General features: G+C 52.1%; 4 protein-coding genes across 10 annotated transcripts in view; 2 read left to right on the top strand and 2 right to left on the bottom strand.

Annotated features, from left to right (window-relative positions):
• Positions 1 to 38,634, bottom strand: part of TAF3 (TATA-box binding protein associated factor 3) — a 40,403-nt gene extending 1,769 nt beyond the window's left edge. Inside the window, exons 1-10 of one of the 3 annotated variants that reach the window (XM_078871360.1) lie at positions 38,543 to 38,634; positions 32,709 to 32,826; positions 27,815 to 28,075; positions 9,882 to 12,025; positions 9,466 to 9,545; positions 7,270 to 7,651; positions 4,997 to 5,097; positions 3,362 to 3,809; positions 1,356 to 1,465; positions 1 to 173 (exon numbers count right to left, since the gene is read on the bottom strand). The exon at positions 1 to 173 is cut by the window's left edge and continues 1,769 nt beyond it. In XM_078871360.1, coding sequence (XP_078727486.1) covers positions 17 to 173; positions 1,356 to 1,465; positions 3,362 to 3,809; positions 4,997 to 5,097; positions 7,270 to 7,651; positions 9,466 to 9,545; positions 9,882 to 12,025; positions 27,815 to 28,025 — 3,633 coding nt within the window. In that variant the 5' untranslated portion in view covers positions 28,026 to 28,075; positions 32,709 to 32,826; positions 38,543 to 38,634 and the 3' untranslated portion in view covers positions 1 to 16. Of the gene's footprint in view, positions 174 to 1,355; positions 1,466 to 3,361; positions 3,810 to 4,996; positions 5,098 to 7,269; positions 7,652 to 9,465; positions 9,546 to 9,881; positions 12,026 to 27,814; positions 28,076 to 30,276; positions 30,372 to 32,708; positions 32,827 to 36,515; positions 36,754 to 38,542 lie in introns of those variants that run through there. The other 2 variants (XM_078871359.1, XM_078871361.1) reach the window with 2 other exon arrangements.
• Positions 38,635 to 38,722: 88 nt separating this feature from the next.
• Positions 38,723 to 50,475, top strand: TIMMDC1 (translocase of inner mitochondrial membrane domain containing 1). 3 transcript variants are annotated; one of them, XM_078871362.1, is made up of 9 exons: positions 38,723 to 38,956; positions 41,434 to 41,550; positions 43,530 to 43,863; positions 44,856 to 45,015; positions 45,381 to 45,469; positions 46,268 to 46,335; positions 46,923 to 47,001; positions 49,099 to 49,209; positions 49,836 to 50,475. In XM_078871362.1, exons 3-9 carry the CDS (start codon positions 43,571 to 43,573, stop codon positions 50,038 to 50,040), a joined length of 1,005 nt encoding a protein of 334 aa, XP_078727488.1. In that variant the 5' UTR covers positions 38,723 to 38,956; positions 41,434 to 41,550; positions 43,530 to 43,570; the 3' UTR covers positions 50,041 to 50,475. The 3 variants fall into 3 exon arrangements, with proteins under 3 accessions (XP_078727488.1, XP_078727490.1, XP_078727489.1); XM_078871364.1 differs by having other exon boundaries at positions 41,434 to 41,546; positions 43,553 to 43,863; XM_078871363.1 differs by having other exon boundaries at positions 38,724 to 38,956; positions 43,553 to 43,863.
• Positions 50,476 to 55,722: 5,247 nt separating this feature from the next.
• LOC144943820 (rho guanine nucleotide exchange factor 3-like) lies at positions 55,723 to 86,880 on the top strand. Its single transcript, XM_078871670.1, has 10 exons — positions 55,723 to 56,009; positions 68,479 to 68,577; positions 68,958 to 69,125; positions 69,942 to 70,004; positions 70,446 to 70,542; positions 71,081 to 71,157; positions 71,518 to 71,781; positions 75,119 to 75,328; positions 78,104 to 78,299; positions 86,042 to 86,880. The coding sequence occupies exons 1-10, from the start codon at positions 55,935 to 55,937 to the stop codon at positions 86,545 to 86,547; spliced, it is 1,755 nt and encodes a 584-aa protein (XP_078727796.1). The 5' UTR covers positions 55,723 to 55,934; the 3' UTR covers positions 86,548 to 86,880.
• An 8,828-nt stretch (positions 86,881 to 95,708) lies between these two features.
• On the bottom strand, positions 95,709 to 115,094 carry ASB13 (ankyrin repeat and SOCS box containing 13). Of its 3 annotated transcripts, XM_078871367.1 has the most exons (7): positions 114,824 to 115,086; positions 113,728 to 113,781; positions 102,793 to 102,983; positions 102,236 to 102,386; positions 101,931 to 102,065; positions 101,300 to 101,491; positions 95,709 to 100,859 (listed from the first exon to the last, which is right to left on the bottom strand). In XM_078871367.1, the coding sequence occupies exons 1-7, from the start codon at positions 114,846 to 114,848 to the stop codon at positions 100,732 to 100,734; spliced, it is 876 nt and encodes a 291-aa protein (XP_078727493.1). In that variant the 5' UTR covers positions 114,849 to 115,086; the 3' UTR covers positions 95,709 to 100,731. The 3 variants fall into 3 exon arrangements, with proteins under 3 accessions (XP_078727493.1, XP_078727491.1, XP_078727492.1); XM_078871365.1 differs by having other exon boundaries at positions 95,709 to 101,491; positions 114,824 to 115,094; XM_078871366.1 differs by lacking the exons at positions 113,728 to 113,781; positions 114,824 to 115,086 and adding an exon at positions 109,628 to 110,257 and having other exon boundaries at positions 95,709 to 101,491; positions 102,793 to 102,980.
• Positions 115,095 to 126,858: the final 11,764 nt, after the last annotated feature.

Here is a 126,858-nt window from a genome sequence, read left to right on the forward strand (position 1 = left end):
GCCCAGCACCCTCGCGCTAATGTCCACCCTTGCCCTTCCGCCCCTTTTGCCGCTTGTCCCTGCCCTTGCTGCCGCCGCCGCCGCCGCTGGCGGTGGAGGTGCTGGAGGTGGTGCAGACCGGGCAGTACCACGGCTCCTCCTCCGGCGGGGGGGTGATGATGCCCACGCAGGTCCTGGACAGCACGGTCATACCAACCAGTCAGTCAGCCGGCAGCAACATACCACGTTCGGCAATGCTCAAGCATTACAATTACATGGGATGTTGTACATTCATCAGCGCCTTCTATTTAACCCTCTTATTAATAATAATTTAGAACTTCAACTTGTAATGCGTCGCCACACAGCGTTTACTCGCCCTCTCGAAGAGAACGACTCGGAGGCGTGAGGAGGAACCACAGACGAGCGGGGGAAGGCAGCAGCCACGCGGTGAACCGGCGCCAAATTCCCACCCCCGCTCAAGCTCTGCGGTCCTCTATATATTAAGATGTTACCGGCCAATTAATGAGCGTTCATATGTTTGGGAGGAAACCAGTGCACCCGGAAAAACCCACAATACTCGGGGGTGCAACTATCCCACACAGACAGAACAGGCGGAATTCACACTTTGCTGCACCACATTCTCCTGGCGAGCCAGAGCGCGGCAACTCATCGCCACCCACGGTAAGCGACTTTCACAACATTTGTCTGATCAGCTAATCCTCGCTGCCGACTCCACACTGCTGTATTACAACAGCCAAGTGCAGCATAGCCACCACCGCCGCCGCCAAGCGAAATAATAATAATCATTACTAAATGGGAACAGACAAAAGTGCGCCCTTCAGTAAGTCACAATGTCTAAACGGGCCTTGTTCAGCCTCAACACTTCAGGGCTGCGCTAGTCCCAGAGGCCTACTAGCTGACGGATCTGAAACTGTTCAAGTTTTTGTGAATGGAAACAAACTCCTCCTGTGCATGTACAGATCCTCTGTCAATCGAATGCATGATGAGGGGCTCCCCACGCCGTGCGGGTCCCGGGGGTTACTGAACCATACTTCACCACGCTGGTCAGTGCGGGTTGGCGATGCCACCGAGCACAAAGACGCGGCGGCGCACGATTGCAGCACAACACTGAATTGTGCAGCACCCCTTGCTGGGCACCAGGCAAGCCCCGCGGCAACCGGTTTGTGCGCGGCGGGCGCCCATCCAAGCACTATCCAAGCTCAACCCTGCTCAGCTTGCGAGATTGGGCTCTTGCCGTTAAAAAATCATCCGTAACAATGAGATATGCCTCGTCATCATCGACGCCGTCATCTTCGTCGTCGTCGTCATCGGGTTGACGGCCGTGATCGTTTGCGCTGCCGCTGGTGGGGACGCACCAGTGGTACCACTCGTCGCACGTCTCGCAGCCGATGGTGGGCGCCTCCGACGTCTGCTTGATCACGCCCTTGCAGCTCGGGCAGATCCAGATCTTGCCCTCCTCGTAGTCCTGCGTGCGTGCACATTCGTGCGTGTGTACATGCGTGTGCGTGTGTACATGCGTTTGCGCGCGCGTGCGAATGAGTGTGCATTATTGTGTACGCATGTAAGTCAATGAATGCATGTATGTACATATGTTTATCAGCGCGTGTCCGTTTATGTGTGCATGCACGTGTGTGTGCGCGCATGTGCGTTCACGTGTACGTATGCGTGTGTGCAGATTTCAATCGCACGTCGGCCAAAAAGAAAAAGGGGATAAAAGGCGGCAGGGGGCGGCAGGGGGGCGGCATTAGAATATTTCTGATCGCACACTCAGATAAAACGGCACAAAAATTAAACGAACCCTCCACGCACGCACTGAACGTACAAGCAGAGTGTGCGCATGCACGGGGAGTTTGAAGGCGCGCAGCGCCGCTGCTGCCGTAAAACCGTCAAGGAGAGACAAAAGCGCCCGCCGCATCCCTGTCCCTCCCCTCCCTGCTGGGCAGGAAAGAGCCTCCCTCGCATGCGCGCACAAAACCCGCGCGTCTTGCTCGCAGCGCTCCCTCTCACATGTGCACATCCCGGCGTCTCCGGCACAGACGCAGCAAAAACAACAGCGACGGCGGCATCGGCATCAAGAAGCGGGAATTGGTGGTGAGGGGGGGGGGGGGTGGTGACACAGTGGAGAGTTGGAGGCAGAGTCCGTCTGTACGGGTTCGTGTGTGTGCGTACGCACGTCCGATTGGTTCGTCCGTTCGTCCAACGATAGGTTAACTCTTGCGAGCGCTGCAGCGACTAATCATATTGTGATGCGAGCCGGAGACTCGCGCTTCCATCTGATAGCGCCGCGAGACGGGAGATGGGAGCAGCGGCTGGCCAAGACGTATTTCAAACGTGGAGGGAGGGAGTTAGTTAGGAGCGGCGTCTGTTTGCCGTAGCTCAGCGCGTGAGCGCCAGTGGGGGAGAGACGGACAACGTGCACCTTGCGAAGAGCCGTTCCGTACCCAATGAACGAACGCGCTGTTCACTTCTGCCCACGCTGCACAGAGCCAATAAAAACGGCGCACTCGCTTAGGCTACGTGCACGGTGCCTCGCGGGCCGTGCCATTCGGAGACGCTTGTGTTGCAACGTCGGTGTTTTCACGGAAAACGCAACCAAAACAACAAAACAGCTCTCCTTTGGTGGGATACGGAGACATCCGACAGAATTACGATGCGTCGGTACAATAACGATAACACTGCTGGATTGGATGAAGCCCTCCCCCATGATGACTTGCGGGTCTCTTGGGGTTGTTTGGCCATACTTAACCATGCTGGTTCAGTGGGGGTCGGCGAAGTGGGGGGGGGGGGTTGCGAGTCACTTGCCACTGATAATTGTGGGGCTGGGAACTGAACTCAGGTCACCGGGTTCAAAGCGCAAGGAGCAGAGCACTGCACCACTGGTTCACCATGAAGCTTTTGTTAAAGAAATAAGAGGCCACTTTTGCAATCATGAGCTCTTTCGTATGGCTCTAGAGGCATCACTGTCCGCTCGATTTATCGACACGCACACAACGGTGCGTTGCATGTACACAAGCTCTCAGCCTTCACCAGACCACCAGTCCAAAAGAGAGCTGAACGTTGTGTGGCCATTTTGTCATTTAGACCACCACAGCTCAAAGAGTTGAGAAAGACCACTTCTTTTTGAGCTGGTGGTCTGGATAGGCTAAGAGTTTTTGTACATACAATGCTGCACACCTTGTGCATGTGCTGTGGAATCGATTTATTTTTCCGGCTGCTGCACGAGTGTTTCCCTTGCGATTGGTTTCTTCGTCATTTAACAGATTTTTATTTTTGAATTTAATTAAACACGTTGGGTGACGTCACCAGGATGGCATCGTGTCAAATCACCGGGATGCCAGAATATCAAATCTGGACCACTCACGTCTTCCATGGGAACGACCTGCGGCGGCGGCGGCGCCGGGACGGGCGGCGGGGTAGGTGGCGGCAGCGGTGCAAGGGCGGCGGCGGGCACCGGCAGGGCCTCCGACACTAGCTTCCCCGAGCCCTTCTTAGGCGGCGGGCCTCCTCCTCGCCCCATCTTGCCCTTGCGCTTGCCGCCCGCGCTGGTGGGAGGGGTGACGACGACTGGCGGCGGAGGGGGAGGAGGAGGAGGGGGAGGAGGCGGCGGAGGCGGAAGCACTACCGGGGGCGGAGGCACCACCACTGCCGCCGCCGCCGCTGCCGCCGCCGCCACCACCGCCGCCGCCGCTGCCGCCGCCTTCTTGTCCCGGCGCTTGCCGGCGATGGGTGCGGCGCTGTTGGCGAGGCGGCAGCGCGGGCAGAACCATTTGACGGCGTCCGGGGGGGCTTTGGAGATGCCCACACATGGCCTGCGAGAGGGGCAGGGGGGCGGAGGGCACAAGCGTAAGAGAGCGCGTGGGATGGCCATTCAAAAGTGACTCGCAATGAACGGTGCACCATCACGATGCCCAGTGCAACTGGAGCTTCGCAACACGTGTCCGCAACACGCCATCTTTTTCCGTTCTTTGGCATCCCGTTATTGTTTTCCACGCCCGACTGCACGCACTTCATCTCGTGTGAAAGAAATGTTTTTTGATCGACGAGTCTCGCACGTACGTACGTTTTCGCAGCCGCTTTTTAACCGAAGTGTCGCACGTCGAGCATTTCCTCTCTCTCTCTCGAGCTTTTGCCACGCACTACTGAAGATGCCCGCAGTAGTGCGTGGCGGACGCTTGAGATAAATTATCCGCCACGAACACGAACCCGGAAATCCACGCTTGGACCGACGAATAGTTAACCGCTCAATTGCGAAGTCTCCTTGAGAACGTTGCTCGTCCCACGAAATACACTGCATTGCTCACTCTCCCGACCACTGCCACCACTGGTCCACCACCGTCTCTGTCCGCCCCCTCCCCCCACCGCATTGTGTCTGTACGCGTGGGGTAATGCACGCACTCCGACGCGTGGGCCGTTTGTGGGAGAGCTGACAGCTCGTACGCCGAGAGTCGGGTCGCTCCGAGTTCAAGACAACACGCACGCCGCCACTTGCCTGGCAGACACTAGAAAAGGCCGAGGAGGAGGAGGACTGCCGCAGGAACAGACGTGGCAATAAATTCGCCAAACCGCTCGTGTCTCATCGTCCCAATTTACGGTACGGAATAGTCTGTTTTAAGAGTCCGGGGAGGACGGCGAGAACGCTCAAAAAATGTTTTGTACCCCTTTTTTTTTCTTTCGTAAAAAGGTTTCAGAAGTTTACCGAGCGGCCACTCGGCAGCTGTGTAAATATTATTTCAGCGCCGCTTTGAGTCGGCGACGGCACATATTAATTGACTTATTTGCGAGTTTCTCCGCTTTAATCTGCCGTCGCATCACTCAGGGCTTCGGTCTCTGCATGGGAACAATTAAGGCTTGGGGTGGGGGGGTGGGGTGAAGAGTCGTGGATTTGGTGGGGGGGGGGGGGGGAAGGGGTGGGGGGCTGTGGAGGATGGGAGAGCGCTAACAGCGCCGCGGCTGGCGCGTGAAGTCGCCCCCTACGGTCGCCCGCGCTCGCCCTCACCAGTGGAACCAGTCGTCGCACATGTCGCAGCCGATCATGGGGCTTCCGTCATCCATCTTATTGCAGCCGGGGCAGATCCACACCTTGTTGCCTTGGGCATCCTGCGCATACAAGGACACGGGGGGGGTGGGGGGGGGGGGGTCGCTCGGTCACCCGGCCTCAGTGGCGTGCCAGCACGGGGTTGCAAGCACCTCCATCGCGAGTCATTCAATGAGGCGCGCTGTTCAAACTCCCCGCTTCTTTGCAGCCCGGCGCCTGGGCTTGTGACCACCAGCGGGCCCTGGTGCAGTGGCACTGCCTGCACATTCGATGACTACGCCACTGGTCCCTGTGTGTGTCCGCTGCATGTTTGTCTGTCTGCCTGTCTACCTGCTTGCTTGTTTCCTGTGGTGTCACCTTCATGTTCACCAAATGCCTTTCTACCTGCCTATCTGTCTGCATGCATTCCAGATGTTGTCCAGCTAAGCTTTACCAATCAGATTCCAAGTTCACCAGATGCCAGCCAGCTTGTCTATCAGATGCCAGCCTGTTTGTTTGACCGTTTAACCGGTTATCTGCCTACTGGCTGGCCTATCCCCTCCGTATCTTTACCAGATGCCTTCCAATTTCCTTATGTGCCTGCATGCTTCCCAGTTGTCAGCTTACTTTCCCTATCCGCCTGTACGCTTACCAGATGTCAGTCTGCTAACCTGTCTGAGTGTGTATCAGAGGCCAGCTTACTTATCCATCGGTCCGTATCCCAAATGCCTCCCTACTTGAAAGTCTGCATGCATGTTTAAATACCCTATCCACTTGCGCGTTTGCCAGACGCATGTCTGCTTTGACTATGCATCTGCATATTTGCCAGATGTCTCTACCTGCCAGCTAAGTTATTTACCTACATGTTTTCCCGATGCATGTCTGTTGGCCTATCTATCTATCTGCCTGGATACCAGATGCCTCGCTGCAGCCTATCCCCCCCCCCACCCACCCTTCTGGGTTCGAGCCAAGGTCAAGGCAGTGGAGAAACCGCAGATTAAAAACCCCGTGCCGCGGATGTTTGCTACTCCCCGGTGAAACGAGCGGGCGCGAGGATAAACAAACTTCTAATCGGTAATTGTTATTTTCCTTCCGCCTGAGAAATTGACAAAGACGAGAATTTACACGGAGCAAGAGAGCGCGCGAGGGAGAGCGCGCGAACAGGAGTCCACTGGTGGGGGGGGGGGAAGTGGGCATAGAGAAAAAAACAGGACAACTTCCCAAGACCGTTAAGAGCTAATAGGTCTCAAATCAACATCCCTCCCTACTTTGCGGTGCTTTTAAAAGCCCCGCAGTTGCCCTACACGTGGTGCTTTTCCAGTGACGGCGGCGGCCAGCACTCACTCATCATCAGCAGCAGCGCTAAACAAACACAATGCCCTCCTCCTCTTCCCTCCTTCCCTGGCTCCCTTCCCTCTCCCGTCTCTCTTTTCTTGGCTCCACCGACCGGGATAGAGGACTGGAGCTCTGCTCCGTGACGGGAGCATGACTATGTGCCCAGTAATAATGATAATACGACTAAATTAATAAAATAATAACATAAATAAACCGCACGATCGTCAAATAAACAGCGTAACCGCGGGACGAACTCAAATAAACTTTGCGAAGGATGCAACTCGAAAAACAAACAAACAGCCGTGTCGGCCATCGAGGTTGCGGTGACCGTACTTCACTACGCTGGTGTGTGCAGGTTGGTAAAGAAGGGTGGTTGGGTGGGGGGGGGAGTCAGGAACAGTTCATATATCACTCGCCACTGGCGTTAGCCGTGGGTGCTGGCAATAAAGTGTACGTTTGCCGGGGTTATGTAGTGCAGTGCGATTCACCACTGAGCAACGGCTCCACCTCCACTTGCGCATTGAATTTCCCTAATCACCTCGCACTGCTGTCTTGGAGAATTGAGGTCAACATCGCCCAAACCAAGATAACATTGAAGTCCACAGCTATCCATGCTGCCGACTCCCTGCCCCTGTATTCAGGTCCAGGCTCAAGATATTCCTCTTCTCTCTGCCTGTGTATGACTGGCTGCCTGCCTCTCTCAGCAGATTCACTCAGAGATCCGTAGACAAACACAGACTCAGAGCACAGGCTCGCACAGGGATCCATGCAGGGGCCTAAGACTGCATCTTTCTCTGAACAGAATAGATATTCCCGCTGCCTCTGTACAGCGTCGTTGAGACCCGGTGACATTTACGCGTGCGATTTCAACAGCACAACCGTGATGACGATGCTGATGAGGTGTCTGCTGCACAACGAACCAAAAACGTGCTGATGGTTTCTGTGGTGACGGTGCGCTGTAGCGCCGCCGCCGCCGCCGCCGCAGCCGCCGCAGCCGCCGTCAATCCTCCCGCTGCTCCGGGGCCGCTCCCGGCCTTCCCCGCGGTCATTTCGAGCGCGGCCAGCGGTCCATCGGGACGGCCGGGGCCCGCCGCCAACAGGGAGGCCGCGGGCCCCGGTCGGTGCTGGTGGTGCGAGTGGGGCTCGGGCAGCGGCTGCGGGGGGAGCGGCGAGTCGGGCGGGGAGAGCGACGGCGAGGAGGCTGCGCCGCCGCCACCGCCTCCGCCGCCCAGCAGCGGGGGCGACTTGGGACGTGGTACCGGAGGGGACGGCTTCTTGTCAACGCTCGTCTGGTGGATCACCCTGCTCGGTCACACGTTGGGCGAGATGGCATTGGGGGGGGGGGGTGATTGGAACAGTGGGTTGAGTAGTGAGTGAGTAGATGAGAGGGTGGGCGAGTGAGTGGGTCAGCAAATCGGCAGGTCAGTAGGCGGTTGGGTGAGCGAGTGGGTGAGTGAGCGAGGTAGGAAAAAAGTGGATACGTGGGCGTGTGGGTCAGCGAGTGAGTGATTGGGTCCGTATATGGATGGATATGAGCGAGTCAACCCGTGGGTGAGGTGGTCAGTAGTGAGGCGAGTGAGTGGTTCAATAGGTTGAGTGGGTAAGGTGGGTTTGTAGGTAAGTTATTGGGTAAGTGTGCGAGTGTGTGAATAAATTAGCGAGTGAGTAGTTTAGAAGGTGTGCCATTGAGTGCGTCAGTCGGCACGTGGTCACGCAACCGCTGACTCACTGTTTGCCGGGCATGGTGGTGGCCCACGTTCGTGATGCAACACTACCATAACAAGGGTTGGTGGATCACACATAGATGTATGCAACTCCCAAAGCCGATGGACTGCTAGGTGGCCACAACATTGCAGCACAGCAAGCGGACTCATGAATCTATCTGTAAGGACCTTTGAGCATTCGTGCCTTGTATGGGTGGGTTGGTGGGGAGTTTCTTTTCTGGGTTTTTTCCGGTTTCCTCCCACACAACAAAATTGCTCCTTAAAAATGTTAATTTGCCAAACTATTCAGGACCCCTTCTGAAAAAGAAAGTCTATAGCGACTCCGTGAGGCTTTCCTGCACACAAGTAAATGTCATTATAATTATTATCACCATCACCATCATTGTAGACATTAAAAGCGAGAGCTAAAAATCGCTGCCCGAAGCAAAAGGGACGCGGTGGCGGCGGTGGCAATCCGTAAACACCGTCTGCGTCTCCCGCTTTAGCCGCGCGACATGGCAAAACTAAAACATTCGGAAACGCCGCGTCACCGCTTAAAAAGGGTCTTTCTTCTTTACGGGGGTGGGGGGAGGGGCGGGGGGGAAAGAAAATCAACAAATAAACGGAACCGTCGCATTAACCGTGCTAGTGGCGGTGGCGGCAGTCATTGTGCAAGATTTGGTTAAATGATAACAACGTTGCGAGGGCGGCGGTGGCGATCACAGGGGCAGCTGCGGCGCCAACAAAGACAATGAGGCCACCGCGGCGGAGTTTACGGAAGGAGTGCCGGAGTGGAGAGAGAGGAGAGAGATGTGAGGGAGGCCGGCTAGAAGCGAGGATCACTCAGGATGGGAGCGTAGGACCTTGAGTCGCTCAGCACAATGCTTAAGAAGTGGAAATGTTCTAACCGCGTCAGAAATTAGCCCAGCCGGGGACGTGACCCTAACAATGAGCTACAGTCTCTCAGCTGTAAACATTCGGTTGTGTACTTAAGCCCGGGGGATACCTTGCCGAGTTTCAAGGCACCTTTACGGAAGGGTCCTGGCATTGGGATGTTTGGCTTCGGAGGAAACTGGAGAACACCCAAAAAGATTCAAGAACTCAAGTTGGCTGTAATGGCGTCTCCTAGCCATGTCTGGGTTTACCGATTACAAAACAGGGGTTGGTGAATCACACGGATTTCTTGTGATCCACTCACCTTTGCACCTCCAAAGTTCTGAAACGGGTGCATGCCACATGCCCGATAAACCCCAGGATGGACTCGAACCATAACATCAACACTCAAGTGACAGTCAGTCTCTGCCTACTGCTCAAATGAGTGTGGGCCGGCACCCATTTCAGTTGGCGTGGATAACATTCCACATTCACATGACAGATCAGTCCATCCATGGGGTGAATGAATGAGCTACTTACAGCGGCATCTGTCCACCCATGCGCAGCGTGAGCTTGGGGATAGCAGGGGAGGAAGCTCCACTGGGCTGATCCTGCTTCAGCTGTGGCACACACATGTGGACGCACACACGCACGCGCAGGCACGTACGCAAGTGTTTGAATTGGATTCGGTTGACACACACACAGACACGTGAACGCACCATGCGGAATACACAGGCAGGTACTCGTATGCACACGATTACACACCGTGACAATTTAAGATTGGAATGTATACCGTACACACGGATACACGCATGCAAATGTGCGCACACACACAGACACATGCATACACACATACACGTACAGAAAACCCGCACTTTCGTGGCCAAACACACGCGCACGCACGGGTATACAGAGACAGTGCACGCGAGAGAGAAACAGTGAACGCGCCGCCGCACCTTGTCCATCTTGTGCTTCTCTTCCTTCTCCCGATCCTTCTCCCGCTTTTTCTTCTTCTTGTCTTTCTTCTTGTCCTTGTCACGGTGGCGATCTTTGTCACGGTTGGTGCCGCCGCTGTCGCCGTGCCGGCCCGGCGGGACCCGCCCCAACGGCGCGAAAGCGAGGCCGCCGGAGAACGCCGCCGAAGCGCCGCCGCCCGCCAGCGCCGCCGACTTGCCGCCGCCGCCGCCCTTGTCCCTGCCGTGCTTGTCACCCCTCGTCTTCTCGTGGTCCTTCTTCTTGTCCCGGTGCTTGTCCTTGTCCTTCTTGAGAGACGGGTCCTTGCCCTTGTCCTTCGACTCGGAGCGGTCGCGCTCCTTGGCCTTGTTGGCCGCCCTGTCCGAGTCCCTGCGGCCGCGGCGGTCTTTGGAGCCGTCGCGCCGCTTGTCCTTCTCGCGCTGGCGCTCGCGCTCCTTCTCGCGCTGCTCCTTGAGCCGCTCCTTCGCGCGCTCCTTCTCCTTCTTCTTCTGCTTCAGGCGCAGCTCCTTCTTCAGACGCTTCTTCACGTCCACCGTCGACGGCTGGGCCTGCAGCGGCGGCGCCGGCGGAAGCGTGGGCGGTGGCGGCGCCGCCGATTTCGCCGCCGCCGCGCTCGGCCTGGGTTCGGGCGCTGCTGGCGGTGGCGCCGTCGGGAAGCAGGGGGCGTCCGTGCGTGGGGAGCACGGGGAGGTACCGTCGGATGACGACGATCGCGCCGGAGACACTGACAGTACCCGCGCCGCGGCCGTCTGGCCCGACTTGGGCGCCGTCGACGTCGCGGCGGGGGAGGCCGCCGGCCCGTCCAGCCCCGCCCTCCTCACCACCTCATTGATCGAGTCGTCCAGCGTCCACGACGCGGCGTTGGTACTCGCCGCCCGCTCGCGCTCGCCGCCAGAGTTCGTCGCCGCCGCGTCCGTGGCCTTGGCCGGGCTCGCGGTCGGACCGGTGGCCTGGCCAGCGCTCGCCCCACTGCTGCCGCTACCGGTGCCCAGAGTCGGGGACTTGATGGTGCTCGACTCGGATGCCGAGTGGTGCTTGGGGCTCGTGAACACCTCGCCCTCCGAGTCGGACGAGAAGGCGAAGGGGTCCGACTCGCGCTTGGCGCAGACCTGCGCAATGACGGCGTCGATCGAGTCCGTGATGGCCTTATCGTCCTGCTGCTGGTGTTGCTGCTGCTGCTGCTGCTTCCTGCTGGGCGTGCCCTCGTGCCCGCCCTTCTTGTCGCCGGCGCCCGGTGTGGAAGTGGCAGCAGCGGACGCCTTGGGCGGCGTCTCGCGCAAGGTCCGCTCTACGGCCGCGTTGTACAGCGCCAGCGGGGCCCGTGCCGGGCTTTCCGGTTTGCCGCTTGCGGCGGCTGGCAAAGGAGCGGCGGCGGCGGCAGCGGCAGCATTGGAGGCAGCCTTGCTCTTGCCCTGAGACTTGGGGCTCTTGGTGCGAGCGGGAGACTTCTTGTCTCGTGCCGGCGACCTCTGGCTGTGCGAGCGTGTGGGCCGAGAGGACGGCGTGGTCACCGGTGCCGCCGCCGCAGGGGCGGCCTTTGCCGCCGCCTTCGCGGCCTTGTGCGGCGCTTTGTGCTTGCCATGAGACGGCGCCGCCGCCGCTGCCACGGCCGCCGCCTGCTGCTGCTGCTGCTTGCGCTCCTGTGTGGGCGCGGACCGGGCCACCGGCGCTAGCTCCGGCGGTTCCGGAGAGAGGGGCGGGGACTCGGAGGGGTCCGACACGGGCACCGGCGACAGCACGGGCGGCGCCCTCAGCTGCTGGTGCTGCTGCTGGTGCTGCTGCAGCTGCTGGGCACTGAGCGGGCCCAGTGGCCGACGAGGTGTTCCGCCACCGCCGCTGCCATGCAGGAAGGCCGGGGCAGGCTCCGAGAGGCGGGCCCGCTTGCTGGGGTGGCTCGAGTGACGGGACGACACGGGAGAGTCGGGACCGCTGCTGTCGGCGTCCAGGATGAACTGACGCTTGCCGTCGTCCGACACGATTTCGCCAGGCTCCAGTCCATCCCGGATCTCGCCCTCCTCCACCTCCTCGTCCTCCTCCTCATCCTCCTCCTCGTCCTCCTCGTCCAGGGAGACCTGCATGGCTTCGGCCGACGTGCCGCCTTCGCACTGGACCGCTTCCTCCTCCTCTGCAGAAGGGAAATGGATGATCGTTCGTGACAGCAAAACATTTACCGATGATGCAAAGGTGATATTTAAAGGAAGGATAAGATGCAATTAATGGGTCGTTTCTAGTAGCTACTAGAAACAAAATGACGAATCAATAATTCGTACAATAAAAATCCATTCTTATGCTCTTCATACGTACATTTAACCATGCGTGGGAGAATCAATTGTTTATAATTTACACACATTATGCTTGAAGGATGAGCTAATGTTCCTGTACAAATTAGACGGAAACATTATGAACAGTGCAAGAAAGAAAAACAAGATAAATAAAACCAATTATTCCAATTGTATCGTTACCAAGCTAGGCACAGTCGAGGAGAGCTTTTCAAATTGTGAAGCTTTGATAATAAAAAACAAAAAGTCAAGGTCCAAAGGACTGCACTCACTGGGATATGACTGCTTTATACAGGTAGGAACAACAGTTCCACACTGCCCACCAGGGATTATTTGTCTGTCGTGCATAGCCCCTCCCAAACATGTAGTACGCTCCCGGATTGGTTGAAGTGCGTCACGTGACCGCGAGCTTTCTGTCGTGCACGAATGCGCTGTCCAACCAAGTTCCTACCTGCCCACTCCGAAGGAACGTGTTTTCAAAATCAGTGCAGTGAGAAGACTTGACTGACAAGTGTAAAACAGACACTTTAGATATTTTTTGTTCCCCCATTAAAAAGTTCCCACCCAGGGTTGGCCAGCCCAGGACACCCAGCGTTAGGTGACGATCTACCTACTCGGTAGCTGTTTTGTAGGTTTGGGGGGGGGGGCGGGTCGTGTCGCCTGCTATTGAGGTGGTCGTGAAATGGTGAAAAGGAGGTGCTCGGGTGGCTCAAGAGATGAGAGCGCCGAGCTGGCACCGCTGTGATCCTGGGGTTTGAATCAGAGTTGCAGCCGCCCACGAGTTCATCGTGAGGGTTGTGGTAGATCGCCACGCAAATGTTGCGAAACTCCCTTCCCGTGGGGGCTTCGAAGAGCCCCGTACCCCGGCTTGCCACGAGTAGGCGTGACAGCAAATATGGAATCCACCCTAGATTTGAAGCTTTCGTGACTGCAAGGATTCATATTCTTAGGTTTTTTCGGTAAAGTCACGTAGGTAAAACATTACAATTAATAAAAGTAAAATAAAATAAAAATCACGACGTTTCGGAGGCAACACAAGCTTCCGTCTTCAGGTGGAACCGTCACAGCCACGACAGCTGTATCAAGTGGCTGTGACGGTTCCACCTGAAGACGGAAGCTTGTGTTGCCTCCGAAACGTCGTGATTTTTATTTTATTTTACTTTTATTAATTGTAATGTTTTACCTACGTGACTTTACCGAAAAAACCTAAGAATATGGAATCCACCCGTTCCATCTGTATGAGATAAGAGCGTTGCCCCCCGGCACGTGCGGGGTTTTCTCCGGGTGCTCCAGTGTCCTCCCACATGTAAATACTCAATGGCCGATAACATATATGGGGGGACCGCAGGGGTGGGGCGGAATTTGGTGCCGGCTCACTGCCTGGCTACTGCCTTTCCCGCTCGTCTGCGATTCCTCAGGCATCCGAGTAATTGTCCATCTTTGGGAGCGAGCGGACACTTTCTAGCACGTTACGAGTTGCTGCCAGCTATGGCTGCAAAGTTTTGTCGTACATGTTGTGTATATCGTTTAGTGTTAAATTTGAATCACAGTTCCTGTGATCACTGTTACATTGTTTTTATAGCTTTATTTCGGTGATTTCGAAAACGTTTTGGTTTAGCCATATTTGTATGTTGTAGTACAGAGTTAGCTAGATAACTTTAATCTAAATTGTCTTATGGTTGTTATTGTTTGACTTGCATCCCACTGGGATTTTGCACACAGCGTTGATATACGGTGCTTTTTCTGGAAGACTTTGCTGTTTTTTCCTGGACTTTTCTGTTGCGTGTAGTCACTTTAAGATGTTTCTTGTTCATGTTTTTATTTGTTGCGGTTGCACCCGATTCAAGAGCTGCATGGCTCACAGGGCTATGCCTAATAAATGAAATGAACTGAATTATGATGATTAAACAAGCGTAGTAAGTTGATGGTCTCAGCCTAGACAGAATTTGGTTTTATAACTAATTTGGCAAAATTCTAGCCAGGCGGGAGGGAAAGTGCTATCCACTACCGTGGATAAGAGCTCATCCAGGAGCTATTTCACAAGTAGTTCTGTTATAACTCCTTCCGTTCTCCAACACGGCGAGGGCGATTACGCCGCTCTGCGCGAGTTGCCAATGGATCCTTCCGTCTTTACGACTTCACGCCGATAACGCAATCGGGATAAAATTGGCAGAACACAAACATCGGAGAAAAAAAACAAAAAGTTGGCGGTGAAACGGCCATATGAAACGAGCACAACGGTTTAATAACCGTGCATTCATTATGTATCGGCAACTTAAAGAGAGACACAGCTCGTATGACCACAGCAATAAAGATGATGTACTGTTTCCAAGAAGTGCGTACGGCCGTTCACTGGTTCTTTAACGGCCGTGAAAGCTTTGCATGGTTTGCTTAGCATTCGCTTGCCTGCGCTGACTGGGGTCCCATCATTCATTCACATGAAACAAATCGTAAGTGGCGTGCGGAGGAAACATTACAAAACTTGAGCAACAAGGGACACATGCACAATTAAAGACCAACTGTTGGAAGATGTGACAGGGTGGCAGATCAATGGGGTCAGAGATGCCGAGCAGGGGCACTGTTCCTGAGACACCCTGGGTTCTAATCACGGGTTTTAGCCGCTGCCTTGAGTAAACTGGATTTTCAGGCGTAGCCCGGTTGATGGTCTCAGCCCGGTCAAGAGTGACGGCACAGAAAAGCCATCACATTGAATTGGCCTTTTCAATTAATTTGGCTGAATTCCAGCTTTTGAAAAGACGTGTAAAAAAAAATATCGCCTTCAATGCCATGCGACGAACATTTCTCCGTGAAATTGTTTACAAATTATTGTGTGGATACATTGGTCACTTTAAGGGATCTTAGAAGCAGTGTCTGCGATAAAATCTCTATCAATCTGCCACACTCCACTCTGCACGATTGCCCAACAAATTGTTCATGTCACAGCACGACTTCGAAATCGCAACTGCAATGAAACTTTGAAAAAGAATACGTTCTTTTCCAACTCCACAGTTACACAACCATGGGGGGCGGGGGGGCAGGTAGGGGGGGGGGGCAAGGCGAGAGGGTGGACACAGCCTCCACCCGCCACAACTCCCACACAACTTAAAGGCATGAAGAGAGGTGGACTTCATAAAAGGTGGGGGGAGACGTTGGGACACAAGCAGTCTTCGGTGGATACAAGCTGAACAACTGGTGGAAACAGCAGCTGAAATCGTTTTACAGACGAGTGGAGGAGCCTATGGGCTTGACAGGCTGAGGCGGCTGGTGAACATCATCACGACGGGCCGATCACCTTTGCCGGTCGAGGACCGGTCGAGGTGGGGCGAGCGGCGAGCTTCGCCGTTTAAACTCTCGACGACCTTGGGAGCTCCAATTATGGCGCTCGCCCATTCCAGAAGCCCCTGCCGCCACCGCCACCGCCGCACGCGGCCCGATTAATTACGCGAGATAAGGGTGAGCGGCAAATCGCGAGCTGCGCTTTCTTGAAATGGGGAAAAGAGGGGCGGTGCGGGGTGGAGGGAGGTTGTGTTCCCCATTGCCCCCCCCTCCCCGCCCCACCTCTTCGTTTTTTCCACCTCACAAATCCGCACGGAGGAAAATAACTGAAAACGAGAAGGCAGCTGGGCGGAACGAAAAGCGGTCCCATGAAAGAGAGAGAGAGAGAGGCGAGGAGAGAGAGGGGACTTTGTGTTTTTTTAAAGAATGTTTTAAATGGTGGCTGTGAGGTGGGCGGGAGACAGGGAGGGGTCGGCGTCGCCGGCCGACGATGTGCGCGGACGTGTTTACGGAAGAGCCGTTCGGCAATTTTTCACCGAGACGCTGGCGCGGACGCAATGGCACGAGGAACCCTAAACCACCGCAGCGCTGGGGACGCTGGACAGATTTCTAAAAAAACTGCTAAATGCCTTTCAACAGCAAAGCGACTTTTCATTCTTCCTATTATCGGGACCCCCAAATAAGGGTTGCCCAAAAATCTGAAGGCACAAACCGACGCTAAAATTACTCTTTGCGAATGTGCAAATTATTTTGCCCCGACAGCTCCCGATCGGCTTCCATACTGATAATTGTGTTTATGTGCGAAGAAAGGTGATTGCCTGAAACATCCCACATTATTATGATATATTAAGGTCACACAGACACACGCACAGTGTTATTGACAAATGTGTTCAGTTTTTTGTAATCTGTGGAAGAAGGGAGGTGACTGGAAGGTATCTAAAAAGTAGCTTTGTGATGATATCCTCTTCCTTTACACCGCTAATTAAATCCTTCCATGGACAAATACATGTTGGACAGCATTGCGCAATCCACGCGTGCGCAAGATTATTCCCAAATTGTTTTATATAATAAACGGAATGATAGACGGGTTTTCGGGTTCTACCATGTGTGTTGGTCGACACGACGTACGACGTTTCGTTGCACGTGATGGGATATATCCGAAACGTCGGACGCTACGCCGAACAACATGCGGTGCAACCCTCAAACACATCGCAGAGCCGTACAGCACGACCGCGAAAGCCTACGCAGCAGCAGCAGCCTTAAGAACAGTAAAAGGTTTCACGCAGCTCCACGGGGTCGCAGTGCGAACTGTAGTCGGGCCGAAGACTCCATCTCCCTTTGTTCAAAGGGCGCGTAACACACTCGCCTGGGAAATCGTGTCCCCTCGGGAGTGTTCAAATTGGTGGGGGGGGGGGCAATTTGATTGGTGAGCAATAGCACGCCCCCCCTCACCATCCCCACTCCTGACTTAGCCAACTTGTCTGGAAAAAACCCACCGCTCCGCTGGTTTTAAGACAGCGCCACTCATTCCAGAGCGGCAGTTGTCGTTGCGACGGCGCAGGCCAGAACAGCCTGTGACTAGCGGCTGCCCTCGTTAATAATTCTGGCCAAGCGTTGAGCCTTGTTCCCTGCGGGCGCGAGCCCAAGTAGCAGGCGAGGCCACCGACTCGCACGTCCGGAGAAGGCCGGGTTGAAGCCCGGGGTGTTGCGCGCGAGCGCGGCACAAAACGAGCCTCACCAGTGCGGCTCGTGTCTTGGCTTTGTAACGGCGGCTCTGGTCATTTTAAGTCAGAGCGTAGTATTATTGGTCTCAGGTGAGTTCCCAACAAATATGCGGAATTTTAGTTCAGCGTATATAGTTTTAGTCATTAAAACACAAAAATTTAAAAGTGGAACACATTAACCGATGTTAATTTAGTCAGCATTTAATGACTAGATTAAGAATCCACAGGCAAAAGGCTTGCCTAACGATTCTCAAAATTGAATGCCATCACGAGAATAATCAAACAACACTGCACTAACGTTACACGGGCTGCCGTTGACTCGACTAATAAGCGTAATATGTCGACGACATTAACACCTACTGTATGGCATTGCTGACGAGAAGGGGCACGCGCACACAAGGACGGGGAAACGGAGGGGCCCTGCACGAAGGGGCCCCGCAAAGCAAGGGGATCGGCAGGAGCTCCCATCAGCTGGGAAATCATCCCCCCTTTGGGAGGAAAAAAATAGGAATAAGGGAGTGAAATTTTTCGTTTTATTTTTGGTGGGGGGAAAAACATTTTCCCTCTGCTATCTGCGATCATCTCGCACTGGCCCCAGAGCGATCCCAGCATGCCTTGCAATCCTTTTCATCCCTTTCCCTTCATTAATCACAAGGGTGGGCAGGCAGGCGGGCAGGCAGGCGGGCGTGCGAGGGGGAGGGAGAGGTGGGGGGGGTGGAGAGAGAGAGAAAGGGAGGGAGGGAGTGATGGTGGGGCGTGCCAAGATGCATAATCTGTCGAGCTGTAAATCGTGCTCATACAAAAAATATAAAGCTACACACGCACGCACACAAGAGATATAGAGACACACACGCAAACACACCGCCATCGTAACATGCGTTAAAATACCCCCGCCGCACAGGGCACGTGTCCTTTTCAATGCGAGCGCTGTTAAATGTTAACGCGAATGGTCTTTTATTAAACAATTACCAGGGAACTGAAGCTAATAATCGGACGAGGCGGTGATGGAAATCGCGCTGCCGATCCCGTAAGGTCACGGTGGCGGCGGTGGCGGCGTCGCACCAGCGACATGGAGCCCTATCGCATCCATCTTGAAAATTCAAAGCAGCGAGGGGGAGGCGGAGGAGGGAGGGCGGCGGCTGGAGGGTCGGAGTGAGATGATGGCCAAGAGGCGAAGGGGAGGGATGAGAGCAGTAAAAGGCAAAGATTCAGCAGGAAGCGTCCCCCGCCTATGGCGAAGGAGGAGAGGGGCACCCGGGGGCCGATGGGGGCAGCCAGACAGGGTGGCACCGCCTTGGGTGCATGCCGAGACCGGCGCTCAGGGGCCGCCGTGACCCTTGGGTGGTGCGGGCCAAAAACGAGACGAGGGTAGCGGTGGGCTAGCATTGCTACAGCTATAATGTCCGATCATCGGCATCACCGCAAAGATGACCACCACTACCACCACTACCACCACCACGATCCTGCCTGTCAACGTCACCGTGACTATCATCATGATCATCATCACCACAAATCGGCATCGCGTTCACCATCATCACTACCCATCACTACGATTAGTGTTATGATCAGGGCCATCACCACGGTCACCACCATCACCACAATTAGCACCACGATCAGGACCATCATTATAATTGTCACGATTATCATAATCATTGCCACCACCACCACCACCACGAGATGAGATGAACTGGCACAAGAAGGGGTTAACGGATGATGAGGAGGAGGAAAGCAAGGGGGGCATGGGGGAGCGACGCGCCACGGTGCGATGCATCGCTTGGCAAACTGCGAGCACGCAACTACGCAAAACAAAACAGCGAGGAACTCAAAACAAACACACGCAGCTCCCACCGACCCTACCCCCATCACACCACCACTACGCGCACCAACCCATACCTGCGTGTGCCGCTTTAAAAAAAATGCGGTTAGTCTGGCCATCGGATGCACCACGGTGGAGCAGAGTGGGTCACAGGAGTCGTTAGTATTACCGTCACTGTAACGTTATTCCGTTTCGTATTTCCACATGTGCAATGAAAATTCTCAAGTGATGTCATCTCCCACCGGCCGGGCGATATTAATTGCACACAAACACGAGGGCCACAGTGACACCACATCACCCTCCCTTCCAACAAAGAAACACTTTGACTAGTCCAACAAGGGCAGCACCCAGCTGGTCAAAGGGCCAGTCCATTCTGGTCCCGGGAGGGGGGGAAGGGGTCGTCACAGTTGAAAGGCTCCTCTGCCTCTGTTTGTCATAGGAAGTTGTGGTAGGAAGGAGCCGTGGGAAGCACCAATAAAGCAAAATTAAGACTGATGACAAAGAGAAAGCTCTTCTGAGACTCGTAAAGAGGAGAAAAAATAACAACAAATCCTCGAGCCTCATTCCGCAAACGGCTTCCTTTTGACGCTTATTGCAGAGGTTCACGTTTGGAGCCCAGCGGCCACCCTGGTTAACAACAGCGGGCTTATCAACCGAATATATATACGCGCTGTCTAAATCACGGTGGATGGTAAACATCCCAATACATCGCAACGCGCGAATACAATATGTCATTATGGTGATATTACGGAGTGTGTGACCTTTACTGTGAAGTCTTTTCTTTCATTAACCAAACTTCAGGCCCGTGTCACTCAGTCATGGGGACGGAGCCCCAGGTGTGTATCTAAAAGGATCCAGTGTAGAAGGACCTTTGCCCAAAACATTGTCGATTATGTTATTTTTAAGGCCAGTGTTGTTTTGTTAACTGTAGTTGTGCACCACTGCCAATGCAACAGCAGCATCACAAATAATTTATCCAACAGAATAAGAGCAACTGTTTGTTTTTTTTTATAGAATTTTCCTTTAATTACGTATCCACATGAATTGGCGGGAAAAATGTTAATGTACAAAGGAGTCCAGAACTTTTGAAATCGTTGCTTTGCGGAGGCTCAGCACCTCCGTTCATTACAAATTGTGAAGAGATTGTGAGATGCAACTTGCATGAATGATGCCGTATAAAACTGAAATAAGTAGTATTACTAATGTAACTAAGCAGCAATAGTGGGTTTGGTGAATCAGGTGCTGGTTCAGAGCAGTGAGCCAATATCGCCGAGACCTGGGTTCGAACCCAGACAGCTGCATGTTGAGAAACCAGATTCTCAAGTGCGGTAGGAGCAATGACTACACACAACAAAAGAACCCATCACATTTCATTCAATTGTGCTCTTAATTTGCCACATTTTTACCTCTGATAATAAATATATGTTTTGATTTGAAGCTTTCGTGACTGCAGGAATATTTTATACCTACGTGACTTTACCGAAAAAACCAAAGAGTATAAATATACGTTTGTCACGTGGTGAAATTACTGTCGGTGCAGCCCTCTACTCTGTGGACCGGAGGTCACCTGGATGAATCTCAGCGGGAGCTCTGTGATATTCACTTCCGTGGGCCATCCGTTCTCCAACACAGTGGGTGCTGCTCTACGAGAAAAGCGAATGTATTCATCGTCTCAAGATGACCTGACACCAGCAGGACAATCGTGATAAACAACTTGGGAAAAAAGACAAAATAGGAAAGCGGTAAAATGGCACCAATTTCTGATAAAAATCGCCCGACGTCGCTGGGTCCCACACACAGCGACGGGCTCACAAGAAAACCGCTCTGATGGGACGCGACCGGGCCAGCGGTAACATTACAGCACCGGCGAGCGAACCGCCGTCGACTCGTCCGGCATGCTGGCGCCTGCGACACAAGCGTGCAACCCGCATGCACACGGTGCGGGTGGGGAGGCTTGGGGGAGCTAGAGGGGGAGGTGGAGGGGGAGCAGCGGAAGGAATGGTCTGTGCGCGACGAAAACACAAACCCAACGATCCTGACCCACACCGCCCCAAGAGATGTCCATCGCACGCTTCCCACGCGCACCCACTCAGGCTGCGTCGCCAGCGTCCGCCGGGGCGCATACCGCGACGGCACCGGCGTGCTAGCAGCGTACACCCGCCCGGCGTTGCCATTGGGCAGTTTGGCCTAGGGACGGTTTCAACAGACTGTCGGTGGGGCACACACAAAAATGCAATTTAATTTAATTGTCTTCAGTCTTCTAACCAATGCAGGTTCCTGGGTAAAAATCCCTCCATCTCTGTCCGATCTTGAGCTTTCTTCTGAATTTCACTGCACGCACCCCGCGCCCATCCATTACTTCCTTGAAGGTGTCAAAAGCAGGATCGGTCTTAATTCTGGCTCTTGGTCTATTCCCAAACATCTCTTCTCCCAGAACTTCCTTCATCAAGCTTTTCACTTTTAATGTGTATAGCATGTACATACCAACTGCATCTACGGATGCCGTATACAACGGTGGAAGATGACGCGCATCGCGGAGATGAAAGGGAAGTGTTTATATTTTTGAAGGTTAGATTGGAATCATGTTAGAGATGGCAGACGGTTTAGTCACAAGCGGAGGGGGAGAGAAAGATCTTGAGCCGAGACTGCAATAGGGGGGCGGCAAGTTGGTAGCACAGATGTCTGGAAGGAGAGAATTCCGGACCTTGGGAACAACAGCAAAGAAGGAGCCACCTCCCACGGCATCGCTCACTTTGTTGGAAAGTGACAACTCACCCCCTATAACCGCCCAACATCCCTCCGAACAGTGATTGGATGGAATGTCACAATCCTGGGTAGTGAATCATTTCATTAATCCATTGCTTTGCTATTGCGGCGAATGCCATGCCTTAAGTGGCTGCAGGGATTCTGTCAACGTATCACATACGTCTTCCACGGATCGAAAAAAACATTTGATTCTCACACGGGTGATTCAATTAAATTTGAACATTATCACCATCGGCCATGGTTAATCCACTGCTGAATGAAAGAATCCACCATTGACATATCAATGCATCGTCACGCTTTGATAATTCCGCATATTTTCCTTGCAACATGGGCCATGGGATCTCTTAATCTGTCTAATCACGGCACTGTGTGTTAATTTGATAATGGTCCTGAAGCAAATTGCTGGGGAGGTGAGGTTCAATTTGGGTGGCAGATGAACCCTAACCCATTTGGCAGAGTAATTCAAGCGGCAGGCCAGCACAAAGAGCACTATTTAACAAGACTAATTATACAAACATTATTTAATTCTCCCAAGCTGTGCACATGCGTATTCCACACACTCAAACGTTGGGGTGGAGCTCATACTCCTTTGGTGGGCCCTGAGCAAGTTGTGTAACGTCCACATTCCTAAGATGGGGAAAAAGTATCTCCACAGGGGGTAACAATGGTTGTTGACTTCTGAAAAACTAGTACCTTTTAGATGCTCGAGTGATGATCTGAAAAAGTTGTTTTTTGCTCCAATTTCTATTTCCTTCAATGCCACACTTTATATGATTTAATTTGCTTTTGCATTCAGGTCAAACTAAATCAATTTCATACCTTGATGATGATGATGACAATGGGCCGATTCGACCTCCGTCTGCAATTTGAACACGCGACTTTGCAAATGCGAGATAGGAGACCTGCCGCAGGACCACCTGCCTCGATTCTCAAACGACTAAAATACCTTTCACCTACCTATCAAAATACCTATTTGATACCCACCCATGAAATAGCTACAGTTAAATCTAAACCTTCAAACGAATACTGCACATTGCATTCCCGTTCTAGCACGGCATGCGTGCGTGCGTGCAGCGGTCCTTTCAAGTCGCGCACCCAACCCTTGCCGGCGTGGTGGTGGCGGCGGCGGCGGCAATCTCTTCTGCATGCAAAAAAAAACAACTGGCAAAACTATTTCCTTGGCACAGGTAGTGGTAGGCTGGCGGTCATGCCACCCCGAGGGCAGAGAGGACACGGCGGGGTGAGGCTAGAATGAGGTTTAGGGGGGGGAAGTGAGTGAGCAAAGTGGGTGGGTGAGTAAATAAGTCAGCGAGTGACACGATGGGTGAGTGAATAAGCGAGTGAGAGGGTGGATGAGCGACTGAGCGAGGAAGTTAATTAATTAATGGGGGTGAGTGGGTCAGTGAGTAAGAAAGTTAATGAGCAAGTGGGAAAGCGAGCAATCAATGGAGTGTGTTTGGGCGAGTATGAGTGAGAAAACTGATTGAATGAATGAGCAAGTGAATGAAGAAGTGAGAAAACGATCGAGAGAGTCAGTGAGCCATTAAGACAGTGACTTAAGAAGCGCGTGGGTTGAATATATAAGCCAAGCGACTGAACGAGCGAAAAGGCGAGTGACTGAGTGAGCACGCAAATGTGTAAAGCGAGCGAGTAACTCATAGGAGTAAGCGAGTCAACATAAGAGTTAGGAGAAGAGTGAGCGAGTGAACATGCAAGCACGTGACTGAGCGAGCAAACTCATGCAACGAGTGAGTAAATATGTGAGCGAGACAACGTGAGCGCGTATAAACGGTGAGCGCGTAAACAAAGTGAGCGAGTAAGTGCGTAAACAAGTGAGTGAGCGAGCAGGTGAGTGACTGAGTGAGCCAACGAGCCACCGCACGGCTCACTGGACATGTCCGCCATGCCCCAGGCCCTCCCGCTCATTAGCATTCAGGACCCCGGGGCAACCCCCCCCCCCCCCGCTGCTTTGTGCCGCGTTATTACGGCCAGTTTACAAGCGCACTTACAAGCGAGGGTCAAATGTTAGTCGGCTCCCCTTAATAACACTTATGGGCTTTTTATTTTTTTCATTAAGCTCGGATGTGACGGGGCAGGTTGACGCTGGGCAGCGGCCCGTGAACGAGCTACGGGCTGCGCAAATGGGCAACGCAGGAGCCGGAGTGTGCACGTTAGGCACACACAGGTATGTTTTCAATTAGGCCGCGGCAGTAAATGTTGCGCGGAGAACGGCGTGGGTCCGAGCGGGTTCCCACGGGCGAGCGTTCGATCGCCGGCTCTGCGAGAAACTACGCGCTAATGAAATTACGGCGTGGATGCGGAGCCACAAAGTTAACTTAACGAGGGGGCGGGTGAGTGGGCGCAAGGTTGAAAAATAAGCACGTGACGTGTGTGGTGTGTGAATCCCATGCAGCCGAAGAGTGGCATTATCATAGGAGTCAGCCCTGATTAATCCACTGGTGGATGAAGGCCTTCCCCCGATCCACCGCCGTATATCACAATCCCACGATGGGAACGATCCGTGCTGCATGTGCACACGAGTCGATTTCTTTGCCGCTTTCCTGTGGTGGACGAATCCTCGGTCAAGCGTTCCCTCCCTTGGCTGCCACTCCTATCAGAAGTCTCGACCACTGGCCATCAACCCTTCTAGCGACGTATTCCATCTAAGCTTTTCACAAGTCAATATGTCATTAACATAATTCGGCTTGGAGAAAAAACGGCATTATGCCGAACAACGCCGGGTACAGCCCAAATACATAACAGCGAGCCGTACACAGTAGGCTCTCTGTTGCCTTGAGTTCACGAATCACAAAGCTCCCCCTACAACCCCTGCCAGACCCCATATCACAAACCCTCTACAACACTACATATCGGTCTATGGCGCATGTTGTAAACAGCGTCGATGCAACGGCGATGAAATCTTGTCTGCAATCAAAAACAAATCTCCCGCAGAATCCCGCGTGCATACCAGGCCCTGCGGTGGTGTCGCCAACTGTGGTTGCCCTGCGTAGCCAGAGGGGGCAACCGCAAGGCTTAAATGTGGGTGGTGGACTTATTGTTTGCGGCACAGCAAAGCCAAATGATGCAAAACTACTGATTAATGGAATCAGTACTGCTGATTCATGGCATCGGCCATACATTGCAAAGCAGGACCCTCCTGAAAAGATGGTCTCAAGACTAAGTGAGGCTATCATCACGGATTAAAGGCATTGCTGTTCAGCGCAGCGCGCAGACCACTGCACCACTGCTCTGCCCCAGTGCAAGGGTTACTGCTACTATATAATAATAATTATCACAGGTTGAAAAGGTTTCTTGAATCCAAACACTTTGCACTTCATAATGCTGGCTTACTACGGCAACCAAAAGACCAAAAGCACTGAGACATTTTGGGATGTATGAAGCCCATTTCCAAATACAAATAAATTATAACGATGTTGATGATCAAAGTCAGAGAGTGTAATACTGTACTGTAAGAAGAGATCTTAGTGGTTGTATCAACTTTGTTACAACAACTATGGGATGTAGCAGGAGAGGACCGGACAATGGGGAGGTGCGGTACGGTGGCATCAACTGTGATGACCCCCACACATTCATTGACCTTGAAAGTAACCGGCCCATATGTAATACTTATTCACTTATACGTTATAGGTGTGTCTGAGTGGCTTGAGGGGTGGGGGGGTCTGTTGATTTACCATAACACCGCATGTTTGCAAGTTATATCTGTGACATATACAGCCAAAAGTAAATGAAAAAAATAATTGCCCCACATGTATTAAGACACATTTTGTTTTGGTCTCACCATAGCTGTGATTTTGCTACAGTGGAAATATGACAGACACCGTGAAGTCTTCGTTTGTTAACCATAAATTTAAGATCAAGGACTTTAGCAAACTGTGAATGCGATGAGATGCAAACCCATCAGGCGTGCATCATTAATGACCCAAAACAAAACCGCTGCATTCTGGTGGAACAAGCAAACTCCACTCTTAGCGCCCCAGATGCTGTGGAATGGTTTACAACATTAAACAATTTGTAACCAGCTGCTTTTTCCAAACGACATATGGAAAAAGACCACAGTTTTCCCTCTTGACAGAGATAATTTTGTCTCACTGAATTCTGACCTGGTGATATAAAGTCCAAGTACGTGTGTGCACTTTCGGTTGACGAACTGATCTCAATCAAATAAATGTTGATGTATATTCTGTTTATTAATTGTGCGAGATAAAGTGAAATAGTCAGCCTTGTCCCCTAAAATGTTTCGTGTGCAGCGCTACATACAGCCAAATTGAAAATAATCTCACCTCTCAAGTGAGAGGTCGCAAACAGGTTTTGATTCCTTACCCGAACCCGTACCCGGCCGCACCAGGGTCGCAAACGGGTACCCGTACCCTACCCGATACCCGGCTACCCGTACCCAGCCGGGTATCGGGTAGGGTACGGGTACCCGATTGCGACCTCTGGGATGAAGCCATGTTGCAGGCGCAGGTGGGTTGATTCTAGGAACTTGAATTGTGAAAAGAGACAAGACGTTGGGAAATGAGTGACAAACAGTTACTCACCAGTGACTCACGGCCTACCCGTACCCGTACCCGGCCGCACCAAGGTCGCAAACGGGTACCCACCCGTACCCGACTGGGTACGGGTAGCCGGGTATCGGGTAGGGTACGGATATCAGGTACCTGATTGCGACCTCTGCCCCCCAGCCATCCGCACTGTCGACTCCCTGTCCCTGTCCAAGCTTAAGAACTTCCTCTTCTCCTCTGCTTATGCCCAACTGCCTCTCCTCTCTATATAAAATAAACTTGCCCAACTGTTTCTGTCCAGCTTATTGAGATAAAGTGAGCATTTAGACGACAGAGATAGCCACATTACATTGTATTACCCAGGGCTAAGCCGCCCTCTGCTGGTAGTACTTGGTATTAAACATTTGGCACGTTGCTAAAAGAACCTTTCACCATCCCGAAGCTGTATGTTGAACTTCCTATGCACCGTACATAACCAACCATGCTAATCGGAGGTGCGGGGGAACGACAACAAACTGAACACAAAAAGAGGTTCTAAAGAAATTAGTTTTCAAACTCGAAGATGAGTTTTCAATCTATTAGCCCGGCCCCAGGCATTTGAAAGTCGACTCAGAGTGATCGGACGTGTCGTAGGAGAATGGCATCGGAAGGAAAGTGATGAAGATAGAAGCACCAGGGCGGAGGCTGAGAGGCTGGCCTACAGAGGTGGTTCCAAGTGGGGAGTGGGGGGATGGCCCAGTACCGGAGAAAGTGGAGAAAAAGGATCACAAAGGCAGAACGCACCTGAGTAGAGGAAGTGCTAGGAAACAGAAGAAAACGAATTAGGTTGTCATGGTTGTGCTGTATAGGTCTCTGATGTGGTTATCAGGTTGTACCGCAGGTGGTTTTGGCACCCTGTCCAAAAACGCTTCTAGCACATGGAGCGAAACCACCAACATCATGCTCACCAACAAGCGGTAGGACCTGTACACAAGCCCAGGAGCTATAGCAGAATAATTTTATGGTTTGGGATTCATCACCATGGATATAGTGGCTCCGCTGTGACTGATTGAAATGGCGGTGACTACTCAAATACCACTTTTCCACCCGCACATCTGGACCATGTCGGGGCCGTGCTGAGCCACCCTGGCATGGACGTGGTTGTATTTCTAATGCAGAAGCCGAGCCATCCAGCTGATGTCACGCGCAATGTGTGACCTCAAGAAACACACAGATGCCGCGATGGTACACACACAGACAGCTATGCACGCTCGCTCAGTCACACACACCTGTTTAGGTGATCTTCTTTTTAGCTATGATGACATCAGTTGCATACACCATTAGCCCTGGCCATCCTTGGCCCCGCAGCCTGATTCAGATGTCTCAGCATTATCAAAGTTTGGTTCTGGCTGGGCTCATAAAATAGGCAGTTGAAACAAAAAAATGCGTACCGTCAGTGCGCCCCACACTGGATTGGCTCAGCCGTGCCAGTGGAAAAGCGGCGAAAGCGAGCTGGGACAAATCCTGGGCAGGGGGTTGCAGCAAACTCACCTTCCTGCGCGGACACGAGCGGCGGCAGGTGGTCGGGGATGTAGTCGCGGCGCGAGGCGGCGTCACGGGCGCTTGCGGCCGCCACCGCCGCCGCCGTCGGAAAGCCGAGCGTGTTGGCCTTGACGGCCGGGAAGGCAGGCAGCGTGTGTGCGAACGCCACTGGCTCCAGGTTGTGCACAAAGTCCTCCAGCTCGTGCAGGCTCACTCCCATGAGGCCGAACGCCTGCCCCACGTCCTCGAGATCTGGGTCCGTGCGCCCGTCTGTCCGCGGCACCACACACACACAGAGTGGCAGAGTTCCTCATGCACTGCAATTGCATTTGACAATTGTATTTGCAATCTTGATTTGAAGCTTTCGTGACTGCAGGAATCCATACTCTTTGGTTCTTTCGGTAAAGTCACGTAGGTAGAAATAAAATAAATTGTATTTGCCCTTGTCATGGTTTATCCTTGTCTAAAACTAGGAGATAATTAGTCCTGGGCTTAGGTATCAACTGCAACACAGGTATGTCCTTGCAGTGAAAGATGGTTTTGCAGTTTCTCCTTGTGTGTTTACATATTAGTACAATAGATGTCCGATATACATGTTTCTGTAACTTAACTTTGTAATTGTACTATTTGTCAAAAAAGTATCTGTCCGAGCCGACTCAGGCTACGTGCAATTTATTGTTTCCCAATGATTAATGTTTGGCGCAATATTTGCAATATCTCACGTGACACAGTTGTTTTTACCCCGCTTTCTATTTGCTCCATTACTGAACTTTGTTTTTGCCTTTGCCATTTTGTTCACCCAGGTCACTTTTGCAAATGAGACCTCAATCCTGGTCACTTGAGTTCTCATCTGGTTAAAGAAAATAAACTTGCCACTTGGACATGTAAAGCCACGTCCCCACACAACTGAGGGTTGAAATCGCTCTTGAAATCGCGCAACTTGAATTAACTGCAACTGCTTTGCCCACATCTGAGCAGCTAGTTGCGCAAGCAAATTGCTCTCAGACCCGCACATTGCAATCGCCTGACAATGATGCAATCGCACAATTTGGATTTAAAGATATCATTTGTGATGTTAGGGTGACGCCGATGTTGACGTATCATCATTAGCCACGGTCAATCCACTGCTGAAGGACTCCCCCCCCAAGCAGGCGCCACCTCTCACGACCCTGCGGTGTGATCCACCGAGCAGCACCTGCTCAAGGCATGATTTCATTGCTCCATCTCTGCAGTGGACGTCCTCTCGGATCGGTCCCTTTATTTTGATGCATGGGTTGATGTGATCGATGACATTAGTGACATAAGCAGCGTCCCCCGCGCTCATGCGTGTCTTGTTTATGCAATGATAAAAAAAAACATCTGGTAATGATTTGTTTGCATTTTTACTGCTTGTGTTGTGGTTATTGCAAACATGATTCCTTGTATAAAGGTGTCAGTTTTGTACCAGTTGAAAGGGTAAAAACCTACTACTACTATGTGGTAATGATGTTTCTGCATGTGGGTCTTTGGTTGGTCTTACAGATTATGACATGGTAATGATGAAGTAATGAATGATATTCCACGTGCTGACATCAAGACGATGATGTTGGTCACGATGTTGAACACATTAACAATGTTGTAGATGATCCCAACGATGTTGACATTGTATACAATAATGATCCTGTTGATAATAAAGACGTTTGCGATGTTGACGTTAATTATGTAATGATGGTAATAATCTTCGTGACGTTACCCGCTAGCACGCCAACACGTGTCTTGATGATAATGGTGCAGCTGATGGTGATAACGATGCTGTTGCTGTTGAAGACGACAACGATGTTGGAGGTGATAACCATGTTAATGGTGATGCTATAGATGATCGCAGGTGATGATGCTTATCATGTGCATGGCAATAATACATCATATTAATGATGATGTTAATATTAATAGTGTTATGCATAAAGCTGCTGTCTAACGTTCTGATGTTAATGACGTTATTGAAAGATGATGTTAATGATGCTGTTAATTACACTGACCTTAATGACGATTTCGCTCATTATGTTAATGAGGCTATGCATTATGACACCACGATGATGGGTGATGTCAACGATGTTAATTGCGATGGTATGACGTTGTGGTTGGTCACGATTTCCCCAATACAATGTCGATTACGTTAAGTGACATTATAAACGACGACGATGTCCATGACGGAGCCGATTATGTTAATGATTTGGTAATTACGGCGAGGGAGATGTCGCTTATGTTTATCACGAGGAGGATGACGACGACGACGCTCATTACATCGCATGCCTATGTTCACAACCCTATCGAAGGTGAACAATTATCATACGAAGTGTCAATAACAACAATATTCCACGCGCAGCAAAACATCGTGTTTACGTCTGAAAATACCCCCACCCCCAAACCCCCCCACCCCCAATCCAAACCCCCCACACAAACCCCACCCCCTCCCACCATCCCCCCTCACCTACAGGGACCCCCTCAGCACCCAGCGAGGGGGTGCGAGCCCCCCAGGGTTCCCGGACTCGAACCCAGGAGCACCGGTCGCCATCTCCGCGTCTCCCCCGCCCAGGACAATGCCATCTCGGCACGGCCGCGCTGCCATTGCATTCCCCAGCGCGCACAGGCGCCGCCGCGCGAGCCCGACCTCCCCATTGGCCGCGGCACCGGAGGCGTGGCGGCCTCGAGCCAATGGCGAGGCTTGTTAGGGAGCGAGTCGCGCGTGCGGGATGGGAAATGTAAACGGAGGGGCGGGGACGCAGAGCTCTCCCCCCCACTCCTCTTCCCCCCATGCCCCCACCCAGGCAACACGGCCCCGCCCCTCGCAATAGGCAGGCCCATTGTGATGACAACCGTTAACGCAGACACACACACACAACACGTGTTTAATTGCGAACTTTTTTTGTACTAACGTTGTACAAATTGTGCGAGGCATTTAATGCTCATGCGGGGTAGGTGGCTAATAGCCCCATCTGCCCAGACACTTGTCCACGAGCGCAAGCGATTTATTCTCGCGTTCAACACATTTTGTCAACGAGTGCTGTGGCCTTAAAAGAAAATAACATACTGTGGGCGACGTCTTGGGCAATGAATGGCATAACGGATGTACAGCCCCGAGCCGGTGGTGGAAGACTACGATTCCACATTCCTGTGGCCGGGGGCGTGTACATCCATATTGGGCTGAATTCATCGTTGTTCCTGCACACTGTGATCAAACGTCTTTGCTCATCGCTTTCACCGACCCGCACTGTGCAGAGTGGTGAAGTATGGGCAATTAACGCCCCACAACTCACATGTTGTGGGGAGCTCCTCGTCCAGCAGTGGATTTGATGAAAAAAGGGGCTGTACATGCATGTGTGTGTGTGTTGTGGGTCTCTGATGTGCTCTCGACTGATTATGCAGTAAAGTGTTTGCGTGTTATGTATAGAGATGCAATATTGTTAGGCAAGGTATACATGAGTGCGGCTGCGAGTAATGGATGTGTATGCAATTGCAGGTGTATGGGACGAGGGCGGTACGTGAATATGATGAGTGTGAGTGTATATAAATGCGAGTGTGTACTACGACGTCAACGTCATCATCTATGAAATACACACAAACATCATTCACGTCATCATTAACATCCTACATGACAAGTCACCATGGTGACAATTGCGTTATACGAATACCTGGTATTTATGTAAAACATCAACACCAGTGAGACAAGGGTATTGTGCTGACCAGACTTAAAAGGTGCTCGCTAGTACCACTTGATTCACGAATCTCTGTATTTTGATGAGCGGATGCGATTAGAGTGAATGCATAAGTGAGTGAACGTAATGATGCGTGTAAATGTGACGCGTGGATGTTACGAGTGTGCAGATGTGTTGTCCGATTAGTGCGACTGTGATGTCTGATAAGCGCCAGTGTCACGACTCACCAGTGCCAGCGAACCGACTCAGGAGTGTAATGAGCGAACGCGGCACGAGTGTGTTTAAGGTACGACCGCACATCACGGACGAGACACATGAGCGGTTCAGTTGACACCGCCGAGTGCCAAGACACTCGCAATAATCTCATCTTGTAATGCGCAGCACAATATTCGCTCACTGTCGAAGAGAGAGAACAAACTCACAGGCACCAGGAACCACAGAAGAGCGGTAAAAAGGCAGCCAGCCACGTGATGAGCCGGCAATGCCAACAATTGCCCAAGCTCTGCGCTCCTCGATATATTAAGGTGTTATCAGGCAATTAATGAGTGTTAGCATGTGGGAGGGAATCGGAGCATCTGGAGAAAACCTCCGATTAGCATGGTTGGCGACGTACAGTGTTAAAGAAGTTCAACATACGTACAACAGGTGGAGTACACATTTTTGCTGAACTGCCTTCTCCTGGCGAGCCAGGGTATGGCACCTCAGAAGGGAGTTTCACAACACATCACTGGCTTACAGGAGTGCAACGTCACAGCCAGCCTCTGCGGTGCCCCAGGTGTGCGATGTTCACCCAAGCGCGTGGTGTCTCCAATGTGTGCGATGCCCTGGTGTACGCTTCTCATTCGAAACCCCGTCCATGTGTGTGGTGCTCCGGATGCGTGTGGTGTCCCCTGGTATGCCCAGTGCCCCTCGGCGTGGACTGCTAAAAGGATATCCCTGTTGTGCAGTTCCCCTAGTGCAGGGGTCGGCAACCAAAATAACAAGAAGAGCCATTTCTTTCCAATTTGGTACAAAATTCAGTATTTCAAGAGCCGCAATGCATCTGAGTACATACTGTACATACGTACATATTGTCAAGAAGCAGCCCGTAAAGAGCCGCATGCGGCTCCGGAGCCGTAGGTTGCCGACCCCTGCCCTAGTGTGTGATGAGTGAATGTGATGTGCGCAGTAGTGAGCGTGCGTGCTGTCGTTGAGTGTGCGGCGCCTCTCACAGAGCTCGCTGTAGCGGTGGCAGCATCGCGCCAGCTGCTCCAGGTACCGCTGCAGGACGTCGGTGAGCACCTCCGAAGCGCAGACCTGAACGGCGTCCCAGCCCAGGCCCTGACAAACCTGCACCACAGCCACGGGCACTCACTCTTCACGGGGTCCATCGCGGTCACCATCGGAGTCACCATCGTCACATTCACTCTCACGATCACATCACCCAGGTCATGGGGCAGTGAAAAGACGAAATCAAGAATCATCCTGCGACAAGAAAACTGCAAGACCCTGGGGTGCATCAGCTAATCTGCTGCGAACTGCCATCTTATCACTGATCTACTCAGTGGCAGAGTTACTACGGTCCAGCCTGATCCAGGAGCTTGTACACAAATCTACGAGATGCACAATTCATTAATGCCACGCTCATCATAACTGGAACACTGAAACTGACACCAATCCCCTAGCTCCCTAGTCTGGCAAATGTTTTGGCACAAAATATTCGTATGTAAACTCAACAATTTACCTCGCCGCTGACTCTAGTATCAATCCCCAGTCTGGGATCCTAGAATCTAACGCAGATCTGGAAGAATGCTGACGAGCACAACAGAACAAAGTGGACGTCCAGAATGAACACCTCCTGGCTTTGACATTACAGTACTGCTCAAAGACACGGGTGTAACCATCAACCGCATCAGAACATCAATCGGCCAATGAGCACATGTCCTTCATAAACAGAAAATTGAAGACAACCCACGAAGAACTGTGGCCATGCAATCCAAACTAAGGTGCATAAAGTAAACCGCTAGTCTACACTCTTTCAACAGAGGAATAGCAAAACGACACAAACGCTTTCCTGAAGCCCTCTCATGGCTAGAAGACCTGCCATTTAGCTCCTGAACATAGGCTTGCCATATGCAAGAATAGAATAGACTTTTACATGCACCCGCTCTCATTTTCACACAGCCCTACCGCGAGTAGTGGCAAGGACACGCAGACCTTTACACACGTGTATGGTGCACATGTGTATATACCTCCCACAAATATCAACCCACACACGCCAATGTTCATGCCAGGCTAGGTGCACTGTGAGGCCAAAGCACGTGACGTATCGAAGTCATGGAACAGATTCAGGTATTATGGGATGACAGATGAGTGGCATGTGGCGTACATAATACATACAAACACACTATATTCCTAACCCTACAATGCACACATACACTGCAGTCACACACAACACATGTGCAAGCCATTTGTTCCCAACTATACACATACAACAAACCCACACACTAAATCCTGACTCGCACACATGCACACACACTCACAATGCATTATGTCACACACAGCACATCTGCCAGTCACGTGTCCTCAACAAGTTACACATACGCACACTATCCCTGAACCGCACACATGCGCACACTGTATTGTCACACACATCTGCAAGCCACTGGACAATCCGCAATGTCCAATCTTGAAGCCTGCCTTGATGCAATTTCATACTGGACTGACTCTAACTTTCTTCATTTAAATACTGCCAAAACTAAGCGCATTCAAATAGGGTAAACAAAGTCAGTTCTAAATTAAGTCTCCAAGTCAAGTGTGCATCTCTCACGTTGGACAAAAAAATAGGGGTGTTCAACCTCGGGGTTATTTTAGATGCTGAACTCCCATTCACCCACCACATTCTCCCGGGTCTGTGAGGCAGGCCTCTCTCCCTACCTCCGTCGGCTGCCGAGGCACAAATCCACGGCTCCATAACCTCTCTCGCATGGACTTTTACTGCAAATCGTTCCTCTGCGGTCTCACAAATTCCCTCATTTCCAGATCGCCGCTGCAAGGGGCTGCCGATCCGTACAGATGATCACGTCACTCGAGCACGATTACCAATCCCTCCACTGGCTTCCTGTAAACGTCTCGGATTCACTTAAAGGTTGTAAGTGGCTGTCTTTAAAAGTCTTTATGGACTTTCAATCTTGCCTTCTACCTCTTCCCGCTCATCTCACTCACCTCCTCGGCATGTTGTCTCCGCCCCAGCAATAAAGGCCACCTCCGTCTTAGAAAGCCCACAATCTTCGCTCCTTCTCGGCTGCTGCTCCCCTGTCTAGAACTCCCTTCCTCTTGAAAAATAAACTCCGTGCTGTTGACTCTCCTGCCCTTGTTTAAGTCAAGACTCAATACCCATTTGCTTTCATGTGCATACGGATACGGTGTTATATTTTTTCTCCCTGTTAAGCATTTGCAAATGCGGTTGCATTTAAACGCGACATGAAGGTAAATTGTATTGCATGGTCACAGACAACACATCTGATGTGCCTTGCAGACGCATGTACCAGCCCTAACCCGCACAACATGCATGCAAACTCACTCACTCTGCAGCACACACACACACACCTACCCCTTGTACCCAACTATACACACCTACAATATCCAGAGTCCAGTGACATGCACACATACACTCACTCTGCAGCATGCACACACACACACACCTACCACTTGTACCCAACTATACACACCTACAATATCCAGAGTCCACTGACATGCACACACTCACTCACTCTGCAGCATGCACACACACACACCTACCCCTTGTACCCAACTATACACACCTACAATATCCAGAGTCCACTGACATGCACACACACACTCACTCTGCAGCATGCACACACACACACCTACCCCTTGCACCCAACTATACACACCTACAATATCCAGAGTCCACTGACATGCACACACACACTCACTCTGCAGCATGCACACACACACACCTACCCCTTGTACCCAACTATACACACCTACAATATCCAGAGTCCACTGACATGCACACACACACTCACTCTGCAGCATGCACACACACACACCTACCCCTTGTACCCAACTATACACACCTACAATATCCAGAGTCCACTGACATGCACACACACACTCACTCTGCAGCATGCACACACACACACCTACCCCTTGTACCCAACTATACACACCTACAATATCCAGAGTCCACTGACATGCACACACACACTCACTCTGCAGCATGCACACACACACACCTACCCCTTGTACCCAACTATACACACCTACAATATCCAGAGTCCACTGACATGCACACACACACTCACTCTGCAGCATGCACACACACACACCTACCCCTTGTACCCAACTATACACACCTACAATATCCAGAGTCCACTGACATGCACACACACACACACAATCCGAATGCCACTTTCTCTCTCATACTGGAGGTCAGGGGAACCTTTTTTTCTGCCAAGGGCCATTTGGATATCTATAACAGCATTCGCGGGCCATACAAAATCATCAACTTAAAAATTACCCGGTTATATTTGGTCAAACATTTAATCAACTCGCCCCTAATGTGATGGGCTGGAACTGCTTCTCTTTGGCGAGGCGTGATGATGTCAGCTGCTATTGATGATGTTGCTACTGCAGTGTAGGTCAACACACAGCACCAGAACCAGCACACATGCACCCACCGGCGTTCGCCACTAAGGGGCGGGTGCCGTGCCAAGCTAGGTGCACTTTGAGGCCACGTGAAGCGTCGAGGCAGGTCACGGGACAGACCCAGGTGCCATCGGTCGACTTACTGAACTGACAAATGCATAAAACAAACACTGTGCTCCCCAAACATAACATTAGCCGCCCGACGCTCACCGCATTCACAACTCTGCAACGGGCACATCCACCAGTCCCCAACTCGTCGTAAACTCCACCAAAGCAAGCAACGGCAGCGAGAACAACAACAACAACCACCACCACCACCACAAGCGGAGTGAACAACTCCAAAAACACCACCACCACCACCTCACCTGAGCCACCACGACCCGAAGCACGGCGCGCGTGTATTTGTCGCTCATGGCTCAGCCCAAACCTTCACGCCTGGGGCGTGTTGGGGGACGGAAGCCGGGCGACGAGCACAGGGGGCTGACGACACGACGGAGGAGGAGGCCGCGGGCGGGCGGGAGATCGAGAGATCGAGAGAAGGGAGCGACGCAAACTATCCCGCGGCCTTCTCCGCGGCCTTGCCCGCCGCCTCCGCCTCGCTGCCGGGCAGGGGGCGGGGCTTCCGGGCAGGGGTGGGCGGGGCTCCGTGTCGGTGACGTCATCGCCGCGCGACCGAATGTGCGCGCGCGCGAGACGCGGCCACGTTGCGTGGGGGAGCACGTGTCACTTGCATCGGCAAGCCGGGAATTGTTCGCTTTGATTCAAACTTAATTTGGAGCTTTCGTGACTGCAGGAATTATTCTTTGGTTCTTTCGGTAAAGTCACGTATAAAGATAAAATAATAAATACTAGCATACGACGTTTCGATTGCAACACAAGCAATCGTCATCAGGTATAAATTAAATAGAAACACAAATCTAGTATACTTAAAAATGTAATGTAATACAACAGAGAGTCGATTTACTCACCCGAAGAGGGTGAATCCGATGAGCTATAAAGCTCTTTTATTTTCACAGGTGTCCAGTAAAGGGAGAGAGGGGGGGGCGCATAGAACGTTACAGCAAATACAAAAAAACACAATGGGAATGCAAAGTATAGGAAAGTGTAAAGAAATCACTTTTAAAAACAATTTTGCAAATAAAACGACACTATTAATAGATTTGTATATTACCAGGTAAAGATCACTGAGCTATTAGCTTCTTTTTCAGGAGCGTCCTGTTCAGAAATAATATGTCAACAAAGTGGTTTATGTGGAAATGTAGAGCAGAAAAATAACACAGACGCACGTGACCCCCATTTCACAAGGTTTATTTAAAACAGAAATGAATCTGCACACAAGACATGGACCAGCCAACCCCTGGACTGTAGGTGCGGTCAATTTAACAAGTGACGTCTCATTCACCCGTTTGTCTCCCCACATAGATAAATACAAAATAAGCGAGAGTCTTGAACACCACAACCACAACCTCACCGGGGTCACCACGGCCTACAACAGCAAGCAGCAACATTTAGACAACTCACGAATACAGGAGTAGCTCAAAAGTCGCCGTCGGGAATATGAAATAGCCTTTGTTTGCGATGCCAAGCAGCGTGGACTTAGGGTAACTGAAGGCACGTCAAATATATACCCAACAAAATGTGTTCGTCCAAATATAACCACAGGTGTCAACTCCTTATTTACAGACCAATTCAGACCGTACTGGTCACCCCGTGCCCTTATAAATCGCAACGTTCACCCCACAAAGTCCCATCACGAGGGAGAAACACAAACAAATAGAGAGAAAGTGTTAGAAAAACATTGTGCCCGTATTGAAACGGCTGAACGCCGACCTGAAAACTCAATTTCCCTGGACAACGATCCCCTGTGAAAGCCTTCACAAGGCTGTAGGGGCAAGTGCCCTTAGCGACCTATGAAGGCCGGCACGGCTCCAGAGGGTGGGCAACAACCACGCCCGGCCGCCTTTGTCTCCCCAGTGGTGATGTTTACACATCGCACCAGGTACTCATTTGAGGCTGAGTCGACCTAAGGGAAGGCCCAGGACCGGTTCAAATAATCGTCACCGGTGTTAGCCGTGAGCGGGAACCTGAACCCGTGTCGCCAGGTTCGTAGTGCAGCGCGCTAACCGCTACACCACCGCTCCCCACACGCACATACACACAGAGACACAGAGACTCACACAGACCCAGACTCGCACAGAGATACACACACACAGAGACACACGCGCACACACAGACACACGCACACACACAGACACGCACAGACACACGCAACAAACACACACAGACACGCACACACAGACAGACACACGCACAAACACGCGCACGCACACACACAGACACACAAACACAGACAAACACACAGACACACAAACACACAGACACACGCACGCACCCTTAGTAAGGTGGCGGCCGCGTGGCCTCACCCCACGTGGTGGTGGTGGGAGCCGCCGCGCGTGTCCCGTGTCCTCTGCACTCGAACCCCGGCTTCGCGAACGCCTCCACTCCCCATCGCGTTGACACCCCCCCCCCTCGCTCACGGCTTCGATTGGCATTTAAACATTTTTGACAGTCATCGACCTCGGCGGTGTGCCGAGCGAGCTGACGAGCTCGTCCAGCCACCCACCAAAGGCGACCCCCTCCTCCTCCTCCACATGTCTCGGCTGTGGTCTGAAGCAGCAGGGTAAAGGTGAAGCCGTGCAATTTCCTACTCGCGCCTGTGCTGTCGGAAGGAGCTCTACCGGAACAAGGCTTCATATTTGGCCTGCTCGTCCACCGCTCGGCACAGCACACTACGTCGCTGAAGAAGGTATGGAGCTACTCGTTGCACCCCAACACGCGCGCCCTGCCGATCGACACATTCGGTGTTTCCCCATTCGTGTTGTATCGCTGGCGACCTCTAAATTGCAAAGTGCCAGCGTTCTACCCCGTTCCACACCACTGATGTGTCAACAATGACAGCCGTTGTCAATCCACATGGGGGGTTGTGTTGACCATACTTCGCCATGCTGGTCAGTGTGGGTTGGTGAAAGTTAGGGGGCGAGGTGGATGTGGGGGAAGACCCTGGACCGGTTCAGGTGTTACTCAGTTTAACACGTGGGAGGCTTTCGCGACCAATATTATTCATAATCAACGTTTTTGGGTTAGATCGCGTTATTTATAAATGTGTCGTAACCCTCCACCACCCGACACGGCCAATCAGCAAAAAAAAGTGTCAAGTTGACAAAAGACAAATAGTTCACTGCTTTAGCCCACCGGTGTGTTGAAGCGTGAAACCACCAGAGGTGGGACAAAGTCATTGTTATGCAAGTCCAAGTCGAGTCGCAAGTCATCAAATTCATGACTCGAGTCTGACTCGAGTCCAAGTCACATGACTCGAGTCCACATCTCATAGGTGGGACAAAGTCATTGTTATGCAAGTCCAAGTCGAGTCGCAAGTCATCAAATTCATGACTCGAGTCTGACTCGAGTCCAAGTCACATGACTCGAGTCCACACCTCTGGAAACCACAACATTTACAATTTTTGAGTAGCACGACGTTTCGCTGGTAATTGCATCCAGCATCATCGGGCAATCAATTCGCCAGAATGGTGAGGCTCTGTTGTTATTGTCCACCAATGTTCATCGTGGCTCGGAATCGAACGCAGGTGGTCTGGGCTCCAAGCCCAGTGTGCTAATCACTGTGCCACCGCTCCACCAGAGCCGCAGAAGTCCAGGTTTCATGCATTCGGGCACGGCTCCCTCTGCTGATGCAACCGGTTGCTTCAACGGACTTGACTTGGGTAACACTCGTGGGTTCCATTCCTGACTCGGCGAGATGTTAACTACCTCGCTTGCTATACAGGAGGTCGTGGGTTCGATCCCAAACCTGACACCTGCTGTATATTTGGAGTTTGCATGTCTCTCTCCACGTGGTCGCATGGATTTTTCTCCGGGTCCTCCGGTTTTTCTATTTGTTGATATGCGTTTAGAGTATTCGGCTGCTAGACATTTCCACATGATAAGCCACTTCGTTGAGCTATCATTTGTGACCAGGTCAATTATGAAAAAGAGCTATATAGCTAAGTGGGCTTTACCTGGTATAAAAAAAAATGTAGTCTTGTTTTTTTCAGCAGTTTTTCCCCACGCCTGTTCAGCAGAGTGCATGGAATTTGTATGTTCTTTCCCCTGTTCAGCATGGGTTTCCTCCGAATTCTCAATTTTCCTACCATAGCTTTATTTAAACATAACATACTGTAACTAGTATTGGCCAAACCATCTGAATGTGGAAAATGTTACCTTCAAAGTGACTCAATTTGGATGACAGCAACATTGCCCCCCAAACTGCAATAAAACTTGGCAAGACTCTCCTGAAAAAGAGCCATGAGACTCAGTGAGGCTTTCCTGGGTAAACAAGTGAAATAATAATTTGTAAAAATCCTTTCGCAAGTGCAGCGCAGCTGTTGGTATCTTGCAGCAAAGGGCATGTTTGTGTTTTTTGCAAAACGAGGTGGTTTACCACAAATGGTACTATACTCCAGTTTAGAGTTTACAGTAAAACCTTGGATTGCGAGTAACTTGGTCTGCGAGTGTTTTGCAAGACGAGCAATTTTTTTAAATAAATATTAATTTGATAAACGAGCGAGGTCTTGCAATACGAGTAGTACGCGTATACGCTTTGTCTTTCGAGTGGCACGTGATCACAACTGTTATACGAGTGCTTTGATATACGAGTGCTTTGGATTACAAACACGTTTCCGGAACGAATTATGCTCGCAATCCAAGGTTTTACTGTATTTTGTTTAGCCAGGAGACAACTCAAGGAGAATAGGATGAGTCTCATTTGCAAGAGTCTGCCAGTAGGAGGCGATGATTGCTGTGTAGAGTCCAAATTGAGTAATTTGAAAGTAATATTCGAATCTGGCACACAATGACCGACTCTGGAAATTAAATGAAGTGGGGGGTGGGAGGGTGGAGCGGTGGTGTAGCGATCAGCTCACCGCGCTGTGAATCCAGCAACTTTAGTTCGATTCCACACCCACCACGACTGACAGTGAGATCTGAACCGGTTCTGGGAAACCTCTCGCCTGCTCTCTGTGCAACCAACCTGAATTTATTCCCTAACAATATAACAGTTGACAAAATCAATTGTATTGTACTTCCGCCATCAATGCTACCTACCTTTAACCCACACTGACCCGCGTGGTGAAGTATGGTTAAACACCCCATATGTAACAGCCGCTCATTTGTTGTTTTGTGTTGTTGAGTGTTTAACACGTGTGTCTGAAACTTGTGGCCATGATGCAGGATTGCGTGACCCTCCGTTCCACCTGTGTGCGTTAAGAGGTGGACGTCAACTCGACTCGGGTGACAACCTTCACCCACCAACTCGCCTGGCCATGTCACCGCCAGACCTATAGGCAGGTAATGATCCTCCACCTTTCATCCCCTCCCCTCCCGTGATAATAATTTCAACTCGTAACACGGCACCTCTGCACGGTATTCGTTCGCTCTCAAAGAGAGAGAGAGAACGACTCAGAGGCTCAAGGAGGAGCCACAGACGAGCGGGAAAGGTGTGAGCCGGCGTTACCAACAATTTCCCAAGCTCTGCAGTCCTCTATATATGAAGGTGCTCTCAGCCCAATGAATTTGTGTTTACATGTGGAAGGAAACCGAAGTACCTGGAGAAAACCCACACGTGTGATGGGGAAACACTATCCCATACAGATGGGGCAGATGGATTTCAGATTTTTGGTGTGCCGGCCTTCTCACTCTATCTCTCTGGCCTCTCCATATACGTGCAATGAAAAAGGGGTATTGCCCGAAACGTCACCTGTTGTATATATTTATTTTTAATAGCCACACTTGGAGGTAATGATGAACGTGATGAGTTTTTGTGTGTTATTTTTATGAACTGTCAATATATTCTTGGATCTTTCGGTAAAGTCACGTAGAAAGGAACTAATAAAATGATAAAAATAAAACATAAAATTCTCACGACGTTTCGGCCACAACACAAGCAGCCGTCCTCAGGTGAAAAACAGAGCTGTCGGATAGACAGCGTCCTAATGAACACTGCTACGCTTGGCAGCGTATTTTAAGCTGGGTGGGAGGAGCAGAGAGCCTTGACAAAGGAGTTTACATATCAACAGAGGAATTTAGCATATTGACGCTAAAGAAATGCTTCTACCCTACTGCCATACAATAAATCGATGTGAAAAAACTAGGTATAAACTACATCAATATTATCAATGTACTCAATATACTCTTCAATAAGCTGAGCTATTGATTATATTGATGTAGTTTATATTTTAGTTTTTATCGGTTCACTATATGGTAGTCATTATATAGTGTAGTGTATACCCAGTGACTTAATGTTAATAGCTCAGCTTATTGGAGACTATATTGAGTACATTGATTATATTGATGTAGTTTATACCTTGTTATTTCACATCGGTTTATTGTATGGCAGTAGGGTAGAAGCATTTCTTTAGCGTCAATATGCTAAATTCCTCTGTTGATATGTAAACTCCTTTGTCAAGGCTCTCTGCTCCTCCCACCCAGCTTAAAATACGCTGCCAAGCTCAGCAGTGTTCATTAGGACGCTGTCTTTCCTACAGCTCTGTTCTTCACCTGAGGACGGCTGCTTGTGTTGTGGCCGAAACGTCGTGAGAATTTTATTATGTTTTATTTTTATTATTTTATTAGTTCTCTTCTACGTGACTTTACCGAAAGATCCAAGAAGATGAATCCCTGCAGTCACGAAGCTTTAAATCGAAACTGTCAATATGTCGGCTCCAATCTGACCCAGGTCACTATTGCAAATGAGACCATTCTGGTCTTTTGAGTTCTCATCTCGTGTAATTAAAAAACTACATTTGTTGTAGTAATAGTTTTTTACCCTTTTATCTGGCAACAAAACTGACACCTTTTTACAAGGGATCATGTTTGCATTAACCACAACACTTGCGGTCAAAATGCAAACAAAAAGACAACTCTGATAATGTATGCACTGTCCTTGAAATTGATTGGTCCACACCCGAGACAGCTTTTCTTAGAGCCTAGTCTCCCGTGGTGTTGGAGCAGATGACGCCAAAAGGCGCACCGAGCCACCTGTTCATCTTCCCGTCTCTCAGTGTGATTCCAAGCGTGCACATCTTCACTTTTGCGTTTGCAGTACATTGTAGACAGTCTGTTCTCACAAATACAATTCAATTCTTGTTTTGTAAGGCATTTGTAGAAACCAACTGGCTCCAAAGCTGTTTCACATTGTAGCCATTCCACAGCATCCAGGGTCGTAGCTGAGTGGGGTCCACTTGTTCCAGCAGAATGTGCATGCATTGGGTGGGCAGTCAAAAGTGATATACAATTTAATACATGTGTATAAATATTCACCTACGCAGTGGCCACCACTCCACCTATGCAGTAACCACCACTCCTCACGATGGACGCCGCATCTCAGCAGACAAGAACGGGGGTGGCGGCGCCTGGAGACCGAGGAGATGGAGGAAAAAGAAGTGGAGGAGGAGGAGGGGACGAGAGGCATGCGCTGCTCTCCCGTGCCACCGTAACGTGGTTGGCGAGGAGCTTGCGGATACCGCTGCCGGCCGTCGTGTTTGCCCAATCGCCCGAGGGCCCTGTCACCACCCCCTGTGCCACCGGAGCCTCCGGCGAGACGGGGCCGGCGGAGGAGGAGGAGACGGGATGGGACCGAGTGCGAGACGTCTTCCATGCGCAGTGAGTGCCGGTGTTTTCCCTTCCCCCCCCTCCCCCACCGCTACTCCCTAGCGATGGCTCTCGCTGTTGAGTTAAAGGTAGTGGTAGCGACTGGGCCTGTTGGCCAATGGGTACTTGGGTTTCTCAGAGGGTGAGAACGTCGATGTTATGCTTCTTTAAAAATGTTCCCGGGTTACTCGTACTTTGCCTGGGAAAAAGGTCCCTCAATGTTGAGTTTGGAGGAACCCTGTTGCAGCGCCATGTCTGAAAGCGTGGTTGTGTGGCCTGCCTGGAGAGGAGGGCCGTTGTGGTGGCTCCAGTTGTTGCTGCTCCTCTGGACACCGGGTGATCGTTGATCGACGTTCGGTCGCCGGGTTGACGGTGGCGTTAGTCGTGATTTCTCACTTGACAGCGTGGGGCGCGTGAAGGCTGCCAACTTCCACTCTAAGGCAGTGGTGCAGTTCATCGAGTGTGCACGCCGTGCAGCTGCACCGGGATCCATGGGCCAGAGTGGCGGACCCATACGCCGAGCCATGGAGAGTTGGGGGGCACTGGACAGGGTGGGTCCGATTTGATTCCTTGCACCAGCGGTCAAAGGGACGCGAATTGGCCAGGAGATGGCAGCACAGCAATCTTGCGCCATGGTCGTCCTTGGAAAAGAGCTGTTCAGCTCCCGGGCCCTCACCAGTTGAGAGAATAAAGTGTGTGAGTGAGGGACTGATCGAATGAGTGGGCGATCAGGTGAATAAATGTGTGAGCAATCAGATGAGTGAGTGAGTGAGCGATCGAATAAACAAGTAAGTGGATGACTGAGTGAGCGAACGAGTGAGTTAATGAGTGAGCGATGGGATGATGAGCGAGTGAACAATCGAATGAGCAAGCAAGTGAGCGATCTGGGGAGGTGAGAAATCTCTTGGAGCGAGTGAGAACGTTGATCGAGTCAGCGATCGTGTGAGTGAGTGAGCGATGGGGTGAGCGTGTGAGCCAAGTGGGTGATCGCGTGCGGGACGCAGGTACCCGTACCCGCAGGAGCTGGGATTGCTGATGGTGGGCACCACCGTGGGTCTGATCGGCGGCTTCGTGGGGAGCGGGGTCCCGGCGGCCCAACTCGCACGCGAGCGCTTCATGGAGCGCAGATACGGCGAGGTCTACTCGCACCGCATCGAGGCCGTGGTGCGTTCACTCCCTCGCTGGCTCGCTCACACTCGCTCCCACGCTCGCACCTTCCCTACTAGGCACTGGCGCGCGCAGCCACTCGTGCACTGCCCGCTGCACGGTCACTCGCTCACGCACCCATTCAGACGCTCACTCTCACTGTCACACGCTCCCCGTAGGCATGCTTATTCTATTACGCGCTCGCACTCACTCGCTCATTGAGACAATCCCACTGGCACGCTCACTGGCACGCTCACTCACATTCCCGCACACTCACCGCATGTCGCCCCTGTTTCGCATCTTTTATTTGACCCTTCTTCAAACTCTTCCTCGCCCCCCCGTCTCACCGCCTGCCTCACCCACCGTGCCGCCTCTTCCCCCAGCGCGCCGTTCACAACGTGGCAATCAAAGCGTTCATCCGTGCAGGTGTCCCCATGGCGCTGAGGGTCGGCTTCTTCATGACCATCTTCAAGTGAGTTCACGGAGTCGCGAAGTCGCGAAGTCGAGTTTCGATCAACTGTTGCAGAGAAACACAGCTTGCGTTATGGGATTACCGCGATGGTTTGGCGCCGAGAAGGCAGCAGCCACGTGGTGAGTCGGCGCCAACAATTTCCCAAGCTCTGCGGTCCTCTGTATGTTCAGGTGTTATATCTGGGAGGAAAACGGAGCACCTGAAGAAACCCCGCGCTTGCGAGGAGAGAACCCTCTATTCAATACAGAAGGCACAGGGGGCGCCACGGTGGCGAGATGTTAACTACCTCGCCTGGAATACAGGAGGTCGTTGGTTTCATCCCGACCCTGACGCCTGCTGTATATTTGGAGTTTGCGTGTTCTTCCCCTGGTCGTGTGGATTTTTCTCCCGGTCCTTCGGCTTTTCCCACCACATTTTGAAACATGCGTTTAGAGTATTTGGCTCTGTACAAATTTCCAGATGACAAGCCACTTTGTTGAGCTATCTTTTGTGGCCAGGTCGCTTCTGAAAGAAAGATCTGTATCGCTTAGTGAGCCTTACCTGGTGAAATACAAAGTTTAGTTTAGGTCAAAATAGGTGGATTTCACATTTTCCTCTACTGCCTTCTCCTGGCGAGCCAGGGTATGGTCACCTTATCCACGTGCACAGGAAGGAAGTTTCACAACATTTGTGCGGAGACCCACCAACCCTCGCCGGCAGCAGTGTTGGTGGATCACGGCAGCCAGGTGCATAGCCAACACCGTCCATCATCGCTCACCTCCCGCTCTCTCCGTCCCTCCGTCCATCCGTCTGTTGCAGTGGCATTGGAATCGGCCTCGGCGCTTACCGAGGAAAAGGCACCGTGGGGAATTACATCACGGGCGGAGGTGAGCCCCCCCCCCCTCCCCCCGCAATTACTGTTGAGACTGATGCTTAATAGGGGTCACCAATGGTCGACATTCCTTCTAAAATAAATATTAGGGGGCGCCCAAGTGCACAGAGGCCAAAACGCTGAGTTGGCAGCGTTGAGAACTTAGATTCGAATCTGGGTTTCAGTCGCCATAATTAAACCGGGGTTCTCGAGTGTCGTGAGCGATGCACGTTCCTCACTGTGGCAAGGTACCAGGTGGAGAAACTGCTGCCCCCTCCTATCATGTGTACCAGGTCACATCTCGGACGTAGCTCTGTGACATCTGCTTCCCATGGGCCCCTTTCTAACACGAGGGGTTGCACTGACAGATCCGAATGGAGACCTCATCACGTGACGCTGCTGGCGCAATCGGGATACAAAACAACAAGTTAATTAAAAAAATTGCCGACATCTCGTTCTAACGTCAGCGATGTAACCGATCACCGCACGCAAGCGCGGCGGCGGATTCGCTGCAGAGTTTGAGTGTGCATAACTAACGGCCGCGAGAAAAGAGAGACGAGAGAGAGAGAGAGCGTGCATGCGTGCATCTTCGTGTACCCGCAGCACTCGCCGGAGGCATCATGCGTCTGTCCCTCGGACCCCGGGGTTTTGTGGGAGGAGCCTTCATCGGATCCGTGCTGGGGTAAGATCTCTGTGCAAGGGTGTTGTGTCGTTGAAACGCTCGTCTTGCTAGGTGACGAGCGAAACACGCGGGAATCAAACATAACAACTGGGTACAACGTGCCGAAGGATTACCAACCCGCGATGCGAGAGAGGTCACCGTCCTTGGGGGCGTACTGCATGATGACGACGACGATGATGACCGGGGTATGACATAGCCGCCGTTGATTTCCCCTGCATCGTTTAATGTACAATCGAGGCAAACGCATGCATGCGGCATGGACCGTGTAATAGTTTGGAAGCCGACGGAAGGGTGGATGGGTAGCTGTCTGGGAAAAACGTGTTTGAAGATTGCTCAGGTTTGTGTCTCTTTTAAGTGTTGGGCTGAGGCTGTCATCGATTCGTTCGTTTTATAATTGGGAAAGTTCCGAATAGCAACACAACTTTATACAAACAAAAGTTTGTTCATAATTGGATCTTCTTTATGAGAGTTGTAGTGCCGGACCCCGGGCACAGACGTACGGACAAAGGAGATGATTTTAAGCAAAGAGATAATGCATTACTATAAACGCTTTCATTCTTAATTCTAGATTTGAAGCTTTCGTGACTGCAAGGATTCATACTCTTAGGTTTTTTCCGGTAAAGTCACGTAGGTAAAAAATAAAATTAAAATTAATAAAAGTAAAATAAAAAATCACGACGTTTCGGAGGCAACACAAGCTTCCGTCTTCAGGTGGAACAGTCACAGCACGATTGCTGTATCAAGTAAAGTCTCTCTCTTTAAACTCTTTACTTGATACAGCAATCGTGCTGTGACGGTTCCACCTGAAGACGAAAGCTTGTGTTGCCTCCGAAACGTCGCGATTTTTTATTTTAGCTTTCATTCTTCTTTGTAAAGCATTCAATTTAAGCGGCACAATGGTTGTTATGGCACATTGAATCCCAGCGAGTCGGATTCGATTCCTGGCCATGGCTCATGTCAGTAGCGAGTGATACCCGAACCGGTCCGCGATGCACCACCCCTCCTTTTTATCAACCCGCTCTGACCACGGTGGCGAAGTACGGTCAGACAACCTCAAGCAACCCCGATGACCAAGGTGGCGAAGTACGGTCAGACAACCTCAAACAACCCCGTTGACCACGGTGGTGAAGTACGGTCAGACAACCTCAAGCAACCCCGATGACCAAGGTGGCGAAGTACGGTCAGACAACCTCAAACAACCCCGATGACCAACCAGTTGGACAGACAGATAACGAGGGAGGTTGGGGGATGATTGATTGGGCCCCGAGAGCAATTCTGACTATTGGCGGCAGCGGTGTCGTTCCCGACACCCAGGCCTTCATTTCGGCTGGTTCAGGCAACACGGAAAATATTTCCGCACCCGGGCACACCGCATAGAGTACACCTCTCGCCATGACCGTGGCTGCTACTAAGTCACGTGCCACCTAGCGACCCAGACAATATCTGTTGGGAAATGAATGAGCGCCACGGTAACGAGATGTTAACTATCGATTTAAAGCTTTCGTGACTGCAGGGATTCATCTTCTTGGTTCTTTCGGTAAAGTCACGTAGAAGGGAAATAATAAAATAAAAAATAAAAAAAACATAATAAAATCATTCTTATTTTATTATGCTTTATTTTTATTATTTTATGATTTTCCTTCTACGTGACTTTTCCGAAAGAACCAAGAAGAGGAGATGTTAACTATCTTGCCTGGTATAGAGGAGGTTGTAGGTTCGATCCTGACCCTGACGCATTTTCTCAAGGTTTATCTGGGATTGTTTGGATGTATGTTTGGAGTTTGCGTGTCTCTCTCACCGTGGTCGTGTGGATCTTTTTCTGGGTCCTCCGGTTTTTCCCTCCACACTTAGCAACATGTGTTTAGAGTATTTTGCTGCGATACATTTCCACACGACAAGCCACTACGTTGAACTGTCATTTGTGGCCAGGTCGCATTCTGAAAAAAGAGCTGTATAGCTCAGTGGGCCTTACCTGGTAGAATAGAAACAGTTTTGAACAGAAACAGTTTTGAACCCGGGGCCCCAACCGTACACGGTGTTTTCCGCGCATGCCTGTGATGACGAATGGGCCTCCCCTCCTCCTCCCCCCCACTGCAGACTGCCGGTTGGCGTGCTGATGCGCGCGTCCCAGTGGCTGAGCAGCGAGACGCCGCAGGAGAAGCGTCTCCGCCTGCGCAGAGAGAAGCGGGAGAGGGTGGAGCGTGACAGGTGAAGGACGCGCGTGCCGCTAGCAGCTTGCGATGGCGTGCGTGTGTTTGGGGAGCGGTGGTGCAGCGGTTAGCGCGCCGCGCTACAAATCCGGCGACTCAAATTCGATTCCCGTTCACAGCCGACACCGGTGATTATCTCAACCGGTCCTGGGCCTCCCCTAGGTTAACTCAGCCACAAATTAGTACCTGGTACGGTGTGTAAACATCGACGCTCGGAACACAAACGCAGCTCTTCGTGATGCTGGCCGCCCACCTCGTGTGACGTCTTGGCCTTCATATGTGCTGTCCATTAACAGCCCTTGCCCCAACAGTCTGTATAGGCTATATGGGAGATCTTTGTGTCATTCCTCGTGTGTGCGAGTCCCGACTGATGCTTGCTTACTCACTCACTTGCCCACGCACTCAGCGCTCACTCGCACAAAATGCATTCACTTGCACAATCGTGCACTCGCTCGCTCACCGACTCAGCACTCACGCGCTCAGTCGCTCAGACAGAGTCGAGTTAATCGTTATATACCCGGTAACAACCACCGTTTCAAAAGCAAAGTATACAATGGAAGCGCGAACAATTCCCCAGCGTTACCTCTCTCTCTCATCTCTCTCGTCTCTTCCGTCGCCGTGCAGGGATGAGCGACAGTGGGCGACGGAGAAGCTGCTCACCTTCATGGAGAGCAGTGTCACGGGCGAGGATGACTTGCACCAGATCAACGAGATCCTCGCTCGCCCGCCAAACCCCGGCGCGCCGGTGGCACGAGCGGAGACGGTGCACGAGGAGGGACGGGCACGGGAAAACCTGGAGAGAGAAATGCCTTCGTGCACGAGCACATAGACAAAGATTCCACCTATAGCCTTTCACAGGCCGTCGTGGCGAGCGCTGCTAACGAGCACTTATTGAGGCCGGCACAGCGAACAAGGTGGTGGTCTGGCCAGAGCCACACATGCCTGGCCATCACTGGGGTGTTCTACACTCCGCAGCACCAGGTGGGGGAAGGGGGGTTAGAGGGGTAGGCCCAGGACCGGTTCAGATATCCGTCACCGACGGTGCCCGCGAGCGGGAAATCGAACTCGGGAATCGGCGCTTTCGTAGCGCGCGGCGCGGCCAAACCACTGTGATTGGGAGCGAACTTTGACCTTGACGTAGACACTGGTACCGCAAGCTGGCGGAAGCGGTGATGAGTGACACCGGCAATGAACCGCCGCTCCTCCGTGGGAACTCGCTCGTAGCGAATTGCACGCCGAACCCCATGGGGGTGCGGGGTGGGATGTGGGGGGGAAGGGGTGGAGTGGGGAGTATTGACCCTACTCTGCTGAGTAAATATAAACGAGTTTAATTTCATGTGAATGCGTTCTAAGCGAATAAAGCTTACTCAACTTTGCAGCCACCATCTGAAAGTGCTGTCTGTCTGCCTGACTGTGTCTTGCGTTAAGGTTTATATTGTAGTCGGTGTTTTGTGTCAGCCGGAACAGTCTGGAAAGCTGTTCCGGGAATTATTTTGCCACGCTACATCATCTCTCGCCTTGGGTTGTTCCCTCATTGTTCCATATTTCCTAGAATTATTGTAAGTATAGGGCACAATAATATAGCATTATTATGGATATGCATATCGTGTACTCTAGTGGTAGTGCCTTATGCCGATGCTCCCTATTTTAATGGCAGTCTCGCAGCGTTGCGTCAACTATCGATTGAGAAAGTCACTAATGAGGTTATCATGGGTGGGAGCGGTGGCACGGTGTTTAGCGCACTCCCTCCGCTGGCGCTGTGTAGTGCGGTGTAGTGCGCTGCTAACCACTGTTCTGCACTACACTATTAACCCACAAACCTGAGTTCGATTCCTGACCACGGCTAACAGCGGGGCGATTAAGTGCTGTGGAGCGATGGATACTTGAATATCGGAGGCTATTAAGTGTCTCCCCGTCTCTACGCGCGGTGGTTCTTCTCCGGGATCTCTGTCGTTGACGCCAAACTTGCGTTAGTGGAATCGGGGAAAACGTCCCAAAAAATGATAATCTTGAGACTCGCCGAAGCATCTTCAGGTTATATGCATTTTAAATATTTCCAAGCATGTGTGACGCATGAAGGCAACATCACCTGTCGGGTTGAATTGTTCGTAAATCTCATCGGTCGAAGGCCTTCCCACAGCGTGCCGGTCATAGGGGTTGTTTGACCATACTTCCCCACGCTGGTCCTTGCGATTTGGTGAAAGCTTGTTGTTGTTATTCCCCCCCCCCCCCCATCTTTTACGGGTGTAAGTTTGACAGTGCACCCCGGATATCTGAACCGGTCGTGGGTCCTCCACTTCCTCGTCTGCCTCCCCCCCCCCATCTTTACCAAACCGGCACTGACCAGCGTGGTGAAGTACGGATACAATCAACCGGCATAGACGGGACCGGCGTATCCCAGCGTAGGGAGAGAGGCCTTCATCCAGCAGTGGATTGGCAAAAGAGGGGCAGGGGGGGGAGGGCTGTGAGAATTGGACGTCTCTATTTCTGGGTTGCGACTTTTAAACCGCCCCCCCCACGCCACCGCAGGTTTCCTGTGTGCGGGGTGGCGGCGAGCGGGAGGATTGTGTCGACACGAACCCGCTCCGTTTCCTATCGCAATAAAAACCGCACATCGCGTGCGCACGCGGCACAACCGCGCGTGTACGAGGAGCGGTGGCGCGGTGGTTAGCGCGCCGCGCTACTGACACGGCGCCCCCCCCCCGCCCGCCAGAGTTCCCCATCCATGGCGAACGGTGGCGCCGATATCCGATATGGCCCTGGGACAATTCGGTCACGTGGCCGCACTGGCAAGTGTGGTGAAGTATGGTTAAAAACAATCCGAATGACAATAGATGGAGCGATTACATCGGCTCGTTTGTTGCTGCAATCTAACTTGTTGCACTGGTCCTGGGCCTCCCCTAGGTTCACTCAGCCTTAAATGAGTATCAAGTGACCCCTGTGCTACATGTTGAAATTGAAGGGTTTGTTACTCATCAGCTGTTAAGAGTGTAACTTCATAAGCCAATTTTAATCCGGTCATTAGGATTTTTTTTTAATAAGAACCACCCCCCCCCCATGGTGTAAACAACAAGTGCAGTTTTTAACTCATATCGTCCACTGTCTCCAATGGCCTCTCTGTGCAATGAAGAAGGGACGTTGTCCGAAACGTCGACTTATACATTTGTTTTCTTTTGGAGGCCACAGTGGTGCTACTTGTGTTTGTAGTTGTTTGTTATCTTCGGAACAGAGGTCACTGAAAAGGCTACCTCAGAGGTAGCTCTGTGAGCTCCTCTTCCGTGGGCTCTTCTCTTACAGCAGTCAGAGGGCCGCGCTGCCCCGTGACATTTCTGGATTCTTCATCTCGTGATGACGCAACGCCCGTATTGAGCAAAGATTCGTAAAATGTTTCCCTTCCCCGGTTTTCTCAGGGGGGCCCCCCCACGGTGTCAACTGCAATCTGCAGCCACAACCCGGGTCGTTCTGTCTGCCCTGAAGAAGGGCCCTTGTCTGAAACGTCAGGCTACATTTTGTTTTATTCCCCCGCTGTAAGGCAAGAATATACATTCAGAGTACTCGTAAGGGAATTGAGCACACGTGCCAACCAACGCAGCACCCTCCTGCAAAGGAGCCTTGAGACTCGAGTGAGGCTCCCCTGGATCAGGTCGGGTCATGTCGATGTCAATCCACTGCTGGATGAGAGAGCCTCCCATCCCCTCACCACCCCACGCCCGTGTGGAGTTCGTGCCATGCTTACATGCCCAATACTTCACTTACGCCGGCAGTGGCGGGGCGGTGAATGCGGGGAGCGCAGTGCAACGATTGGTCACGCGGCCGAGTTCGGCATCGGCCTTATAATGACGGGAGGGTTTTTATTTCGCAGTAAAACCTTGGATCGCGAGCATATTTCGTTCCGGAAACGTGTTTGTAATCCAAAGCACTCGTATATCAAAGCACTCGTGTATCAGTTGTGATCACGTGACGCTGGGCAGACAAAGCGTATACACGTACTAATCGTATTGCAAGACCTCGCTCGTTTATCAAGTTAATATTTATTTAAAAATGTTGCTCGTCTTGCAAAACACTCGCAGACCAAGTTACTCGCAATCCAAGGTTTTACCGTATTTAAAATATGCACTGTGGTCACCAGGGCTGCAGTTAGATCCGAACTGTCCTGAGCTGATGGGGAAATAAGTATAACCCGTAAAAACAAAGTTTTTCACTATAAATCCTTTATATGCGTGGCGGCTAGAGTCATCTCGTCCTCTGGCTTGAGATGGCTGCCACCTATGGGTCAGATGATTGCATTGCACCATTAAGCAATTGGTAATTAAATATAATATTTTAGTCCTAAAAAGTGTAAAATTTTTGAAAAAAATTTTCACGAACATTAATTGTCACCCACAACGAGTCTGTGTGGAAAATGTCAGCTCGATTGGATCACGGGAAGTGGGTTAAAAAACGACCGAAAGATTTGCACGGTCCTAAGCAAGCAAGCGAAATTAATATAAAGGATTTAAAAATAAAAACAATTCCGTGAGAAATGAAGTGCCTTGCTGGCGGTCACCCATTCAAAGCTGACGCATCAGGCCGGGCGCGGCAGGGGGGTGGGGGGTGAGGGGGTGGCCCTGCTTGGCCTCCAAGATCTAACGGGGCCCCAGGGCGTGCGTGGCATTGCCCCGCGACGATGCGGCAGGCGGTGGGGACCCTGGGACCATTGTTCTCAATCAGGGGTGGGGAACGTCCGGGGCCCGTGGGCCGTACGAGGCCCCGCGAAATTATTTGGTGGCGGCCCTGCCAAGGCAACCGCAGGCGGGACTCGAAATTCAATAAATCTAGGAGCAAACGTGGAAAAGCAGTTGCGAGTAGCAACATCATCAAGACCAGCTAACATCGCCAAAGAGAAGCAGGTCCAGCCCATCGCATTAGGGGGTGAGTTAATTAAATGTTTGACCAAATATAACAACAGGCTAATTTTTAAGTTGATAATTTTGTATGGCCCGCGAATGATGTTATAGATATCCAAATGGCCCTTGGCAGGAAAAAGGTTCCCCACCCTTGTTCTTAGTGACCGTAGACGGAGGAAGCTGCGACGTGGAGGGTGCAGGAGGGTGGAAGTTGCGAGTGCTGGCATTGGCAAGCGTGTGTTGTTTTAGGGTTGGGTTGTTCAGTATCGGGGCGAGGGGTGGAGGTGAGGGTTATGGGGGGGGAGGAGGTGATGCGGATGCGAAGTTGGGCACACCCCCACCCTTCCGACACACACACACATTACAAAGATCCCCCGAATAGCCTTCATTGTGACTCTTGGGGCAAGTGCCGCAAGCGAGTAGCACCGATGATGACCGGCACGTGCGCACACGAGGGCTATTGGTGGCCAGCACCACGCCCGGCCGCATTTGTCTCCCCAGTGCTGATGTTTACACACCGCACCGGGTACTCACTTAAGGCTGAGTCGACCTAGGCGAGGCCCAGAACTGGTTTAGATCATCGTCACAAATGTTTCGCACTCGCCAAGGGGTAGTGACGTCACCGCGGCGCTTGTGCCAGGCTAGGTGCACACACACACTCCAGAGTCTGAACACTCGCCTCCCCATCTCACCCTCCCCTCACTTAAGGCTGAGTCGACCTAGGCGAGGCCCAAAACCGGTTTAGATCATTGTCACCGATGTTTCGCACTCGCCAAGGGGTAGTGACGTCACCACGGCGCTTGTGCCAGGCTAGGTGCACACACACACTCCAGAGTCCGAACACTCGCCTCCCCCTCTCACCCCCCCCCTCACTTAAGGCTGAGTCGACCTAGGCGAGGCCCAGAACCGGTTTAGATCATCGTCACCGATGTTTCGCACTCGCCAAGGGGTAGTGACGTCACCACAGCGCTTGTGCCAGGCTAGGTGCACACACACACTCCAGAGTCTGGACACTCGCCTCCCCCTCTCACCCCCCCCCCCCTTCTTGAACCCCACGTGGTTGACGGCGCGTGAGGGGGGGGGGCGTGAGAAGCAGGAGGTGACTCCAAATGATGCAAGGGGCATCAGAAGTGAAGCTTCTAAGATGATTTAGTTTGACCGGCTGAGAACTCGAGAGAGACCAGCGGTGACGGGTCTCGGTTGTGAGCGTGGCCTGGGACGTCGATCTGCCAGTAGGGTGCGGTGATTGCTGCCGATGTGTGTCGGATTTAAATTCGCGGTGTCGTTTTCGGATTTGGCAAATGCGTGGTCACCAACGCCCGGCACACCAATAGGCCTACGACTTGTCACATCCACTGGGAATGAAACAGACGTTGCGTGGTAGTAATTGTGTACGGATATTTATTACAACCGCAGTATTAACCAGGGCGGCCGCTGGGTTAAAGGTAGCAACGAGGACCATGAGAAAGCAGCAGCAGCTCCAGTGATCAGCAGGCAACAGTCGGGAGTAGCTGGCGACAGTGGGGGGGGGGGGGCAGCAGGCAACAGTATGGAGTAGTTGGCAACAGTAGGAAGCAGGAAGCAACAAGCGGAAACAAATCTACGGTCTAATTCGGAGCGGAGAAATTGCGTGGGGGGGGGGTGGCCTGCGCCTCTCCGCTCCACACAGCCACTGCTGCCGCTCCGTCGTGACTGCTGCTCCTGTTGCTGCTGCTGCTTCGACTGCTGCTGCCCCGCGATGCTGGTGGTCTAGGCGCCGCTGGACTGCGTGGAGGAGGAAGCTGCTGGTGGACGTGGTGGTGGTGGAGATGGTTGATGGTCGAGGGAAGCTCCAGTGATGGTCGTGATGAAGCGCTGCTCCATCTCCTTGCACGCGCACATGGACGCGCTCAAGGTCATCGAGGATGACCAGGTGGGTGTCTCATTGTTCTTCATCGTCATTCACGAGACGCGGTTTATCCACTGCTGGATGTACCTTCCCCCCCACCCGGGCTGCCACTGTCTCTTCACGGTGCCTGCGATTCCACAATCCATCGCGTTCACCTCGTACGATACGTTCTCTGTGCGGTGACCTACCACGGAAAAATACGTCCACAGCTATATGTACATGCTGCACACACACACAAAACTAAGATCCGCTTGTTTAGTCTTAGGCTGTTGTTGAGACAAGTGCTGTTAGCGAGCATCTACATGAAGGCGGGCTTGGTGCGGGCAACACCACGCCCCGGACGACTTTGTCTTCTCCAGTGCTGACGTTTTGTACAGACCGCAACTCGGTACCCAAGTCGAGGGCCGGTTTCGGAATATTCGTCGAATATTCGTCAGCGATGTTCGGCGGCAGTGGTGAGCGGGAATTTTCGCTCGGGCTTGTCCGGTTCGTGGCGCAGTGCAGCGCTAACCACTGCGCCACCGCTCCTCGCACGCACACAAAGGTGCCCCCGTATGCATAAAGCCTGAACGAACTTTTGGGGCAAGTGCTGTTGGCGAGCGGCACTCTGTGAAGGCCGGCACGGCACGCGGCGTGGCTGGGTTGGCCAACACCACGCCCGGCCGCAGGATCTCATTTGAGGCTGAGTGGACCTAGCGGAGGCACATAACCGGTTCAAATAATCGTCCCTGGTGCTGTCCGTGAGCGAGAATCGAACTCGGGCGGACGTGTTCGTAACGCAGCGCGCTAACCACTGCGCCACCGCTCACACACACACAGACAGACACATCTAATATTGAACGAAGCTCGTCTCTCTTAAAAGGAAAAATAAAATATAACAGGCGACGTTTCGGGCAATAACCCTTCATCATAGGACATACAAAGGGCCTAGAGAAGTAGGGTTTAGTTGAGATACCTCTCTATGTGTCGTGAAGAAGGCCCATTGCCCAAATCGTCGCCTAGTATGTCCCTTGTTACTTTGAAGGCAGTGACGAATGAGTTCAGCGGTATTGTGTGTGTTTTTGTGTTAATTCTTAACTGTGCTTCTGCACAACTGCCAACGCAGCAGTAGCAGCAGTAGCAGCCGCGTCGCCAAACCACGCGTTTTACGTAACAGAAAGTGGTCCCGCACTACTGCACGAACTGAAACACGTTCCACTCCGGTGGACACGTTGCCACGTTGCTTTTGTTTTCATTATCTCGCGATCCTGCGCTCTAATAATCAACCTCGGCACTGTATACACACGACGAGCTGACATCATCATCATCAGTTTCGCCATCACCGTGGGGCTCCCACCTTGGCTGCCACTCCGTTATTTGTCTCGACCATCGCCGTCGTCCCTGCCAAACTCAAGCGGTGGCTCTTCGCACATTTTCAGAGGCGGTGGCGCTTTCGCCGAGAAGAAATCATGAGCGCGAGGGGCCTCCACACAATTGAAACCATCTTTGCCAGCACGATGATGATGATGGGGAGGGGGGAGGGGTTTCTACATGTGTGTATTGTCGGGGGGTGGCGCACGCCAGATGCCGCACTAAAGGCCACCAAAGGGGCTCGCGGGACTTGCAAATGAAGAACACTGACCTGAAGCCTCCACTCGATTTTCTAAACAGTTTGAACGATATTCTTGGTTCTTTCGGTAAAGTCACGTAGAAGGGAAATAATAAAATATAAAAAAAATACGTGACTTTACCGAAAGAACCAAGAATATGAATCCGTGCAGTCACGAAAGCTTTAAATCGAAGTTTGAACGATGCCATCGAGAACCCGTGAGATGTCTCCCCCACGTGCTCATCTCTCTCTCTCGCTCTGCGTCTCGGCGTTACTCCCCAAGAGAAGAGGAGCACGTGGCGGAGACATCTCACGGGTCTTCTCGGCATACTCATCGGGGGGGTTTTTTTGTTTGTTCTGCGTTCTTTTCTGTCTCTCCCCTGAATTGCCCGCGTCTCTGAAACCGCACGTCACGCAGAAAGTAGTCACACCGCACTGATTGGAAACGTTCCTATCCATTACAGAACGTCCTCTCGCTCTCTCTCTCTCGCGTAGGAAGAGGAGGGGGGGGAGACCTCGGTTTCTGTTCCGGGAAATTGAGCCAGAGTCGGTAGCGGCCGAGCGTTTAGGTTCGATTCCCAGCAAGGTTGACCAATCGTTTCCTGGTAGCGATATTAATTTATATATTAGTAACACATAAATAAATAACAACGGCTGACTAAGTTCAATACTCAAACTCGTAACGCGCTGCTGTGGAGCAGAGACAAAGACGTGTCGCAGAGGTTCACATCACGGTTCAAACTCGAGCGGCCGCCCTGGTTAACACCCTGCAGGTGCCGTGAAAACGCTGTAACGTGCGCTCTGCTTCACGGTGGATGTCAAAGATCCGGCGACGTTATTCGCACGAGTGTGCCATTGTGTGTCGGAGTCATTGCTAACATTTCCCTAAAATGTGGGATCTCCAACTCGGGGACGTGGTTCGTATGCTCTCTCCCCTGTTCTGCGCGGGTTTCCCCCGGGGATTCCCGTTCTGTCCCCGAGCTAAAACAACGGTGTCAAGTCGCATTTGCCAAAACATCCAAATGCTGACAAATTACTCGCAGATTACTCAAGTTTGAGATCGCGCGCAGCGGCAGATACATCGATTCCCCAACCCCCTAACTGCGCAAATTTGGCAGGACCCTCCTGCAAGAGACTCACGAGACTCAGTGAAGCGTTCCTGGCTAAACGAGCGTGATGAGTATAAGAATGTAACATTATCATGGGTGACAGCCAAAATATGAACAGACCACGCTGTTATGTGTCCTCCGCATATATATATTAAAACATTTACATAGTCCATGAGCATATTTGTTTTCTACCAATCGTCACCAGCAGACTGACTGCTGATGAGACGCGGAAGGTGGAAACCAGTCCAGAGTTGACTTGTTTAAACACACGCTGCTTAATAATGTTGCTCTGGAGAGGCAATAGACGGATACAATTATATCATATACTTATTTATAGAGTAAGATATATACTATATCATACTCTATAAATAGAGATAATATAGCAGGCAACATTTCGGGAAATGACCCTTCTTCACAACACAAACAGTTGTATGTATTTATACTGGTAGGATCCTCTGGTTACACCAGCCCACAGGGGATTATTTTGTCCGTCCGTCGTGCAGGGAGGGGCTGGGTGGGGAGGGTGGGGCTGGGTGGGGAGGGTGGGGAGGGGCTGGGTGGGGAGGGGCTGGGTGGGGAGGGTGGGGCTGGGTGGGGAGGGTGGGGAGGGGCTGGGTGGGGAGGGGCTGGGTGGGGAGGGTGGAGAGGGGCTGGTTGGGGAGGGTGGGGCTAGGTTGGGGCTGGGTGGGGAGGGGCTGGTCACCCCGTGGTGCCCTTATAAAACTCAACGTTTAACCTACTCACGCTGGCTTGTGCCCGCCCTCACAGCTGGGCATATTTGCGGAATACACCACGCCGCCGTTGACCCTGGCCATTGACCGAGCAACCCAACGTTCCTACCAGCTCCCTCCGCAGGAATGTGTTGTATATGGCGGCCCCGCGGTGTTTGTTGACGAGTGTGTTGAGAGTTGTTGTCGTGTTTGATTGTGTCGTGTGCACACCGCTGCCAACGCAGCAGCAGCAAGCAGCACCGATTAATTTATTTACGATAAGCATGTGCTTACTGGACGGTTTCAAAGGTCAAATTAATATACGGAAACTGAACGGAACATATAACCGAGTCCTGCAAATGTACATAGATTGATTTGAAAAGTTGCGGGTGTGAGTGTTATCCGCTCACGTATTTATCTTCGTTGATTGACCATACTTCACCACTCTGGCTGCGAGTGTTCGGGCTGGTGCAGTGGCGAGTATACCCAATGGACGGTTCAGGATACCACGGCCCAACATTTACGCTTAAATTTGTTTCATACCGACCCCGGCGACTTGGGGGTTACGACTTACAATCCTGAGCGTCTTGTAATCTGGAGAACGCGGTCACATGCGCGGTGGTAATACGGTAATGTTACACCACGAAGACTGCATGTGTGAGCAATCGGTGGCGTTCCCCTGTGGATAAACAAAGTGGCACTCGCCCCCCGCCCCCGTCTTCCCTCCCCCTCCACACCAAAATATTTGATTTGGGCGTGCCACGGTCCAAGTGACCGTAAATCTGAAGTTTATCATGGCCTACGGTGAAAATAATGCGGGGTGGAGTCGAGATGGTGATGATGGTTAAATAATGGGGGCGCAGTTGTTTGTGAATGTGGTTGAATGCTAATAATTGATGGTAGGAGAGTTGTTGATTATAGTTAAGTAATGGAGGAGGCGTTGTATTGGCAATTACGGTGAAATAACAGGGGCGGTTGTTGAGCTGGTGATTAGCTGTGCTGGTGATTGTGGTTATGTAATAGCTGTGGAGCTGTGTTGGTGAGTGTGGGGCTCGTGGGTTGTGAGGCTGTGTTGGTGAGTGTGGTGACACGTTGGTTGTGATGGTGTGTTGGTGAGTGTGGTGACAGGTTGGTTGTGATGGTGTGTTGGTGAGTGTGGGGCTCGTGGGTTGTGAGGCTGTGTCGGTGAGTGTGGTGACACGTGGGTTGTGAGGTTGTGTTGGTGAGTGTGGGGCTCGTGGGTTGTGAGGTTGTGATGGTGAGTGTGGTGACACGTTGGTTGTGATGGTGTGTTGGTGAGTGTGGTGACAGGTTGGTTGTGAGGCTGTGTTGGTGAGTGTTGGTGAGTGTGGTGACACGTTGGTTGTGTTGGTGAGTGTTGGTGAGTGTGGTGACACGTGGGCTGTGAGGCTGTGATGGTGAGTGTGGTGACAGGTTGGTTGTGAGGCTGTGTTGGTGAGTGTTGGTGAGTGTGGTGACACGTTGGTTGTGAAGCTGTGTTGGTGAGTGTTGGTGAGTGTGGTGACACGTTGGTTGTGAGGCTGTGTTGGTTGTGTTGGTGAGTGTTGGTGAGTGTGGTGACACGTTGGTTGTGAGGCTGTGTTGGTTGTGTTGGTGAGTGTTGGTGCGTGTGGTGACACGTTGGTTGTGAGGCTGTGTTGGTGAGTGTTGGTGCGTGTGGTGACACGTTGGTTGTGTTGGTGAGTGTGGTGACACGTTGGTTGTGAGGCTGTGTTGGTGAGTGTTGGTGAGTGTGGTGACACGTTGGTTGTGAGGCTGTGTTGGTTGTGTTGGTGAGTGTTGGTGAGTGTGGGGCTCGTTGGCTGTGGGGCTGTTGGTGGAGTTATCACTTCGCTGCGACGGGCAGAGGAAACGAGGGCAGCTCATGATTTCACTTCGAGAAAGCAGAACAGGAAGAGCAGGGAGGAGACGCGCAATCGTACTGTTTACAATTGCAAAGGTGCCCCAGGTAGCCTGTGCATGGACTGCTGGGGCAAGTGCCCTTCGGCAGCATCTTGTGAAGATCAGGACAATTCCCGAGGGGATGGTGTGGCGGTCATAACGATCGCGATTTGAAGTCGAGGCGACCTCGTGGAGACCCGGTATCGGGTGAAGATATCTCACCCGCCACTTGTGTTGGCCGTGGCCTGAAATTTTACTTCGACCGCAGAAGTTCGTAGCACAGTGCGATAACCACTGCGCCACCACTCCCTCACACACACACACCCACCAATATACACGCGCACACATCTCTACATATAAAGATCTCCCGCATTGCCTTTCAACTGCGGTTGGGGCAAGTGCTGTTAGTGAGCACCTGTGTAGGCCGGCACGGCACACGAGGTCGTGGGTGGCCAGCACCGCGCCTGGCCGCCTTTGTCTCCCCAGTGCTGATGTTCACACACGACCCCGGGTACTCATTTAAGGCTGAGTCGACCTATGCGAGGCCCAGAACCGGTTTAGATCATCGTTACCGATGTTTCGTCATGAGCGAGAACTCGCACCCACCCAATACACACCGCTGCAGGTAATAATTTAAGGCTGAGACTGCCTAGGGGAGGGCCTATGACCGATTGAAAAATATTCGCTGCCACGGTTATTGCTCGCGAGCAGGCAATCGAGGTCGGGTGGCCGGGTTCGTAAAAGCGCAATGCGCTAACCACTGCACCACCGCTCCCCACATGCGCTAACCACTGCGCCACCGCTCCCCACACACGCACGGTGGATATATAATCATCATGTGTCTCCTACTGGAGGGGGTGAACACGAGGAAGGGGAAGTTGCCCGTCACACGAACGTGTAGATGTTGTACGGTACTCGCGCACTTGACACGGCAAGCCACGGAAAGGGAAGGAGTCACACTTCCAGGAATTGAAGTTTCCCTTCGACTGAGGCCTTGCTCGGTATTCTGGGTAAACGTGTGGCCATGCTCAATCCACTGCTGGGTGCCGGCCTCAATCGGGCCGCTTGTGGCTCGTGGGAGTCAATTTTGGCAAGGCTTCAGCACACTCTTAGGGTCAGTCTAGTTTTGCAGATGTTCCGTATCAAGTTTGGGTTTTTAAATCGCGGTGACGTCCTTCATGCCGATCGCATCTCTCACAATCGCAGAGGAACCACAGGCGAGCGGTAAGGTAGCAGCAGAAGCAGCAGCAGCAGCAGCCAGGCGCTGCCAACAATTGCCCAAGTTCTGCAGTCCTCTCTATATACGAAGGTGTTGTGAGGCCAATTAATGAGTAGCGAATCGATGCGGGAGGAAACCGGAGGACCCGGAGAAAACCCACGTGTGCCAGCGAATGGGCAACAGGCGATCCACTATATAGAAGGAACAGATGGAGATTAGTCCGCACTTTGCTCTACCACCTTCTGAGGGTGAGCTATGGGGACATGACACCTCCTCGCCACGGGAAGAGAGTTGGAAAAGATGGAGATTTAGTCCGCAATTTGCTGTACCAACTCCTCCTGCCAGAGCCGGGGGATATGGCACCTTCTCGATGTGCAAAGGGGAAGGCAGTTGGAACGGATGGAGATTAGTCCACACGTTGCTGGTGAGCCAGTGTTCGGCTTCCGAAAGCCCAACGGGATGTGAGTTTCGCAACATGTGTGGTACGGCGGGAGACCAACACCAAACTTCGCTCTGTGCAGGGGCATCGAGGGGCAGTGTAGCTGCCCTTTGCTGCCCACAACGTAGCCCCCGCGGCAGCCTAGGCACATAGGGAGGGGGTCACCCGTCCACACACTAGGCAGGCTCAAAGCCTGCTTAGCTTTGTGGGTGGACTGTGTATATATGTACGTGTAAGGGTGGTCACCCGTCCACACACTAGCCAGGCTAAAGCCTGCTTAGCCTTGTGGGTGGACTGTGTATATATAAGGGTGGTCACTCATCCACACACTAGCCAGGCTCAAAACCTGCTTAGCTTTGTGGGTGGACTGTGTATATATTATATATACACTGCTTATATTATATATACACTGCTTATATACACTGCTTAGCTTTGTGGGTGGACTGTGTATATATATACGTGCAAGGGTGGTCACCCGTCCACACACTAGCCAGGCTCAAACCCTGCTTAACTTTGTGGGTGGACTGTGTATATATATTCATGCAAGGGTGGTCACTCATCCACACACGAGCCCAGGCTCAACGCCTGCTTAGCTTTGTGTGTGTTTTGGCCGTATTTTCGGCATTGTGTTGCATTGTAATTGTCTGGCGTTCATTCGCCCAATGATCGGAAACAGAAGGTTTTGGTTTGGATTATGATTATAATCGCAGTTTGTTTTACGTGTTTTTGGTGTTTCTATATATTTAGGCCTCATTTTTATATTTGTTTAATACCACAGTGGTCCGATCATTAAACTTCAATTTAAAATTTTCCGACGCTGCAGTGCGTGTTCATGAGCTCAGTTTTATCCGCAACTTCATCAGAATATTTGACCAACAAAAACTAAATTCAACACATCCGTCAATAACGCCACCATGCATGGCATCAAAAGAATGAAACATATAAAAGGCGACGTTTACAGGCAATGTCCCTTTTTCATTATAACTTATAGAGGCCAGTAGAGAGACAGAGTGGATGGAAAGGAGTGTAAACTCCGCTTGTTGACACCACGGGGGCCAGATGATGAGAATTACAGTACATGTTTGTATTCCCAATGGCCAATTTTCTGAATCTTTATTGAGACTGGAGGAATCCGATGAGCTATGAAGCTCTTCTTCACAGGTGTCCAGTAGGTTTAAATACAAAATGGCATGTTAAGTTACGCTAGTAGTGGTTATTGAGTAACAGACAATCCCCTGCAAAAAAAAATAACAATAACTACTGTACTAAATAAACTAATTTATATTAAAAGTAAAAATATAAAATGTTGCTGGCACATTGCATTGTGGGAAGAGTTGTTCACCACGAGAGCTACAAGGCAACAATCCGCCCAGCACTTCCTTTCTGGGCCCAATCACCAACATTTCAATAAAAACAGTGTAATTGCCATTGAAATGGTCCTGTATTTTACTATTAAACTGTATTAATTCATGTTCTATCAACTCTTATGAGCCACTCTATATCTCTGGCTTCTCTAAATTATTTGCTACGATGAAGGGTAATTTCCCAAAGCGTCACATGTTATATGCTTTTCCTTTGAGGCCACGCATTCAGTTATCGTGACATGTTGAGTTTTTTTTAAATTTGTGCACCACTGCCAACGCAGCATAAATATATGGGCAGTGTGTTTTTTTCATCAGATTGCTAAACTGTATTTAATTATTTTAATTGTTCCACATTTTTATTATATATTTAGTACAAAGATCACCCGTATAGCCTTAACAGGCTGTTAGGACACAGCACACGATGGGGTGGGTGGTCAACACCACGTCCGGCCGCCTTTGTCTCCCGAGTGGCGATGTGTTTACACACCACACCAGGTACTCATTTGAGGTTGAGTCGACCTAGGGGATGCCCAGGACCGGTTCACATAATAATAGTTACTCGTTTGAAGCTTTCGTGACTACAGGAATCCATACGCTTTGGCTATTTCGGTAAAGTCACGTGGGTATAAAATAAAATACATCACGACGCTTCGGGCGCAACACAAGCGTCAGGTTCCCACCTGAGGACGAACGCTTGTGTTGCGCCCGAAACGTCGTGACGTATTTTATTTTATACCCACGTGACTTTACCGAACGAACCAAAGAGTAATCATTGTTGGTGTTGGCCGTGCGCTCGAATTGTCCCCCAGACAAATGTTGTTGCCGGGCGTGGTGCTGGCCACACGAACCCCATGGCGGGACCCCGGGGTCCCGAATACACGGAAGTCAAAATCGTAATCAATACATTCATTTTTGGCGACTCCGTCCCACCGCGCACATCAACGCCGCGACCCGCCTGGCGCTGATCATTCTGTTGTCACTTCGTGTCCAAGCGCAGCAGCGAGGACGAATGCGCACAAGAGCTGAACAAGCGAATGTACTCCATGCTCGGGTATGGGCAGGATCATAAGTCCTACCCAAAGCTGCTCAAACTGCCTACACGACTTAAGTCCTTTATGTGTCATAACGGGATGCATAATACAGTGAAACTGCTCTCTTATCTTCATTATTACGTGTCACCTACCAATGTCTGCAGCCAGGATCAATCGGTGACAATCCTATTACCTGCAGATATTTAACAGATGAGATGCTTGCACCGTTAATTCCTCCTGTTTGATCATACTTCTCTTGTCCGCATGCATTTGTGCAGATAGGTTTTTTTTTTGCGGCTAAGCCATAGTCCTCACGTACCGCTCGTATCAATGCAGATAAGAGGAGCGGCGACCCACTACTCTGTAGAGTAACATTGGTAGAAACGCTTGTTACAATATGAACAGCGCATTTAAAACTATTTCATGTACTGTTTATAAAGTGTGTTCACAAATCCACACTGAAAAACACGATGATTGACAGAGGGGTGTAAATTATTTTTTCGATAGTGTATTTAAATAGAGGTACTGCAGGCAAGTAGTGTTCCGTTTTAAAGGTATAGTTTAACAAGACAACACTTGCCACCATCCTTCAAACCCATTGGTGAAAAAGAGCAAAGTTTTTGTTGACATTATAGTATAATATTTGTGCCGTTGCGGGCATTCGTAGCTGCTTGCTAACAGCACTTGCCCCAACAGTCTGTTAATGTTTATATGGTTGATCTTTTTCTTTACCCCACACATGCACGTGCTTTCACGTACACAACAATAACGCCCGCTATTCGCCACTAAGTGGCGGTGACATCACCACAGCCCCTGTGCCAGGCCAGGTGCACTTTGAGGCCACGTCAAGTGTGGAAGGCTCGCTGACAGGTCACGGGACAGATCCAGGTGCCGTGGGTTGACTGATGTGACTGGCAGATGCACCAGTTGTGCCAACTCGCTACATTTGAACTGCTTGGCGCTTCGCTCGTTTTTTGCGAGCATCGCTCCTCTGCCCTCCGTTGTTGTTGGAGGGCGACTGCCTCCACCTGCCCACTCGCGTTCTTCACGAGCCTCCTGCATAGAGGCCGATGCGATCTTAGCACCACTGGTGCCGATCTTCGGCAAGTCCACCCAGCTCCCCCATCCTCCTGGACCGCATCAGCTCCATCTCTTCTCCAGCCCGTGCCGTGCCCGTTTAGCCCTCTCTATCCGATCAAACATAAGCCGCGTGCGCATACGGTGGCTGGGCATGCTGGCTACATGACTCAGCCAGCGCAGCCTTGCCTGCCGTGCACACGCCTGCACACACGCGCGTACGGTGTTCGCGATGCCCAATCACACGCGGGCTGACCGCTCGCCCACCACGTGTGCTAGCCGTGATAAGAAATCGCCCCGTGTATGCGGCGTCACCTACGCGTTTTCATGGCCGGATCTGAGGTTTTTTTTGTTTTAAACGAAGGACGTGGTGCTGCTGACGATGGTGGTGATGGTGGGGGCGGTACGGGATGGATATAACACAGTCCTTCAGTACTGCAATGAGTTTGCCTGGCGGTGGCAGCTACGTTAACACATCACTGTGGAAGCAGTGAGAGTTGGTAGATTACACACATGACAAGAGTTATATATATATTTTTTTTAAACTAACTTTTTCATGATGACCAGTTTGTTGTTGTCATACAAATGCAGGAGTCACACTGTTAGTAGCCATGGAGTAACAGAAACAACCCTTCAATAATCACGATCGATAACGAAAGTCTGCGTGGTGAACCTCTTTTGGGGGCCGTCCATAAATGACGTCACGCGATTTTTGACGATTTTTGACCCCCCCCCACCTCGTCACACATCGTCACAAATGTCTGATCTCCCCTCCCCTAGGTGCCCATCGAAACCAATAAATAAGCTAATTATTTTTTCATGATGAGTTAAATAAAAAAGTGTTGCTGGCACATTGCATCGTGGCAATATTTGTTAAATCCACAGATCAATGCATCCCGGGGCTCCACCCCAGTGGTGGTGGCTGCAGCACTGTGCAGCACAACACATCTCTAAACCCCAAATAATTTTAGGTTTTTTCGGTAAAGTCACGTAGGTAAAAAAAATTAAATTAATAAAAGTAAAATAAAAAAAAATCACGACTTTTCCTAAGAATATGAATCCTTGCAGTCACGAAAGCTTCAAATCTAGAACCCAAATAATTTCACAAGGAAACAATTCACCCCACATTGAGAAATCTCCCCCCCCTGCCCCACTCACCACTCACTCCCTCTTAATGGGGGGGGGGGCAGGGGGGGGGGCGCTCGACTGCGCGTAGCCTGGGGGGCGCCTGGCGAGTCTCGTGGGCGCGACTTACAGGGGTCATGGGCAGGGGGCCGGAGCTTGCGACGGGGACTCTGTGATGGGTTGTCAGGTGTGGAGCAAGGGTCGGTGGTGTTACGGTTAGGGGTCACCATTTGGGGCAGGTATTTAAGTCGAGCATTACGGTTAGGGTCAAGGTTAGGGTTGAATTAGGGTGAGGGTCATGCTTTGGATTTGGGGTTAGGGTTGGGAGTCAGGGTTAGAGGTTAAGGGTCAGGAATAAGGGCTATGGGTTATGGGTTCGGGATGAGGGTTATGCGTTTGGGGCTGTGTTTACAGTTGGGGGTAGGCACGTGGCTAGGTTCAGGCTCAGAGTGTAGCTCTGGATTTAGGATTAGGTTTAGAATCAGCAGTACAGTCATCGTTAGGGTCAGGAGCCAGGGAGCTGTGCTTGGGGTCATGGGTCAGGGGTCGGCAACCCGCGGCTCCGGAGCCGTGCAAGGCTCTTTAGGACTGCTTCGTGACGTCACTCACACTGCATTGTGGCTCTTGAAACATAAAGTTGTTTTTTACAGAATTCTAACAAAAATGCCCCTTCTTATTTTGTTTGTCGATCCCTGGTCATGGTTAAGGGTAAAGATTATAGTTAGGGTGAGGGGTTGGGGATAATGGGTCATGGGCAGGGCGTACGATTGGAGATCGCGTACCTGAGGTCACGAGCTGCCATTTGGGAGGCGTTTCTGGCGAAGCACTGCCCCACCCCTCGCTGCCCCTCGCTGCCCCTTGCTGCCCCCCACTGCTCCTACCTGCCCCCGACTGCCCCTCACTGTTCCCGGCTGGCCCCCTCTCTGCAGGAGCCGTCGTACAGCTCGGGGCGAGCTCCATCTCGTGGGAGCTCTTCCCCCTTCTCGGGGTTCAAGTCCCCAGCCAAGCGACTCGGCAACCCGGCACAGGTGAGCTGGGGGGTGGGGGGGGGGGCTCCTAGGAGAGGCGGAGACCCCACAGCGACAGCCCCGAGTCTCCCACACCACCCCCCTTATATACCGTGCGTGGCCACGCCCCTGACCCGTGGCCACGCCTCTATTCCCGAACCTTCTCGATGGCCCGAGACCACTCGTTCTACCGGCTGACTCCACACTCCTCTTACGTCATCTGGCCACGCCCCTATTCTCGATCATTCCCGTGGCCATCAGACCATTCGCACTGCAGGCTGACTCCCCTGTCATTACCTCCCGCGGCTACTCGTCCACTTGCACCGCAGGTTGACTCCCCTGGCATTAAACACGTGTCCCAAAGTGTTACCGCTTTGCCCCTTCCCCCTCTCCGCCCGCAGCGCTCCGCCAGCTTTAGGGGGCTGCAGCGCCCCTCACCCCCCGCTCTCCGCCCCTCGCCCCCCACCCCCCCGCGCCGCCCGTGCCGCACCGCGTCGCGCCTGTGGAGCGAGACGTTCGCCTCGGAGTCCAAGAGGGAGCTCAGCACGCGGGACGTCCGCAGGCAGGAGGTGAGACGCAGCGTCGTCGTCATCAGCAGCGGCATCATTAGCAGTGTCATCATCAGCAGCAGCATCATTAGCAGTGTCATCATCAGCAGCAGCATCATTAGCAGTGTCAGCATCATCAGCATTATCATCATCATCAGCATTATCATCAGCAGCATCATTAGCATTATGATCATCAGCAGCAGCAGCATCATCAGCATTATCATCATCAGCAGCAGCATCATCAGCATTATCATCATCAGCAGCAGCAGCATCATCAGCATTATGATCATCAGCAGCAGCAGCAGCGTCATCAGCAGTGGCCAGAGCGGTCCCTAGGGTCCGGGGCCTGGGGGTGACAGCCCTGGGCCCTGTGCTTTGGGGGTCCTGCGCTTTACTACATCTGACATCGTGAGGTCGTCACGATGTCAGACAGCATCACCAAACGATGCGGCTGCTGTGCAATTGTGTCATTTGTGGTGTCATTTTCGAATTGCTTTGAATATTATTTTAAACATCTGCTGTCTGTACAATAATCAACATCACCATCAAACGTAATAGCAGCAGCATCATCATCATCAATAAATATCTATTCATAATCATCAGCAGCAAGTGTCGGTGAGCATTGCCAGCAGCAATGCTTCAATCAGCAATTGTATAATCAGCATCGGCAGTATCATACGTAATAAAAGCATCATCATCAGCAGCAGCAGCAACATCATGAGGTTCAATATCGTCATCAGCCATACAAATTGCGATGATCATCATCAGCTGCTGCAGCAACACTGATGATGATCATCATCATCATCTAAATTTGGACCCATCTCCTCCTCTCCCAAGGCGATCTTCGAGTTGTTTCAAGGGGAACAGGACCTCGTCGAAGACCTGAAGCTCACCAAGATGGTACGAGTCGCCATGGCCCGGCACGAGCACGTCACCGTCACCTCGTCACAGCCCCCCCCCCACACTCTCACCCCAGTATTGAATAACAAAAACAATTGCAGCATTGCCCCCTCTTGGCGGACTTACACGCACGCTGCGTTCAACTTGTGCCACACAGTGAGAGCTGCCACTGGGGGGGGGGGGTCATGCATTCAGTCATCGCGCGTAGCCAGCGAAGCATCGTTGCGCTAAACACGTGACCTCTTGCGACCTCGCATGAAATTGCTCTTGCTGCCGTACACCGGTGGCGTCTTGAGCGATTTCGTTTGACCCGCGGATCACGGGGGTCACCGAGGACATCGATGACATTACGAGCGCAAGATGAGTGTGAGCTGTAGTTGTCGTCGCTAGCCGGTACGCGTGCTAACTCGCCGTGACCCCCTCCCCCCCCCCCGCTCCCAGGTTTACCAGGACCCCATGCGGAAGCTGAACATTATGAGCGAGGAAGAGTCGCAGAAGATTTTCGGCAGCCTGCAGTCGCTGGTGCCTCTCCATCAGGGTGAGAGATCATCGTCATCATTGTCAGGAATCATCGTCACCAGCAGCAGAACTATCCTCATCAGACCTTTATCATCTACATCTGGGGATGCGCTCCTGATTTTCAGGTGAATAAAAATAAATGATCAAAATCTGGGTTTAGAATTGTTTCGGATTTTGCCGCAATCCGACAGGAAGTGACATCACCTGAATGATCGACAATCTGCCGAGGCTACTGCTGCCTGTGGTAGCAGTGGTGCACAAATAACAACAAAAAGTCGACACAGTTGTCAATAACACCGTGGCCTTCATAGGCAACGTAAACAACAGGCAACGTTTTGTACTATGCCGGAGGGCCATTATGAGTCACCTCTGATGTGTGCGCGCGTATGTGAGTGCATGTGTGAGTGCATGTGTGTGTGCGTGTATGCGTATGTACGTGTGCGCCCGTCTTTGTCTTAGTTGTGCGCGTGCGTGCTCGCCAACACCACTTGCCCCAACAGTCTGCTAAGGCTATACGGGGGAATCTTTGTCTGTTGTGTGTTTATCGCCGAGCACAGAGCTCGTGGAGCGGCTGCAGGAGGCGAGGGGTCCCGACGGATCCGTGGAGCGAATGGGACAGATCCTGCTCAACTGGGTGAGCATCAGCACCCCCACGCCTGTAACCCAGCACTGTCGCGGCGAGGGTTGGTGGATCACGGCAACGTTGTGAAACTTCCTTCCCGCGGGCGTCGAGGAAGTGCCGTACCCGAAAAGGCGGCATAGCAAAAATGTGGACTCCACCCGTTTCGTCTGTATGGGATAGAGTGTTTCCCCCTCGCATGCGTGCATCCGGGTGCTCCGGTTTCCTCCCACGTGTAAGCACTCATCAATTGGCCGATAACACCTTCATATATAAGGGATCACAGAGCTCGGGACAATCGTCGGTGCCAACTCATCGCGTGGCTGCTGCTGCTGCCTTCCAACTCGCCTGCGGCCCGTCCTCGTGCCCGGCTAGGTTCCCCGGCTGCGCCCCGCCTACCGCGGCTACTGCTCGAGCCAGGCGGAGGCGCGCGCTCTGCTCGAGTGGCGGCGCCGCGACGAGGAGAGGGTGAGCGACTTCCTGCGGCGCTGCCGCGAGTCGCCCTTCTCGCGCCGCCTCGACCTCAGCAGCTTCCTGGACGAGCCGCGGTCGCGCCTCGTCAAATACCCCCTGCTGCTGCGCGAGGTCCTGCGCCACACGGGGCCCGCGCACCCCGACACGACGCCCCTGCAGCGAGCGGTGAGCGGACGGCATCGTCGCCGTCATCATCATCATCATTATCGCCGCCGCCGTCATCATCATCATCGTCGCCGCCGCCTCCGTCGTTGTCATCAACAACCCGTAATCACTCCTCCACAGCAAGGGGTCGTTACAATTACCGTCATCATCATCATGATCGCCGCCACCATCATCGTCATCAACAACAACCCGTAATCACTCCTCCACAGCAAGGGGTCGTTACAATTACCGTCATCATCATCATGATCGCCGCCACCATCATCGTCATCAACAACAACCCGTAATCACTCCTCCACAGCAAGGGGTCGTTACCATTACCGTCATCATCATCATCGTCATCGGCAGCGAAATCACTCTTGCCACCACCGGCACCACCACCATCATCACTAACACTATGGGCATCATCATCATCATCCCAGCTGACCTCACCATGCTTACGATCGTGTAGAATCATCACCCAACAATTCAACAACAACAACAACAACCGCCATTCGCCACTAAGTGGCGGTGACGTCACCACGATGCTTGTGCCAGGCCATGTGCACCTTGAGGCCACGTGAAGTGTCGAACGCCCGCTGGCAGGAGGTCACGGGGCAGACCCAGGTGCCACGAGTCGACTGACTGAGATGACTGAGATGACTGGCTGATGCACCACCTGTGCCCCCTACTGTGCCACCCAACAATTCACCCACTCACTCACACACATACGTGTGTAGTGACATAGAATGTGTCACTAGGGTGTGTAGCGCTGGTTGCTGGCAGAGAGGGGGATCTGAGGGTGTAGCAGCCCGGTCTGCCAGCAGGGCACGTGATAGGCCGGGGAAAGGGGATGTAGGGCAAAGGTGACAGAGGGTTTCAGTTTGTGGTTCAGTTTCATTCATTAGGTGTAACCCTGTGAGCCATGCGGCTCTTGACTCGGGTGCAACCGCAACAAAACAAAAACATGAACAAGAAACATCTCAAAGTGACTACACGCAACAGAAAAATCCTGGAAAAACCAGCAAAGTCTTCCAACAAAAAACAACGCATTTCAACGCTGTGTGCAAAAATCCCAGTGGGATGCAAGTCAAACACGTGGGGTGAGGCCCAAAACCTTCTGGTAGGTTCCAGAAGGGGGCGTGGCCGAGGGCGGAGCCAGGCCACGCTGGGGGGGGGGTAAAAGGGAGGCCCCGACTCTGGGTCGGGGCTGTCGTCTGGAATGGAACCCGTCGTGCGACGTCTTCGGCGTTGTAGGCCAGACAGTGTGCCGGCTGTCCTGACCAAGTGTGTAGTTATCCCCCGTGCCTGTGATGGCTGGAATAAATGTGAATGCCTCCTACTACTCGTGTCTCCCAAGTGAGTCACTACACATGTATCACCATCTGGAGCTGCAGCAGCAGAAGCATCTCTATTATATACCGACCACAACCTTCTCCACCATGATCATCATCAGCACCGCCAACATCATCATCATCACCACCACCATCACCATCACCACTGGCCTGGCACTCACTCTCCAGAGTGCAGAGGAATCACCGTGATCTTGGCCATGTGGAATCATCACCACCAACATCATCATCATCACCACCAACATCATCATCATCACCACTAACATCACCACCACCAACATCATCATCACCACCAACATCATCATCACCACCAACATCATCATCATCACCACCAACATCATCATCACCACCAACATCACCACCAACATCATCATCACCACCAACATCATCATCACCACCAACATCATCATCATCACCACCAACATCATCATCACCACCAACATCATCATCACCACCAACATCATCATCACCACCAACATCATCATCACCACCAACATCATCATCACCACCAACATCATCATCACCACCAACATCATCATCACCACCAACATCATCATCACCACCAACATCATCATCACCACCAACATCATCACCACCAACATCATCATCACCCCCAATATCATCATTTCTTCATTATTGACAACTTGCAGCTCAGCACACGGCAGATGCCTGCGCAGCGCGACTCACGACCTCCTCTTGATACCAAGATCCAGGATGGTCATCGTGTCTATGCGCCACTTCTCGGTGGCAGCCCCAACAGTCTGGAATGCCGTCACCCCTCTGCACATTCGCAGCATCACCTCAATCGCCTCCTTTAAGAGACACTTTAAAACTCACCTCTACAACCACGCTTTCGAGCTACTCTGAGCTTGGCTCTGCGCCTCTGAGTTGCGGCCGTTACGTCCGCAAATTTGCGAGCGTTATAAATTGCATTATCATTATTAACACCACCAACATCATCACCACCACCAACATCATCATCACCACCAACATCATCATCATCATCACCAACATCATCACCACCACCAACATCATCACCACCACGATCAACATCATCACCACCACCAACATCATCACCACCACCACCACCATCATCACCACCACCAACATCATCACCACCACCAACATCATCACCACCACCACCACCAACATCATCATCATCACCACCAGCATCATCACCACCACCAACATCATCATCATCACCACCACCACCAACATCATCATCACCACCAGCATCATCACCACCACCAACATCATCATCATCACCACCACCAACATCACCACCACCACCAACATCATTACCACCACCACCAACATCATCATCACCGCCAACATCATCATCACCACCACCACCACGACCAACATCATCACCACCACCAACATCATCACCACCACCACCACCATCATCACCACCACCAACATCATCATCACCACCAACATCATCATCACCACCAACATCATCACCACCACCAACATCATTACCACCACCAGCATCATCACCACCACCAACATCATCACCATCACCACCACCAACATCATCACCACCACCAACATCACCACCACCACCAACATCATTACCACCACCACCAACATCATCATCACCGCCAACATCATCATCACCACCACCACCACGACCAACATCATCACCACCACCAACATCATCACCACCACCACCACCATCATCACCACCACCAACATCATCATCACCACCAACATCATCATCACCACCAACATCATCACCACCACCAACATCATTACCACCACCAGCATCATCACCACCACCAACATCATCACCATCACCACCACCAACATCATCACCACCACCAACATCATTACCACCACCAGCATCATCACCACCACCAACATCATCACCATCACCACCACCAACATCATCACCACCACCAACATCATCACCACCACCAACATCATCACCACCAACAACATCACCACCACCACCACCAGCATCATCATCACCGCCGGCGCGTGGCGGTCACGTGCTCTGTCCGCAGCTGGAGGAGTCGCAGGCGCTGCTGGAGGAGATGGACGCGCTGGCCGGCGAGGCGGAGTGCCGCTTCTTCCTGGAGCGCCTGGAGCTCGGGGACGGGGAGCCACGGGAGCCACGGGAGCCACGGGAGCCGGGGGGGCCGGGGGCTGCGGGGGCACTCGGCGCCACGCGCAGCTTGCGCTGCCAGGGCGAGCTGCGCAACCTGCGGGGCACCGTGAGCACTCGCGCTGTCGCCAGCAGCATCGGCATCAGCATCATCAGCATCGGCATCAGCATCATCAGCATCGGCATCATCAGCATCAGCAGCATCGGCATCGGCAGCAGCGACAGCAGAAGGATCGTCATCATCAGCAGCATCAGCAGCATCATCATCAGCATCATCATCATCAGCAGCAGCATCATCAGCAGCAGCAGCAGCATGGTCATCAGCAGCAGTATCAGCAGCAGCATCAGCATCATCAGCAGCAGCATCATCATCATCAGCAGCAGCATCATCAGCAGCAGCAGCAGCATGGTCATCAGCAGCAGTATCAGCAGCAGCATCAGCATCATCAGCAGCAGCATCATCAGCAGCATGGTCATCAGCAGCAGCAGCATCAGTATAATCAGCAGCAGCATCGTCATCAGCAGCAGTATCATCATCAGCAGCAGCAGAATCATCATCAGCAGCAGAATCATCAGCAGCAGCATCGTCGTTATCATCATCATCGGCAGCAGCAGCATGGTCATCAGCAGCAGTATCAGCAGCAGCGTTTGTCGTCGATCGGCCGTCACTGTTCTCGTCCTGTCGCTGGCCTTGTTATTGTCGTCGTCCACAGCACAAATCATGAGCATTGTCCATGAATTGATCATCACCCAGTGACATCATAATCATTAGACCTCCTTTGCCAGTACCAACATATAATTATAGGGGTTTCCCCCTTTTTTCTAGCAACAAAACTGAAACCTTTTTACAAGGAATCATGTGTGCATTAACCACAAAACTTGCAGTCGTGGATGTCATATTTATTGTTGTTGTGGCCGGCAGCGTCATTGTTGGTGTCATCTTCGTATTGACGACTCACTCGCCCACTTACTCACCCATGCATTCACCCATCCACTCACTCCCTCATACACTCACCCACCCACTCACTCACCCACTCACTTACTTACCCACTTACTCACCCACTCACTCACCCACTCACTCAATCATCCACTCACTCACTCACTCACCCACTCACTCACCCACCCACCCACTCACCCACTCACTCACTGACTCACCCACCCACTCACCCACTCACTCATTTACCCACTCACCCACTCACTCACCCACCCACTCACTTACCCACTCACTCACCCACCCACTCACTCACTTACTCACTCACCCACCCACTCACCCACTCACTCACTCACCCACTCACTCACTTACCCACTCATACACCCACCCACTGACAGCCTTATCCACCCACCCACTCACTCACTTACCCACCCACTCACCCACTCACTCACTCACCCACTCACTCACTCACTCACCCACCCACTCACCCATTCACTCACTTACCCAGTCACTCACCCACTCACTCACTTACCCACTCACCCACCCACTCACCCACTCACTGACTTACCCACCCACTCACCCACTCAAACTACCACCCCACCCATACACTCACCACCCCCCAACCCCTCACCATACACTCACTCCCCTCCCCCCATACACCAATTCACTTTTAAATCTCAATTTTAAACTAATTTCTGTAGAACTGCTTACGGTGCGGAAAGAAAGTCAATATACATAGACCTATCCCAGTGCCGGATTAAGCGAGTGTGGGGCCTGTAGCATATGTTATTAAGGGGCCCTAAATTAAAAAAAAAACACGTAAATATTAAAACACACATTTTTTTTACTTGCACAGTAAAGTAATTTTCTTTTTCATTTGCTATACAGCCAGATTATACAACAAATCGCTAACCTTAAACACCCAGTCGTTCATAAAAATTGAAGGCATACTGTTTGGTTCTTTCCGTAAAGTCACGTAGGTAGAAATTAAATGAAATAAATCACGACGTTTCGATCGCATCACAAGCGAACTTAACCAAGTGGGAAGTTCGCTTGTGTTGCGATCGAAACGTCGTGATTTGTTTATTTTATTTCTACCTACGTGACTTTACCAAAAGAACCAAAGAGTATGGATTCCTGCAGTCACGAAAGCTTCAAATCAAGTTGAAGGCAGTATAGTACTATAGTAATAGAGCAAGTGTAAAATCACTGAACCGGAATTGATAGCTTGAAAGCATTTTAGCGCGGGGCCCTTGAAAGTGCGGGACCCGCAGCTACTACACGTGTAGCTACTTCTGCTACCAGGAACACATTCCTGCGCAGGGAGCTGGTAGGAACGTTGGGTTGCTCGGTCAATGGCCAGGGTCAACGGCGGCGTGGTGTATTCCGCAAATATGGCCGACTGTGAGAGCGGGCACAAGCCTTACAGCACACGTGTGTACAGTGCCCTGTGCAGAAATGTGTACAGTGCTCAACTAATGGTTTTATTTTGACCGGGCAGGGCCCACTGAGCTGTATACAATTCGGAAGTGACCTTGCCTCGAATGATGGCTCAACGAATTGGCGCCTTAAATGTCGAGATTGAGTGCCGTGGCCGCCTTCCCCACCCAGCCCCTCCCTCCCCACCCAGCCCTCCCCACCCAGCCCCTCCCCACCCTGCCCCTCCCCACCCCACCCAGCCCCTCCCTCCCCACCCAGCCCCTCCCCACCCTGCCCCTCCCCACCCTGCCCCTCCCCACCCCACCCAGCCCCTCCCTCCCCACCCTCCCCTCCCCACCCAGCCCCTCCCCACCCTCCCCTCTCCACCCAGCCCCACCCACCCCTCCCATATTTGGAATGCACGACGGACACAATAATCCCCTGTGGGCTGGTGTAACCAGAGGTTCCTACCGGTATAATCCGGCACTGACTTATCCACCCCCCCCTCCTCCGTGCCACCCACCCACCCCACAGAAGGTGCACGTGTTCGTGTTTGGCACCGCGCTCGTGGTGTCACGCCCGGGCTCCCGCGCTGCGGGGGGCCGCGGCCCCCGCTACCGCGTCACGGGGAGGCCCATCCCCGCGTGCGACCTCGAGCTCTATGACCTCCGTGACGGCGAGGTCAAGGCGGGGGGCTCATTCCGGGGGGCCTTCGGGGCCAGCGAGACCGGTGAGGGGCGGGGGGTGTGGTGGTGAGGGTGTGGTGGTGAGGGTGTGGTGGTGAGAGTGTGGTGGTGAGGGTGTGGTGGTGTGAGTGTGGTGGTGAGGGTGTGGTGGTGATGGTGAGGGTGTGGTGGTGTGAGGGGGGTTGGTGAGGGTGTGGTGGTGAGAGTGTGGTGGTGAGGGTGAGAGTGTGATGGTGAGGGTGTGGTGGTGAGGGTGTGGTGGTGTGAGGAGGGTTGGTGAGGGTGTGGTGGTGAGAGTGTGGTGGTGAGGGTGAGAGTGTGATGGTGAGGGTGTGGTGGTGAGGGTGTGGTGGTGTGAGGGGGGTTGGTGAGGGTGTGGTGGTGAGAGTGTGGTGGTGAGGGTGAGAGTGTGGTGGTGAGGGTGTGGTGGTGTGAGGGGGGTTGGTGAGGGTGTGGTGGTGAGGGTGTGGTGGTGAGGGTGTGGTGGTGTGAGGGGGGTTGGTGAGGGTTTGTTGGTGAGGGTGTGGTGGTGAGGGTGTGGTGGTGAGAGTGTGGTGGTGAGGGTGTGGTGGTGTGAGTGTGGTGGTGAGGGTGTGGTGGTGCGAGGGGGGTTGGTGAGGGTGTGGTGGTGAGAGTGTGGTGGTGAGGGTGAGAGTGTGATGGTGAGGGTGTGGTGGTGAGGGTGTGGTGGTGTGAGGGGGGTTGGTGAGGGTGTGGTGGTGAGGGTGTGGTGGTGAGGGTGTGGTGGTGTGAGGGGGGTTGGTGAGGGTTTGGTGGTGAGGGTGTGGTGGTGTGAGTGTGGTGGTGAGGGTGTGGTGGTGAGGGTTTGGTGGTGAGGGTGTGGTGGTGAGGGTTTGGTGGTGAGGGTGTGGTGGTGAGAGTGTGGTGGTGATGGTGTGGTGGTGAGGGTGTGGTGGTGAGGGTGTGGTGGTGATGGTGAGGGTGTGGTGGTGTGAGGGGGGGTTGGTGAGGGTGTGGTGGTGAGAGTGTGGTGGTGAGGGTGAGAGTGTGATGGTGAGGGTGTGGTGGTGAGGGTGTGGTGGTGTGAGGAGGGTTGGTGAGGGTGTGGTGGTGAGAGTGTGGTGGTGAGGGTGAGAGTGTGATGGTGAGGGTGTGGTGGTGAGGGTGTGGTGGTGTGAGGGGGGTTGGTGAGGGTGTGGTGGTGAGAATGTGGTGGTGAGGGTGAGAGTGTGGTGGTGAGGGTGTGGTGGTGTGAGGGGGGTTGGTGAGGGTGTGGTGGTGAGGGTGTGGTGGTGAGGGTGTGGTGGTGTGAGGGGGGTTGGTGAGGGTTTGTTGGTGAGGGTGTGGTGGTGAGGGTGTGGTGGTGAGAGTGTGGTGGTGAGGGTGTGGTGGTGTGAGTGTGGTGGTGAGGGTGTGGTGGTGTGAGGGGGGTTGGTGAGGGTGTGGTGGTGAGAGTGTGGTGGTGAGGGTGAGAGTGTGATGGTGAGGGTGTGGTGGTGAGGGTGTGGTGGTGTGAGGGGGGTTGGTGAAGGTGTGGTGGTGAGGGTGTGGTGGTGAGGGTGTGGTGGTGTGAGGGGGGTTGGTGAGGGTTTGGTGGTGAGGGTGTGGTGGTGTGAGTGTGGTGGTGAGGGTGTGGTGGTGAGGGTTTGGTGGTGAGGGTGTGGTGGTGAGAGTGTGGTGGTGATGGTGTGGTGGTGAGGGTGTGGTGGTGAGGGTGTGGTGGTGAAGGTGTGGTGGTGTGAGTGTGATGGTGAGGGTGTGGTGGTGATGGTGTGGTGGTGAGGGTGTGGTGGTGAGGGTGTGATGGTGAGCGTGTGATGGTGAGGGTGTGGTGGTGAGGGTGTGGTGGTGATGGTGTGGTGGTGAGAGTGTGGTGGTGAGGGTGTGGTGGTGAGGGTGTGGTGGTGAGGGTGTGATGGTGAGAGTGTGATGGTGAGGGTGTGATGGTGAGGGTGTGGTGGTGATGGTGTGGTGGTGAGAGTGTGGTGGTGAGGGTGTGGTGGTGAGGGTGTGGTGGTGATGGTGTGATGGTGAGGGTGTGGTGGTGAGGGTGTGGTGGTGAGGGTGTGGTGGTGAGCGTGTGGTGGTGAGGGTGTGGTGGTGAGGGTGTGGTGAGGGTGTGGTGGTGTGAGTGTGGTGGTGAGGGTGTGGTGGTGAGGGTGTGGTGGCGAGGGTGTGGTGGTGAGAGTGTGGTGGTGAGGGTTTGGTGGTGAGGGTGTGGTGATGAGGGTGTGGTGGTGAGGGTGTGGTGGTGAGGGTGTGGTGGTGAGGGTGTGGTGGTGAGGGTGTGGTGGTGAGAGTGTGGTGGTGAGGGTGTGGTGGTGAAGGTGTGGTGGCGAGGGTGTGGTGGTGAGGGTGTGGTGGTGAGGGTTTGGTGGTAAGGGTGTGGTGGTGAGAGTGTGGTGGTGAGGGTGTGGTGGTGAGGGTGTGGTGGTGAGGGTGTGGTGAGGGTGTGGTGGTGAGGGTGTGGTGGTGAGAGTGTGGTGAGGGTGTGGTGGTGAGGGTGTGGTGGTGAGGGTGTGGTGGTGAGGGTGTGGTGGTGAGAGTGTGGTGGTGTGAGGGGGGTTGGTGAGGGTGTGGTGGCGAGGGTGTGATGGTGTGAGTGTGGTGGTGTGAGTGTGGTGGTGAGGGTGTGGTGGTGTGAGTGTGGTGGTGAGGGTGTGGTGGTGAGGGTTTGGTGGTGAGGGTGTGGTGGTGAGAGTGTGGTGAGGGTGTGGTGGTGAGGGTGTGGTGGTGAAGGTGTGGTGGTGAGGGTTTGGTGGTGAGGGTGTGGTGGTGAGAGTGTGGTGAGGGTGTGGTGGTGTGAGTGTGGTGGTGAGGGTGTGGTGGTGAGGGTTTGGTGGTGAGGGTGTGGTGGTGAGAGTGTGGTGAGGGTGTGGTGGTGAGGGTGTGGTGGTGAGGGTGTGGTGGTAAGCATGTGGTGGTGAGGGTGTGGTGGTGAGGGTGTGGTGAGGGTGTGGTGGTGTGAGTGTGGTGGTAAGGGTGTGGTGGTGAGGGTGTGGTGGCGAGGGTGTGGTGGTGAGAGTGTGGTGGTGAGGGTTTGGTGGTGAGGGTGTGGTGGTGAGGGTGTGGTGGTGAGGGTGTGGTGGTGAGGGTGTGGTGGCGAGGGTGTGGTGGTGAGGGTGTGGTGGTGAGAGTGTGGTGGTGAGGGTGTGGTGGTGAGGGTGTGGTGGCGAGGGTGTGGTGGTGAGGGTGTGGTGGTGAGGGTTTGGTGGTGAGGGTGTGGTGGTGAGAGTGTGGTGGTGAGGGTGTGGTGGTGAGGGTGTGGTGGTGAGGGTGTGGTTAGGGTGTGGTGGTGAGGGTGTGGTGGTGAGAGTGTGGTGAGGGTGTGGTGGTGAGGGTGTGGTGGTGAGGGTGTGGTGGTGAGAGTGTGGTGGTGTGAGGGGGGTTGGTGAGGGTGTGGTGGCGAGGGTGTGATGGTGTGAGTGTGGTGGTGAGGGTGTGGTGGTGAGGGTTTGGTGGTGAGGGTGTGGTGGTGAGGGTTTGGTGGTGAGGGTGTGGTGGTGAGGGTGTGGTGGTGTGAGTGTGGTGGTGAGGGTGTGGTGGTGTGAGTGTGGTGGTGAGGGTGTGGTGGTGAGGGTTTGGTGGTGAGGGTGTGGTGGTGAGAGTGTGGTGAGGGTGTGGTGGTGAGGGTGTGGTGGTGAAGGGGTGGTGGTGAGGGTTTGGTGGTGAGGGTGTGGTGGTGAGGGTTTGGTGGTGAGAGTGTGGTGGTGAGAGTGTGGTGAGGGTGTGGTGGTGAGGGTGTGGTGGTGAGGGTGTGATGGTGAGAGTGTGGTGGTGAGGGTGTGGTGGTGAGAGTGTGGTGGTGAGGGTGTGGTGGTGAGGGTGTGGTGGTGAGGGTGTGGTGGTGAGGGTGTGGTGGTGAGAGTGTGGTGGTGAGAGTGTGGTGGTGAGGGTGTGGTGTTGTGAGTGTGGTGGTGAGGGTGTGGTGGTGAGGGTTTGGTGGTGAGAGTGTGGTGAGGGTGTGGTGGTGTGAGTGTGGTGGTGAGAGTGTGGTGGTGAGGGGGTGGTGCTGAGGGTGTGGTGGTGAGAGTGTGGTGGTGATGGTGTGGTGGTGAGGGTGTAGTGGTGAGGGTGTGGTGGTGAGGGTGTGATGGTGAGGGTGTGGTGGTGAGGGTGTGGTGGTGAGGGTGTGGTGGTGAGGGTGTGATGGTGAGGGTGTGGTGGTGAGGGTGTGGTGGTGAGCGTGTGGTGGTGAGGGTGTGGTGGTGTGAGTGTGGTGGTGAGGGTGTGGTGGTGTGAGGGGGGTTGGTGAGGGTGTGGTGGTGAGAGTGTGGTGGTGAGGGTGAGAGTGTGATGGTGAGGGTGTGGTGGTGAGGGTGTGGTGGTGTGAGGGGGGTTGGTGAAGGTGTGGTGGTGAGGGTGTGGTGGTGAGGGTGTGGTGGTGTGAGGGGGGTTGGTGAGGGTTTGGTGGTGAGGGTGTGGTGGTGTGAGTGTGGTGGTGAGGGTGTGGTGGTGAGGGTTTGGTGGTGAGGGTGTGGTGGTGAGAGTGTGGTGGTGATGGTGTGGTGGTGAGGGTGTGGTGGTGAGGGTGTGGTGGTGAAGGTGTGGTGGTGTGAGTGTGATGGTGAGGGTGTGGTGGTGATGGTGTGGTGGTGAGGGTGTGGTGGTGAGGGTGTGATGGTGAGCGTGTGATGGTGAGGGTGTGGTGGTGAGGGTGTGGTGGTGATGGTGTGGTGGTGAGAGTGTGGTGGTGAGGGTGTGGTGGTGAGGGTGTGGTGGTGAGGGTGTGATGGTGAGAGTGTGATGGTGAGGGTGTGATGGTGAGGGTGTGGTGGTGATGGTGTGGTGGTGAGAGTGTGGTGGTGAGGGTGTGGTGGTGAGGGTGTGGTGGTGATGGTGTGATGGTGAGGGTGTGGTGGTGAGGGTGTGGTGGTGAGGGTGTGGTGGTGAGCGTGTGGTGGTGAGGGTGTGGTGGTGAGGGTGTGGTGAGGGTGTGGTGGTGTGAGTGTGGTGGTGAGGGTGTGGTGGTGAGGGTGTGGTGGCGAGGGTGTGGTGGTGAGAGTGTGGTGGTGAGGGTTTGGTGGTGAGGGTGTGGTGATGAGGGTGTGGTGGTGAGGGTGTGGTGGTGAGGGTGTGGTGGTGAGGGTGTGGTGGTGAGGGTGTGGTGGTGAGAGTGTGGTGGTGAGGGTGTGGTGGTGAAGGTGTGGTGGCGAGGGTGTGGTGGTGAGGGTGTGGTGGTGAGGGTTTGGTGGTAAGGGTGTGGTGGTGAGAGTGTGGTGGTGAGGGTGTGGTGGTGAGGGTGTGGTGGTGAGGGTGTGGTGAGGGTGTGGTGGTGAGGGTGTAGTGGTGAGAGTGTGGTGAGGGTGTGGTGGTGAGGGTGTGGTGGTGAGGGTGTGGTGGTGAGGGTGTGGTGGTGAGAGTGTGGTGGTGTGAGGGGGGTTGGTGAGGGTGTGGTGGCGAGGGTGTGATGGTGTGAGTGTGGTGGTGTGAGTGTGGTGGTGAGGGTGTGGTGGTGTGAGTGTGGTGGTGAGGGTGTGGTGGTGAGGGTTTGGTGGTGAGGGTGTGGTGGTGAGAGTGTGGTGAGGGTGTGGTGGTGAGGGTGTGGTGGTGAAGGTGTGGTGGTGAGGGTTTGGTGGTGAGGGTGTGGTGGTGAGAGTGTGGTGAGGGTGTGGTGGTGTGAGTGTGGTGGTGAGGGTGTGGTGGTGAGGGTTTGGTGGTGAGGGTGTGGTGGTGAGAGTGTGGTGATGGTGTGGTGGTGAGGGTGTGGTGGTGAGGGTGTGGTGGTAAGCATGTGGTGGTGAGGGTGTGGTGGTGAGGGTGTGGTGAGGGTGTGGTGGTGTGAGTGTGGTGGTGAGGGTGTGGTGGTGAGGGTGTGGTGGCGAGGGTGTGGTGGTGAGAGTGTGGTGGTGAGGGTTTGGTGGTGAGGGTGTGGTGGTGAGGGTGTGGTGGTGAGGGTGTGGTGGTGAGGGTGTGGTGGCGAGGGTGTGGTGGTGAGGGTGTGGTGGTGAGAGTGTGGTGGTGAGGGTGTGGTGGTGAGGGTGTGGTGGCGAGGGTGTGGTGGTGAGGGTGTGGTGGTGAGGGTTTGGTGGTGAGGGTGTGGTGGTGAGAGTGTGGTGGTGAGGGTGTGGTGGTGAGGGTGTGGTGGTGAGGGTGTGGTCAGGGTGTGGTGGTGAGGGTGTGGTGGTGAGAGTGTGGTGAGGGTGTGGTGGTGAGGGTGTGGTGGTGAGGGTGTGGTGGTGAGAGTGTGGTGGTGTGAGGGGGGTTGGTGAGGGTGTGGTGGCGAGGGTGTGATGGTGTGAGTGTGGTGGTGAGGGTGTGGTGGTGAGGGTTTGGTGGTGAGGGTGTGGTGGTGAGGGTTTGGTGGTGAGGGTGTGGTGGTGAGGGTGTGGTGGTGTGAGTGTGGTGGTGAGGGTGTGGTGGTGTGAGTGTGGTGGTGAGGGTGTGGTGGTGAGGGTTTGGTGGTGAGGGTGTGGTGGTGAGAGTGTGGTGAGGGTGTGGTGGTGAGGGTGTGGTGGTGAAGGGGTGGTGGTGAGGGTTTGGTGGTGAGGGTGTGGTGGTGAGGGTTTGGTGGTGAGGGTGTGGTGGTGAGAGTGTGGTGAGGGTGTGGTGGTGAGGGTGTGGTGGTGAGGGTGTGATGGTGAGAGTGTGGTGGTGAGGGTGTGGTGGTGAGAGTGTGGTGGTGAGGGTGTGGTGGTGAGGGTGTGGTGGTGAGGGTGTGGTGGTGAGGGTGTGGTGGTGAGAGTGTGGTGGTGAGAGTGTGGTGGTGAGGGTGTGGTGGTGTGAGTGTGGTGGTGAGGGTGTGGTGGTGAGGGTTTGGTGGTGAGAGTGTGGTGAGGGTGTGGTGGTGTGAGTGTGGTGGTGAGAGTGTGGTGGTGAGGGGGTGGTGCTGAGGGTGTGGTGGTGAGAGTGTGGTGGTGATGGTGTGGTGGTGAGGGTGTAGTGGTGAGGGTGTGGTGGTGAGGGTGTGATGGTGAGGGTGTGGTGGTGAGGGTGTGGTGGTGAGGGTGTGGTGGTGAGGGTGTGATGGTGAGGGTGTGGTGGTGAGCGTGTGGTGGTGAGGGTGTGGTGGTGAGAGTGTGGTGGTGAGGGTGTGGTGGTGAGGGTGTGGTGGTGAGGGTGTGATGGTGAGGGTGTGGTGGTGAGGGTGTGGTGGTGAGGGTGTGGTGGTGAGCGTGTGGTGGTGAGGGTGTGGTGGTGAGGGTGTGGTGAGGGTGTGGTGGTGTGATTGTGGTGGTGAGGGTGTGGTGGTGAGGGTGTGGTGGTGAGGGTGTGGTGGCGAGGGTGTGGTGGCGAGGGTGTGATGGTGAGAGTGTGGTGGTGAGAGTGTGGTGGTGAGGGTGTGGTGGTGAGGGTGTGGTGGTGAGGGTGTGGTGGTGAGGGTGTGGTGGTGAGATTGTGAAGGTGAGAGTGTGGTGGTGAGAGTGTGGTGGCGAGGGAGTGGTGGTGAGAGTGTGACGGTGATAATAGTGGCGGGTGGTTGACCCGGTCCTGGGCCTCCTCGCCTCGTGTCCACTCGGCCTTACATTATTACCCAGTGGTGTAAACATCAGCACCGGTGAGACAAAGGCGGACGGGTGTTGAGCTGGCCACATTACCCATTCGTGCACTGTGCCAGCTTTCATTGGTGCTCGCTAACAGCACTTTCCCCAAGGCTCATACGGGGGACATTTATATGTCTTTGTTTTTTTTATCTTTATTTTGTGTGCGTAAACAACCGCACTTAGTCCACTCAATGTAACCCGCTCCCAACACCCAACCTCTCTCTCTCTCACCTAAGCCGCATTTGTCTAACCCTCTCACTTAACCTCTCCGCTCTCTCACCCAACCCCCTCTCCCACTTACCCCCCCCCCTTCCCCACTCCTACCACCCCTCACGTGACAGCCAAGAACTTCTTCAAGGTGGGATTCCGGAACCCGGCCCACGGCCCGTCCCACACGCTGCAGACCTCCGACTCCTTCAGCAAGCAGCAGTGGCTCGGCCACATTCGGGCGTCCATCGCTGAGCACCAACAGGATCTTCAGCAACATCAACAATATCATCAGCAGCAGCAGCAACAGCAGCAGGGACTCAAGGTCGAGGCGCCACCAGTGATGATGAGGAAACGAGGAGAAGTCCTCTCCAGGCTGCGCCCCGTGTCAGCCATGCTTGCGTGCCCGAGGACCCCCGCCCAGGTCTGTCCCGCAGCGGGACCCGGCGCCGGAGCCGGGAAGATCGGAGCCGGGAGGACCGGCGGTGGGAAGGGCGGCGGGGTTGGCAGAGCGTCCGGTGACGGGAGGGGTGAGCGGGCGGACCCCGGAGTTGTCGATGTCGACGCCGCAGGAGATGGGGACGGGAAGTGGAGGACGTCTCACGGCATCACGGTGAAGGTGACACCGGCGGGGATGTGATGGGGGGCCCGCTGGCCCCTCCTCCCTCCTCCCCGGACGACGAGGTTCACCTCGTGAGGCCGCCGCGAGGTCACTCCGCAAGGCCGCGTCGTTGTTATCACTCTCGTCGTCGTCGCCGTCATCGTCGTCGCCGTTGGATGGCTCGTTGGTTCGAGTCAGCAGTGGGCGGTTGTCAAGTTGGTTAAGAATAGAGTCAGGACTCTCACTAGCGGCTGATTGGCTGTTTGGTTATGGGTAATTCTAGCACTAGTGGCTGATTGGCTGTTTGGTTATGAGTAATTCTAGGTCTAGTGGCTGATTGGCTGTTTGGTTATGGGTAATTCTAGGTCTAGTGGCCAGAGGTGTGGACTCGAGTCATGTGACTTGGACTCGAGTCAGACTCGAGTCATGAATTTGATGACTTGCGACTCGACTTGGACTTGCATAACAATGACTTTGTCCCACCTCTGCTAGTGGCTGATTGGCTGTTTGGTTATGGGTAATTCTAGGTCTAGTGGCTGATTGGCTGTTTGGTTATGGGTAATTCTAGCACTAGTCGCTGATTGGCTGTTTGGTTATGGGTAATTGAAGCACTAGTGGCTGATTGGCTGTTTGGTTATGGGTAATTCTAGCACTAGTCGCTGATTGGCTGTTTGGTTATGGGTAATTCTAGCACTAATGGCTGATTGGCTGTTTGGTTATGAGTAATTCTATCACTAGTCGCTGATTGGCTGTGTTAGTTAGGAGTAATTCTAGCTCTGGCGGCTGATTGGCTGTTTGCTTCGGGGTGATTCTCGCTCGAGTGGCTGTTTGGTTATGGTTCGTGGCAGAGCTTGACTCTGATTGGCTGTTAGCCTCTCATCCGTTTGCCCGCCTCTCTGCGATTTACCGCATCCCGCGTCCGGTGCTCACGATCGCCGGGGAAAACCGCGAGACCCCCGCGTGGGGCAAACAGGGATACGGATCTCCCCCATACCCCGTGAGTTGTAAGGGTCGGCTTTATTGGGAAATTCATCGCTGCCACGAAGGGGTCTATTCTGCTCGCTCGAAGAGATTGTCAAACGTCCATGTCTGCACTCGTTCCGTGTTTATGATAATATTGCTGGCTCTGCAAAAACGTAGAAACATTATCAGTGCGAATGCTGGTTTAAAATATTAGCACGGTTGGCTATGTACGGTGCGAAAGAAGTTCAACGTGCACACAATATACTTTCGTGCGTGTTGTCGGTCAGTGTAGTGGTAAGAAAAACTCAACTTTAAATGTTTTCACTGGATATTGTTTGTTGCACTATCAATTTGGCATGGGCCTACGGTTCACTCGGCAAGAATATCTCGAGTTATGATGATGTCAACTTGTAACGTGGTGCCGCCGCGGTCTTCCCTCGCTCTCGAAGAGAGAGAGGACGACTCGGAGACGCGAGGAGGAACCACAGTCGAGCGGGAAGGCAGCAGGAGCCAGACAACGAGGAGCCGGCGCCACCAGCACTTGCCAAAGCTCTCCGGTCCTCTGTATATCAAGGTGTTATCGGCCGACATTTGAGTGTTTTAAAATGTGCGGAAACCGAGGCACCCTGAGAAAACCTGCACGTGCGACAGGGAAACACTCTTCCCCAATCAGATGGAACAGGTGGAGTCCACATTTTGCTGTGCCACTTCTGGCAAAGCAAGGGCACGAAAACCACGATCGACGCCCACTGGAAGGGAGTTTTGCAACGTTTGTGTGATCCGCCAAGCCTCGCCGCCGACTCCACATCGCTGGATTACACCGCCTGGATAATTAACGATGATTATAATAACATCAATAATGCTGCGTACGCATTCGTTATCAAGGGAAGCCTTCACCGAGTCTCCAGACTTCTTCAGGGAGGTTTTGGCCAATTTTCACGCGCAACGAGAGTTTATGCCTTCGCGTGCGAGGGAGGAAAACGGAGAACCCGGAAAAAAATCTGGGGCACGCGCACGAGAGGCGGTTCCACTCAACGCTCCGCGCTGACGGATTCAAGAATCCGTCACTCTACTGTCATCTCCTGGCCACATTGCACCCACCCCATCGCTCGCTTGAGCTTAAAGCGCAGAGAATAATTGTACGTGCAACGTAAATGATACACTGTTACTTTCAGGTTAAGGCCTATGCACACGAGGGTCATGTAACGTAGGATATGAATCTAATTCCGGCAGTGGATAAAACAATGCCATGTGTGGTGTATACAACAAAATAATAATAATGCGTTAAGACCCAGGCAAGGTTGAGAGGTCATCGTGGCCCAAGCTGGTAATGACACAAAGCAGGGCACCTCCCAGCTGCCAACGCATTCCCGACCCTCCACCAGAATCCCACAGCTGCTGACACACAAGATGCAGAGACGACCTCAAAGATGTGCCCTGACAGCCTTCCACCATCTAGCCGTAGATATATTCGAACAGAGATGCAGACTCACACATAACCCTACATAACGTATTTTCCCGCATATAACCCGCAGACACATATACCCCGCAAAAATAGCGTTTTGTGTAAAGAAAACTTTTAGATAGCCCGCACCTTCATATACCCAGCAGGGTCTTGTTTTGTTTATAAAAAGTGGTATACCCCGCGGGTTATATGCGGGAAAATACGGTATTCATACAGAGACCCAGAGACTCATAGATTCACACAGACACCCATTGTCTCACACAGAGACCCATTATATCCCAGTGACAGACTCACAAAGTGACCCAAAGACTCGCACAGAGACATACACACAAACTTCCATAGTTCCATAGAGACCCATAGACTCGCATCGACACCAATAGGCTCACATAGAGACCCCTCGACCCTCCCTGACGCTCTGCCACCATCTGCTCTTCGGTCTTCTCTTCTCCCTGGTCTCCATGACCACGGAGACCAGGGGGATGATGATTCGTCGTGATTATCGTTTTGGTCACGATGATTGCTTGGGGCCCGAATGGGTGAGGCTCGCAGCGTCGTTAGCCTGGATGCCTTGCCTGGGAATGCATCATGGTCAGCAGGGTGCAAAGGGCCGGTTGGGGACGTGCCGAGCCTGTGGTACCTGCTGAGAGAAACCGGGCCCCGTGCCTTAACCCTGAGCCGCTATACTAAACAATGTTTATCTTACCAGGTAAAGCCCACTGAGCTATGTAGCCCTTGATCAGAAGCGACCTGGCCACAAATGATAGCTCCACAAAGTGCCTTGTCGCGTGGAAATGTACAGCAGCCAAATAACTCTAAAACTCATGTTTCTAAATATGGAGGGAAAACCCGGATAAACCTTGAGAAAATTGAACCCACGACCTCCTGCATACCAGGCGAGGTCGTTAACATCTCGCCACCGTGACGCCGTTGCCGTGATCGCTCCACTGCTGGACGAAGGCCTCCCTTCCCCCCGAGCTGTCGCCATCCCTCGCGATCCAAGGATGCAACTGATCTGCCCGGCGCCTACGCAGAAATCAATTTCACGGCTCCCATCTCGCTCGGTGGCTGTGGCCCACGGACGCGTCGCGGTCCCTTTGCCGAGGCCTTAAATTGACCTCCAAACGTTCTGGTCGATTTACGATAATATGTTCGATATTTAATGTAAAAAAAAAATCTCACATTTGGCTCACGTGTACATAATGTGGTAATAATTTGCGCTGTCTAATAAAGCCAAAGGTTTTGTGTAGATAAAGCGGTTTTGAGTTTTTTTACTTTAGTAGGTTCTAGTTTGTGCTGAACCAGGTGGAAATAGGATAGAGGCCTTAAACCTCACGCCTGAATGGGCACACGGACCTCAGTTCAGTGTTCACGTGGCGCGAGTGGGGAGCGGTGGCGCAGCGGTTAGCGCTACACTGCTCTACGAACCCGGCGACTCGAGTTCGATTCCAGATCATGGCCAACACCGGTGACGATTATCTGAACCGGTTCTGGGCCTCCCCGAGGTCGACTCGGCCTCAAATGATTTTACCTGGCACGGTGTGTAAGCATCGCCACTGGGGAGACAAAGGCGACCGGGCGTGGTGCTGGCCACTCACCGCCTCGTGTGCCGTGCCGGCCTTCATAGGTGCTCGCTAACATCACTTGCCCCAACAGTTTGATAAGGCTATACGGGGGATCTTTGTTTTGTGGCACTAGTGCCGCCTTGTGGCACGATTTGGAATTGAATTATACTCTGTTTTTTTCGGTAAAGTCACGTAGGTAAAAAAAAGCGAAATAAATAGTGATTTAAATTATTTTCCTTTTTTTTAACTACGTGACTTTACCGAAAAAACCAAAGAGTATGGACCCTTGCAGTCACGAAAGCTTCAAATCTAGAATGGAATTGAATTGTTTAATCAGTGAGCCCCCCCCCGTCATCCCCCAAAACGGTGAGACAACGCCAAGCGGCCAGCAACAGATCAAGGGCATGACACGTTTCTTTAATTGAGCAAAGTTATTTATTATCAGGGCGTGGGAGAAAATAAACAACGGTGATGATGGGAGGGAGTTCCAGGGTGGAGCAGTGCGAGTGAAGGAGCAGAGAGAGGTTTTGTGTGGTGGGTGGGTGAGTGAGTGAGCGGGTGAGTGAGTGGGCGGGTGAGTGAGTGGGTGAGTGGGCGGGTAAGTGAGCGGGTGAGTGGGCGGGTAAGTGAGCGGGTGAGTGAGTAGCGGGTGAGTGGGCGAGTGAGTGGGCGGGTGAGTGAGCGGGTGAGTAAGCGGGTGAGTGAGTGGGCGAGTGAGTGGGTGAGTGAGTGGGCGAGTGAGTAGGCGGATAAGTGAGTTGGTGAGCGAGTGGGTGAGTGGGCGGGTAAGTGAGCGGGCGGGTGAGTGAGTTGGTGAGTGTGGGTGAGTGAGTTGCTGGGTAGGCGAGTGATCGGGCGGGCAGGTAAGCGCCAGACTGAATCGTTACTTCTTAGCGCACTGTCCAGAATATGAGCCTCCCCCCTACCACCTGCAGAGTATTTGAAAGTAAAACATTTGAGTTGTGTCTTATAAGCAGGTAGCTGTGCGTGTCCATGCGTGTGACCATGTACATTGTTGAATGACTGTCCTGACACCGGGCACACTTTGAGGATGCGTCTCACTCACGGTGATTCTATACTGTGTACATCTATACTGTATTCCGGTGTTCTTCACTCATTTTCAGAGGGGGGGGGGGGGGGGAATTGTCGCCGGTAAGACATCATCAGTGTGATCACCGCCACGCGTTTGAAACCATTGTTGGGTTTCTGACAGCACGAGGATGGTGATGGTGGTGATGATGGTGGTGATGATGGGGCGGTGTTCTCACCTTGTGTGTATTGTGGGGAGGCCGCGCGAGGCCACCCAGGGGCAGGCCAGTGGCCCGCGGGCCTCATTGCATCGAAAAACATTGGGAGTATTCTTTGGTGCTTTCGGTAAAGTCACGTAGAGAGAGAAATAATAATAAAAAATAAAGAGAATAAAAATAATATAAATCCACGTTTCGATCGCAACACAAGCGGTCGTCATCAGGAAAAGGTTTATCGAAACGTCGTGTTTTTTTGTTTTTATTGTAATTTTTTTTTTCGATTTAAAGCTTTCGTGACTGCAGGGATTCATCTTCTTGGTTCTTTCGGTAACGTCACGTAGAATGGAAATAATAAAATAATAAAAATAAACATAATAAAATAATATTGTTTTATTTTGACTTTTTTTTTACCGAAAGAACCAAAAAGATGTAATTTTTTTTTATTTGTATTCACTTTATTTCGTGGTATTATATTTCTTCTACCTACGTGACTTTTCCGAAAGAACCAAAGAATATGAATTCCTGCAGTCACGAAAGCTTTAAGTCAAAATCGGGAGTGTTCCTTTCGAGGTGTTTGTTTTTTTTGACGCGCGTGGCTCTGCGTCGCTTGTTAAAACGCTGCCAACACAGCATCAGCAGCAGCCAAGGGTGGCACAGTCGGGTTTTTTACAATCGCGTTTAATTGTCTTTCTATATTAAACCCGATCATCTGAGATTGGGAGAAATCCGGTTTAAATGGTTCTAATTGCAGAACAGCACTTTCCAAACTTCTCAACGATGGGCTTCATCCATTCCAAGCGAAGGAACTCACTGGCGGCGCCCACGACTGTGGAGGAGAAGCTCCTCGTGTTCATCACGACCAACCTGCCCGCCGCATTCTACGACGACCCCGTGCCCGACGGCCCCCCCCCCCCCCCCCGAGTACGATAGCAGCACCGACGAGGAAGCAGCCTAAGCCTTGGATCAGAGTTTCGTATTCATTAAACCAGATTTTAATTCCCCGAAATCGGGTTTAATTGTATGAAAGAAAAACCGCGATGCCTGCCGCTGGAAAAAAAATCGAGTTTTTTCCACCCATGGCAGCAGCTCCATCACCGTCTCCCCGTGTACAAGAGGCTCCAACGCAGACGATCGTCCTTTCCGTGTCGCGTTTATTAGCAAACAAGACAATCGGTCGTCAACGTGAAGCCGAGACAGCAAAAACATTGCACCTTTGCCGACGATCACAAAGCGAACATTTGCAGGCCGTTGTCAGACGTTGGGGTTCAACACCGGGCCCATGAAACTTAGACCCCGCGTAGCCCAACAGGCTCAGCTACGATAGTGCGTTTAACTCGCGTAATAGTAGTAGTAGGCGGCTTTTGCGCCCAATATTTAGCGTAATAAAGTGGTTGTTTTTGGGTGAGATCGCGTAAATATAAACGTGTCGTCAAATCCGCCACCACCCGACAGGGACAATTAGCAACACAGCGGTGTGCTGTACGAGTAACGAATTGTCACGTTTTGTTATCGTGACAAACCTTAAATCTCGACTTCAAGCTTTCGTGACTGCAGGGATTCATATTCCTTGGGTCTTTCGGTAAAGTCATGCAGATAGGTTCAAAGAAAATAACAAAAGACGACCGCTTGTGTTGCGATCGAAACGTCGTAGTTTCAGTTTTTAAAATCCTTTATATTAAGTTCACTTGCTTGCTTGCGTGCTTGCTTGCTTGCGTGCTTGCTTGCTTAGGACCGTGCAAATCTTTCGGTCGTTTTTTAACCCACTTCCCGTGATCCAATCGAGCTGACATTTTGCACACAGACTCGTTGTGCGTGACAATTAATGTTCGTGAAAAAAATGTCCAAAATGTCACACTGTTTAGGGAAAACAAATTAAATATTTAATTACCAATTGCTTAATACTGGCCGACAATCATCTGACCCATAGGTGGCAGCCATCTCAAGCCAGAGGACGAGAGGACTCTCGCCGCCACGCATATAAAGGATTTATAGTGAAAAACTTTGTTTTTACTGGTTATACTTAATTGCTATTTTCTTTGACCCCCTGTCTACGTGACTTTACCGAAAGACCCAAGGAATGTGACACGCCTTGCTAATTGGCGCTGTCGGGTGGTGGCGGCGTTAACGACACATTTATACATTTACGTGACCTAGCCCCCCAAAAAGACCTTCATTATGGACTAGCTCGGTGGTGTTATCGGGGGGGGGGGGGGGGGCAGTCTCACAACATGTCACCACGTGCTGTGAGTTGCTCTCCCACACCCCACGGTGGTGCTGCTCACGCGGTAATTGGGCCACGTCTCTTTTTGTTCCTGCCCCCATGGCAATTGGCCTGTGTCGGGTGGAGGAGGGGTATACGACGCAATAATTTTTTGTTTTTTGTTTTTCTCAAGCGGCAGACAATTTGACGCGAAAAAAAATTACGCGTGGTCACGAAATCTTAAGCGCGTTAAATGTGACCTTGATTCACTTTAAAGTAAAACGTTAAATATTCTTGGTATTTTCAGTAAAGTCACGTAGAAGGGAAACAATAAAATAATACAAATATAAAACAAAATTCTCACGACGTTTCGACTGCAACACAAGCAATCATCATCAGGTGTGATGATGATCATCAAATTCTACGTGAATTTACCGAAATAACCAAGAATATGAATCCCTGCAGTCACGAAAGCTTTAAATTAAAATTTAAAACGTTAAAGCTGAAAGTAAAACGTTAAAGTGAACCAAAATGTCACCAGCAGCCAATCACAGTGAGGGCAAAACACAACGGGGGGAGGGGGCTCCGGGTCAATCGCCACGCCCCCCTAAGCGACAAATGTCACTGCGGCGGTGTGGACGTGACCTGGATATTTCGCGACATTCCTTTGACGCAAGTCACGAGAATCCGGAGCGAGCCCCAGAAGCCGGACACACGCCGACTCCGCACACGGCCGCGGCGAGCCGGGCACTGCACGGCTCTGCCACCGCCACCGCGTGTCCAATGCCCGAACTGAACGGCGTTCACCACAAGACGTCCACAAACAACGGACGCCTCCTCCCGCTCTGACGCTGAGGATCCCGCCTCCCACCGGGACCCAACGCCTGCTGCGAAGCTCATGGGGCCACAACCCCTGAACCACATCATCCACTGCACAAGCCATTGCAGCAGCAGATGCGGACACCTCGTGTATGTATGTATAACAACTTCTTTCCCACCGTACGTAGCTAATCATGCTCATCGAATATGCGGGGGAAAGACAACAAACTAAACGCAAAAAGTAGTTCTTAATAAATGAGTTTTCAATCTAGATTTGAAAGTGCATAACTCCGGTGGCTTCCTAATCTCGGAAGGAAGAGCGTTCCAGACGGCCGCATCATGATGGTGATGCTGTACAAGTGGAGAATTATAAACTCTCTCCAGCAGTGTGCGGCAACTGTGGTCACCACCTACAACTGAGACCATGGGACGTGTGACACAACTCCATGCCCGATTCACCACGGCTCATCAACCAGCTCGACGCAGAATCAAAGCCGCTGCTGCTCCAGCAACATGAGCCGCACGGAGGACAGTATCACGTTAAGACTTTAAATATTTAACCAAGAATAGCCTCACATTACGTCGCTTCTCTACCAAGGAAAGCCTCACTGAGGGCAAGGATCGCTGCTGTGTGCAATCCCAATTGAGCAATTTGTGGTATCATTTTTTCAAACTTTAACAAAATTTGTTCCGTGACACCGGCACGCGATGGCCTCCTCTTGTGAATTAGGTCACTGGATTTTAAATGTCCACTGTGAATGAAGCAGACGGCGCGTAATATTATTAATCCGGTAAATACAGCCGCAGTATTAATCAGGGCGACCGGTGGATTCGAACCATGAACCCTTGCCACGAGTGGCCGAATGCGTAACCACTAGCCCGGTGTCACCGTCGACCACCACTTACTGGGCCGCCAATTGTTTTGCTACAGTATTTGCTGTCTGTGGGGTTGGAGTGGTGGTGCAGCGGTTAGCGCACTGCGATATGAATCCGGCGACCCGAGTTCCATTTCTAGCCACGGCTATAATCGGTGGCGGCGAGTATCATCCAAACCATCCTGGGGCCCTCCTCCACCTCTTCACAAAGCCGCACTGCGGACCAGAGTGGTGAAGTATGGTCAACTCCCCCCTCTCCCCATAACCGGCACATGGCATTGGTGAGGCCTTCATCCAGGAGTTGATTCTGCTAGAGTTTGCTATCCAGAGGTCGATATCCAATTAACTCCACAAAGCGCTGTGAATAATAAAAAATAATTATGAAAGAGTAATTATTCATATAAGCGTAAAGTGCTGTTTATTTGATTGCAAAATGTTTGTCAAGCTTATAAATTGATACGTGATACCACCTCGAAAAAAACAAATTACCCTAATTGATAATCAAGGCCAGGACGTGATGACTAACATCTGTGCCATTCCCCCCCTCCCAATAAATGCGCTTTAAGAAAGAAGCAGAACATTAGGAATTGGGTTTAAACAATGATACAGAAATTCACATTTTATTTTTCAAATCCTCGAACGTGTCTTCCACTAACCCAGTAAACGTGGAACCGTTGGGCCCAAGTTGGCCCAATCACATGACAAAGTTGGCCCAATCACATGCCAACGTTGGCCCAATCACATGCCAGCGTTAGACCAACGTTGGGCCAAAGTTAGACCAACATTGGCAGTTTTTTCTGGAAATTTCAATATGCAACGCGATAAGTCCATGAAATTTCTGCCACTCTAAGATCCACAGCTGAACACTTTCGCAATATTCAATCACCAGTCGATTGAATCTCGTGAAAGATACTCCGGGTATATAATAATACTAATTATAAAGTACAGTAGAACCTCGGAGGTTGAACGCACCAGAACTCGAACAAATCGGTGTTCAAACGATATTTCCGAACATTTTTTGCCCCGGAAACCGAACGAAATTCGGAGGTCGAACGGGCAATCTCGACTTGAAAGAACCTGTACGGCTGAGACGCGTATGGCCCAGCGTGCGTGACGCTTGCCCAGATAAAGGTTTTGCCGTGTGAGAGGCTCAGTTAACACGGAGCTCTCACCCAGTGCAGACCCGCAAAACATCGTTCCTTAACCTTTTCGTTAATTTATTTTATTTTAGTGTTTTTTGGTGTTAATCCATACACAATGTTTTTTTTTGTATAATTTTATGCATGTAATTACTGTAAACTTCGTGTAAAAATGCTTTATAATGAGAGATTTAATGTGCGTGGAACCAATTAATGTCATTTACATTCATTCTTACGGGGAAAACTAATTCGGTGTTCGAACAAATCGGTGTTCGAATGGCCTTCTGGAACGAATTAAGTTCGATCTCCGCGGTACCACTGCAGTTCGGTGACCGTACGTTGGCAGTGGTGCACATCTGCTATGAAGGGCCATTGCCGGAAATGTCGCCTATTATATTATTTCCATTTTACAGCCACAGGATTATAGCCGAACGTGTTATTGAATACCAGAGGTGTGGACTCGAGTCATGTGACTTGGACTCGAGTCAGACTCGAGTCATGAATTTGATGACTTGCGACTCGACTTGGACTTGCATAACAATGACTTTGTCCCACCTATGAGATGTGGACTCGAGTCATGTGACTTGGACTCGAGTCAGACTCGAGTCATGAATTTGATGACTTGCGACTCGACTTGGACTTGCATAACAATGACTTTGTCCCACCTCTGTTGAATACCGTGTAGTCCATCATCTCGTTTTGCGTCACACTGGGACCCATATCGAACAGCGAGGGTCATTTTGCCTATAAACATCTGGCAGTTCACCAGCATTGCTTCAAGCGCGCACATCTGACCGATTCCGCTGCTAATGAGACACTGGATGTCGAAAACCGGTGCAGATATTCGCTCTTATTGAATCAACGCTGCTGCTAAGACGCACTCACAGAAGGCCGTGCGGCCAATGGGATGTGCAAAATAATACTTTTATTTTTAATGCTGAGACAAAAATATGGGATATTTAGGCCAATTATTCATTTTGTTCATGATAATCTTCACTATACAGCTCGATGATGACGATGGTGAGGTGTTTTATAAATGTATTGTAGTGTACTCCGGCGTGGCCCAAAAGTCAGGACACAGAGCTTATTTCATTTATTTTAACACTGGCATTACAACATATGTATTGTTTATTCTTTACGTTATTATTGTATCCGTTATCATTATTAATTCTGTTGGTTTTCTTCCTTTTCAGATGGCGTTTAAAAATGAAGCGGAAATTGACATTAACAATTGATGAAAAGGTCAAAGATGACACCTGCAATCTTATAAAAAGTGCTAAATTCATTTCAAAAGACAATTCACGTGGACACTAATGTTAATGGGAGTCAGTTTGAGCATCTGTTACAATACATGAAACAACCCTACGTGATTTGCTGAAATAAATATAATAACTCTGTGTGCCCTGACTTTTGAGCCACCGTGTATATAAATAAACCACACTAATCAGACGACCCCCCCCCCCCCCCCATTGTTTTCTTTTTTAAACACGTGGATCAATTGCTCGCACGTGTAATCAGAATCCCAACTGGCCGAGTCTCAAGACACTCTTTCAAGAGGGTCCTGCTCGGGAGTTTTAGACCAAATCTCTTCCAATAATGTTTGACCCTGAACGCTGCCCTCACGGGGTGGTCAAAAACTCTTGAGAAACGAACACCGGGAGCTCAATACTTGTTACGACTGTTATTATTATACTGGTAGGAACCTCCTGGTTACACCAGCCCACAGGGGATTATTGTGTCCGTCGTGCAGGGAGGGGCTGGGTGGGGAGGGAGGGGCTGGGTGGGGAGGGGAGGGTGGGGAGGAGCTGGGTGGGGATGGTGGGGCTGGGCGGGGGGTGGGGCTGGGTGGGGAGGGGCTGGTCACCCCGTGGTGCCCTTATAAAACTCAACGTTTAACCTACTCACGCCGGCTTGTGCCCGCCCTCACAGTCGGGCATATTTGCGGAATACACCACGCCGCCGTTGACCCTGGCCATTGACCGAGCAACCCAACGTTCCTACCAGCTCCTTCCGCAGGACAATGTGTTTATTATTCCACCTGTTTACCCACGAAAGTCTCGACTCTCTTTCAGGAGGCTCCTTCTCACGTTTCACAGCAGGGGGCGATGTTGCTGCTGCTGCTGCTGCGTGATTTCAACTGAGGAATGTGCAGGTACATTTTCCCAGCATTGAGGTGTTTTGCCGGCGTGTGTATTTTAGTGGCGAGGTGGGGAGCGGTGGTGCAGTGCTCAGCACACTGCGCTACGTACCGGGTGGCCCGAGTTCGATTCCCGCTCACGACCAATAACAATGGCGAATATCTGAGCCGGTCCCGGAACTTCCCAGTACCTTGTGTGGTGTATAAAACCATTAGCACTGGAGAGACAAAGGCGGCCGGGCGTGTTGTTGGCCACCTATCCCCTTGTGTCCTAGATAGGGTCTTAATAGATTCCTGCTAACAGTACTTGCCCCAACAGCCTATTGAAGGCTATACGGGAAATCTTTGTGTATGTGTGTAGTGTGTGTAGTGTATACATATACAGCACAGAGGTCACGTACATCGCACACACAGAGCAATGACCACTGCCGGCAGAAAAACAAACAACGATTGCTCCTATGGATTGACAGGGCCCCACCATAGGAATGTGGAATTCCTCCGGCTTGGCAGCCGAGATCAGTGTCACCCAGTGTCCATTTAGAGCACGGTGGGGGCGTTGTGGGCAGTGGAGGCGGTGAAGGCAGGTGGGGGGAGGGGTAAACTATGAACAAAATTCATCGACGTTGGCACGACGTTGGCACGTTATCGCGCCGCCAATGTCACCATCGGCGGCGCTGGGACGGATCGGCCGACGCGCTGTCGGCGGCGGCGGCGCTTCGTCCGTCACCTCGAGCCGTGAAGTGTCTCGGCTCTCTCGTAAATGCCGCACGACGCCAAGTGTCCGACCGCCGGTCACGCGACCAAACCGCCCCCCCCCCCACACCGCGTGCAAGCGTTTGCGCACAGACCGCGGCGCAACCCTCGTTTTCTACAGACGTCCACAGAGCCGACCGTTCACGTATTCACATATCCGCCCGCCTGGGGTCCCCAGCCGATCGAATACGCGGCGTTGCAATGCAACGTTACGACGACGATGATGGCGACGATGAACGTACCACGGTACCGTCTCCAAATAATTTTGGTCGTTTCCGCGGCATCAATCAATAAAGATGATCGTTAAACAATCCCTGTCATGATATATTACTGTATATATTTATTTTACTTCTGTAATAAAGAGAAAACAGATTGGATTCTCAGATCGAATCGCGACCACTGATCGCTGCGAGGACTTACAGACACCACCGCTACAGATCCTGTGCCCCCTACCGTTTCGACCCCCCCCCACCACCATGTTGCGCCATCCCTCGGCTGGACGCAGCTGACCAGCGCAGGCGACCACCGTTTCCTCACCGTGAGCATGTTCTGTGGTTCTGTGAGCTGCATGGTGAGCGAGGGCGGCGTGGCCATTGGGGAGCGAGTGGTTCTGTAATCTCGCGGTAAAGCGAGCACGGTGAGGAATCGGTGCTGAGCGAAAGGACGATCGATTCGGTGGTGTGTGGGTGATTCTGCGGGCTCCTTGGTGAGGCGACGGTGAGTGCATCTGTGATATCCACGGTGAGCAAACCAGTGAGGAGACGGTGGCGGTGAGTGGGTGCCCCCATGGTGAGCGAGTGGTCAGGGGGTGGTGGTGGTGAGTGGGTGCCCCCATGGTGAGCGAGTGGTGAGGGGGTGGTGGTGGTGAGTGGCGAACCACGTGGGTTAGGGGGTAGGTGAGGTGGTGGTAATGGTGAGTGGATCTCGGTCCTGTGGTAGCGAGTGGCGAGGTGGCGGGCCACGTGGGTTAGAAGTCGGTGCGGTGGAGGTAGGTGGTTGTGAGTGGATGGCCCGGCGGTGAGCGAGTGGCGAGGGACTGTGGTGAGTGGCGGGCCCGTGTGGGTTAGGAGTAGGCGAGGAATTGCCTGAGCGGGCGAGGCAGCGGCAGCTGGGGCAGCTGGTGCAGGCGCTGGGGACCCAGGAACCCGCGCACAGCCAAGCGGCACAGCTGCAGCAGCGGCGAGGGGTGTCCTGCACAGCGCACAGGACACACGCACGTACACACACACACGGGACACGCACAAATACAAAGATACCCCACGAAGCCTAAACAGGCTTTTGGGGCAAGTGTTGTTAGCGAGCACCTATGTAGGCCGGCACAGCACACGAGGGGGTGTGTGGCCAGCACCACGCCTGACCGCCTTTGTCTCCCCCGTGGTGATGTTTAAACACCGCACCACGTACACAATGGCGTACAAATGCAAAAGAATGCAACACATTTATCAATAACGCTGTGGCCTTAACATGAGAAACACATAAGAGACGATGGTACGCCGATTCGGAAGCAAGGCAGGTGCTGCAAGAGTTGATGGTGGTAAAGATGGGAGGAGAGTGGTGGTAGCGATGGGAGAGCGGCGATTGCGACGGCAGCAATGGGAGGGCGGCGATGGCCTGGGCCGGTGGCCCCGTACTCTCGTATCGCGCCAGCTGGGCCCAGCACGGCGACCCGGCGGGGAGGTAGTCGCTGGGCCGGCGGCCGCGGTTGTCACGGGCGTTGACGCGTGCCCCGAACTCCACGAGCAACTCGAGCAGCGCCGCGTCGTGCGTGCGCGCCGCGTGGTGCAGCGCCGTCTCGTGCAGCTTCGCCGCGTTCACGTTCGCTCCTGCGTGTGGGGGGGGCGGTGCCGGGGGAGGGGGGCAGGTCACAAGCCAACGCCTGAGTGTGGAGATTACTGTGATCGTGATGAGCGCAGTGATATTATGGCGAGTGATCATGGTGAGTGTGTGCGGTGAATGCCCACGGTGATCATGGTGCAGATAGTGGTGACTGTTGTGGTTGTGGTGAACAATCGTGGCGAGTGCGTCAGGTGAGTGGTCAGGGTAATCGCGGTGATCGTGGCGATTGTGGTGAGCGATCGTGGTGCGTGTGTGGCGTGAGCGATCTCGGTGATCGTGGTGATGGTTGCGAGCGATGGTGGTGAGCGATGGTGGTAAGTGCGTGTGCCGAGCGATCGCAGTGATCGTGGTGATGGTCGTGAGAGATGGCGGCGAGTGCGTGTGGCGACCGATCGCGGTGATGGTGGCGGCGCCGGCAGCACTCACCGGCGTCGAGCAACGCCCGCACGCACGTCTGGTGCTGCTTGTAGGTGGCGACATGCAGCGGGGTGCCCAGGTGGCAGTCGTGTGCCTCCAGGTGCGCGCCCGCAGCGATCAGCAGCTGCACACACTCCACACTGCCTGCATGCGCAAGGGGACACGGGGACACGCGGGGAGACGCGGGGACAACGGGGACACGCGGAGAGAAGCAGGGAGACACACAGAGATACGTGGTGTTGATGGCAAGGCGCTGGCAACGCGGTGGTGGCGCTGGTGGTGCTGGGGGTGGCACGGGGGCGGTGGTGGCGCACCGCCAAGGCAGGCCTCGTGGAGTGGCGACACGGTGAAGATGGAGAGGTTGACGCGAGCTCCGTGCAGCAGCAGCAGCCGCACGCACTCCAGGCTCCCCGAGGCGCACGCCTCGCACAGTGGGGTGCTCCCGTCAATGTTACGAGCCTCCACCTGGGGGGAGGGGGAGAGGGTGGGGATAGAAGGAGGTAGGTACGGAGGGGGTGGAGTTTATTTTGTGGAACCAGGCAATAACTCCGGACACCGGCATAATTGACAAGGGTGTTTTTAGGCGGGTCACCTAAAAACACAAAAAGACAATAAATTACAGCAACGAAGCAACACGAAATTGGAGCAAAACAACCAAGTAGAAATCAGAGGATAATAGGAAGTGACGGAGTTCTGGGTTAAGTGAGAGGTCATCTTTATCGTCATCGTCACGGCTGACATGAGGTCACTGCGCTCGGGAATCTGGGCGACCACAGAAAACATTGATTTAATCGTCTCAGCTCGCCGGGTCGGAGGTCGTTGTTGTTCAGATGATGCCGCGTGCCACCCCCCAGCTCCCTCCACCAGGTACCTGCGCGCCAGCGGAGAGCAGCATCTGCGTGCAGAGCGCGTGTCCGTTCTGGCAGGCCTCGTGCAGCGGAGTCACCGAGTCCACGGTGACGAGGTTCACGCAGGCGCCCGTCTCGATCAGCCGCTTCACCTGCAGTGCGCGGCCCAGCGACGCCGCCTCGTGCAGCGGCGACCGGTCGGCCCAGAAGCCTGCTGGCGCCGCGCCCGCCGCACCGCTCGTTAGAACGACGGTGGTCCGGTCGTTACGAGAAATAAATCAACGTATCGGGGGTTACTTCTCGAGCCCGCTGCTCGTCGGGGTGATGTGCGGCCGTGGCGATGTCGCGAGCCACACCACGACCGATATCGCTCGCCCCATCGTGAATCATTTTGACATCAACAGGCTGGTACATGTGGACCAGAAGTTCAGCAGTGGCTAGACAACGGCACGTGCAGAGTAAAGCACAAAAACTAAGTAAACGTCGAATTGAGTTCCTGCTGCTCAAACGAGCACAGAGGCATCGGTGCTCCATCTCCCGTTTACGGCCCGGCTCGGCCAGTGGTGAAACTTCCACATTGGTACGGTGGGGGACACGTCTCTCCATAGGACAACCGCCGCTTACTTCTGCACAAAAGCAGTATTTTATCCACCCCAGAGGGATGACGGGCTCAGTCAACTCCCCAACCAGGATGTGAACTCGCAACGTCTTCAGATTGCCGGCCGCTCGCTCTGCCACTCAGCCTGCTGGCCGGCTATCGTCATCATCATCATGGGGGGGGGGGGGTGGGGGGGTGTCCAAACCTCCAGACCCCACGGGCCACCGACAAAGAGCCACAAGATCACACGCGACCTGCACACGTGGGGTGTCCACCAGCGTTATTGCAATCGGTATTATCAGCTCCGCCAATCGGTGAACTCGACACCTATCGTCTATAGACACATGTAGCCAATTATCAGCTGGAGCACGGATGCCGGTTGGACCGTGGTTACATCACAGGATTGCGACAGGCGGCGACGGCAGCGGCATGGGGACGCGTTTCGTCCGGATTGACCACGTCGGATGAAGATGAGAGCCGATTTATCATTTGTGGACCGAACCACGGTGCCTAATAATGCAACCAAATTATCTTGGGCACATCGTCGTCATTCCGACTTCGTTGATTTCGTCTCGTCACAGTCGGTCACGCGATGATCTCCGCTGGGCGAACGTAGTCAACGCCGTCACTTTCCTCCGACCGGAGTCGCCGTCGACTCAAGGAGAACGTGCCGAGTCGGCGGATATTCCCGTGCGGTGCGGGGGGGGGGCTATGTGCCACACCCAATAACCCCACTCGGTAATCACCAACGCCATCAAATCGTCGTGATCATCATCGTCGTCGTCGTCGTCAACCACGTGGTCACACTTCCTGACTCTACAAGCCGCGTTACCAAAACACTGCTGCTGCTGCTGCTGCTGCGGAGGTTTTTGTGGTTGCGCTGCACGGCTCTGCGATGTGTTTTCGGGTTGTGCCGCCACGTCTTGTTGTTGTTTGGCACCACGTCCGACGTTCCGCTCCACATGCTGACAGCTTCTGTACGAATGTAATCGATATTTACAGATTAACTGATGCATTGCTTCACGCCAAGCAGGCATCTAAACTCTGCCGGTTGGCAATCATGGTGGCTATGCACATGGCCTGTGTTATTCCAGCAGAAGGCAGTACAGGAAAATGCTGACCCCATCTGTTCCATCTGTATGGGATAAGAGTGTTGCCACTTCAGATACGTGCGTTTTCTCAAGATGGTTTCCTCCCATAAGTAAACACTGAATTGGCTGAAAACACCTTAATATATAGGGGATCGCGGAGCTGCGGCAATCGGTAAACGCCGGCGTCACAGCCTGGCTGCTGCTGCCCTCCCAACCGCCGCCTGCGGCTCAGTGTCGCGCCTCTCGAGTCGTCCTCTCTACGAGAGCGAGCGGACAGCGGCGCGTTACCAGTTGAAATTTGTATTATTAAACCAGGACAATGAAGAAAATTTGTCAACCTCAGTCAACATTTTAAAATCCTGTTACATGCCAGAATTCCTGACACCCCCCCCCCCCCGTACGTCAGGTATACTTTTGCGGGAAATTCTATCCTGAAAATGTGGCTTATTTATGGATTAAGTTGACGGTTTGACAGACAATACCCGTAACGTACTGCACCACCACCGTCCGAGCGTGTTGCCGAGTCAGCCCATCCACATACGACCGACACCACCGCGGTATTGTACAAGACCGTTTCTCCTTTATCTTCTTTCAAGACGGCCCAGCCAGCGTGGACGGAGAAGCCCACAGAGAAAGCTTCCACCAGCAGTGGCCTGAGCGAGCGATCGCAGGGCTGCACCGACTCTCCCTCGCCAAGAGAGGTGGGCACAAATGATTTATATATCTGAATTGCAAAATACTGGTTGGTTGGTTGGTTGACGTGCCAGTCCCCAAATCAGCCGAGTGGTGTCAGGAGAGCGGGAGGGGGCATAGCCACCACTCCCCCTCCCCCCCCTTCTAAATTCTAAAATACAAGTAAATTTGATACAACTGGTTTTGCAATAGTTGTAGGGGGCTGGACACAACGCGACAAATGGTAGAGTTGAGCGATGGGCGTCTCGGCCATTCCTCTCGCACACAGCGGGTAAGTAGAGCCAGGGCAGAACGTGCAATAGACACGAGCAGATTGAGACATCGCTCCTTCTGTCTAAGATGTCAAACTCGCGAGTTCTTACATCGTTAAGTGTCCAAAACGTCCGTCCCAAGCCACAACAAGGGCACGAGGTGCGGTGCTCGTCTCCATTTATAACCCAAGGCATGTCCATTCCACATTATGATGGCCAAGCACAGATAGCCTATCCATATGCACACCAATGGAGACTTTCACCAAAACTCTGTTCTGTCTCCACATTTTAACGTATACATTTTTTTGTTCATTGGTCTATATACATAGGCTTTTCGGAATAATATTGTTCAGTGGCAATATTGTTCAGCGCCTATTGTAAAAAAATTATACTGCTGGATTATATTGGTCTGGAAAGCCAAACAAATCGATGGGTTAACAAAAAATATTTCATTTATTTGGGAATCGGATTGTGGGAGGAGCCGGCAGTGGCTTGGAGAGGTCTTCCATCAGCAGCTGATTGACCATGGCTGATGTTGATGTAGACTGTAGAGCAACAGCTATGATTTTACTTGAAGGTGGTCAATCAGCCAGATAATTGCGTCAGCAGCAGCAGAGTGGTGCATCACGGCTGTGATTATGCCTCCCCCTTCGTATCTGTGAATCGGGGCGTTGAGTCTGTGTTAAATTTCGATCTATGTTACACGTTCCACAGCCTCTGTTCTGCGTGACCGCAGTTGTACACAGCGGGCAAGTTTTTAATTGCTCGATTTTTTTGTTAATTTTACCCATGGCTGATGGCGATGGTACGGTGAACGGAGTTCTGCTGATGTCCCCCACTCGTGCCCACCGTGCTCTCCGCAGACAGCGGCGCACCGCGAGTTTAACGATGAAGACTTCCCGGAGGGTGGCGTGAGGGCTCAGCGCATCGATCTCTGCTCCGCCGTTAATCTTAATCCGCCCTTTCCGGGATCTCGCGGCTTTCGGGTTTTATCGTTTCCCAAACGCAACCACCGCTGACAGAGAAGCATCCTCGCGTCGCCCCGGCGACATCACCGGCTCGCAAATAGCCGATTACACCACTTCCCACCCCAATTCGGCGTTTCGTCACCGAGCCGGCTTTGGGCCACCGTCATCGGTGACAAATCGGGGACATCATCATCGTCGTCGTCGGCAGTAGCAGCAGCACCAATCCCCTGGCGGTACAGGTGGGGGACCGTGGGGGAGGAGGAAAGGTGGAAGAGGGAGGTGAGGCATGCGTGGATGAGGTCATGTTGACACCACTTGCAAGATGACGCCTCCTTGCGCCATCCACGTGGATCTCCTTACCACGTGCGGTTGTCAAATATAATGATTAGTGACGGCAAGCATCGTTAGCTGCCATTACGATTGCAATGGAATCGCTGTACAATTAAAACTGAACCGCGAATACGATCGATTACCAATGGCAACATTTCCAGTTGTAATATTTAAATTAAAACTCGGATGCTGAGCACAGGCTCAAAAAGGCCTAGAAACGTCACAAGGGAGCAGCAACAAACAGCACAATGAAAATTGAATTGAACGAGGTGATTATGATAAGAACCTGGGGAAGGAAAAAGAGGCGATGGGAGGTGAAGTTCAAAGAGGGGCAGTGCAAGGGATGACACAGAATGAGCAGCGAGATGTTGTACGTCTTGCTGCTTGGGCAGCCCCCGTGAGGTCATCAAATCATCATCAGCCATGGTCAATCCACTGCTGGATGAAAGGCTCATCACATCTAATTATAGACATGATGTACAGAGCATCACACGTACCGGTCATCAGCCATGGTCAATCCACTGCTGGTTGAAAACCTCGTCACGTGTACTAATAGACATGATGTACCTAGCACCACATGTACCGGTCATCAGCCATGGTCAATCCACTGCTGGATGAAAGGCTCATCACGTGTACTAATAGACATGATGTACCTAGCACCACATGTACCGGTCATCAGCCATGGTCAATCCACTGCTGGATGAAAGGCTCATCACGTGTACTAATAGACATGATGTACCTAGCATCACACGTACCGGTCATCAGCCATGGTCAATCCACTGCTGGATGAAAACCTCGTCACGTGTACTAATTGACCGTTACGTGCCATCACACGTGCAGGGAAAGTTGGGCATTACGTGCCAGAGGCTGCCACACACACACACGCGAGGCGGGGGTTGTATGGGGTACTGAGGCAGAACACTGTAGGGTATTTATACTGGCTCAAGTCGCCGTGTACCGCAGAGCGTGTGCTGGGGTTCTTACATCACCAGCGTGGTGAGCTCCCCGCGTAAACAGCGGCAGAACCACGTGCTCAGGCTTACAGTGGCAAGCAGATGACACAATGATGATGATGATTACTGTATTACAATTTTGATATTTGATTATGAGACTGATGATCACAGTTATATTTGGTGATGGCACTGATGATGTGTGGTGACTGTGAAATTAATGATGAAATTATTATCATTATAAATTATGAAATCGATCGTGAACATTGGTGATGACGGTGATTGGAGATGGTGATTATGAAATGATTGGTGGTGATGTTGGTGAATTGATTTACGAGTGATAAAATTTGTAATAATTGGTGAGTAAATCCAAAGGCTGGTGATGTTAATACTACACTCTGCCGATTTAAAATAATTATAATGCAAAATGCCGACGATTTCGATTGTTGGTGACAATGAAATGGGTGACGATGATGTCCATGCTGGCGACTGATAGTTTTGCTCCTCGTGATGCTAGCGGTGATGGTGAGATCGGTGCCGATTGACGGCTGACCGTGGTGAAACTGAAGGTGATGTTACTAATGTTACCGTTGCTGATGATGATGATTACGGTTCAACATTACCACCACCTTCTTGGTTCTTTCGGTAAAGTCACGTAGAATGGAAATAATAAAATAATAAATAAAAACACTATATTATTATATTAGTGTATTATTTTATGTTTTCTTTTTATTATTTTTTTATTTCCATTCTACGTGACTTTACCAAAAGAACCAAGAAGATGAATCCCTGCAGTCACAAAAGCTTTAAATCGAAAATTACCACCACCACCATCATCAAACACACAAAGACCCCCCCCCCCCACCGTGTAGCCTGTAACAGACTGCCTGGTGCAAGTGCTGCTAGCGAGCACCACGCCCGGCCGCCTTTGTCTCTCCCCAAGCGGTGATGTTTAACACGTCGCAAACAGCCAACTCATTTGAGGCCGAGTGGAGCTAGGGGGGGGGGAACCCAGGATGTGAACGGGACACGAACTCGGGCGGCCGGGTTAACCGCTGCACCACCGCTCCCCTACACCACCATCACCACCACCACCATCATCACCATCACCATCATCACCACCATCACCATCAACCACCACCATCAACCACCACCACCATCAACCACCACCACCATCAACCACCACCACCATCAACCACCACCACCATCAACCACCACCACCATCATCACCATCATCACCACCATCACCATCAACCACCACCATCACCACCACCACCATCATCACCATCATCACCACCACCACCATCATCATCACCACCATCACCATCAACCACCACCACCATCATCACCATCATCATCACCATCATCACCATCACCCACCACCATCATCACCATCAACCACCACAACCATCATCACCATCATCACCATCAACCACCACCACCACCATCATCACCATCACCATCATCACCACCATCATCACCATCATCATCACCATCACCACCACCATCACCACCACCACCATCACCACCACCACCATCATCACCACCACCACCATCACCACCACCACCATCATCATCACCACCATCACCACCATCATCACCACCACCATCATTACCACTACCATCACCACCACCACCATCATCACCACTACCATCATCATCACCATCATCATCACCATCACCACCGCTACCACCACCATCAACCACCACCACCAACATCGACCAACATCACAATCACCACCACCACCGCTACCACCACCACCACCACCATCATCATCACCACCAACCACCATCACCACCACCATCATCGACCAACATCACAATCACCACCACCATCATCATCACTACCACCACCATCGACCAACATCACAATCAGCATCAACAACGGCAAGCAAGGCCCACGCAGAGCCTCCAACAACAACAGCAGCAGCAGCCGCCCTGTCTCTCTCTCTCTCCTTCTTCCCGGACTCCTCCTACCGATGTCTCCAATGGCCGTAGCTCGCACGCCGCTCATCTTCGCGGGGGGGTGTGGGTTGTTGTTGCTGCTGTTGTTGTTGTTGTTGCCCGCCCCCCTCTCCGGGTGACAAGCCAAGAGACGACGAAGAAGGTGGAGGAGGAGGAGGGGAGACCGCGGGTTTCGCTTCGCCGGTCCCGAGGTGAGCGAGCCGGCAGGACACGCCGGGTCACTCACACGGGACGCGTGTGAGTGTCTGTGTGTTTATATCTGTGTGTGTGTCTGTGTGTTTATCTGTCTGTGTGTGTGTGTTTATATCTGTGTGTGTGTTATATCTGTGTCTGTGTGTTTATATCTGCGTGTGTGTGTCTGTGTGTTTATCTGTCTGTGTGTGTGTTTATATCTGTATCTGTGTGTGTGTTTATATCTGTATCTGTGTGTGTGTTTATATCTGTATCTGTGTGTGTGTTTATATCTGTATCTGTGTGTGTGTTTATATCTGTATCTGTGTGTGTGTTTATATCTGTGTCTGTGTGTGTGTTATATCTGTGTGTGTTTGGGCCTGAACGACAAACCGAGCGAAAATGGATCCGCACGCAGCCTCAGACATCAACCACGACTCCTCCTCCTGCTGCTGCTGCTACTCCCTCTGCCGACAACCACCACCCACTCCACCACCACCACCCACTCCACCCCACCACCACCCACTCCACCCCACCACCACCCACTCCACTCCACCACCACCCACTCCACTCCACCACCACCCACTCCACCACCACCCACTCCACCACCACCCACTCCACCACCACCACCCACTCCACCTCCACCCACTCCACCACCACCACCCACTCCACCACCACCCACCCACTCCACCACCCACTCCACCACCACCCACTCCACCACCACCCACTCCACCACCACCACCCACTGCAACCACCACCCACTCCACCACCACCACCCACTCCACCACCACCACCCACTCCACCACCACAACTACCACCACCCACTCACCCACTCCACCACCACCACCCACTCCACCACCACCCACTCCACCTCCACCACCCACTCCACCTCCACCACCACCCACTCCACCACCCACTCCACCACCCACTCCACCACCCACTCCACTCCACCACCACCCACTCCACCACCACCCACTCCACCACCACCACCCACTCCACCACCCACTCCACCACCACCACCCAATCCACCACCACCCACCCACTCCACCACCCACTCCACCACCACCACCCACCCACTCCACCACCCACTTCACCACCACCACCACCACCACCCATTCCACCATCCACTCCACCACCACCACCCACTCACCCACTCCACCACCCACCCACTCCACCACCCACTCCACCACCACCCACTCCACCACCACCCACTCCACCACCACCACCCATCCACCCACTCCACCACCACCCACTCCACCACCACCCACTCCACCACCACCACCCACTCCACCACCACCCACTCCACCACCACCCACCCGCTCCACCACCACCCACTCGCTCCACCACCACCACCCACCCACTCGCTCCACCACTACCCACTCTCTCCACCACCCACCCACTCGCTCCACCACCACTACCCACTCGCTCCACCACCACCACCCACTCGCTCCACCACCCACCCACTCGCTCCACCACCACCACCCACTCGCTCCACCACCCACCCACTCGCTCCACCACCACCCCCCCACCCACCCACTCGCTCCACCACCACCCCACCACCCACCCACTCGCTCCACCACCACCACCCCACCCACCCACTCGCTCCACCACCACCACCCGCTTCACCACCACCGACCCACTCCACCAAAGACAAAGATCCCCCGTATAGCCTTCGCCGGAATGGCGGGGCAAGTGCTGTTAGCGAGTAGGCCGGGAAACGGCACACGAGGGGGTGGGTGGCCAGCAGCACGCCCGGCCGCCTTTGTCTCCCCAGTGGCGATGTTTACCACACACCGCACCGGGAACTCATTTGAGGCCGAGTCGACCTTGGGGAGGCCCAGGACCGGTTCAGGGAATCGTCGCCGGCGTTGGCCGTGAGTCGGAATCGAACTCGGGTGGACAGGTTCGTGGCGCAGCGCTGGTGAATCATGGTTATAGATAGTAACATAGTAGTGGTGGTGGTTATAGCCAGAGGTGGGACAAAGTCATTGTTATGCAAGTCCAAGTCGAGTCGCAAGTCATCAAATTCATGACTCGAGTCTGACTCGAGTCCAAGTCACATGACTCGAGTCCACATCTCATAGGTGGGACAAAGTCATTGCTATGCAAGTCCAAGTCGAGTCGCAAGTCATCAAATTCATGACTCGAGTCTGACTCGAGTCCAAGTCACATGACTCGAGTCCACACCTCTGGTAGAGATAGTGCTGGTTATGGTGGTGGTAATGATGGTGGTGGTGGTAATGATGGTGGTGGTTGTGATGATGGTGGTGGTGATAGTAATGGTTTGTGATAGTAGCGATAGTGCTGGTTATGGTGGTGGTAATGATGGTGGTTGTGATGGTGGTGGTGATGATGGTGGTGGTTGTGATTATGGTGGTGGTGATAGTAATGGTTTGTGATAGTAGCGATAGTGCTGGTTATGGTGGTGGTAATGATGATGGTGGTGGTTGTGATGGTGGTGCTTGTGATGATGGTGGTGGTGGTGATAGTAATGGTTGGTGATAGCGATAGTGTTGGTTATGGTGGTGGTAATGGTGGTGGTGGTTGTGATGATGGTGGCTACCATTCAGCGGCAGTGATGGTGCTGATGGTGGTTGATAGGTTAGCGTCATGGAACATTTGTTATGTATTTAAATGTAATTGTCATCATCAACAATTATCATCAACAATTGTCATATAGTACTGTCGTAATACACAGCAATTTAGTCGGCATGATTAATAATCACATGCTGGAAGTAATTCGTCCTTCCTTACGACCTATGCATGCAACATCAGCCATTAAGAATAACAATGAGTAACAATGACAGTACCATTCATGTGGCAGGGATGATGGTTATTATGAAGGTGGTGTGTGAAGCAGGGACGTGAGGTCAGGGGAGGCAGGGGAGGCAGAGCCTCGCCTGTCATACTCCAATGAAAATAGCTGTTACGAAAAAAAAAGAATAATCAAAAAAATATTAAGATTTTTCCACTGATCTGTCTTAAAAATGTCATTTCTGTACGATTCCAATAATTTTTTGTCAAAATCGCCAAATTTGCGGAGCTCCGCTGCAAATACAGGAAGAGACGAGAGGTGAGGCAGCGACGAGCTCAGCCTCCCCTCTGATTGCGCAACCCCTCAGTAACTGGATGGAGCGCGGGCAATCAGCGCGTGCCTGTTACTGTCTCAGTATGTCACCAATGTAATGTTTGTAGACCCCTTCATTTCATGTCCTCGCCTTCCACACTCCAGGTAACTTATTTCACGTATGTGTATAAAGATATTTAGGCTCGCTGGTCTCGTCATGAAACTGCAATGAATAAGCACCATGGAGGGGAGGCAGCTATCACATCTGCCTCACCAAGGGAGACGTGTCTAACACACCCCCCTCAGTGAGGACACGCCCCCCTTGGTGTGTGAATCTGGCTCTGACATTAGCCAGTGCCTCCCCAGCCTTTGACCTCACCTCACGTCACTGCTGTGTGAAGTAACAGTTACAAATTGTCACCGACGGTATAATCAGCTGTCTCAATTGGGACCATACTATCCATTGAAATCATTGCCCCCTACTGGCAGACTAATGCCCACTCTTGCAAATGAGACTCATCCTGGACTCACCACCTGGTTAAACAAAATTAACCTCACGAGTTCATCCTCAAGATCATCATCATCATCCGTCGTCACGAACTTCAATTTCCTATTCAGCATCACCGTCGTCATGACATTCACCGGCAGTGAATCGCCATCGATTTAAAACTTTCACCATGGGGAAATCGTAATACAGGAATAATACAATTTAGATAAATAAATTAATCGATAATTAATGTCATCATCATAATCACATGGTGACCATTTAATCATCAGTCAATTATAATCGCCAACAGTAATCACAATTCAACCATTAATAAGTAATATTTTAAAATACTTTTTTTTAAACACGCTTTTATGAAATGTACCGTACTCGTAATGGCAGAACTCCACGACTTCAAGAAGTGGCCCCGAAGCTTGCCATAACCTAAGTGGCCGTGGGAAATTACAGCCAACGTCAGTTGAGCGTGGACAATTAGACCCAAGCCGAAACATAACATATAAAAAATAATGTTTAAACATTTCTTTATATTTTTAATGATAGAATATCGTATTGTCATCAGTATGACATAAGTATACCAAGTTTGCAGTCGATACCACATTGGGAAGTGGGTTAAATTTGAGTTACAAGATTTGAGGATACGACAACAACAGTGAGTTAATAGAAAGCGTGTAAAAAGATTGTTTATTTTTTTAAAGATAGAATATAGTACTGTCATCAGTATGACATAAGTATACCAAGTTTGCAGTCGATACCACATTGGGAAGTGGGTTAAAATTGAGTTACAAGATTTGAGGATACGACAACAGACAGAGTGAATTAAATAAAGGCGTGTAAAAAATATCACACGTGGAGGCAGGGATACGCTGATGTTTGACTGACAGTACTAAATCTAACACGTCATCAGCACTGGATGTATGCAGAGGCTGCATGTTCTATGTTTTATTCACTGCTGGATTTCGGTCTACGTGTCCAGTCCAGTACATGACCCCAGTGTACATGAGTGTCATAGAATGTATACTGTACAAGATAGCTGTAACTTGCGTACACAATTACTCTGCAGTATTCCCACATCGTGTCCCTGTTGCCACGTGCACGTACAGTATGTAATCATTCTCTATCTCCTGCTGGATATCGTCACGGACGTATCCAGTTTGGGAGATGTGCAATGTGTGGCGTCAAGTTGTGGCATCGTGAGACCAGAGTGGACTGTCGCCGTCACCAGACAGGCAGGTCCTATCCACTGCAGGAGGAAGACCTCCTCCCCCCCCCTCAAATCCGTCGCCATCCGTCGGTGGCGAGGTTGTGAGATGGGATGGCCCAGCTATGCAGCAGCGGTTCATGCATCACTCGCCACTCATGTTAGCCGTGGTCGGGGATCGAACAACAGTTCAGATGGGGTCTCTGATAGGAGGCAGCGAAATCGAACTATTGTCTTAATTAAATACATGATGAATTAGCATCTCACCGCGGTGACGAGGACATGTCATCATCTTCCTCGCCTGGTTACGCAGAAACACGTGGGTTCGATCCCGGATCCTGGCGATGTCTGTTGTATATTTGGAGGTCACTCTCGCCCCGTGGTGGTGGCTGTGTTGATTGTTCTCTCCGGGTTCCTCCGATTTTGCCCCCCACCACCACCTCTCCACTTAGAAACATGCGTTTCGATTATTTGTCTGCTGCTATAAATTCCCACGTGCGACGATGATGACTTTAGCCACTATCGATGAGCTGCTAGCCGTCACGTGTGGCCAGGTCGTCTCTGAAAAAGAGCAAGGTGCCTAGTTGGCTTTACCTGGTTTGAAAAATAATAATAGTGTATTGTTTAGTTCGGGGGACGCCGGGAGAGGGGGGGGGGTAAAAACATCAGATGTCTCACGCACGTGAGATTCGCGGGAGCAGCAGCTGTCGACTGAGCGCGTGGGAGGAGGGAGAGAGCACATTGTGTAGCCCTGACGGCGCGTCCGCAAACTCAACCTAAATCCGAACACAGCACATGGCCCCTGCGCGCATCCACGTGTTTCCAGCGATGATGACAACAGCCACTTCGCACTCTGCGGGGGGGAGGAGGTGGGGGGGTTGTGTGTAGTGGTGTGGTGGGGGTTGATGGGAGGGTGATGGTGCGGTGATGGTTTAGGCCATTGGCAAGTTAACTAATTGCTAGCAGCACAGATGGAGGCGAGAGAGAAATGCCTCCTATCAGAGAGAGAAATTAGTGAATAATAGTTGGAGACTGCACGCATACAGACCATGCTAATGTGGGCAGAGATAGAGACTTTCCATAGACAGCATGGGGCCCCGGGTGGTGTACAGACAGATAGATACGACACCTATCACCATGTATGCCATGGGGCTCTGGTGGTTAGTAGGGACAGAGAGATGAAGTGAATGTTATTTTGAGACTGTACTAATCACACCGTGTTGTGCCGGTAGTTTATCGAGTGAAAACTTCACCATAGACGCCACGGGGCTCTGCCAGTGAGTAGGTAGATAGGCCAGAGAAATTGAGTGAATAGTTGAGGCTGCACGAGGGATGATTGACACTAGGGGGCGCTGATTGCAATTGTATTATAAAAATAATTCCAGACAGTCTTATTATTTTAGCATATGAACAGTGACACGTAAGTAGAGATAACAAGTAGCAGACAAACCCAAATACAATTCGCTCCACCTCTCTGGTCTCCTATTATCTCTGCTATGAAGAAGGTCCATTGCCCGGAACGTCTATCATATACACAGTCTAGTTCTTTCAGGCCCAATGAGGTGTGAACGAGTTTGTCGACTTGATCTTGTTCGTTGTGCTTGTGCACCACTGCCAACGCAGCTGCAGCATTGCCACAGAATCTTGCTTCCCTCCGATGGAACGATTAAATCATTGTGTGTTCTATGTATATGCGTGTGTGGGCCTCCCCTAGGCCGTTTCAGCCTTAAATGAGTATGCACCTGATGCGGTGCGTACACATCAGCACTGGGGAGACAAATGCGGCCGACCACCACCCCCTCGTGTGCCGGGAAAACTTTCATAGGCGCTACTCGCAAACGTGCGTACGCATGTGTTGTGTGTTGGTGTCAATGTGTCAATGTGCACCTATCCTGGCACAGGCACTGTGGTGAGGTCACCGTCGCTTCGTGGCAATGGCAGTAGTAGGTGTGCAGTGTGTGTGTGTGTGGGGAGAGCGGTGGTGCACTGGTTAGCGCTTTGTACTTCGAACCCGGCCACCAGAGTGCGATTCCTGACCATGGCTAACATCGGTTGGCTACGTGCGGTGCGAAAGAAGTTCAACGTACATTCATCAGCGGCGAGTGATACCTGAACCAATCCCGGGCCATGCACCTCCCTTTTGTCGCCAATTGATTTTCCAAACGTCCCAATGCATGCAGGACCCTCCTGAAAAGTCTTCTCGTGAAGTCTGGCGAAACAACTCCCACGAATGACACGCCGTGGGATGCATGTATGTATATTGAACTTCTTTCGCACAGTACGTAGCCGACCGTGCTAATCGGAGGTGCGGGATGGCCGTCATCTAGCCGCAGATTGACAGGGGCCTGTGACCTTACCACAGCCACCCATGGTATTGACGTGGTACAAACCCAACCCGCCATTCTTTCTCTGCGTGCCACTGGAATAATAACACCGACATGGCTAACAGCAGTAGGGGGGGCAGATTTCAGCACCCCCTCCCCCCCTCCACGAATCGATTCAATAATGAATTATTTTTGGAATCTAATTCTTAACGCGTTGTTTTTGTGTTCTCTCCTTGGCTTTATTTTTCCTGTTATGTTCATATCATTCGCATATTATTCGCATAATCGTTAATAATCTATTCTCACATGCATGATCCGATTGTTTTTTGTTTTCATTGATTTATCGCGACACGTCTATTGCTTAACAGGGCAAAATCAGTTATTTTTTAAATTCTGACTTCTGCATCAAACCCACTCGTCTAACATTTGGGGGGTTTTTGGGCCAAAAAATATATATCAGATGAGCTTGATTACGATCAAATATTTCCGTATGGCACAGAGTTTCTACTTACAATTACCCAATTGTCTGTGAAATAATTTGAGCACAAGGTGAGTATGTCTTTAAAATCAGGAGTCAGGTGGTCCTACCTGCCAGTCGAGTTCAAACACTCTTATCACTTTTCCAAAAGCCACATGCAGAATAAACCGCACACATCACCGCACATCTCACCGCACATCTCACGATTTAGCCAGGTGTTGTAGTAGGAGATGGGTTTCCACCCCACCCATGCGAAGCCACACACTCCTTACTAATGGAATCAGCCAAACATCTCGGTGTAGCAGCACCCTCTTGAAAAAATAAGTCTTGAGACTCAGGCCTTCCTGTAAAATGGTATGCACTGTTGTTTTTAATGAACGTGAATTTTTTTTCCCCCCCCCACATGTCTGCAAGTTTATTTTTGCAAATCTCTGTGCCGATTTGTGTCGCGTTCCTTGCTTGGTGAAGTCGTCTGGCCGTCTACCCAGCCGCATGATATGGACGGGCGCAAGGGCACAGCGCAACTTAACGTTGGTAAATGTCCCCGACAAACCGCGTGTTTGTGAGCGGCCCGTTCACTCGTTATGACCACGGGGAGGAGAGTAGATGGGACGGGCCCGGCGACACATCACACAAACGCACAACCTTGCGTGTGTCAACGTTTACCGTCGGCAATATTTTTTTTATCATTTCTTACATTTATTTCAATTTATATTAATAAGATCTATATATTTAATTGTGGAAATATATAGTAGATATCCTGATTTACAGTATGTTTATTGGATAACGCGTGTACTATTTACCGTTACATCTCGTCAACAAAATTAAACAATTTTTAGTTTGAATTGTTGGACGGCGAGTTTTTGTATTTTTTTTGGGTCTCAATTCTCTCACGTATTGTGACCGGCGGGGGCAGGGGGTGGTGATGGATGACATCACACGCGGCTCAAAGACCAAAAATCCCTCCACTCATTGCGAGCAGCAGAAAAAGTCACGCGGCTCCAAGTCCCAAAAAACCACATCGATGATGTCACGTTGTCCGATTTTTGGGTCAAACGGTGGCCTAACCTCCCATCCCACCCCTCCCCACCGTTCCAAACCCCACAGCCTCACCAACTCCACTGACACACGTGGTGAGGGTACGTGTTTTGTGGCGAGATTAACGCCAGCCAGTATGCAAAGCACCAACGCATGCACGCTCGCACTACACACACACACACACATGGACTACACACACGCACAGGCGCAACGGGTGGGTTGTGCCGTACAGCGCACCGATGCGCCGCCTTGGGGTCGTGCCGCACGTTGTGTGGCGCGCCGCGGCCAAACATTTCGCCCCACGTGCCGGCAGGAGCTCGCTTCACGAACCGAATTGTTTGGGCCGCGACGAGGCATTCGCCATCCAGGTTTACGCAACCGATTTTATGCTTCATAATTGATTTTTGAGGCGGAAATCCGCGTGTGTAAAAAATGTTGTGTCGTACACCCTTCCTCCATCTGACACAGCCAACCGGTGGTGCTGCTGATGCAGTAATAAAGTGGCCACATTTCGTCGTCACGTGACAATTTTATTAATTGGATGTATCGGGTGGAGGAGGGGTATGCAACACATTTTTACTGATACGATCTGATCCAAAATCATTTACGAATCGGGTTACGTGGCTAACGATGAAAAATGAACGCACGCAGCTTGGACCAAAGTCATGGTTTCAGCAGACGATGGCGCCGGTGGTCAAAAAATAATGACGAGACAGCCAAGGGTATGGGACGTGTCCCAGAGGACGTCATACCAAGAGGAGACGTGGCGATGAAATCAGCTGGTGTGCAGGTGCTGGGTGGATCATCACATTGCACAGTCAAGAGATATCGATGGTAGCTGCTTGTGGGGAGGCCTTCATTCAACAGTGGATAGACCTCGGCTCGTGGATGACGATGATGATGGCAATTGCTAAGTCTATCTGGCAACAAAACTTACACCTTTTTTACGAGGAGTCATGTTTGCATAGACTACAATACCTGCAGTCATAATGCAAACAAAAAACATAACTCTGATAATGTGCACTGTCCTTGAAGTTTATTGGTCCACACCCGAGACAGCTTTCCTTAGAGCCTAGTCTCACATGGGTTGGACCAAAAGGTGCATTATGACTGCAGGTATTGTGGTCTATGCAAACATGACTCCTTGTAAAAAAAAGGTGTCAGTTTTGTTGCCAGATAGAAGGGTAAAAAACCAATTATCATATTTGTTACTGGCAAATGAGGTTCCAATGGAATTGCTAAGTCGTTCACTTAATCCCCATCATTACTGAATCATCAGGCCCTGAAGAAGGCCCAAAACGTGGATCGAAACGTCGGATATCGTGCCGTACAACACAATGGTCCAACCTGAAATCCGAGTGGAGAGCTGTACAGGGAGACCGTGTATTCATGAAAAAAAGAATAGTGGTGCATCAAACATCAGCTCAAATTTAATCGCAATGAGCAACTGCTGTTACCCATGACAATACCACAGCAAGGGGAGTAAATTCAAAGATGTAAAGGGCGCCACGATAGCGAGATATTAAATACCTCGCCTGGTATACAGGAAATCGTGGGTTCGATCCCAATATTGACGCCCGTATATTTGGAGTTTGCATGTTCTCCCCGTGGTCGCGTGGATTTTGTCCAGGTCTAATGATTTTTGTTTTCCTTCCAGATTTAGAAACATGCGTTTAAAGCATTTGGCTGCAAAACATTTCCACATAAGCCACTTTGTTGAGTTTCTGAAAAAGAGCTACGTTGCTCAGTGGGCCTTACCTGCCAAAATAAAAAGTTTAGTTTATAGTGATGTATGGGAAAAAGAGAAAGGGAAAAGAGAAGAGAAAGACTGGGAAATACGAGGAAAAGGATGGAAAAGGAACGGAGAAATGGGAGCAAGGGGTCAACAGACATGAGGATTGGAAGAGGCTAAATCAGGGCCTCAACTGTGCTGCACGGAACGGCGTCTGTTTTCATTGGGGGTGGGGAGTCGGGAGGGATTCAGAGTGTGGGTGACGACACAGAAGTCACGTGCTTTACCAGAGGCTCGAGATGACTTAGATAAACAAGCTCACTAACATAAACCACCATTGGAACCTCATTTGCCAGTAGCAAAATATAATAATAGTTTTTTTTACCCTTTTATCTGGCAACAAAACTGACACTTTTTTTTACACAATACCTGCAGTCGGAATGCAAAAAAAAACACAACTGAGGACAGTGCATACATTATCAGAGTTGTGTTTTTTTGCATTCCGACTGCAGGTATTGTGGTCAATGCAAACATGACTCCTTGTAAAAAAAGGTGTCAGTTTTGTTGCCAGATAAAAGGGCAAAAAAACAATTATAACATAAACCAGACAACTAATTCATTTAATCTCAATCTTGTTTGCAGATATATTCTCTCATCTCAATCCAGTACATCTCTCTTGTCTGATGTCTCTTCTGTCATCTCACTTGGAGTTTAGAAATCAAACGTTTTGTTGTGGGTTCCCACCGACCACAGCACCCACACAAAGCAACATGGAATTGGTCAAACCATGCCAATGCAGCAGGTCCCTCCTGAAAAAAAAGTCCTGAGACTCCGCGAGGCATTCATGGAAAAATAAATTACAATATTGTTGATTTTTTTTATTCAGCTGTTTAGCAGGGTCGGCTAAAGGGCTGTATTTGTGGGATGAAGGATTATCTCAGCTCAACGACATGGTGGTGATGATATGGATAGTGGTGGCGTAGGGCCGTGAGTGATGGAGACTGCATGAGATAACTTTCATCCAACAGCGAATAGACCATGGCTAATGTTACATTGACTGCTGTTGATTAAGAGATGGATTGAGACGTGGCTTGACCAGTACGGGATGGAGACGACCTTCATCCAACATCCAACAGCGAATAGACCATGGCTAATGCTACATTGACTGCTGTTGATTAAGAGATGGATTGAGACGTGGCTGGACCAGTACGGGATGGAGACGACCTTCATCCAACATCCAACAGCGAATAGACCATGGCTAATGCTACATTGACTGCTGTTGATTAAGAGATGGATTGAGACGTGGCTGGACCAGTACGGGATGGAGACGACTTTCATCCTAAAAGCGAATAGACCATGGCTAATGAAACATTTACTGCTGTTGATTAAGAGATGGATTGATACGTGGCTGGAACAGTACGGGATGGAGACGACTTTCATCCTAAAAGCGAATAGACCATGGCTAATGAAACATTTACTGCTGTTGATTAAGAGATGGATTGAGACGTGGCTGGAACAGTACGGGACGGATACGACCTTCATCCAACAGCGGATAAACCATGGCTGCTGCTCATAACGTCTCCACATGACGGCGGCAAATTGCAAGCAATTAACCTGTGACCCCATCAGCACCACCGTTCCATCGCTCCTCTCTTTCTCTTCGTGTTTAGAAATTCCCACCACTTATCCCCCCATCCGCCGCCACTCATCTCGCGAGCCCTGGATTTTGACATTGAAGCAAATGAGAATCTTCAGAACACGAGCTACATTATCACATTAACATCAATTAATATCGGATGTGCGGTCTTATGCAGAGCAGTTACTTGGAAGGGAGCGGTGGCGCTTTGGTTAGCGCGTCCGCCCCGCTCACGTTGAACATACTTCAGCCACGTCGGCAAGTGCGGCATCGTGAGCGTTCGGACATCACTGGCCACGGATGAAGAGTTATAGTCGTTCACACGGGAATCGAACTCGCGTCGCCGAGTTTGGAGCACGCTAACCGCCGCGCCACCGCTCCCCCAGCCGATGACAGTACTCGGCTGTATACAGACAGCATAGTAAACAAACTAACTACGCTGCTGCTGCACAAACAACAACGCAAACACATTTTTTTTCAGTTAACAATGGTTTAAATGTGCCATTAAGAAGGTGCCATTGCCCGAAACGTCGTCTATTGTACATTTTTCTTATTAAGGCCACAGTGTTATTGGCGAATGTGTTGAGTGTTACTTTCAATACATAGTAAGATAAGTACAGCATGCATAATATGGCAATGTTTTTGGCTTGACATATGGTTAATGACGATGCTGGGATATGATTTCGCTCATCACTATGTTTCGCCAACGCAATCCCTTATTATACCACGGTATACATTCTCCGAATTATAAGACGCTCTGGAAAGTAATAAGCAACTCCAAAACGTGTGCGTGGTGTCAACTCTGGTCACAGAGGACAAAGATCCCCCGTGTAGGCTTCAACAGACTGTCGGGGCAAGTGGTGTTTGCGAACACCTTTTCAAGCTCCGGCATACTACGAGGGGGGGGGCAACACCACGCCCAGCCCCCTTTGTTTCTCCAGTGCTGATGTTTACACACCACACCAGGTCGTAGTTCAAGGCTGAGCCGACCTAGGGGAGACCCAAGACCAGTTTAAATATTCGCCACTGTTATTGGTCAAATCTTGATTTAAAGCTTTCGTGACTACAGGAATTCATATTCTTTGGGTCTTTGGGTAAAGCCACCTGCTTCAGCAGTTCTCACCTGATGACGACTGCTTGTGTTGCGATCGAAACGTCGTGATATTGTGATTATTTTTTATTATTTTTATTCTATCTACGTGGCTTTACCGAAAGACCCAAAGAATATACTGTTATTGGTCGTGAGCGAGAATCGAACTGGTACCACCGGGTTCGTAACAGTGTGCTAACCACTGCACCACCGCTCCCCACTAAATTTGGTCCGACACACATATCGACCGGATAATAAGACGCACCTCCAAATGTTTCTTTAAACACGGGAAATGAAAGTGCGTCTTATAATCCGAAAAATGTGTATGTTCGTGGGAACCACTTTTGGCCGCGGAGTTAAATTCCTGAGCGGCAGTTTCTGTACAAAACAATGATGGTGTGGTGATGATGATTAAGATCACGATGAAAATGCTAATGATATACTGTAATCTGCTATTGCTGATACTCGTTAATTGTATTTGTCAACAACACCGCTTTTAAAGGAAAGGTACTGTATATAATGGGCGACGTTTCGGGCAATGGTCCTTCATAATGTTGAGGGATTCATATGTTGTTTTTTTTTATTGTGGTTGTGCACCACTGGCGAGGCAGCAGCATCGCCAAATAGTTTGATCAATTCTATTTAATCAGCTCAAGAGACCGTTATATCTCAAGTCTCATTTGGAAGTGATCCGGGAATGTTGAAAGATGATTAAGAATGCTGCTGCTGATGATGGTATTTGTGATATGCTGCAGATGATACGATTGCAATGCTGCTGATGTGATTATCATATGCCGCTGATGGTGATGCTGCTGCTGATGATGCGATGGTGATGCTGCTGCTGCTGCTGAAAATGACGCACAGCTTTCATCAGCGTTGCACGGAGTTTGCGTGAGGTCGCATTTCCCCATCGCCCGCCTCTTCCCCCTCCCCTCTCTCCCCTCCCTCCCACCCTCCCCTCCATCTCCCCCTTCGCTCATCCATCTCGCTACTCTCTCCCTCACACTCCCCCGAACTCTCCCTTCTCTCTCTCTCTCTCTCCCCTCCTCACTCTGATCTCTCGCTCCCCCTCCCCTCTCATCTCTCACGCTCTCCCTCCACTCTCGTTCTCAACCGATATTCCCTCCCCTTACTCCCTTCCCCACTCTCCCCTCTCTCGAACTCTCTTCCACACTCTCCTCTCCCCCTCTCTGCGTCTCCCTCGCTCTCTCCTGTTTTCAGAATCTCGCTCTCCCACCCCTTCTCTCCCACCGTGTTGTCCAGATCACACATCACACAACAAGACAAAGACCCCCCCCCCCCTATAGCAATGAATATGCTTTTGGGGCAAGTGCTGTTAGCGAGCACATTTGAAGGCCGGTGCATCACAAGAGTGGTCAACACCACGCGCAGCCGCCTTTGTCTTCCCAGTGCTGATGTTTACACATTGCAACCAGGTATTCATTTGAGCCTGAGTCGACCTAGGGGAGGCCCAGGACCGGTTCGAATATTTTCCACTGTTATTGGTCGTGAACGGGAATCGAACTCCGGTTGAACCCGCGCTCTTCGAACCCGGCATCCCCTAGGTCGACTCAACCTCAACTGAATGCCTGGTAAGACGTGTAAACATCGAAACTAGGGAGACAAAGGCGGCCGGGCGTGGTGATGGCCACCCAGCCCCTCGTGCGCCGTGTCGGCCTTCATAGGTGCTCACTAACAGCACTTGCCCTAACGGTGTTTTAAAGGCTACGCGGGTGATCTTTCTCTTTACGTGCGAGTGCGTAGCACCGCGCACGCTCTGCGCGCACGTGATTATTATGCAAGTGCGTGTGTGATGCGGGGTGTGTGTGTAATGCGGGGTGTGTGTGTGTGTGATGCGGGGTGTGTGTGTGTGTGATGCGGGGTGTGTGTGTGTGTGATGCGGGGTGTGTGTGTGTGTGTGCTGCACACAGGGTGTGTGTGTGTGTGCTACACACAGGGTGTGTGTGTGTGTGCTACACACAGGGTGTGTGTGTGTGTGTGCTACACACAGGGTGTGTGTGTGTGTGCTGTACACAGGGTGTGTGTGTGTGCTACACACAGGGTGTGTGTGTGTGCTGTACACAGGGTGTGTGTGTGTGTGTGCTACACACAGGGTGTGTGTGTGTGTGCTAGACACAGGGTGTGTGTGTGTGCTGTACACAGGGTGTGTGTGTGCTGCACACAGGGTGTGTGTGTGTGCTACACACAGGGTGTGTGTGTGTGTGCTAGACACAGGGTGTGTGTGTGTGCTGTACACAGGGTGTGTGTGTGCTGCACACAGGGTGTGTGTGTGTGCTACACACAGGGTGTGTGTGTGTGCTACACACAGGGTGTGTGTGTGTGTGTGCTACACACAGGGTGTGTGTGTGTGCTACACAGGGTGTGTGTGTGTGTGCTACACACAGGGTGTGTGTGTGTGCTACACACAGGGTGTGTGTGTGTGCTGTACACAGGGTGTGTGTGTGTGCTACACACAGGGTGTGTGTGTGTGCTACACACAGGGTGTGTGTGTGTGCTGTACACAGGGTGTGTCTGTGTGCTACACACAGGGTGTGTGTGTGTGTGCTACACACAGGGTGTGTGTGTGCTGTACACAGGGTGTGTGTGTGTGCTACACACAGGGTGTGTGTGTGTGCTGTACACAGGGTGTGTGTGTGCTACACACAGGGTGTGTGTGTGTGTGCTACACACAGGGTGTGTGTGTGTGCTGTACACAGGGTGTGTGTGTGTGCTACACACAGGGTGTGTGTGTGTGCTGTACACAGGGTGTGTGTGTGTGTGTGCTACACACAGGGTGTGTGTGTGTGTGCTACACACAGGGTGTGTGTGTGTGCTGTACACAGGGTGTGTGTATGTGCTGCACACAGGGTGTGTGTGTGTGCTACACACAGGGTGTGTGTGTGTGTGTGCTACACACAGGGTGTGTGTGTGTGTGTGCTACACACAGGGTGTGTGTGTGTGCTACACAGGGTGTGTGTGTGTGTGCTAAACACAGGGTGTGTGTGTGTGCTACACACAGGGTGTGTGTGTGCTACACACAGGGTGTGTGTGTGTGCTACACACAGGGTGTGTGTGTGTGCTGTACACAGGGTGTGTGTGTGTGCTACACACAGGGTGTGTGTGTGTGCTACACACAGGGTGTGTGTGTGTGCTGTACACAGGGTGTGTCTGTGTGCTGCACACAGGGTGTGTGTGTGTGTGCTACACACAGGGTGTGTGTGTGCTGTACACAGGGTGTGTGTGTGTGCTACACACAGAGTGTGTGTGTGTGCTGTACACAGGGTGTGTGTGTGCTACACACAGGGTGTGTGTGTGTGCTACACACAGGGTGTGTGTGTGTGCTGTACACAGGGTGTGTGTGTGTGCTACACACAGGGTGTGTGTGTGTGCTGTACACAGGGTGTGTGTGTGTGTGTGCTACACACAGGGTGTGTGTGTGTGTGGTGGTCAGCGCGCTGCACTGCGAGCCCGGCGACCCGAATTGGAATCCCGCTCACGGCCGCCGACGCCAGTGGCGATTAATATTTGAACCGGTCCTGGGCTTCCCCTAGGTCGACTCAGCCTTAAATGAGTACCTGGTGCGGTGTGTAAACGTCACGACTAGGGTAGACAAAGGCGGCCGGGCGTGGTTCTGGCCACCCACCCCCCTCGTTTGCCGTTCCGGCCTTCATAGGTGCTCGCTAACAATACTTGCCTCTGTTAAGGCAATACGGAGGATATGTCTTTGTTTTTGTGTACGCGTGCGTGTGTGTTAGGGGGGCGTGTGTATTGCAATGCGCTGTGTGTACATTATTCGCGCGAGCACGTGTTCATTATGTAAGTGCGTGTGTATGGGGGGGAGCGGTGGCGCATCGGTTAGCGCACTGCGCTACAAACGCGGTGAGCGGGAGTTCGATTTCCGCTGACAAACGATAACGGTGGCGAATATCTGCACCGGTCCTGGGCCTCCCTGAGGTCGACTCAGCCTCAAATGAGTATCTGCTGCGGTGTGTAAGCAAAGCGAC

This window comes from Lampetra fluviatilis, chromosome 32, assembly GCF_964198595.1.
Source record: "Lampetra fluviatilis chromosome 32, kcLamFluv1.1, whole genome shotgun sequence".
Taxonomy (NCBI): domain Eukaryota; kingdom Metazoa; phylum Chordata; class Hyperoartia; order Petromyzontiformes; family Petromyzontidae; genus Lampetra; species Lampetra fluviatilis.

Coding starts and splice junctions, on each gene's coding strand:
- ASB13 (XM_078871365.1), bottom strand. CDS start 114,848: ATGATGACATGTCCTCGTCACCGCG. Junction 102,387..102,792: donor TGCTCTCCGCTGGCGCGCAG/GTACCTGGTGGA, acceptor CCCTCCCCCCAG/GTGGAGGCTCGTAACATTGA. Junction 102,066..102,235: donor CCACGAGGCCTGCCTTGGCG/GTGCGCCACCAC, acceptor TTGCGCATGCAG/GCAGTGTGGAGTGTGTGCAG.
- LOC144943820 (XM_078871670.1), top strand. CDS start 55,935: ATGGTCGTGATGAAGCGCTGCTCCATCTCCTTGCACGCGCACATGGAC. Junction 69,126..69,941: donor GGGACGTCCGCAGGCAGGAG/GTGAGACGCAGC, acceptor TCCTCTCCCAAG/GCGATCTTCGAGTTGTTTCA. Junction 70,543..71,080: donor GCTGGTGCCTCTCCATCAGG/GTGAGAGATCAT, acceptor CGCCGAGCACAG/AGCTCGTGGAGCGGCTGCAG.
- TIMMDC1 (XM_078871362.1), top strand. CDS start 43,571: ATGGACGCCGCATCTCAGCAGACAAGAACGGGGGTGGCGGCGCCTGGA. Junction 43,864..44,855: donor CGAGACGTCTTCCATGCGCA/GTGAGTGCCGGT, acceptor TGCGGGACGCAG/GTACCCGTACCCGCAGGAGC. Junction 47,002..49,098: donor TTCATCGGATCCGTGCTGGG/GTAAGATCTCTG, acceptor CCCCCACTGCAG/ACTGCCGGTTGGCGTGCTGA.